We start from the raw sequence: 144,179 nt of genomic DNA on the forward strand, positions 1-144,179 counted from the left end.
TGTACAGTGGGGGGTCAAGTGCACAAGAAGATCGACGAAAAATACGATCATAAATATTGTAAAGTAAACTCTTCTGTTGTTCATCATCGAAAGGGTTACGCGGGGTCGTCGTAAGCGTCGTAGTACAGTGCAAAAAAAACAAAAACATTATATAATATTATTATTACCGTCGTTATTTAAATTAATTCTCTCCCGTCGCCGCCAAATTCACGCTGCGGGGCGTCCCAATCGATAGAAGTAGATATTATATAATGTGGGGTTGAATATGAAGAAATTTTTTTCAATCGATAATGTCAATAATGTCATTGCCAATGTCGTGGCTACCGTAGGTGCAGATATTATTATACAGTAAGAAATATCCATTACTGCAAATCCTGTCTTAAACTTATATATGCGTGGCGAGAACTCACTTGGATTTAACACACACGAAAATTGTGTATTTATAAAAATTATAAGTTCCCAATATTTTATTCCATTGTATAATATATAACTATATATGAGTACGGTGGTTTGATAAAAAAAATTGTTTCATTGCAAGCATAACAGTTAAGATACATGACGAATTCCTAGACACGATAAAATATAATATAGAAAACACACTTTGATTCAATTAGATAGGTTATTCAATATTTTAGTATTTTGTATCTGCCATCTGTATGTATAATAATATACGCGTACAAGTTGATTTTTAAGATGTAAAGATGCAGTTTACAACATTACATCAAAGAAATGTTTAAAAAAAAAAATTGATTTCTGTTAAAATTGAAGTAAACGAGTGATGGACACGTCTTCTCGATAAAATATGTTGTCTTCCATATTATTATTTTTAATACGAGTTGGTAACAAAATGTAGAAAAATAGTAGTCGCCACGATCCTCGTATGATCTGAGTGTCTGCAGTTGTTGTTACTATTGCGTTATACCTGTTAGATTATTCTTAATTGAACCGTTTTTGCGTCGTTGCGCTCGCGCCTTAAATAATTATATTATTATTGTTGCAGCGCGGTGTCCGATGCTTCTCTCGTAGAGTGGCTCATGCTGTAGTTTTTGTCTAGAAAACGACGTTGCCTTCACCGATTTGTCTTGACCGGTTCGGATTATTATATTTATTTATTAATGTAATACTATAATTATGCGGTATAAGTGCACTGCGTACCTCATTCGTAATTCGGTAAGATATATGTATCAAAAGTTATCTGACTTTTCTCCCCCCCCCCCCCCCAAAAAAAGAGGTTATTGTTTTTTTCGCACAGTGCTTGTGTAGCGCAGGTCCTGATTTTCGCATTTCGTGTCGCTCGCCGTAGGTGATGGGTACGCATATATTATTAATTTGATTTCGCACTGCCGCTTTAGCTGTGACTTGGCGCATCGTTCGATATCGATTTCAAAAATCAGCTCGAATCACATTTCACCGGTGATTAGAGCATGTCTGAAATATATCATCGAGTCAAATCTAAACGAACACAACTCATCGTAAACGAACTTTATGTGTATATACACACGTAGTCGCGATATGACGAGAAGGGGTCGTTAAAAATACGTCGTTATGTAACCGGAAGTAGTCATTTTACTCGAAATTGATATTTTATTTTAACTTAATATAGATTATAAACAAGCTTAGTGCGGTATAGTCCAGTATTGGTAATTAATAATTTAGCTTAGTATAATATGCGATGGACTGTGCTCATCGTTTATTCTATTTAATGAAACTACACGTTACCTACACTTTAACTATACCTATACCAAACATCACTTGTAGATACACGACATCGACAAATAACATTATTAAAACATCATAATAGATATTTCCACGATTTAGATAATGATACTATAATTAGTAAATGTATAAGAGTAAAATAAAAGAAAACATGTACGATTTTGTTATAAAGCTTCAAAAAATAGCGAACAATTTTTATCATAATATATATTTTTTTTAAATATTGAACGGTGTAAAATATAACACTTGCAGTAGGTACCTACATTTCATTATTTATAGTAGTTTTTAAATCAAAAGATTTATTTTTTTTTCTAGTTCAGTAGTTTTTTTAATAAAAATATATGTACTTACCTATTTAATGTTATTAATATTTGTAATTATTATGTAAATTTAAAACTTAAAATTATAAGTATAAATTATCGGTACATTTCAATAGTATGTTAAAAAAAAAGAATATTCTAGTATTGTACACGTACTTTAATTTAATGAAAATATTATTATTGATTTATTTTAAATAAAACTCGTACAATTAAAAATATAATATATTACATTAAATTTTTAATACTGATTTAATAATTATAACATTATTTGTACGTCAATGTAGGGCTAGTAATATAATCTTTAAATAATAATGTATGAGAATAGAACATATTTTTTTTTAATCGATGGGGTCATGGGGGGGGGCAATACCTAAAAATAGCTTTCACTATAAGGGGCTCCTTTACGTCTAATTTCGGATGTGGGTCCTATACTGCGATGCAAGTTCATTATTCCAAATTTGGTATGAACAATCTCCTTACACTTATAGCCCATCACCAATCCATGGCCCACGAGTATAGTAGATTACTGTATGATTGATGATTGTTAAAGAAAAAAATTACCCAAATGAGCTGTATAGCTAGTTTAAAATTATAATAATATCTATCAAAACAAAATTGGTTCTTGTTTGTTATCGAAATACTAGAGCCATAAACTTGTAAATAAATAACCCCATCCCAAGCAATATCGTTAAGTTCACCGCACTTAATGGTCTCTAATTTGATATTTTAATATATCTCGATATAACATTGTTATTATGTAGAGAAGTCTGGTTTGTGATATATTTATCGAAAAATAACCTAACCTAACCTAACCTAACATTTCATGACTTCATGTAATACTTGAAATTTATTGTATTTTATTAACATTTATAATCATATTAAATGTTACTGCAGGCTGGTCACTATGTATTGTATGTATATTAAAAGTGTTTAAACCTAACTTAAATTAAAAACGTTATTATAACTACTTATTATAAAATATCGTTAAAAATAAATTTTAAGGAGTTGTTCTTTGCAATATTAAATATTAGTATTTTAATTTTATAACAAAAATATATTTTTGCGACTATTAATAAATTCATGTCAAAGAATTTTTTAACATTTTTGTATAGGTTTAAGAATATCTTTTGTGTGATTTTGTACAGTAAATAATTTTTAATCAACATTTATATAAAAAAAAACTAATTACATTTTATTATTTCTTATGCCTATAAGGCTATAAATAATTTTAAAAAAGTTAAAACATTTTGAAAATTTAATCTTAAAATGAAAATAATAATATACAAATTTCAAGTATCTATAGTTATTCGTTTTCGATTTTATCGAAAATTTGATTTACACAAAAATTCCCATTTTTTGTTTGTTTTTACTTTTTATCGATTAAAAATAAAAATAAGGACTGGGAATTTTTAAGTTACAAGCTAGATCCAATTTGATATTCAAGATCACCCTTATTTTTGAAAATCGAATCATTTTATAGACAACTTGTCGTGTACATAATACACATACCTACACAAAAAGAAAAATTATTGTAATACCAATACATTCATTTCGCCATAATCAAAAACCACGCATTGGTAAGTATTGTGTTAGCTAATTATATTTTTTTTTGATTTTTAGATGTGATGGTTGCCATAAAAACCTTGAACTTAAACAGTTTATTATATTGTACTTACAATAGCAGATTACAGATGCAGATACGTGTTTAAGTATTAATAAACTTTATTATATATACATATATTTTTTTACTTTCAAAATTGTTTTAAAAGTATTAAAATAATATTGTTTATATATTGGAAGACATTCATTATTCATAAGTAGTAAGTACATATTATAATATTTATAAGTAACTTACGCATAGTTAACTTTGTTAAAAAGTACCTATTGTATGGATACATATCGGAATATACTTTTTTTTAAAGTATACAATTTTAAAGTAATTTTATTTGTTAACACATTTCGTATTAATTTTATATTCGTTTGTTCAAGCATTCATAAGAAGGATTACAATTTAAAATAAACTTTATTTCCAGATTCTAAAATTGAAAACCATATCATGATATTATTATTATAACAATATACTTTAAGGTACTTTTTTTTTTATAAATCGTTCAAATACTTACAAAATGCGGTCTCCACTTTAGTTTGGGAAAAAGTATAATACAATACCTATATATATATATACGAATATATATATCTATTAAATTTTAAGCTGAAATAAAATAAAGAAAGTTTTACCAAATTCACATTTTTATTTTATTTTTTTCAGCACCGAGATTAATTTTATATTTTTTATCAGTTCACTGACGTCTTGTTCTTTTTATATATATAATATTTATTCTCGAGTCATCGTTCTTGCGGAATTGCCATTCAAAAAACGTTCGCTTATCCAAGGTGAAAGAATGGAAAAAAAAATTATATATATATAAATCTCTGGCTTTTCCATCATCGTCATCTTATATGCCAAAGGCGAACCCTCTCCTCGGCGTCCCTTAACCATCTCGTATTTTTTTTTCGATTTCCAATCGTCGTATGTATCTAGCCATCGGCCGCGATTGCCCAGCCGACCGTGCAACCCCTGAAAATAAATCTTTACGCTGGAACGGATCCCAGTTGTTGTGCGCGAGCTGGATTTAAAAAATAAAAATACAAAATGATGAAAAAACTCTCATACATATATATATACATATAAAAATTCGCTCCCGCACATATATTATTATTATTATTATTATATATATTATAGAAAAGATGAGAAAACCGATCGGAAATAAACGGCAGAGAAATAAGCGTAATAACGTTATACTCTTTACTTATTATTATTTATTTTTTATTTCCAGAGATTATAAAGAAAAAATATCTCTCTAGATATACCTTAAAGAGAGAACGATGATTTCTACGGAGTCGCAATAACCAATGTATGACGTAGTAATTGTCCATCCGAGAAATCGGGAACAATCTTTTGCCAAACGTATATATATATTTGGATTTTTATACTTTAATCCGACATGGTGGTATATAATATAGTTGTAATATTATATAGGTATATAGAAAGTTGCCGGCAAAAATGTAATCTCGTTGGAAATATTTTTTATTATTATTGATATCAAAACTACCGAGAGGTCAAATATTCGACAACGAGCCATCACAATCACTTAGGTTTATTTATTTCCAAAACAGTTTACTCGAAATTTATACGCTCATAAGCCGATGCACTATTTATAATAATATTTTTTTTTAATCTTAATTTAAAATTAACAATTTATAAAAAAGTCATACTTTAAAAAAGAAAATATTGGAATTTTTATAAATGCCTACGCAATATTTTTTGTGTGTGATAAATCCGAGTGCGTTCTCGCCGTATAAGTTAGAGGCAGTATTAGAAATAACTTGCTAATATTACTATTTCTACTCAGTATTATTATGGTAATTAAGATATTAACAATAATATTATCGAAAAAAAAACAATTTCTTCATATTGAATAATAGAAGAAAGTTTGATAGGAAAAACTATCCACTGATGACATCTCATTCTTTTTTTGTTTTTAATAGATAAATTTTATTAACTATTCATTGTTTTCAGCCCACAGGCTATTATTTATAAATACTAATTTTAAAGACTATTAAAAGTGTGTGTACTATAAAAGCAAAACGTTTTCAATAAGTGTTAATATTTTTACTATAACCATTGATTTTATAATAAAATCAATAATATTACTGTAGAATATAATAGATCACTACTCCAAGTATCAACTCCAATTACCGTCATATGATAAAGCGATGATATTATGTTAGTATATTTTTTTGTCAGTTTGTCTGCTTCGGTAAATATCTGCCAAAAACGCAATAAACACATGTACATAAGTGCATTTTAATATTTAATTCAGTAAAAAATGATCGATTATCATTATCATGTTGTGTTTTTTTATTGAAGCTTTATAAAAGTGTTTGCGTCTGTCAACGGTGTACATAAAATTAATATTATATTTAGAAAATGGTAGTTGATCCGATTTATAATTAAGTTATTTTGCTTAGTTTAGATTTGTTAAATTTCTGTGGGAAACCAGAAACAAAGACAATAATGCGTCCAAAAAATGTTTTTCGTTATTTATTATTATATGAGACTCGAAATAGCGGAAACTAGATAACTGTGATTATGACAGAATTATACTTATACAATATGCATTATGCTATTATGTATGTGATTTCATAGACTATGAGTTATCGACGTTATCGTGTAGCACTGTAGCTGATATAAATATAATACATTGCAAAATATAATTGTGCTACAGTTGATACAGTATGTATTAGCAGTTAGCACACTATAGTGACTAACACATTCTGGTCACAGACGGCCCCTATGTGAGGGCTGTGCATTGTGTTATTGGGGTGGTTAAAAATGTGCTCTGCATCAGATATTTCTTTAAAAACTTATATTATATCGGATCAAAATAGTAAAATCCCAGGAAGGCAGGAATCAGTTAGGAAGTTTGTAACGGGAACTAGTCAAACTTTTACAAGTAAGCCTATTCCTACACAATATTGTATACTCCATGCCTGCATATATCGTATACATTAACATTATAAATCGGTTATTTTTATACACATAATACTTAGATAATAATATATAAAAATCATTATCATACTAAATTTTAACAGTATAATTGTTTATTTTGTGTAAAATTTGTACGCTAAAATGTTTGATATTTGATACTGTTTTTGTATGCCCGCTTTATAAATTCAAAAATCCGTAAAGTTTCATCGAAAACATCGACTTCAATAAATTAAATGATCCGATCATGTTCATGGTTATCCGTTAACGCTAGTCATATACTAGTAAATTCATAACGTTAAATTTTCTCTTCGTTATTGATATTACTGTACAACAATATTGTTGCTGACGGTACAATATTTTGTTGGCTATTGGAGTCAATCAGTTTTTCCGCAAACAAAACGACCTATTACCATTGTCAATATCTTCTATTATTTTGCAATAAAATAAATAATAATTGATTGTTTCAGATAAGGTACATCCTAATATATATGTCTACAATAATTATTATAATTATTGTTTCTAAATGCCGATCTGGCTGTCTAAACGGCAGTCTTCAATAGATAATAAATTAGTTACTCGAGTAAGAATAAAAGCAGTACAGCTCGTAGAACTATAACAACGTTGTAAACGAAATATATATATGTTGTAAGTAGTAAGTACGAAAATCATTAAAAGTAATAACAGTCCTTAGAAAATCCGTAAAAAATAACTGTTTCGAGATCCATTTATTTATTTTAAACTTCTCGTTCCAGATAAAATAGAAAACTGTTTTACAGCGATAATAATACTGAAGAATATTATTCGTTAAAAAAAAATTATATTATTATGTATTTACACGAATGCTAAATATTTGGTAATAATATATACATACCTAATAATATACCTCTGTCCTCTATATTAAAAATTTAACAGTTTAATCGCTATATAAATGTATAATGCTATATTCGCTCGTATATTTCATATTTATCAACGGTATTACAATATGTTATATTTATATTAATATGAATAATAACGATTAACTAGAGTCTAGACATTTTTAAAATTTTTGGATAAGTATACTCACTGTTACGCAGTACCATATGGCCGCGAGGTATATAAAATGCGGTGACCGGTTCGGAAGAGCGGACCAATGACAGCCGTGTATGTATTCCATACGTATTAAATACATTTGTATACAGCAAGATATCCATGTAAGAACTCACATTTAACGTAATATTTTGTTAAAAATAATATTTTTAGGAACTAAACCAAATTATAACTAAATTTATTTATTTGTTGTATTTAAAAATTCCCCTTTAATAGTATTTTTTTTTTTTTTTTATTGTCGAAAGACAATACTTTCACTGTTTTATAACTCGTAAATTTAATATTAGCAAAAAAATTAATTGATAACTGACTGTGAGTTTTTTGCCTATTTATGACGCCGAGTGATCAAAATGAAATGCATAAAATTACAGCGCAACTTCCATATAACGAAATCTTACAAGGAATAAAAAAAAATCGTATTACAGAGGAATTTGTTGAATATAATTAACTCATGATTAATACAGAAAGTCATGGCTCTCAAAAATAATCGTGAAATGAAAGTTCGTTATAATATGGGAGTTTATCTGTATAATAATTTAATAAGATATGAAGTAAATTTAATTCTAATTTCTTATATTTTCGAAAATTATTAGTTAACGTCCTCAATCGATTGTAGAGCTACTACACGTCGAATCAATCGTCAATAATATGAAAGCGATAATTTTTTTTACCTGAAATATTCACTTCGTATATAGGTACATAAATCAGGGACCTACGAGAAACATATTATTATGGTAGATGTCTATATCATAACAAAATTCATAAACCTATAACTGATAGGTGCAATCGATCTGTACCTCAATTATAATTTTTAATTATCTCGAAAGTATCGTCGGTTACGCGAAATAAAAGTAAAATATTAATAAATTATATAATATTTTGCGCGATTATGAAGTTCCTGTCGACGTTCTTCACGGTCTCCTTAATTTTCTGTATTATAATTTATACTGCAGTTCACATTATATTATAATATGTTGGAACGGTACGCATTATATTAAACCAACTCGCGTGGGCGGCGCCATTCGTCTATACATATACGTCCGTATTATTTTTTTTCATCGACGCACTTACTTTGTACTACACACACGAGAGGATTTTTCGTTTTCAAAACGCTTTTAATCAAAAAAAAAAAAATAATAATAATAATAATAATGATAATAAAAATACGCAGCAGGCCGTAGTAGTTGTGGTGAGTGGGGGGAAGTCGGTAGACCTATACACTGTTGTCGCGGTTTCTTTTTCCTCTTCCTTTGGTTTCCATTTCCCTAATGGCCGCATGCGTCTATGCGATGAAAATTCCAGTGCGTTTCGGGTACACGAGCAAAAATAATAAAACGCGAAAAAACATACATTTTATCTGTACACGCGACGCTGACGAGGCACAAAGACGCGTCATCCATTATATATTTTATATTTATGTTATAGCAGCATGGATGGGTACATTCGAGCCCGTGATTCGCGCGTTATTACGTACGCGCGTACGCCTGCATGCCAGTGGGGCTTTGCCTCCCCTATTTTTTTTTTATTCTTACTGTACGTAAAATGTTTAATATATATAAGTACATATAAATATTGGTTGACTAACCTACGAGACTGCAGTGGTGGAGTTAGGCATAGAGTCACACAATCATCATTTCGTTTATTTTTTGAATAATTAAAGTACACCTACAATGTGCAATGTGAAACGTGAGGTAGATATATTTTAAAATTCAAAATATTGTTTTTTAAACTGTGAACATATCTTACATGCTGTTAGTGGTACGATATTATGCTTTTTCGTAAATCTCTGTAATAGGTCACAGTATAGTATATCTACTGTTTAGATATACCAACAATTTTCATTGAAATTCGTCTTTCTAAACAAAATCGTTTTCCTTTTTTCATTTACCTACTAATGCAGTTATTCAAATTATCCTTTTTAAAAGCTTATCGCATGTTCAAGTTTTCAATTACTTAAATTTGTGTTTCAACCATTAAGAAGTAACTCGTGACGATATAAACTTATTTATTTTTTCAATCTAGAACTATGTTTTTTCCATTAAATTGTTAAGCCGGTTCTACGAAAACTTTAAAATATTTAAATCAAATGTTGAATAAATAGTTTCTTAAGTTATTAACATGTATGTAAGTACTAACATTCATAAAAGTTTTTATAAAATATAATACTTAGTCTAGTTTAGGACACTTTTTATCTACAATAAAAAATTACTCGCTTGAAAAAATAGTGGAACTGATTTAGAAAAAAGTTAATGTCATCATAGGATATCTTTTTTTTTAAATTGTATAAAAATGTTTTCCTATTATTTAAAAATATGGTGTTTATATTAAAATTTAGATAAAACAATTTTGTATATGAATAGAAAACGGTATAGGTCATATGAATTGGTATTATTACGATATTCTAGCTCTTAAAAATATTATAGGTACATAAATAATATAAATATTAGTCGGTGCTTACCTTTCGTCATACGTTGGAGATCATTATTATTCTTTGAATATTATTCATTTCTAAACTAATGTAGAAAAGTACATCAATTAATTTATTAATAAATTATTTGAATATATAATACATTTTACAGTCATGGAGGTGTATTACTGATATTTGAGTGTTAAAGTGACTAATATAATATTTTATTCTGTTATTACTATTACATACATAGAAATAATATGTCAGTAGGTATGCCTAATGCTTAAACTTAAACGTATTACTTACGATGATTTCGATCTCGGGATTTTCAATGCTGTAAATTATAAATTATTTTACATGATTGCCTTGAGCCCTCTTATACTTTGAAAAATGTGTTGAAAAATAAAAGAATTCTAGATCTTCTACGACCGTGGTTTAGTAGCTGATGATGTAAATAACGACGACGGCGATGATCGCATATATTTATATATAACAATAACACGAGTATAATATGTAGATTTTTCGGTTGGATTCGGTTTTTTTTACTCCCGGAGACGAGTCGTCTGAGCCCTGGGGGAGTTGTGGATAATATATACATGTTTATTATTTCTACTACGAGTCGGTGACGCAGATGGAAGATATTATATAAAAAAAAACTGCAACAGACTACAAAATCGCATATACAAATAATATATGTAAAGGCGTTCGTTAATTTTGTGTTTTTTCCTCACCACTGTATAATGCTCTCCGCCAGTCGTTTCTCATCGGGTGAAGCTGTTTCCGCAATAATTATGCAAATTCACGTAACGTCCATTCAACGACGGAACATAAAATCACGCCATTTTGAATAATACATGCAATAATAATTATACGAATGCGATACATATAGAGTAAAATATACTATAGTACTAAATTATGATGGTCATCGAATGTACTATTGTGTGTTATTTATAGGTAGAGTTGAATTAAACAATTTTGAGCTGTATTATTTTTCGTAGATATATTCATATAGCTTTGTTGCAGTTATGGTTTATTTTTGTACACGCACATAAGGCGTCTTGCGTAAAATTAAGCCAAATTACATCTGACAAAAAATAAAGCAAACTTCACACTGATCCCCTAACCCACCCATTCATCACAAATTTTCCTGACAATCAATGTGATATTCATGATACATGAGAAGTTTGCGTTGCAACTTATAACTGGATAAACATTTTGAAAGGGTTTTTCGTTTCTCCGATGATATGAAAGTTACAAAGTGACACAATATGCATACAAAATAGCATGCATTAAACGATACTTACCTTGATATTCTGTTAGGTTAGGTTGCTTGGAGGCTGAGATCTGGCGGAAAATATATCAAATACTATGAATTTGATAGCCTACTAGTATATAGTAAAAGTCTGACGATGATATGTTTTTGAGAATTGTTTAATAGAAAATAGTTTTTTTTATAAAAAAGTGTAGATACTTGCGTGCGAGCTGTACAGTTGGCCTCGTAGTAAACCACCATTGACCATTTATGTGTTTGATGCACATCAGTATTCTAACATCTACATTCTACACGCACACGATAAAAATGGAATTTTAAGGATAATAATGGATAATGGAGACAAAAATAAAATAGGCATCGGGTTAACGTACAACATGTAAGTATATTTGGTTTTTTTAATCTTTGGGGTTAAACTTCACAACAATGATTGTAGAATGGCACACATGTTCACAACCGGTTAACAAAATTAATTTCAGTGACATGGATTAACGTACATGTTAAAAATATAAGCAACGGTCTCATGTACATAATAATAATAATAATAATAATGATAGTTATATATTACTATAATATTAACGTGTTCTATTCCAGAATCAACTAATAGTAAATATTATACTATATATTATCTAATAAATATTTCTCTACTATAAAATACATTAAAAAGCGAACAAACAAACAAACAAACAACGTTCAACAACTCAAATGCTATGTATAGGTGATGGTGGCCCAAAAAACGGATGTTTAGAGATTCGAATGCGTGTTTTCACACACGAGGATATGTTAAATTACAGTAATCTAAAACATGGGTAAGTAATGAAGATTGGTTGGTGTTCAAAACCTCGCTTAAAAATAAATTACAATAAAAAATTGAGATAACATTGGTCATATATACAAATAATAAATAAATAATAATACAAATAATATAAAAAGGCTTTATAAATATCACAAAAAATTGGGTGTAAAAACAAATTTGGCCTCGATTTTTTTTATGGCTGATGCATTGTATCATTAAGTCAAATAGGAACGCCTGCCTTAAACAATATATGATCTTAGCACCTATCTAATAATATTAAGTTAGTGAACCTTGAAGTTAAGATTATTAATAAAATATGAATTAATTATAAATAAGAAATATTAGGCTAATATTTTCTAACGATCTACGAGAGAATACGAGATAAATAAATATCATAAAATCTGATATTATAAACAACAAAACTTATTTTTCAAAACTTGTTTACGTCAAAGAAAAATAATAAATATTTAAAAAAAAATTGTTCGCTAGATTAAATTTTCTTATAAAAAGAGTTATAATATATCAAGCATGTAATGTTGTTTTAATATTGAGCGTTTTGAAAGAAAAAATTGCGTTATTTATGCTACGCACATAATATATATATATATATATTTATATATAAACGAACGTATTTGAAAATATGAAAATATTTGGTAACTGTTTGAACTCAATAATGTTATGCTGAAATTTCTAAATATATATATTATATGTTTACGAGTAATATTAAGACTTTTCGTTCGACTCGCCTTTTTGAATACCATTTACTTTGATCTCGTTCACGGAATGTGATCTAGCGTGCTGATGGGAACTGCTTCGGCCGTCTCGAGTACCAGTGATCATGTTCGGCAACATGTGGTTGGCCGAGTGCGATCTCGTGTGACCATTATTGCCGTTCCGATTGCCCCCACTGGTCTGACCTTTGAGAGCCATTTGATAAGCGACTTCAAACGCTTGGCCTAACGTCAAGATAATCTCGGTCGCTTGATCCTATAGTAGTGAACAGATAATCAATTTTACATGACCATACACTGTTAGTAGTATGGATTTGATTAAAAATTTAAAAATAAAAATTCGCCTCACCATAGAAGACACGCTGAACACATGACTGTAGTGTGAGCTGGTGTGATGATCTTTTGTAATGTACGCAAAATGATTTAAATCGTCCGCGTCTTGACACGCACAATCTATGTTACGAATCTCGTGCTCGCACACTAAACTACCTGACATGGGGTCCATAAACCGAACACCTCGGTATGATATTACTAGCGCCACTTCTGGCAACGTCCGTTGAGAGCCATTGGCCACAGCGTGTTTAAGTTTTTGAATGGACTGTTTAGTCGACTCTGTGCCTCTTGGTTCTTTTACCTCGGTGGAACCCAAATACTAGAATATAAAATATACAAACCCCGTTATATTTCTCTGTACCTAGAAATATGTTTTAATTGTTTATTTGTATTTTATTCGAGACTTACTGACGCAATATATTTGACATTTCCAGTGACCAGCGCAGCTGGTTGGTGTCTCCACTGTGTAATCAGCGTAGAAGGAACGCCAAAAAGTAGTTCTGAAGGTCCTCTAATTATTAGGTCGTTGTTGTTGCGATTGGAAAAGTTTTGTAATGGTGGTGGAAGAGGAGCATGTCTGGACTTTTTAGGATTATGCCGGAGCGTAGCAGTGCCGGACGCTACGTGAACTGAGTGTTTTGAACCAACTTTTTCCTTGAGTGACTGAATATTGTTTGTCTGCAACATATAACATTTGATTTATTAAAATAACAGGAATTACATACAGCAATAGGTGCTTAATACCACATACAATTAAAATTACAACCATCAAGTTTATGGAAACTTACCAATTGTCTGAGATCGTTTCCAATATCGTTTAAACCATCACCGACAGAAACAGCTTGAAGTAACTGAGACTTACTGTTATCGACAGACGACAGTATTCTTCTTCTATGGCCAGGTTTGGTGATTTCTAGCACCGCTGTGAGTTCCACTTCCCAAATCCTCGCTATTCGGTCAAGATCCGTGTATAAGTGTTTGCGGAAGGTATCTATGTAGCAAGTTAACCCAATGCTAGTCAACCATTCTTCCATTTGTTTAGCATCTTCTTCATCGTCAACTTGATCTAGATCGGCAATGGATTTGCTTTTTGCTTTAGAAGTATCTTTGGTATAGCGTTTTGACCAGAATTCTTTTACTAAGCACGGTAAATCGTTAACAGAATCTAAAATCTTTGTTCGGTCGGTTTCGTTTTCAATACCCATGTCTTTTAAATCTGATTCTACTAATACGCCACACTACAAATATAATTTAATAAATAAATATTTTAAATAAAATTATTTCCAAGGACAAATTTATAAGAATATATACTGGATTATTAATAAAACCTGTGGACTGAAATTTCGATAAATAAAACTAAATACCTATAATTTCAAGTTTTTAAACTGTGAAATATTAAATGCATTTTTAATTTGAATATTTATTTATAAAATACTTACAATAAAGTCTAAATTGTCGTAGCCAAATTCAATGAATGCATTAACAAAATCTTGGAAACCTAATCCAAATAGCCATGATTCTACCGTTAATGGACTATCATTGCAACTTATTCGAGATTTTTCTTTACTATCTGATCTATTTAATCCTAAAATAATATTCCGTTTGTTAAAATAAAATTGAGTAATAAAAAAAAGCAAGACAACTACCTAATCTGGCTTGGAATTCTTTTTCAAGCTCATTACACATAGATTCTTTGGCGTTTCCACTTCCTAAATTTGTAATTAGATCAGATATCTTAGCCCACTCCTCTTGTTCGTCGAACGGACTTAACATGGTGCTAGAACTTTTTGACTGGTCTTCTGCAGAACCAGGTGATTGAGCTATAACTGGAGGGTCATATACTGTACGTAATTTACGTAAAGTTTTCGGTCTTTCGGCTCTATTACTGTTGATTGATCCTCTAAGTAATCCTGTTTAAAATTATTTATTTGAAAAAAATTAATATTAAGCTATTTTTTAGATATCCAACCTGCAAAAGTAGCGTCCCCAACGAATTCTTCAACGGCAGTTTCTTCAGAAGTAGACACACTTTTATCAGTCAATAATGCATGAGGCTCAGGCATCCAAGTAATCACTAATAAATCTTCTTCTATTTCTGTTTCCATATCTTTTGACTTTCTTTTTAGATTACTATAAATCTAAAAAGCCCAAAGTATGGATTTTTTTTTCTTTAATATTTTATTATTTCTAATTTTACTTTAAATAAATGAAAATGTACGTTACTTGACTTAATGGTCGTATTCTAGCGTGTATGCTACGTTCAGCTTGCAATGGCGATGGCGGTGGATGGTCAGGGGTAGGAGGTTGACGATAATGTGTAGGACTTAAAGGCCAGTCAGCCGAAGGAGTGTCATCGCCATCAAGTAAGCTTTCTCTGGATGATGAAATAGTAGTAGTAATAAAACCATTATGGTCGGATACAATGACTTGGTTTGTTGTAGCAGGTTCTAGCTCAACACGTTTGAATTGTAAACCACCCCGTGACAATATTGCACCTGGATCTTTATCGTGACGTTTGAGCTTTCGTCGAGGGTTGGTTGTACGAATTGGAACATTTTGGTAAATCGAAGTTAATGCTACAGGCTCTTCGCCTGAAGTTGGTCGTAGTTTCATTTCAACATATTGATCAGCTGACTTCTCTCTGCGTAATACTTCTCCTCGACGACTTTGATCAGACAAAGGTGAACCAGAAGTGGCATGGTATAAATATTCATAAGGTCCGCTACTGCTATTTGCGGACACTCGAGATGGGGAATCAGCTGCAGGTGTAAGTCTTTTAGATGCTACAGGCTAAAAAAATATTCACAACTGATAACATACAAGACCTAAAATAAAACGAAAAATAACTTACAGAAATATTAGGTGCACTCGGATTCAATGGAGCCATTGGTAAATATATTGAAGAAGATACGGGTCTATGGCCACTAGAAGTTGTTGAAGAACTTATACTTACAGTATCTAGTTCAGGTCCCGAAAGAAAACTAGATTCTATTAGGGACCTAGAAAGTGGAGTAGGTTCATTTTTGTACCAACGGCCAGAATGGTAATTTCCATCAGAAACCCTACGATTTAAATAATTTAAGAAACTATAATATTTAAAACACATTAATACTGAACTTACGCCGAAGATTCCGATACACGACGACTTTTGTGTTTTTCCCAGCGAGTGGGAGAAGGACTAGGGGATAACATATTTTCATATGGACTACTTAATAGAGGTATGGGTACCAAATCACCATTTTCACTCCTCCTTTCGGTTTCCATATCACTTTCATTGTTATTATTAAACTGGTGGTCTTAAGGAAAAATACAAATTTTAAAAAAAATATACAATTACATAAAATTAAGAAAGTTAAATTTTTGCATACTTTGTAGCATGGCTGCTATTTCTACAGCAGGACCAGCTTTGGGCGGAAATTGTTTTAAAAGATCTTCTACTGTTCGTCTATGGATGTCCCGTATATGAGTATTAATTCCGTGATCTAGTAGTGTTCTTGCTACTTCAGTCTTGCCACATTGAGCAGCTTCGTGAAGTGCAGTGCCACTACCGGTACGAACGTTGACATCCATTCCAGCCGATAGTAGTAGCTCTACTACAGTCCTAATTGCATTTTTACATATTTTGTTTTTAGTAGGTACATTTCAATTAATATTAATAAATAAAAAATCTTACTTGTGGCCATTTCGGCTTGCTAAATGTAAGGGAGTGTGAGCAAACATTATACCTGCCGCACGAGAATTGTACGATCTTATCAGTTCTGGTCGTTTAGTTATAATTAGTTCTACTGTCTCCAGTCTATTCACAATAAATCCCATAAATAAAAAATTAGTTATAGATGTAAATATTATATTTACACATAAATATAAAAGTTTTATAAGTACATAAATAATAGACCTAAATGCAATTAATATATACTTCCATTATAGGGTAAATTATTTTTACTTCGTACGAAATTAATAACATATATATTTATAAATAATTCCTACCTTCCATATTGTGCGCATAAGTCTAAAGGAGTTTCGTGTTTGTGGTTTCTTATAGTAGGATCAGCACCATGTTCTAGGAGTAGTACAACCACACCTGAATGACCGTGTTCGGCAGCACAGTGTAACGGAGTTTCTCGATTTTTCGTCTTAACATATTATTTAAAGAAAATACACTTAAGTCTCGTCAAATCATATTTACCATTATAATAGTGAACATAGGATTTACAGGGTATGCCACTGCGAGTCTGCTAAATGTCCATAGATCCCGTTAAAATATATTTTTTTTAAAGTACTTACTAAATATTTAAAATTAAAAATTCGTTTTAAAAAAATAGATTCAGAAATAGATATCAAAGACGTTGTAGCTGAATTCGTAACTAATTATGGTAAAACATTGAATTGAACATTACTCAAAATAAATATTGTTTTATAAAAAATAACTAACAAAAAATTTGATCCTATAATGACAGTAAATTGTGATATAAAAAATATTATACTTTTTTTTTTTTTTAAATAAACTATAAATCCCAATTTTTTGTAGTGCATATTAAATCTGTGGACTCCCATGTTTCCAATAAATATAGTATTTTAAAATTACCATATGATTGACATTGGGTATTGATGGACCATGGCAGAGCAACAAGCGGACTATGTCAACATTGCCTCTCCATGCAGCGTAGTGTAGTGGAGCAGCGCCTTTATGATCAACTACATTTGTTGATGCTTCGTTACATAAGAGAAGTTGAACGATTTCCCTGATAATAGAACACAACTTATAAACCCTTTTTTTAAATTTAAATATAACCTATTTGGTTGCAATACATATATTTTTTATTTTTTTATTATCATGTTATTTTTGCATTATTAATTTCTATGCTTCAAAATATAGTAAATCGTATTTGTATAATATTAATAATATTGAGTTTCACTTACGATTATAAGTTAATCGAATAAATCACTTACTTATACGCGTTTAATGAAGCATGGTGCAATGCAGTAAAGCCAGTTTGGTCTTGAGTATTTACACCAGCACCTCTTCTCAAACTGCAAAAATAAAAATTAACTATAATCGAGACTGTAATTATTATTAATATTTTAAATAGGTAATATTCCTTATAATAAAAAACAAAAAACCATATCGTAACCGGTTTTTTTTATAGTAAAAATATATATAATTTTGGTATAATGTATTTCTTATACATATTATTATATCAATTATTATTAATTAAAAATAATAGTTAGATGTTTCCTATATTAGATAAACAAAGCTAAACGCATTCCTAAGTAATTATAAAAATTAAGTTGTCAAAACAATACTTAATAAATAAGGAATTGGATCTAATAATTTGATATAATATAACAAGTTACATAATAATTTAGTTTAATTGTTTATTTAAATCGATGAAAACTAATTTATATATTATGAATCAATTCATAATCATGTCGAGAGAATTAGTTTAACGATAAAGAAATTTAACTTGATTAGTTAGTACACATATTTCAACACTAAAAAATATTTAAAAAAAGATTATTATTCAGCAATAAGAGCAATAGCTCAATTCCGATATAATAGAAATAAGTTTAATACATTTTTTTTTTTTTGCTTATCTCATAGTTGTGTGTAAGTAAAAGTAAACACATACGTGTAATTAAACAATTTAGCTATCTTGAAATTTTTCTTGTACTTTTGGAAAAATGTAATTCTTGAAGTTGGACTATTGCCTCAATTACGAAACATTATCCTTGCTTAAATACAGTTAAAATACAAAGTCTAAAAACAATAATCATTTATTATGCGAATACCGAATAGTGAATACTATAATAATTATAGTAATTATTACTTATACCCTTTTCTACTATTTATATAATATTCTAAAAACGTAAGTACAAATGTATCTACAGTCTTTTAAAGTTATATTTTACTAAACCGTTTGAGATAAATTTGTATCTTTAATACGAATTGTATTTAATGACGTTAAATAAAATACAATTAATGTAATTATACATTTAATTCGCAGGAAAAAAAACTTAAATATTTTAATAGATACAGTTTTTAATTTTTATTTCAAAGTATATAATATAGGTACCTGTTGAAATTTAGTAATTAAGTGCTAATGTTGTAAATATAGAACATTCTCAATTAAAAAACAAAATATTATAAAATATATATATACACATCGTTGCATGCTTGCATCTTATTATTAATAATGGTACTTTTTTAACCTAATACTCTAATAGGCTTAAGTATGTAGTTTAAAATAAATAGGATTTCCATGAAAAAACTAGGATGGGCCATGGATCGCTTGACTTGATCCTCATTCCTTGTGTATACTAAATAATAATGCGTTATGTGCAATCGTATACGATCGTATATAATGTATAATATAAACACTATCAGTTATTACTCATTGTTTATTTGTTTTATATAGTACGACAGCGGCTGTATAGCTTGAAAATGCGTTATTAATTTATGTTTATAACGTATTTGAAATCTCTTTCTTCATGTAAGCAAGAACTTACACATTATACATAAAAACTAACTCCCAGTGGTAATATTTTACGAGATCGATAATAAATAATGAACTCTATTGGGTATTTACTAAGTACACGTCGCACACATGTTTATCGGCAAACCATTAAAAACTACTATTGATTCAATTTTACAAAAAGTACTTATTTACAAGTCACTTGTATAGATATACAATAATAAATTAACACATCATAACATGATTAAATATTATGTTATTATAGTACATAAAGTAAGAATAATTATAAATTGCAAATACAATTTATTAAATTAAACGAGACAACCGAATGCAACCAAAGCCTTCTATAAACATTAGTTAGTTCCATTAGACGTTAGTCAGAAATATATACGCCACTACACAGAGGATATTCATTAAAAATAAATAAATTATACTACCAACATCAAAGGTAATTTATTTTGTTCTTTCTTTGAATTTGATTCATCTGGTTAAATCAGATTTTTCTTTAGAACAATATATCAGAATTAAAAAACTTTACAGTAGTACTTTAAAGTAGTAATTTTCCAAATACTTTCACATTCAAGTAGTATTAATTATTCTTTTAATTGCATTCGTTAAATTAGATTTCTTAAGCCCTTCATATTTTAGTAAATGTATGTATGTCGTTATAGTATGGTTTAAGTATATATTTTATTTAACGTTATAATTAAGTACTTCTAACAATTTAAAATTTTCACCTTTGTTTTTTTATTTATTTTTGTATTAGATTAATTTAGACTGTGTATTTTACAGTTTTACAATAAATTATAATGTTCAACCAATTAAATATTGATTAAATTTAATACTTATAATAAAGAGACTATGGGCAAATTAAATTACTGTTGTCTAAATTATCTAAAAATAAAACCGATACATGCCAAGAAGTATAATTTTATAAATTAATCCAAGTTCAAAAAGTCATTTAAGGTACACTTATAGGGTGTGTTAAAATATTTTTTGTTCACAAAGTGATAATGTCGATAGATGATATTCAAAACTTAACAAACATCAAACGCAATAGGGTTTTATCTAAGGATAACTAATATTAAAATGCCCACGTCAATTAGGTGACATACTCAATACAAGCCACACTGTACTACAGGCTGCATGTAGTCAACAGCTAGTATACGCTTTGAGTATACCTTACTTTAATTAAGTCACTGTAATGATATATTAGATTTGAATTTAATGATAAATCTTTATATACGATGAAAAACAATTTTTAGAAAAGGCGGTTTAACTTTTTAGTAACCACGGTTATCAAAAAATTAAATCAATAATAAAATTAAAATTTTTACAAAGATGTGTGATTTTCATAAAACTTTTTTGGATGTAGTTTGTACGTTAGCGGGTAAAATATAGATAATTCTTAGTAAATTTTTTATAATTGGAAAAACAAAAACAACAAACTATCAATATTTATTAAAATTGTAATGTTACCTATATAAATTGCTCGATACACTTGATTACCGAAAAGTTGACAATTTTCACTCAAAATCGTTTACAATGATTTATCATTGAGTTAAATTTTAACATACCTAACTATTATAGAGACCGATTCGATGACAAAATAGGTACACTCGACACGTATTGTAACGCGGACTAATTTTTTCACAATTATTTTTTAAAATACTGAAAAATATTTACTTTTGACATCAAAATATAAAATAGATTTACAAGTTTATTAGCAGTCAGGAAACATTGGATCATATTTATTACTATAAAAGGGATTTTCGAACACAGTTTATTTTTATATGTACCTAGTAATAATTTATATTTTTACGATAAAAAATATAATATGCTAGGATTAAAAAAAGAAATTGCTTCATTAACTCGACCTAGTTTTTATAATTTCATTAAGATGTTTAATTTTAAACCTATGGAATATGAAGTGCCAAGATTTTATATGTTATAACGTGGTCTAAACATTCGTATAAACGACAAATGTGAGTAGACTACAAATAACGGTGGACACATAATATTACGATGAAGGCTGTATGATGACAGATAATGTTGGGAGAGTCTATATAGACATCATGTGTCTTACCACGTTTTTATATTTTAAAGATTTCTGATAATTTATTTCGTGAACGATGTATACAGTAATACTAAATAATAATTTTAAGTAACAATCATAAATAATTTACAAGTAAATCGTTAGTAGTCGAAAATGTTGAACTTTTAAATTGAGGTCAAATATCAATCTGTTGATTCAACCATAGTTAATATCTGAAGTATGTAATGATATTATAAACATAAACACAAACATAAACATGATACCGTTCAGTAAAATATTTTACCGTATGTAACTATTGACGACGTATTCGTGCAACATATAAATAAATCGTAAAATAACTAAATTTTACAGTTAATTTATAGTTTGAGGAATTAAAATTCCTTTTATACTTGTTGATCCTGATCCTTGAAGTGTATTTATGTAAGATATCTAGTTAGTTTAAAATCCATAAAATGAACTAGTTATAATAGGTTCAAAGCATTTTTGAAGTTGATTAAAATATTTGATACTTTTCATCTGACGTTTATATATTATATATTTATATCAATTACATCGGAATGTATTGTAAATAAAGAGATTATCGATTTGGGCATTTATCAATACCTACGATGAATTATTAAACATTATAGTGAATCATAAATTATAATAATAACGATTAATTTTACAACGTCACTTTAACTTAAATTACAACAATATGATGCTTAACGTTTTACACAATAGCATTTTGATTCATTGTACGGCTGACGAGTGTGAAACAGGGGTTTTTAAACGGTAAAACGTTAGGGTCTGGATAGAAGGGAGGTGGACGAGATGGTAAAACGGGTGAAGTGATGAGGAACATTTAGGGTTAAAATGTATATTTTAAGCTATATTATAAATATTATACCTATTTTAAGAAACCATTGATTGAACGTCGAGGATTTTCATTTTTAAATCGATACGATTAACAAAATCCTTATCAAATTATCAAAGGACCGGAGGGGAAAATAAACAATCAGACTTCGTAGCCACATATCGGGAGTTTTTTTTCCCTTAGTTTCAACTTATCGATAAATAAAAACAAGGTATACGTACCCCGGCCCCTCACCTAATCATAATTTTGGAATTTTTTTCCATAAATATTTATTACTCAATTTCTGTTACCCCAGAACGGGTTTTTGAAATTCGTGCACTGAAATTCCACTGAGCAACAGTCGTTTTAATCGAGGAAGTTTCAACGACGACTGTCACATAAAAAGAAAATAATAAACAAACGTGTACCTATAAATCAGGAATAGATCGCAATAGCCGTAGACGAGTCGACGATACCTCTACCAATGACTTACCTACTCAATGTTATCGTCATAATCATTATAGCGAAACATAACAAAGTATTGGCCTATATAACTATTGCGATCAAAGATCAACACATAGTTATTTATGTGTATGACATACTTCTATCGATCAAACTCGTTAGAGTTTAACGAGTGTCTTTATTTTTAATATTCATCAGGTAAACTTCAAGACCAATTAGAATATAATATTTACTATCAATTATTAGGTATCGTCTCACCTGGCCAGCGGTCCCGTTCTCTTGGCCTTTTGCACCAAGATCTTCTCCACGGCGTTGAGATTGCCGGTCTTGGCCGCAATCACCAGGTCGTGGTCCTTGCCCATCCTGGTCGCCGAGAGTCCCTGCCCTAAGCTGCTGCTGCTGCTGCCTTCGCTGCGGTGTCGTCTCGTTCACGCGTTTTCGACGATCGCCGACCGATTGTCGGGCACAGTCGTACGCTCGGCCAGCACCGCGTCCGCGATTTTGTCACCGGTCATCGTTCCGTTTTATCTTTTACGTGTTTCGCGTCTCGTTACGATATTCGTATTATCACACACGGACAAGCGCGCGCGCACACACACACCGTAAGCGGACCATAACACAAACACGGCGGCCGATCGATCGCACGGAGCCGCACCGTCGGTCTGGTGGTGGGGTGGGCGCGCGCGGTGTGTCACTCCCAGTCGGTCAGCTGCTGCCTCGAGCCGCCGCCCGCGCCGCAGCGGAATCGATAACAGAAAAGTACGAAAACCCGACGTCTCGTGATTAACTACGGGACTTTGGGTGGACGATAAACGGACGAGAGATAAAAACGAGCCGAAAACGCGGTCGGCCGTCCGCCTACGTTTTGTTCAATAGTTCCGGTGAAAGTGCAGCTGGTACGCGGTGGCGACCGCCGCCGTATCAGTGTTGTTATTATTATTTATAATTTTGCGGCGATGTCGCGACGATGATAATATTTTCGTACGGGCGCTACGACACCCGCGCCACACTACACCGGGCGTATACCCGCCGACGACGTTACAGTGCAGGCTGCGCGCACGGTTTGTACCGACGACATCAGTGTTGCCGACTAAATGATAATATGAACGCGATCGTCCGGGCCGCCGCGACGAGCGATAAATAATAATAATTACCACTGACGGGTACGGTGACAATGCGATGACACAAACGTTATTGAATCATGAATGCGTTGGCTAGAGTTAGGTCTCAATTTATTCTCGTCGTTTACGATAATACAAAAATATAAATATTATAACGTCACTAGACCCCAACGATTAGGACTTTCGAACTTTGGTCGGCGACAACGCACTATTTCCGGTTAATCCGGACTTGAACGAAACTAACGGGCGTGTGAGAGGTGTGTGCGCTTAAACAAATACCTATTAAATTATACAACGTTTTCAGTTTACGTTTATAAACCTACGTCATGGGTAACAGTAACACATGAGCGGTGATGAGTCATATTTTTCAAACGTACATCCAGTAATGATTTCCCAAACAAATCACCGATTTGGGTCGTCGATATTCGGTGTCCACGAATACGATGAGCAATTTTTCGAGACATACAAGTAAACAAATAGTAGCAAATATTTTTATATATAGGTGCTTACTGCTTACACTGCCCACCGACTACCGATTTACAGAAATAAATGAGATAAAGTGATTGTTGTATAAAAATTTAAATAATCGCATTGGAATTTTCGTTTCCGTCAATATAAAATTAAATATGTATTTATTTAATTTTAATTAAAAAGAACAAATAATACTTATTGACAATTAGCATTTGGTACATGGTATATAATATTATACAGCATATTATAAAATATAATCATTTTTATATTATGTATAGACTGCAAAGCGATGAAAGGATAAAATTGTTTTAATCTAACATCTACAAAAATAAAGTTCCAATATTATAAATTTTTAATAAACATAATTTAATTTTAGTAAATTATTAATTTTTAATCGATGTATATAATATTATATTATAATCCTCGTATTGTTATTCTGACTGACAGGAGGTATCCATGTAAACAATAAACTCGCCATTATAGACAAGTAGGTATAAATAATAAATGGCTGACTATTTTCAACCACTTGGTAATAAATTAATATTTTTAATTTATTGTTAAATAATACGCATTTCATTATTCTAATATAAATTATTACATACACTTTTTTTTTTAAGTTTTGCAGAATATCAATAAGTACCTCGAATATTAAATAAAACGATGTTGAATCACAAATAGAGACATAAAGTTGTCAATTTTGAGTACATTGGGACAGCTAGTTGAATTATAACTATAATTTTTAATAAATATTACACCTGCGAGGTCGTACTAAATTTAAAATAAAATAATACATCCGTAGATTTTTTAATTCCATTAAAATTTATCAATTATCAAATTTCTATGAACTATTATTATTATTTATTACGTATTTGAGTATTATAGTAATAATTATTGTCTATTATGGAATAGATGAGTGGTCATTATTCAATACTCATTATTATTAATTTAAACTTAGATAATATATTCAATACACCCAATATATTAATAAATCATAACGTATATACTATATAGTATACACTATACAGTGCTGCAGCAATTCAGTAATTGTAATTAATTGTACTTTAATTTAATAAATATTATTGTTGTCTTTAAAACATTCTCAATTATTTAAGTAAAAATAATTAGAATGAATCATCATTGATTTAATAACTTTGAATATAAATAATTGATAAAATTGCGAAGCTAAAAAAACCGAAGACATAATAATTACCTACTTAAAAGCAAATAAGAATATCGACACTATTTAACAGCTAACATTTTTTTTTATTTTTTTAACTTTTAAGCTATTAACATTTACATTATACAGTTATATATATGCAGCTCATACTTGAATTAATTTATATTTACATAACCAGTTAAACATGTATAATTATAGTAACTTGGCATTTTATATTTAATAGTTTGATTTTTAATTTTGAGGTGATTTCTGGTAGAAAATAAAATCTATTCGGTACTAGAGGGGAGGGTCAAAAGTAAAAATGTTCTAATATATTATTTAATGATCGGGAAAATCAAGAAAAAATAATAGGAAATTATTTTTTTTACATTAAACCAGTTTTCGACCACATCAGTTTATTTATTTTCTTGTAATTCAAAAGCCAATAACCTTAGATACATTACATTTTCACAAAATGTTTGTATTATCACTTTCTATGGATGATATAACTTTCAAAACATGCTAACTTTTTTTGAACTATTTATAGATAGGAATGAGACATTTTTTTTTCAATAAATGTCAATAAAAAATTGTTAGACTGTATAATCTGTTAATGCTAAGCTAAACAATGAGACACGTTGTGTTATGACGAACGTTTGATATACGCTTTGTTATAATTTCGTTATTTACTATGCTCAAATTTATTTTATATACATTTGAATTTCAAATTTTTACATAATTCGTTAAAATCACAAAAATTACAAATTACAAATTTTTTGTAGTAAAAGTTTTATAAAATTTCCAAATTGTTTATAGTTGATGTTTTTATTAAGGTAGCTCATAATAGAACTAAGAAATCTAAAAAATATAGCAACACCATTTTATTTTATATATATATTAAACTTTTATACCTATATATAATACAATAAAATTATATATATTTTGTTATAATTTAGAAATATTATTTGAGGGACTTTTATAAATATTATGAATTTTAGTATACGCAATATATTTATCAAAATATGTGTATGGATTAATTTTAAGATTAAGTTATGATTTAATAAATATAATATAATATGGTAAAAATACATGTCATTATAATAATCAAATATTAATAATATAATAATATATTAATAAATTCAATGTTTCAGGGAAAAATCAAATCAGCCAATATTGTAATAGGTACTATAGTAATAAAATAAATGACTTTAAAAGCTATATACATAAAAAAAAACATACCACAAAACACATTTGGCGATATATGTTGACAGTTCATCTCTGCTCAGAATCATTTTTTCGTACACGATGATATACATTATTGGATTCAAATTTAACACTAGATTTAAATCCAAAGTACAGCAGACTCAGCGCGGGACCAACCTGTCTATACCTCTTTTATATTACATAGCGTTGTGGACGAATATAAAATCTGTAAATATTAGAAATCAAAGACGATTTGAACAAATATTATGTCGATAAGTTGTAATTTATTATTTTAAAATATTATAATAATAAATATGTATAAAAAAACGAAACAATGCTTAGTTTTACCATACGCATTATTATTATTATGTATGGTATTCCGTCGTCATTATAGTAATAACGTCTTTAATGTTTATAAAATATGTAAAATCACTTTGATTCGATTTTTCTACGCGTACCTTCGTACGTACGTCGCGGTATTTAGTATAAAACATTGTTCTAATACACTATACGCAATATTATTGTTGTTCAACACACTATACATACATTTACTAATATACTGTATACAGTATATTATGTATATACTTAGATGTAATGTATTGTTTTGTTGTTTTCAAACGGCGGTTCAACACAATGGCATCTCTTCTCAGCACAACAATAATAATATGTATATACGGTTCAATAAAAAAGAAAATATTTAAATTTTTCTGCCCCCGCCATACATAAAATAATGTATATACATATATAAATATATCCATTGGTCGGTTATACATATTATTATTATTATTATTATTATTATTATAAACGTACACACTGCCCCTTTTTTGTTTTTATTATTTCCCTCTCATTCTTTACTATTGCAACTCTCCCCCTCCACAATCTCTTTTACAGTTTTGCGTATTTCTACACTCTACCTCGAATAGTAACCATATACACCGCTTACTATTATGTTATCTCTTTTCTGCATCTATATATATAATACATATATATTAATATGGGTACATACACTGAGTTATTTCCTATGGAATATCCCTCTTGTGCCCCGCTTCAGCTCTTTTCGCCGTATCTATTCACGTTTTTTTCATTAGTCGCTATCTTTTAGCCGCTCTCTTCTGCGCGCTCGCGTTTAAAATTCTCGTTTCGTATATAGCTTTTGATTTCGTTTTTTTTTTTTTGATTTTGTCTTCCAATCGGATAAAAACTTTTTTTGTAATAACGTCATTATTTATCTACTAAATACAGTTCAGACGTACCTGTAAATTTACCGATTTTCTATTATTAGTGTTATACTGCAGACATTGTTCCTATATTCGCTTATCGCGTATAGACGATATAGGTAGTAATGATCAAACAAAATATTCATTCCCATATGCTTTCCTTCAATAGTAATGAATTTATTCAAATTAATTTTTTTATGTATATATTTTTGAATATATTAGACTGTGTCTTTAAATTTTTCATACCACTGTATTTACCATGTACGTATACAAAGTTGAAAATCCTGATTCTTCACATCGTGAAATCAATAAGTATCCGTCATCAAAAACCAGTTATTGCGAAAAGTTATCAATACCTACTTACTGAGTTTGCATTATTTCATTAATTTATCCATGCGAAACTTTAATAAAGATACCTGCACCTATCTGCAATATTTCAACGAAATAACAAGTAAACAGGAAACTTGTTAAAGTTTAAATTTGTTTATGTAAGATTAGGTGTTAAATCAACGTTTTAGTGTAGAAGTATACCTAAATATAATCTTAAAACAACAAATATACGGATAGATGTTATGAATTTATAATTATTTATGTATAATATTGTTTTTACTTGTAAATTTTAAAGCTTATTTTAGTTATTACATACCATAATGAAACTTCGTAATCAACACTGTGTGACGTGTTTTATTGAAAATCATTATTTTTTTACGATATATATTATAAAAGCATGCTCACCTACTTTGTTTCCTTTAATAGTTTATTTATTTTTATTTTAATTTAGTAATTTTAGAGTTTTGAAGTATGTATAAATTATATTTTTAAATAGAGTCTTAAATTGTAAATACTATTTAAAGAGTATTCTTTAACGGCACTAATAATTTCTGTTTTTCTAATAAGAATCACTCTTTTTTCTGTACATTTTTAAATAGATAAAAGATTAAATTTTTTAGATGTTGATGTATCTACCTATACAAAACTTTATCGAATAACTTTTGTATTATTTAACTATATGTATTATTGACGATAAGTCCATAATAATAATATATTTTTAATATTTGAAGTCATGATGAAATTTAATTTACAATAATTATTAATTAACATTTTTTAAATATAAGGTACTAGATTAAATATAACAAGCATTTTAAATTTTAAATTTCTAAGAATTACGCAAAAGCTTTATAATAATATATTATAAATAGATTTTAATAAATTAAATTCAAACGAATGATTTTTAATTTATAAATATCTTTGTATGTATAGAATATAATATAAACCTAATTATGTACTTTAAAAATGCCAAAAATTTGAAATGGAAAAAAATGAATAACTAAAAAAAAGGGGGGATAGGCCAGGAGCCACCAGCTGTATGCTATAGTATGAAGATATTAATATAATTTCCTTACAACGACAAAGCTGGAACCTATAAAAGCACAAAAACAAAATCATGTTAATGCTATTTTACCGTATATTTTTTCGTATTTGCTAGATAGCGATTAAAAATAAAAAACTTTCTGGCCTTTATAAAATCCCGAGGGACTTATGCGAGTTACAGTCGTCGATTCTTACAATCATATCAATATATTTATTTTGATTTAGTGGGTTGCAGGTATACCTATAGTTATAATTGAAATATTGAATACTAGTCATAGTGGACACTAATTACTTTATAAATAATAACTTTATGTTCTAAATATTATTAGTAAAACTCTTCTGATACTCAATAATAAAAGCAATGATTCCAAATGGAATCAACGAAATAACTCATAGTTATATTTTAGTTTTCTCTAACCTAACAACCGCATAAAATCTGTACAGAAATATTTACTTATAAAAATAAACACCTTCTACAAAGAGTTCATCACTGTACTGTATTTTAAAAAGGATATGGATGGGATGGATGCGTACTGCAAACTTATAATGATTATTATGTAGGTAAATATAGGTTTATAAACAAAATTCATAGGTTTTACAATATTTATTTATGATTTCATTTATTGATAATATGGTTTTTACAAATTTTTTGTAAACAATCGCAAGATCATGTTGCGATATAGATTGTATAATGTACAAGTAAAAAAAAAAAGAAAAGAAAAATTCGATCACTTTATTAGCTACTATAGAATCTATTTATCGTAAAAATAACATATTATTATTAGAGATATTCGAAACTCCAATATTTTTACACAGTAAGACTACACGAGAAATTAAAACAAAGTATAAAAAAACTGTAATAGAATCAAAATTAAAATTTGACGACTAAATATCTCTCTACGAGTCTATTAATATGTATATATAATTTTTATTTATATATACATAAATTCATATTTTGTTCTGTATAGTATTAAACTATTAATGCGGTTATAATATAAGTTTATAATGAACAATTTATTTATACAATATCAATATTATTACATAATATTTTAATATCTTACAATATAATATAATATTTATAATATATATGTATAATATGTACGTACCTACATTGGTACAAACATCAAGTAAAAATCTTTTGCATTTATTAAAATAAAAATTAGATCACTCAGAACATTCGTCGCAATGTACATAATTTAAATCTTGTCAGCGGTAAACGCCATCCGTTTACTGTAATCTCGACCAGTATGTGTGTTCCGGCGCTTGGCTCAATGGTATTTGAACCGGTACCGATACTCCTGCAGATATTACGCCTGTAAACACGCAATTACTACCATGTGAAAAAACTCAGTATAAAAAATATATATAATAAGTTTAGAATAAATCGAGAAAATTTTTGTAGAACACACTTCATTTTGTACAGGTGAGAAACTACCACTGAGATAGATAAGAATATTCTTATCTATCTCAGTGGAAACTACACAATTTTAAACGTAGGTATTACAATGTTATTAGGTACCACATATAGACCATAGTAAGTGTTAACCTGCTGACTTTGTTGAAGCGTACACATTGGTTTATCACGCGTATATTATTTTACACTATTATGCCTCGACTAATTTTCATGTGCTGGTGGCTTAAATTGTTTGATTATGTTACTCGCGTGTTTTCCACTCTAAGATATGTGAAATTAAACTTGCTCGACCATGCAGAATTTTATTAGGCGTTTTTACAGTCAACACAGCCCTTACGTCTTCATACTACGTGCAACAAACTCTTTTTTTTCATTAATAGTGGAAAACACTATAACTTTGACCTATATAGTTCATGTCTATCTATCTATATATCTATCAAATATTTTATTTGTGCGTGTAAGTCGTACTAATCGTAAGTCACAATAAGCCAAGTCTATCGCATTCATGGTCTTGAAATTTACTCGCCTAAATACTCCGAAGCCAAAACACAAGAATTTGTTTTGAGTTCCATTGATTATGTAAAAGAAAATAGTTGTTTATAACTGAATATAATTTTAGACGCGTATTTTTTTACTCGGTCAAACCACCTAAACGAATGTGTGTTTAGTTAATATTTACTGGAGTATAGAACAGAGGGTAAACCTATTGCCATTATTTCATTTGTCACGGATAATACCATATGTAGTATATAATAATATTATAAAAATCGAGTCGAACACGTCGTTGTCGTGTTTCATCCATCAGCGATAATAGTAATAATAATAATAAAAATTGTAAAAAAATTTTACCTGTGCCCGTGGCGCCGGGTGACGTGTTAGACGCGTGATGAGTAGAAGTGGGATACGCCGCCGGATGAGTATTGGCGTTGACCGAGTGCGCGGGAGCGGGCTGGCAAGGGACACGTGGTGACGACGACACTGGATGATTGTACAGCGAGTCCGGTGGCGGATGATGGAACATGTACGGATACGAGCTGGCTGGATGATGGTGGTGATGGTGATGATGGCCGCCGGACACCATGCTCGACATGGAACTGAAAAATAAAACGTCGAATGACCCGTGAGAATCGCCGCAATATAGTACAGCGTCAAGTTATGAGACCCATAATATCAACATAATATTATATTATGATGTTCAATAACGTGTCGTTCTTTTTATTTTGACACCCTCTTAAAATCCCGCCAAATCGTACATATAATGTATAGCAGGAGTGGTTAGCGAGAAGAGACTCGTGAACCACACCAAATATATTAATAGATATATGGAAGAGCCAAAATCTAAAAAAAAGGTCGTATTTTTTGTAAAAAAATATTACAATAAGCTGCGAGCCGCAAAAGTCTATTACGCGAACCCCATGCCCCAGTTTTAAGTCACTAAATTGAAAAAAAAAAAACAATTTTTTGTTTCTATCGAAAACTTGACGCGATTCGCACGATTTCGATGTATTTCGAACGACGGGTCACTTTAAATCAATAAAGGTATTATTTCCGCTAAGACTTGTAAGTAAATACGATAATAAAGTAATTAAGACTTACCCGTAATTGTCGGTGGGCATGGTGGCGATTGGTTGCGAGATGGACTGGTACATGTGGTTGAAACCAGCCGCTTGGATCGACGCCAGTCGGTTGTTGTGACCACCGCCACCCGCGCCGCCGTTGCCGCCACCACCGACCGCGTTTGACGTAGCGCCGGCCGGCGGACTTACGGACGCGGAAGACGAAGAAAGAGCAGCTGGCGTACCGTTTTGCTGGTCGAGTCCTCCACCTCCACCTCCACCACCTCCGCCACCTCCACCCCTGCGCTGGTTTCTCAATTTTTCTTCTCGCCGCCATTTTGCTCGACGATTGCTAAACCACACCTGCGTGAAAAATGCAATCAAAGATTTTAGTTTATTCTGCGATGGGTATTTTGTTTACCATTAGGAAAACGTAATCGTTAGTACATCTAAACACATTATATTGTACATCAACTTGTAATGTTCAAACGTTTAATATCATATATTATAGTGCTTGGCAATGACGTAACTATACACACTGCTGTTCCCCTTTTCGTGTACGCCGCTCGTTCGCAACGATTTCTATACACGAATGTACTTAGCCATTTATAGGGTTGAATCGATTCCGAAAAATAAATGATTTGTACATCAATAATATGGTATAAGTTTCATTAGGTTAATAGTCGACGCGATAAACCATCATCATGGCATCCACATCCATGATGTGATATATGTGCAGTATACGCGTCTTGGCCACCGCGGTACATGCGTTATTCTTTCTATATTCTATCTATTTTTTTTTCGGATGATATATGTCTGTCGTGTATACATATGTTTCGGGTTCTTTTTTCTGCGCGTGGGGATCGGATCGTTTATGTTTCCATTAGGATTTATTACGAATGTATGTATAGCGCGCGCGCCCCGTACAATATATGTATCGACGGATTCTGTTTCGACTGTGTGCGACCATTCACCGAGCGCACCGGTCCGTGAAAACTACGACGAGCATATTATTATTATTATTATAGAGACGGTGGTGGGTTTCGTGTGTATGTTTCTAATTTAGCTAATGATCGGTTGCCCTACATAATATTCAATTCCGCTAATGTTGCGGACGAACGCCCCTTACAGTATATAATATCTTTTGCGCCAGCTAGTATACCACCCACAGATGTACAGAGATATAAGAGGTACCATGCGTATCATTTGTATAAATAATATAATAAAAACAATTATATCGCGGGAGGGAGATGTCATCAACGATATTTTTTCTACTCACGTCCTTTTGCACTATACGATTGTAATAATATTGTCATTGGTCATAAGGGTAGTATATTTTATACATATTTTATAAAACGATAACTAACATAAAATATGATAAATTGGTAATATATTTATGTGTATATTGTATATATAAGTATGTAGGTAAGATAATATGTAGTATTTATGTAAGTTACAGAGACTGGAGCGTTAATAATGTTATATTGCGGTTTCGGTACGTTATTCAAAATTAACGGTTTTCGTGTCTTAAGAAATTATATACGTTTTATTTGAGATATATAAATCGATAAATATATAAGTAAAATTTATTTTTATTCCGCATTTAAGTTGAAATTCGAGTTATTGAAATTTGAGTTTTTATTGTACCTAATCTAATATATTTAGATGTATTAACATAAACACGAGAACCCTATATTATGTAATTGAATTTTACTCTAGTTATGTATTAATAAGTACACAACCGTATGCACGTGTATGTATCTACTATACATCGCCTATATTATGTACCTACCCTGTTGAAAGTTTGACGAGTTTGCAATATAATGGATATTTAATTTCAAAGTTAATGTACATAAACTATTCCGGATATGGTTAAGTATTTCGGAACACATTGCGCCTGATTTATACTTATATGCTCTATATACTTGCAAGAGCGTTTCATATCTACTACTGTATAATATACACTTTTAAATATGCTTATATTTACTTAATGCAACATACAAGGGTCGGAGCAAACTTTGGTATCCCATACAGTTCTGTTAACTATAATTTAAATAATATAAACACAGCGGTATATGCATATAACTATATCGGGTGTAACTAATAACAAAATAACACGACCATTTTATCAATTAATAATTACGAAAATATTAAAATAATGAGTGTTGTGGTATTATAAACAGTGAGCATAATAATTATAATCGAATATAAAAGTGTAAATATAATATTATGGTCTTCGGAGACTTAATTGGACTAGGAGCGAGTAAAATTTGACATGGATCATTATATTGTTGTACGACAAACGTAATGAGTATCTACCTATTTTGTCGTATCTTCAATTACTTTATTTTTCTTCGTCGTTTGTATTATTATTAATGTTACCTACCTATACCGAAAATGTTCAACAGGCTCGTTGCGCACGACGGGCGTTGAATTTATCGTCGGCACGAGGGAAGTTAAAAACCGGCGGTCCCTTTGTGCTCGTTAAATTTATGTCCACCCCCTAGTACACGAGCTTGTACACACATACACGCACACACACACACACACTCACGAGCGCAAGCGCTCACTGACACATATGGGTTTTTATTATCGTTGCAGTGAGGGCGGTCCGCGATTAATCAGTCTACTTTTTTTTTTCTTTCTTTTTTTCTCCCCCTGATGTCCGGCAGCGAAGAGGACAATTTTCTAACTGGTGGCGATCGTGGGACTGCTGTTGCGTATACGGCTATAATACGTGTATATAGTAGGTATATTACAGCTATAGTGTGCATGTAATAAGTATATATATATATATTATATTGCTGTGGTGGCTGAGGGGACGAGTGCACGTTCTCAGTAATTGAACTGTCCCCAATTGCTCGGCACAAACAGATTATTTTCACGGTATATATATAAACGCACGTATATAAATATAATAATAATATATATTGTATATACGAGTATAATATACCCGTCGCTAATAAAATCAAATTGGCCTATGTATACGCCCGTCCTCGTGTCGTAACTTAATTGCCGGTGTGAGTGTGTGTGCGCGCGTGCATAGTAGTGTTAGTGAAGGGGGGAAAGAAGGTGATTTGTAGAAGATGTTTTCCGCGTTTATCATCGTATTAAAATGGTAGGTACTATTTGGCGCAAATCGATGAAACTGACCCGTTGCTATATTGCCTATATTGCATAAATATTTTGTTATTTTATTATGTTTATAGAGGTAGGTAATATATATGTTCAAACAGTTTTTGAAGTTTTCTTTTTATACGGAACGTCTTGTTACACACATGTCGCTTTACCCCGGAAAAGAGGGAAAAAGGCTGTTTTTATTTTATATAAAGGGATGAAAATTCATCTCACGCCTACGCCGTGCCGACACCGGAATGCCAGTTATTCGCATATAATATAATATAATATACGTGGTGCACAGGCGACTGGCGGCAGCCAACCGCAAGAGCACATACCCGTACACATGGACAAACACAATACTCTGGTGTGGAAGTTGCCCCCCTTTTCAAAATCAATACCTCGCACCCTATTGCCCGTGGTTTTCATTGTCGCTAGCATGAAAATCCTCACCACGAATAATATTTTCACTAACTCGTTCCCCGCCATTGCGAATCATAGTATAACAATGTGTACAGCGTATAATAGTATTACACACAAATTTCCGTCGATGACGAATGCATTATACCGAATAATAAAATCGTTTCAAAGTCTAATGTATATTATTATTAATTATTATGTAATACAGTCGAGTCTCAATAACTCGAATTTCAAGGGACATAAAAATTAATTCGGTTTATGTATTTTTCGAGTTATAAATATTGAATTGAGTGTATAGGAGTTCCATAGGGACGAAAAAAAATTCGAGTTATCGAGACTCGACTGAATAATGTTATAGATGTACTTATATTAGTAACTATATAATATTATAAAGTTACATTTATGTTTTGTCTTAATAATAATATGTAACTATAGTATTATAGCGAGACACTGTGGTATATACAAACATATATAAACGTGAGATTATTATTACCTGAATTCTGGCTTCCGGAAGAGATATGTTATCCGCCAGCCTTTCTCTGGCAAAAACGTCCGGATAATGTGTTCTTTCAAATTCTGAAAACATAATAAAATTGATTATTTTTCAATACACATAGAGCAGGAACATTAGATGAGCTATGATCAAAAGTTAAAACATGTTCTAGATACTTCTAGATGAATCATGAGTTTAGGTACTTCGGTTGGAACTTTATATTTGTACTTATGAAGTGCATAACTCAGCACATATACTCATTCAGAACTCGTATAAAGTACCTAAATAAACTTTTTGTAGAATTTTTTTTATATATTTGTTATGAAATAAGTTAAATATGGCATTAAGTTACCACTATAATATCTATAAATATAGACTAAGCTATTAAAAGTTAAAATCATTAAAATTAAATGGGTTCTGAAATAATGTAAATAGAGATAATTTAAGAGTGGATATTTCAATTAGTCTTTAGTATTAGATACAGCTGAAGTTTAGGTAAAAAAGTATTCTTTATTTCAATATAATTAGTAAAAGTATATATATATATATATACTTCGAAAAAAATAAATTTGAAACATTTAACTTAGAGGTCTGCCAAATAAGATTAGAGACTATCAATAGTTAAAATGATTTTTAATGAAACTGGAAATCAAGAATTTAGTCAGATAATTACCTATATTGACGATAACAATGAATTTAATAAAACCTAAATAATATATTATTATATTACTATATTATATTGTATAAATTAAACATCTTAAAATGGAATTTTGTGTTACTGAATAGATTATTGTGATTATGATTATATTATATAATATTTATATTTAATGTCATCCAAATTCTTTAAGTTATAATATATTACAATCGATAATATTTATCGTACAAACTATTCACTAAATACGATGTATGCCTTAAGATATTAATAATATAGGTAAACAAAAGTTTGACTTATGTCTACTTTAAATAACATTTTTATTTTTTTGCATACATATCTCAAATTTTCACTACATACTAAAGTTTTTTAGTCTTACTTTAAAGTATTTTAAATTAAGTCGTTTGATAATTTATTATTAACTCAAAGCTATTAATACATTCGCAGTATCAAAATTATATTATTGATTCAGTGCTGAACAAAGCTTAAAACATGTAGCATTACAATATAGTTTAAACATTACAGATTGAAATTAATAAGGAATACAACAAAGTGTTAACACTGTTAGTTTGGTTGACTAATATTGGTTGAGAAATAATGTGAAGAGCTTACGAATAATTAACAGTATAGCGATCAAATTGACTGTTATTGACAACAACAATAACAACAACTCTATAGTCTACTTGCATAATATTATAGATCGACGTAGGTAAATTAATATTATAAACAACGAGAAAATAAAATCTCAGACAAATATTTAATGAATATTATAATACTATCGATTGGCAGGTATGTTACACGTTGGAATTACAGTGTGATGTATATTTATACCGAGTGTACAGATCCCTAAAGTCAAAAATAAATATTGAATATTTTAAACGAAAATTCCTAAATCGGACTTCAGAGTTATGATATTATAGCTAGGTATGGCAAAAAAAATAAAATAATAATAACAATTAATATTAGTAAGTCGTTGAGAAATTGACATAGATTTCAGAAAGTGAAATTTATTTCGTCTTTTAAAATTCAAATCTCAGATATATTCTGCCTCGCAATTGGAATAATATATAAGTATCTATGTGATATACGATTTCGGTGTTTTACACGCATGTTGACCACCTATAACTAACCTTTTTCTAAGCTGTCTATTTGGTCGTTGGTGAAACTAGTCCTGTTTCTTTGCAGTTTCCTTTTCAGTCTAAGTCTTAGTTGCGAATCGTCGTCCGCCGACGAATTGTGCTCCGAGTTGCCATCGGACGTGCTCTCCGGTGCCAATTCAGCAGCTGAAACACGCCAATTCGAATTGATGAACGGAATGAATGATGTTTCTAATAGAGTATAGATGTATCAATAATTTATATTTATATTATTCCTATTCATATGTCATGAGAAATTTCGTGCAGGATTTCGATCGTTCGCAAGGGAAACTTTGTCGGATCTCTGTGCATTATAATATTATATTAAAGTGAATTTGGGCCGTCGCAGTAAGACGATTATATATTATAATATACAATATCGAGAAAACACTGATCCCGCCGTCAGTGCGCCAAAGCAATATACTTAATACTTATGCTATAATATTGTCGCCCCGCAAACCGTAATAATAATATAATATAATATAACGCCTGTTATGTTATTACGATGTAATATTATCGTTTTGTGTGTATATGCATTATAATAATAATAATAATATATATATATGGTAGGTGATGCCTTTACACGGGTTTTATAGCCGTTTCGTTCCGCTTTCAATTTTGATCGGGTCTCGCGCGATCCGCCAGCGGAGGGTACATAATTATAATAATATATAGGTATACACACGCGGCAGGGCGGGCGGGCAGGCGATGCGATCAATCGGTTGTGTGCGTGTGTGTGTGTTTGACAAGGGTGCGGGCACACGTGTAACCGCTCGGCTGCGCGTGCGCGAGTAGCGTGAAATAACCCTCGCGGCTGCCTTGGTCGAAGGGACGGTGGAGGGCGGTCCGGCGCGGGCCTATCGGAACTCTCGAGGGGACCGACGGCGGGTCGGCAGTCGGCGGTGGCGGTTGCGCGCCGGTCCGGAAGGACTGCCCACCCTCCCCTCCACGGTCCCGTTGCGGCGACGGCGATAGGGCGCCGCAGCTGGTGCAGTCGGCGGGTACGTTGCACCGTTGCAGAAGAGGGACGAACGACGGTGGTGGTTTGGCGGGTATAGCCGGTGGCGGCGGTGCGGGCTCCCTCGCCGTTCCCGGAAAATCGGCGGCCGGCGCGCGTAACCGGATTTCGATCGGTCTGCGACGAGGGTGGCCCGCCGTGGCTGCCGCACCGATCTCGCGAAAACAATAGAATCGGCCCGTGGCCAAACTTCATTTTTATGTTATTATTATTATTGTTATATAGGTATTATTTCGACGAGCACGACGGCGTGCCTGTATAACGCGACTCTTCCGCCCGGAAACGTTTGCACAACGAACACCGCTGTAAAGCGCGAAATCATTACTATATAGTACGCTACTTCGTAAAATGTTGTCCGATAAGTCATTGACCGCCGTTATTATTATTCTTAGGTCTTGAGTACACGAGAAATTTCTTGGGCCAGGAATAACTGAAGGTACCTACCGCAGACGCGTTCACGGGCTACGATTATAGAAACGTAATTTGAGTTGGAGTCTGCAGGATAAAAGTTTTGAATCGTGACCGAAAGGTTTTATTTTGTATTTATTGATAAATCTAAACGTGTATCGTTTGGGAATTTTATACCGGAATTATTCTATTATCATCGGGCCGTTACTGTTTTTCGTATAGGCAACTAAACATACTAAACGACGCTACGAATGTTACATAATAATTTATAATATATTGTTTGAAAATAATACCGAACACCACAACATAAATATATTTTACTAGAAGAGAATAAGTCATAAACGTATAAATAATAATACTCTTATTTCTATAAATTGAATTGTTTATTGAGATTATATTTTATTATTATAAAGTTTTACATTTTATTGGTTAAAAAATGCAATAAAATATGAAGGTAAACGATAAAATATAATTTAATACATGTTTATATATAAAGAATATATTATTGTGGACCTCGAGGGTTATGCTTTAAATTCGGTTTAAGTATAAAGTGTTATATTTATACTCCTAAATCACTTCACGGGGAAAAAAATAGTAATTTTATATAAAGAAGGGGCCACGGTATAATATGTTTCAAAGGTTTATACTTCTGTGTGTGTTGTCCTTTTATGTGTTAAAAAACCATGTTAAACGCAGCGTATATAATTGAGCGTGGAATTGCTCTTAAAAAGAAAAAGTATATGTAGTTTGAATATACGTACTAACGCAATGATGGAAACATTGAGAAAAAATAATTTTAAGTTTTTGCTGAAATTAATGAGATTTCGTTTATTATAATAATTTTACGAAAAATGTCTTTCTCAACAGTTACTATAATGGTATTTTTATAAACAAATTGTTATGTCCAACACAATAGGAGTTGATAATTTGTAATCGGTTTATTCCGTAGTGAATTTTGTATAGCTCGATTAGTTTTAGATATAAATTAATCAATAAGTACTACAATTGCACATTTTGTATCTAATAAATTAGTTTATAAATTATTCGAAAACAATAAATTATTGCATTAATATGACAATGATAAAAGAAGAGAAAACTTTGTCAAAAGTTTTTTGACAATGCATACATAATAAATATAAGCAAACTTATCAAACTTATGAAAAACGTTTATTCATCACATCGTTTTATTCGCTGAGATATAATTAAAATAATAACTTTACTTATAATAAAAATAATATCATCGGTAGAAATTGGGGGAAGTACTTTTAAGACTTTGAAGGTGAGGAGATGAAAAGAATAACTGATTAAAAACTCGTAAGCTCTAATAAACTCTATTATACAGGATGATTTTTTTAACGTAGAATAATAATCATATTCTCATACCTCAGTTAATATATAATATATAATATCATATAAATATTTTAATCGTATGGCTAATACTTTTTAGATATTTAGTATTCAAAATAGTATAAAAATAGTAATACGAAATCACATAAATCGTGGCCCGGTTAAAGGTAAAACAAACAGAAAAAGTAGACCAATATCTTTTTAAAAACGTGATCTAGTTAATACCACCTACATTTTAATATCTAACTAAAGATTAATACTTGCTTTAGATTTAATTTGGAAACATTTATTTTAAAAGCACAAAATCCAAACGAAAATGAAAAAAACATAATCTTTCTTAATATGATAGAAAAAAATAAAAATAAAATTGACCGATTTTATATAGTCAGCGGTACTCACCTCTCCTCTGTATATCGTCTCTGGACACGGCAGTGAGTGACGCCGAGGTGGCCGTGGCCAGTGAGGCGGCCGCTGGGTTTCCCGGATGGTGACCAGCCGAGCCCACCAGTGCTGGATGGTGCGGTGACGGCGCGCCGCCGTGTACGGGTGGCCCGCCAGTCGAAGGCGGCGGTGGAGGCGGTGGTGCTGCGTACCACGGCCAACCCGTTTGCCCGTTGAACATGCGAAGCTTGTCGTACACAGACTCTGCCGCTCCTCCGCCACCGCCGATACCTCCACCACCGCCAAGGCCATTTCCGCCACCAGGTTGGTGTGTTGACGAGGCCTGGTGTTCCTTTTGTGCGGCTAAGTTTCTCAGCACCCGATTGATGGACGAAACCTGTGAAACGCATGCGCGATTAATAATATTATGAGATATACAACTTTGGTTTTTCGTTACAGCCGACTTATGGAGAATTATTTCGGAAGAGAGCGTAGAATTAATAATATACGAAGGGATGACTAATTGGAAGTTGAAGGAATTAAGTCTACATAAAACGAATCATATTGTTGTATAAGTTCGAATAGGTTTAAAATGTAACATTATATTTTATTGTTTAGTATTATATTTTAATTGATGTGTGAGGCTTAAATCTGACCAGAAAATTGGCTATTTGTGCCGAATAGCAGTCGGGGATATCACTATACAACCTATAGAGGAAGTAAAGTTTGTTTATATATATTCTATAAAATACTTGAATGTGATTTTAGATTTTTGTTTAGGATTTTCTAAATCAGTTATCCATATTTAAATACTTACTTAGTAACCCGTGACATGATTATATATTATGATCAGGTTACTATTGATGAACGCTGCAGAAATCACACGTGACCCGTCCAAAACAGCTAGAACTGTTACTAAACGGGTTTTTAAAATTAATTTTCGTGTCAATGTTCTGGCTTATTGTTATTATTATTATTACTATTATCGTCGTCATCGAGAGCAATTATTATTTTCAGTGTTACGTGCAGTCGCATATTATATTCGACGCGCGCGTACGTTTTGATTATCGCGTGTAAACACTAAACACGCTTGTTATTATACGTATGTATAGGTTGTGATTGTACAGAAAGAAGAGAAGCGGTCGACTGGAGAAATCGCTACGGCGGCGGTGGCGGTGGAGGAGGAAAAAAATTTATTTTAATCAGTACGCGTGTATTGTCCGTGCGCAAATCGGTGTGTTAATTTGGACAAATGCGACGGCGGTGAGACAGGCCGTAGGGTGAGATCGACCGCCGCCGCCGCGGCCGTATAATGAAGTATTGGCTGGCCAAGTCATTGAGCAAACATAATAAAACAAACATTTTACGCTAAAGGAGAGCGTTTAGAAAAAATAAAAAGGAAAATAGGGCCGACGGGGTTGTTGCGCACACTCTGAAATATTTTCTATTTATTTATGTGCGGTAATTGCGAGTTTTTTTTTTAAAAAGAAAAGGGGGATGGAGAATTTTTGTTTGTTTTTCAGCTCGGCTGATAACCAAAGTTCTTTTATTTGTCTATATTATTTTTTTTATTATTTTAATACTGCATTTTATTATTATACGCGCACTTCCTACACACCTCCACACCAAAAATGCACTAGAGCAATGCATATATCTTATTATTAACCTAGCAGGTTGGTATTTTACTACATTACGTATTGTTATTTTTTAAAAATTTAATTACACAATTCTCCAAACATCTGAAACTTGTACTCCCGTTACCAATTATTGTTATAAACAATATACATTTTTAATTCTGCTATTGTAATATGGATAATACTTTATTGTGGAAATAAAAATAATATATACTCCAACAAGAGATAAACACGAAAATTACGTTTACACGTGGACATTTCCGCTTGCATTACTACATACTCAGTAAAACATAATAATATTATTGTATTATATTATAACATCCAACTCGAGCGGGTCGACTCGACGACATGAGTAAATTAAAACGGTGGAATTCTCGAACTATCGTTGTGATAGCCTTCAGGTTTGACGAAAATTCTAATCTGGTTACGACACGACTTCTGTGGCGGGGTATATACAGGATACGCTAGCTGCAACACCCTAGTCAGAGAGACGAGCTTGGAGGCGCTATGTACCGTCAACCGAACGTTGAAGAGAGGGAAAAAAGGAATTACTCATATATATATATATATTATATACTATAGGGAAGAGAGAAGGATAGCGAGTTTATATGTATATATATAACTATATGATACTGGTTTATCATTTATATATATATATAATATATATGTAGAGAGCTGCCCGAAAGACTAAAGGTTTTTGGACCGTGAAACGCGTCGTACTCGTTAAGTGTAATTGCGTTACGTAAACGGCTGCGTAAGTCTGAGCGCGAGCTTTCCTCTCCGCTCCGCTTTTTCGCGTGCTCTCGCGCGTCGTGTCGCCGCGACAACCAATCGAAGGAGGGGTAGAGAGTCGTGTAGTAGAGGGGGTTGTATACGTTTACTATATATAACATATATATATATATGCACGGGGTGAATTGCTAGTGACAGCAGAGACATAAATCCTACGGGATAAAAACAACGCGGACCCGGCAGGCAGGGATGTGTGTATATATACGCCCGGCAGTTAAATAACAAGTGTAATATACGAGGTCGCGTATCCGGCGGCGGTGGTAGATGAGGAGAGGTAACGAGCTCCAGCAGCGAGGGGCGGCCGCGCGTTCAGCGAAAATTAACAACGAAAGACCACCATTTTACTGCCTTTAGGCGGCGGCTTCGTAGTGCAGTACATATTATATATATATAAATATATATGACTATACTCGACAAGACGTACGTATATAATATATATATATATATATGGCTCTAGAGACGAAACGAATGTTTTTCGTTTAAATTGTTTTTTTCGCCAAAACTGCTTCTAAGCTGTACTCGCAGTCACTGAGAGATCCTTTATGCTTTTTTTATAATTGAAAATTAATACATTTTCATAATTACATTATATTATATAACTAGGTAAGCGTATAACTAGCAGTATACCCTAATTTATGTTGCGTATACTTTGAGGAAAAAGCTCTATCGAAATAATGTGATATAATATACATAATATTATATATTTTATATCTTTATGTATACATTTATATTTTTATGTATGTACTATATACAATATATGAAAATGTAATCTTTGTCTCACAGAAAATCAAATTTGGGTCGTTCAAAAAAAAAAGTACTGCTGTCAAATGATAAAAACAAAATCAACGTTAAATGTGCTAACTGTATAAAGCACCATCTAACCATCTATACACCAAATCAGAAGACCAAAAATATTATTTATCCACGCGCGTTACAATAATTAATGTAAGCAACTGAATCTAACACGGATACATTTTGTACAGCCAACGAAGTGAACGGAAATAGCTAGTTAGTTACTATGTACCTATTATATAAAGGAAAATGTGTTTGAAATCGTATCGTCAGGTGGTTTATCTATACACAGGGCCGGCGAGAGCTTTTGTGGGCCCCAGGGCTAATTATTTCCGGGCCCCTTCACTTATATATACTTATTTTACTGAGATTTATAAAGCTGTATGGCATTTTTATGCAGTAGCGATACTTAATATTTAAGTTGGATGAATTGTAAATAAAACAAACATAATATATGGTATATAAAATCTTTTATTAAAATTGAAGAAAATAATGTAAAAAATTAAACAACTATTTAACAGTAGTTATAATGAATAATTATTAGGTTTAATTAAAGTGTTCCTTTTCTGGCCTTTTTCATAGCAAAATCATCGATAACAGCATCCAAGTTGGTGTTTTTAGCTAGTTCTTTTTCCACTGCCAAGACTCCTAAGCTTGATAGCCTGTTTTGACACATGGTCGAACGTAAAACATTTTTTACTCTTTTTAATACAGAGAAAGAGCGTTCTGCACTTGCTACTGTAGCAGGAATTGTGATAAATATCCTGAGAGCCACAGTAAGGTTAGGAAATAAATTTTCCAGATTTGAAGTTTTTATAGCATTGAGAAGATCCCAAGGTGAGAGTGTCTTTTCACCAAAGTTGGCTGAATATATAAGTTTTAAACTTTGAAGTTCATCTGTAAGCTCATCTCCTAAATCCTTTGGATACTGTTTTACCAGCCTAGTAGTTTTTTCTTGAATCTGGTCTATGGTCATTTCTTTATTCAACCATAGCACAGAAAATCTTTCACAAAGAGAATGCACTGATTCGAACCTAACTGTCATATCTCCAATAACACTATCTAGGATAATATTGAAAACGTCATTCTTGAATTTAGTTCTTTGAAGATCATCTGCATTTTCGTTTTCGTCATCTTCATCTATATGTCTTTTTCGTTTCCGAGTTCTTTTTAATTCTTCTTCGAAATATTGAGGCCAACCTATATTTTTAGCCACTATTAGAGTTTCATTAAGTATAATATCATAACCTTCATTTCGTATTTTGTGCAAGTCTTCGATCAATGAACTCAAATTTTTCGAGGCAACATCCAAAGTACCACTTTTACATTGTAATACACGGTTTACAATGTCTATTGACTTTAGGATCTTGAACCAAATAGAAGCTAGGAGAAGACAGTTAAAAGTTTTGAAGTACTTTTCTAATCCCTGTATGTCTCGACGACATTCTGATGTCAAGTTTAGTAGCTTCAAATCTTCAAAGGCTTCTAATATAGCTGGTAGATGTGCAACGACTGGTTTTACACTATCAACTCTTGCTGACCATCGTGTTCTTGACATTGAATGAAGAGAGGACGGTATTTTTTTTTTAAGATTTCCCATCTTTGGGGGCTTGAACTAAAGATATTATATAATTTTTGGATAGCTCCAAAAAAAGTAATAGCTGCTGTACAGCTCTCTGCTGCTTGTTCCCCACATAGATTTAAAGAGTGACAAGTACAAGCTGAGTATATAGCCTCGTTATTAGCTCTGAGTATAATAGCTTGAGCTCCTTTATATACACCTTTCATATTACTACCATTATCATACCCTTGGCCCTTACAGTCTTCTAATGGAATTTTAAATATTTTTAATTTACTCATAATGAGGTCTGCTATAGCTTTTCCACTTTTATTGGCACAATCTACAAAGCATAGTAGACGTTCTTCCACTTGGTATTGTTGATTTTCTACCTGTTCAGTTAAATTAACATATCTTATTAATATAACAGTCTGTTCTACATGAGCAGAATCAGGTGTTGCGTCAACAATTACAGAGTAGTACCTTGCTTTTTCTCTCTCTTCAAGAATTTTTTTAGTTACTTCAGCAGCACATAAGCTTATGAATTCATTTTGAATGTCATGGGACAGGTAATGCACTTGCATTCTATCTCCCTTTTCTTGAAAGTGGCGAATTTTATTTAAATGTTCATTCAAAACTGGATCATAGTTAGCGAGTAGTTCTAAGATGCCCAAGAAATTCCCATTAGATGATTCACCGATTTTTTCAGAATCCCCTCGAAAAGCCAGCCCTCTTTCGGCCAGAAACAAAGTGACCTTAATTAAACGCTTTAAGAGCTCACGCCACTTTTCTTTATCACTGTTTATCGATTTTAATAAAATACCTGACAAGGATTTGTCTTTTTTTATTTTAAAGATCTCTGATTTCCATTGAACGTAGCTTTTTTTATGTACTGAACTATTTTCGTGTTCAGGGACCTTATCATACAGCTTTTTCCAACGTTTCACTGTAGAAAACCCTTCAGGAAGTGCCAACGCGGAACGCTGTGACTCAGGCAACGTGCTAAATAGTTTACAAGGTAAACAGTAAAATGCTTGCTTTACTTTACTCCAAACTAGCCAATCTCTCGTAATCATTTCATTATTAGTTAGTTTCTTTTTAAATATCGATATTGGCACACTAAAACCTTCAGAATCCACAGGAAAGCTTTCCGGATTTGGAATATGGGGATACTTCAAGTCACGATCTATGTCAAAATTGGGATCACCAATATCAAAATATTTATATAATGGCTGTAGCCGTGGCGAAGAAAGCGATTTTTCAGTAACAATAGTAACATTATCGGTTTCAGTTATTATATTATCCTCATTTGTATGAATAACCATACTTAAATTAGTGCTATTACTATCAATAATAATTACATTGTTGCCCTTACCTTCCAATTCATTTGATACTGGACTTGATTTCACATTAGACCGTATAGGTAACTCAGTCGAAGCTGTGGAAGGTTTAAAATATTGCCCGAGTGATAGCTGTCCTTTTTTTGCTTCGTTGTCTCTCTCATCCTTTTCTTTTCTTTTTTGTGCACCAGATTTGTGTTTATAACTCATTATAATAAAATTATATAACAAGTACTCAAATATGTACTAACAAAACACAAAATTACACACAATTCGTATTCCGTAATAACAAAATTATAAAAGATAGTAAAAACGGTAATTTCGGAACGCGATGTATATTATGCATAATGCATCATTACAACTAAAACTAATACTGGACATTTGATCGAACATATTATTATTATCTTATCTGATATATTTTGCTTCTATTATTAAATAAGCAGTCGGTCGTTATACATAAAATAATAAAATACCATTGAAAAATGTAATAACGCTCTTTAGGGACGTATTTGGGAATTTACGACTATATTATATAACCATATTATTAATAGCACACCAATTACGCGATTATACCGATCGAACCCGCATTGAATGCGCGTTTGTTTTGTTATCTATGTGCGTTCTGTGTTGCGTATTGTGTACAATTTAGTAGGTGTAACGTGTATATTATGAATATATTATTAAAGATGGTTGTTTAATTTTGAGTGAACGGACGATAGTGTTTACGCTTCAACTTGTAATTCTAAATTATATAACATAAGTATTAAATATATAATTTGTATAAAAGTAATTTTTCTAAAGTTAAAAAATTTGTAAAATTTGTCCTTCTCCTAATTTCGCCGCTCTAGGCCCGGGCCTACAGGGCCTGTGCGGCTGTGCCTAAATACGCCTCTGACAACGGGCCCCTCCGGAGGTCCGGGCCCCGGGGCTCTGGCCCCTACTGCCCCACCCTCTCGCCGGCCCTGTCTATACATATACTATGTTCATAATATATATAATATGTTTCTCGTGTGTTCTATGCAACAAGGGACAAGTAGTAAGTTTATTAACAACTACGTATAAATTATTAAAACAATATTTTCCCACATTAAATAATAAACAGTTCTCATAACACACGAGAAATAAAAGTAAAGATACTTTATTAAAACAATTTTATAGTAATAAATAGATTAAAAAAAAAATGAAGAAATTAAAACTGACAACTGACGATAATAAATACGTATGAATAAACAAAATAATCGTGCTCTTTTCATATTTTATAATTACCTTTATCAGTTTCGGGAATGAAGTTTGGCGAGCTATCTTCAATTTTAATGATAAAAATTGGGGAGTGTAACTATTTATACTATATGTACACAGTCTGAACATAAATAAAGACTAAATATAAATAGTCAAAGTAGCAAAACATATATGCGTTTTGGTCATCTATGATAAAGATAAAAATATATCGGTGTCACACGGAACAATATGTCTATAATTAACTAGTATCTATCTAAATAACTAATAAGCAACAGTTACTCGAGCCTCTGTAACAGTATATAGACACATACATATGCACGTGGGTGCGTGTGATATGCGCCTTTGTACGATATTATAATATTATAATATAATATTGTATATTGGCAGCATTTCGGGGAGAGAAAACAATGTGTCAGAGAGCGGATTTCTGCAGCGTACGTGCAACATTCATTGATCCGTCACACTACGTATATACATAATATATATTATGTTATATGACTTGTGAGGCGTGTGACGCGCGTGCGGCAATAAAATCTGTGACAATATTTATATATATACATACATACATACATACATACACGAGTATTATACTATATATGATATAGGGGTGGCGGTGACGGTGGATTGCGATTGTGCGACCGTGTGCACTCAGACGTACAGTGTTCGCCTTGTTCTAAATCGCCGAACGGAGCGAAATTACCTCTGGTCGATTCTCAAAGTCTGTGTAGTTACACACATAATATCATATATTATACAATATGTACACTGCACATAATATTATATTATGTTGTGTATTTTGTATATATTGTAAGTACGTATAACGATCTATAATATTATTTATGTATGTGTGTGTGTTCTTAGGTACCTATATGATATGCATAATATGCACTTTTTACCCACGTGCCATTGTGCATGATAAGATACAGTTAGAACAGCAGTTGGATGTGCAATCAAGGATGCGTTTGCTTTGTATTAAATAATATACATTTTGTAATTTTGTGGAAATTGGATATCTTACAGATTGCAAAATATAATCTATTCCGAGCTGTTCGAATAATTACGCAGTGTGTGTATAAGTCATCATATTTAAATGGCATAAAGAGTTTTCGATTACAAATTGTGTTTCCTATACTATATACATTTACGTACACCTTTAAATTCTATTGTTGTCCCCCATCAATAATCATTATTCATTATATTATAAATTATATTATACTCGACGAGTGTAAGTATATACTTAAGTAGAAACTAGAAATACCATATCGAATACCGGGGATATTATGTACATATATATACATACATACATACATATAGCAATAACAATACAATTTTCAGTCAAACATCGTAACATTACCTATTTTTAAAGATATTTTGTCGATAAAAGATTCCTCATATTTTGACGAACAGGTACGAGTATTATTTTACAAAAAACGTATTGTATTTCACGTAAATGTTCAAACCAAATGTTAAAATAGTATCTATAGTCTACCTATAATATTATGGAATAAATATTCATTACATTGAAGTATTGGACGGAATATTTGCTTTGTAATAATGGTAAAGATCTATAATAGATCCTAATGTTCAATGTTACATATACGTTACCTATTCATATTTAATTAGTAAATATTAAATATTAATATATTATATAATATAGTTTAGTACTTAAGATTTATAATATAATATATTATATTACACTTTTATACTATAGATTTTTTTTTAAATATAAATTTATCTCTATTTATAGCACAATAATGTATTTTAAAATATTACGATGAACTTTTTTTTCTGTTTTTTGATAATGTACACAATAATACTAAAGTATTAATATGTATAATTTTTTTTTTATTAAATATACATGATTTTATTATTTCTCTATTATATTATATTAAAATTCAATTTTCTTTGTGATAACAGATGGGCATGTCATATGGACGAATAGAAGACTATAATGTATTATTATAATGAAATAATCTCCGCTGCTGCAGTCAGTTGGCTGCGAACAAGAATCTTTTGTTAATCACTACACGGTGTAAAAAATTAAAAATTTGTAAATCATACGTTTGATATAATATTATATTATATACGATGGTGTGGAGGCAACGGCATGACCGCAGCATGAAACGGGATCAGGGGATTGGGGGCCGATATAAATATATTATATATATAATGTAAATTATATTATATTATTTAGATCTGCCGGCGCGGTTTCGAATTGATACGATTAAACAGCGGTGATTGGGGCCCCGGTCAGTGGGGGGGCTCGGATGAAAAAAATCAAAAATATACGCGTTACAAAAAGGGTAGAGGATTAAGGAAAATTTCAAACGGGAACAAAAAACAGACCGGATTCGATTATGTGCGGTGTCAGACCCCGCGAAAAGCTTAAAAATGTCGCGAGAGACAACAGCAGGAACTGTGTATGCATATAATATGTTTATATATAGAGCCTTCGGTACATACAAATAATATATACATATATAGCATACATGAGCGAGTCAGGGCCCCGGGTCTGCGAACGACAAAGTTTTCCGGACGGCCGAGTTTTTGCATGCACGAGAGTAAATTTAGAAACGTCGCTGGGCTACATAAGCGTCCGGCAATGGGGAGTGAGGGCGTATGGATTTTAATAGTATTAGGCCGTGTAATCTGGTCGACGGTATAATTTGTAATATAATAATGTGTTAAAGAGTGCAAGGGATGAATCTAAAATCTATACTCGTGTGCACGAACGCTGTGGCATTGGGTGCAGGGTGCAGGGGTGTGTACTGTATATATATACGCGTGTGTACAATATGTATGTATATGTGTATATACATATTGTACGGAGGCTGCAACGGAGAATTCATTATTGCGCGAGGCCTATGCCAACGCCAGATGGGCTAATCAGCTGATCTTTATTATGGGCGACATTCTTCTGGACCATCCGACTGGAAACCGAATAACCGGGGCGAGTGGTTTTGATACGTCAGCCTGCGTTTGACTCGGGACACACGGCTGCGGCGGCGGTGAATATAGCATATTATATATATACGTACGCCACTGAAAACCGATTTTTTTTTTTTATTATTATTATATTATTTATTATTATTATTATTTTATTCTGCTGGTTATTTTTTTCTTACTCTGTATTTTACCTTATATATTTTTTTTATGTATTTAACAGAAATTCTTTCAGATCCACTAAGAGTATTCGATAATCTCGTGTGTTTGATGTCTGTGCCGCTATTTACGTAAACCATCGGTACCGCGTTAATATATAATTTACATATTGTTTGGATTAAATATATGAAAAAAGTAGGTATTATTAACTACATTAATTTTCAAACAAAAAATATGAGTACATAATATTCGTTTTAAATAATTATGTGTACTTAATACTAATACCTGCATATTTCTTGGTAAATTAATTTTTTTTTGTTAAGACATATACCTACTTTTAAATCACAAAAAATAAAATTTATCGAAATACATTATGTTTAGATTTGGTAGTTGAATAGGTAAGTAGGTATAGTTGATTATATTTTATAATTAAGTTTGTTTTGAATGAAAAAAAAATGTTCATGATGTTCAGTTTTAATAGTTTTTAGGCGTAATGGTATATTATTGTTTATTTTTTTTCTTACCAATACGAATTTTTATAAATACATAATATTATGTATAAATATATAAGTCAAAAAGAAGCAAAAATAATATCTCTTTTTGAATATGTTTTATGTTATGGTTGAAGAAAATAATACATTTGGCCATTACAACTAATAATTACATTTGTTAAATTTAATTTGAATTCATTATGGTAAAATTATTTCAATCTGAACGCACGGTGTCAAGTCTTTTAATTAACGGTAGTTAACAGCGGAGTTTTCAATATAAAATACGATTAAACTCGTTCGTCGCGGACTTTGGAAGTAGCGGTTTCAACAATAGGCTTTAAATTTTGACGAGTCTATTATTTGCGGTTACTGAGGAGTTTTACGCGAAAAAAAATGAAAAGATAAAAAAAGCGAAAAATCTCCGGGGTGCATTTTCGGAAAGGGGTGTGGGAATAATTTAAAACTAATTGGCGCCGGACGGGTAAGTTTCTTTGTCCGTAACCTATTGCGGTGGAATGGGTGGCGAAAAGCATTTCTATAACTATAAAATATACAGTCATATCTTATTTAAATAACAATGGTCGTATAAAGTTTAAAAGAGGAATTCCTTTTCTTTGTGTTATTATTACTATTATTATTATTTCGTAGTCCGCAAAATTACAGAGCGCAAAACGTGGCGCGTACACCACGCAACGGGCTTCCGTCCGTGCACACCCGACACCGGACAACAACCCTAAACAGAAGACTTTCAATCGCAACACTCCCCCGCAGTAGTATATATAATGTATAGGGTGTGCGCTCAATAATATAATACATTATGTACAATTTTGTTTTATTTTTTTATTATTTTTTTAGGGAAACATTACCGTTGACGTTTATGTAAGCCAGTGATGACAGATGACCCGACTTGGGGCTTCAGACGCTTGACCCCTGTTTACGATGAATTTCCTAGGATATATATAAGTAAGCGTGTCGCAATCCGTCAACCTGGTGCCTAAACGCATACGTAAATAATATTACGAATATTGTCGTATGTATAATGTAACATTTTTTAAAAACATATAGTAATGTACTAAAAAAAAAATAAAAAACCTATTAGAACTGTTTCAAAATAGTTGCCGAGTGTTGATGCATTATACACATTATACACATGATACGCATACTATATAATATATACCATCATAAACGAAAAATCGATAAATAGTGAATATGATATTATTTTGTTGTATATATGTAAATTAATTGCTAAGACCGATTTAGGGTCACTGGTCATTCGTATTACCAAATAATATAGGATGTCAATATTTTATACGTCAAACTATTGTTATTATTTTCCATAATAACTAGAGATACGTTTATAAACATAATAATAATTTATCGGTTGGAGTCATGATGCAGCGGGAAAATGGAAATATACCTAGGTAACTACATGTTTTTATTAACAAAATATAATATATCCCTCCAAAATACCATGTTATGAGTGAAACAGGCAATATCCATAATATGTCATATCATATCATACCTAGCTATTTGTGAGTTTCGAGTGTTGTTATTTACCGAATAGGTAGAGGAAGTGTTTTTGTACCGGAAATCGAGAGGAAAATATGGCCCCAACGCCGACGGCGCCACCGCCGCCACCCTGTCGATACGGATCAATGTTTTAGGCTTTCCCGGCTCGGCCATGTTTTCCCACGACGCATTTTCCGACCAATCCGCAATAATTTTCCACGCCCTGGTGGTCGCCCCACCGCCGATGGTGTATATATTATATATATGCACCTTTTATTCCAACCACTACCACCACGCGTCGTCTTTTCACCGACGAGTCCTTTTCCTCCACAATATGACTGTGGTGGCGAGGCATGTAAGTATTATTATAATACATATTAATATACCTATTATGAAAATATTTGAGTATACGTACTCGTTGCAGTTTTAACTATGTATCCAGTAAATATGCATCATAACTAATACTCTATAATGTATAATATAATATTTATAAGAGAGAACATTTTTTACTCTAAATTGTTAAACAAAATTATTTATTCGAAATTTTTGATGTACCTCAATTGACATTTAAGTGAACAGTTTCTGAGATGTTTTACCATACACAAGTATTATAATATAAAATATATTAGTTACTAAGAATTTGAGTTTTTAATTCATATTTTTAAATTTGGTAATATAAAATAAAATAAATAGTACCTATACATTTTATATTGGCTAGGAACTAGAATTTTGTATTTAATTACACATTATATTATTATATATCTTACTTATGACGAGTGATCGAACGATTCGAATGTGTACATTATTGTATATACACCACTAGTGTAAGCGATTATAGAACACATATAGGTAATAATAATAATAATAATAATGATATATATGGTCTAAAGTGGTTTCGTCGCGAATGACGGCCGCAGTGCAGCTCTTAAAAACAACAAATCGTCGGTAATTGACCCGTTTGGTGAAGAGTTGTGAAAAAATATATGGGGAGAAAACCGCATGCACTTCATGTACACATACACACATAATGTCGGGGTATAGGTTTAATGGCCCACATCCCAGGAGGACAAACTGCTGCACGCGAGCGCAACGACCACTCGAACACGCTCTCTTTTCTTTGGTTCGAGCTTTTTCTTTTTTTTTTTTTTGTTTATGATTAATTCTACTTTTTTTTCACTTGTAATAATTGGCAACGGCGTCGCGCCCTTCCTCGGTACTCCTACTCAATCCCCTCCATCACATCCCTATATCATAGAAAGAGCCCCTGACGTCCAATTATTGCTAAAATACCGCAATTTGTTCGAGTTTTACTAACATGGTGGCATTGTGCTGCAGAGAGAAGTACGTATATTATATTCTTAACTAATATATGAAAAAATACAGGTACTTAACCATATGAAATGTGAACAATATGCGTGTAAAGCAAACTACACATATAATGTATTATATTATTCTCACAACACGTATGTACGCGTATATACTGCAAGGGTTAACGGTGGGGTGTCCCATCGATCGAGGACATTTCTGGGTTTGTTTTTTCATATAAAAGAAAAAATGTTGTTTATCGTCTTTATTAGTATATTTTTACTCGCTATTTGACAACGACAAAACACTTTATGTATTACAGAAGGTGTACGGTGCGTAAACTTGCAGAGAGAATTTATTCAATAATAAATTTATTCATTATCGTTTATTTACAGTATTGACAAGAATTAATTCCATTCACTCGAACAACAAAATTGTTGAGTATTCTGTCACGAGAATCGTCTATACTCAATAATTTTAAATATTATAAATTAATCCGTAAAAGAAATATATAGATATAGTTGTTAATTTGAAAACTAAAATACTACGCTTGCACAGCTAGAATATACTAAATGGTTTATTTTATTAGCTATACTTATAATTTATAAAATATACGTTATTTTTATGTATACTACGTATAAAAGCTACTTACAAATCTACTTTTTTCTGTAATATGCACTGTTTGGGGACTTTAATGAATTAAAATGTTGTCACAAAATATAATCATTGATATTTTTGACAGTAAAACATTGTCATATTATTTAGGTATAACGAGATGCAAAAGTAAAAAAAAATGTTTAAAAACAGGTAAATAGGTAATTATTTATAGTATCTACCAAGTTAGCGAATTTTTTTGTACAGCTGTTTCACAAGACCACTTGAAAACGCACAACATTATATTAAATGCAACTGTGCATTATATTATGATGCGTATCGTCAAGACGGTTGTTGCGATCGCACAACAATGTACAATAATGGTCGGAAGGAAAGAAAAAACTATTATGTACAATACCTATAATACCTACTAGTAGTACATCTATACATCATGCGTATACACACATAACAACGCGACGGAATAATAATATAATGATAGCTGCACCGAGGACCCGTACAAGTGGCACTCGACAAAAATGTACATTCATCGGCGAGTGCAGCGCTTACAAGAGACCGGATGATCGAGACACATACGTCGACGTGTATAGACGGTACTATAGATCCGAGCCGACATACAACAGAGCAAAAGATTCCTTTTCTATCGTTTTTTCTACTTTCGTATTAAAAAGTAATTCCGCAATATCTGCCTCGCGTATACATTGCGCAGCACAGAGGCAAAAGATTTATATATATTTATATACATTGTGTTTGGGATTGAGTGCGACGGTCCGTAAAAACTGGTAACAAAAGTGTGCATGTGCATGTTTTGGATAGGGACGAAAAGGAGAAAACATATTTTACGTTTTATTATTATTATTATTCTCGTCTTTTTTTCTGTCCAAAAGAAGTATCTTTTTCTATACAAAACAGAGGAGGGGGCGTTTTATTGACTGATTCGATTTGCCTATATACATTATATATAGTCGACCCTTCGATGAAAATAATAATACCCGTTTCGGGATTGTAACGTCTGAATGTACCTACGTTATTATAATATTATATCCAAGCGCCGTGTATGTATAACAAATAAAATATAATATAATAATAATATATATAATATATATATGTAGATATATGGATGAAACGAATTAGACTTTTTTTTAACGTTTACAACATTAATTTCACGATACATTGAATTATATTATTGACATTTTATGATTTACGTTAATTTCCATAAACATTGATTTCGTTTGAGATCTCGTAGTCATTAAAAATTCGCAACGCATATTCGAGTACATTCCAACAAGATACGGTGCAGCATTCTTAAAGAGGTTCGAGATAGTGATAATCAACCATTAATTCAGCTCAATGCACTAGTGTAGTGATTTTTAAAACTAATTTAAATTCCTAATTATCTTTACGATCGTGAGCACACTGCTTTTAATTATTTTTATTTCAATTTAAATCAGTAAAATAAATGATTTTTACATACATATAAATAGTAAAGAAATTATTTATATGAATACCAATTGATTTATAATGAAAGTTGAATTAGAGTTTCCATTGAAAATTGAAATCGACTGAAATAAAAATTCATCGAAATTCTAAATCGAATATAATATAATTTACCTAATTTCCTAAATTATGTTAATCAACAGATAAATTATTTTATACCTAGTTAAAACCTATGAGTATACTCAAGTACAACTTATATCGATTAGGTAACTTTGGAAGAAATAATATAATTATGTATATAAAGCCCGCATAGTACACAATACTGCAATGGTGTCAAATTTGGGGATTTGTCCGACATCATAATATTATCAAAACCATTGCAATGATGCTATTATGTTATGTTCATATCTTAAGATAACAGCCAATATAGGTATAATAAAGGTACTCACGCTCGGTATGTTGTCGTTGCTACACACCCCTTCGGACAGCAACCGGTCCCTGATCTCCCAAGCGAAGATGGACGGACACTCACGCTTGTAGTCGGCGATCTTGTTCACTACGCCATTGGTGGCAACTCGCGGCTTCGAGCCGCCAATGGCACGCGGCTTGATTGAACCGGTTTCGTAATACCTGCGGAAACAAACCAGATATATGAAGTTCAGCTTTACAGCATTAAAAAACACGTTCTGTATTGTAGATGACAATATGATGTATTGTATACTTAGGTAATTATCTCATCGTTTGTCAAGGCGGAGGTGTCGAAGTAATCATAAACATTAAACACATGTGACAGAATACCAATGATCAACATTTACCATCCACCCATCATCATCATAATAACGTTTCACACCGTATTTAGATATTATATTAACAACTATAAATACAATTATGTAACTACACTATTTTATAACAAACCGCAGGTAGTATGAATCAATTTTGCATGGTAAAAAAAATTGTCTGTTTATGTAAATATATAGGTACCTAATACAAACTAGACATTTATGTCTATATTAACAAGATGCTGTCCCTTCAGTCATGTATTATTTCCGTCATACGAAATATTAAACTCGAGTTCAGCAGTTTCAATAAATTATATGTAGTAAGCTTTATTAATAGAATGATTTAATCTATTATTTAATTAATAATTAATTATATTAACTACGCATTTTCACAGGTTTTTCAATACTTAAGTTTTAAAGCTATTTTAAAATATACCTATATAAAATATTACAATTTAAAAATCCACATAACTCGAGAAACTCAAGAGAAAGAAAAAGCGTAATCTTTAATTTTATAATAAACCAAATCACTTTATTATTAATACTTATTACAGAACATTGGAATAATGAACACAGATTTTTTATGACGTACGTTAGTGAGACTGAGGCAACGTGTACGTTACGTACGTAACATTTCCATGAACTTATTATTTTTTTTAATATTTAAATTTAATACTTAATTCCTCATTATAATAGTAAATACATACAATATAACAGATTTCATTAACACAATCTTAGTGAATCTATAATTGATTAAAAATTAGAAAGGTTACAAATACATTACATCGGGGTAAAATTAGAAGATTAGAAAATATGTACAAAACCATTTGTAAATGATACATCATTTATTATATTGATAATATTATTTTTATTTTCACTATAAATATATTATATATACGTTTCTTCAAACTTAAGAAGCAAAACATTGACCACATAAATTATTTAGGTAGATATTAAAATGCACATCCCTGCTGATTAATTAAAACCATTATAATATTTTCATCTACTATAGCACCCTAGTAATATAGAATGTTATATTATATATAGAATATCTATAGAATATAACATGAAATGTTTTAAAACTATTATCGGTAGTCGAATTTTTATAATTATAAATGTAAGTAATACACCCATCACCGTGTGCTTATAGCAATGATAATTATTAATTGTTTGAAATTTAGCACTCACCTGCCGAGTATTTTGGATACGCATCCATTGGAGACCTGCAGGATGCGGGATATGTCACACGGCCTGGCGCCCGAGTGCGCAAGCTCAACGATTTTCTGTCTCGTCGAGTCCGGCAACGGACGACCATTGACGTACACTCCACCCAGCTGGTTGATACCACTATGACCGGCCGCCGAACAACCGAACAGAGCCGCTGAGCTCTGGACCATCGCCGCGGCCGCCGCTGTCATGTTGCAGTGGTCCGAATCATCTGAAAAAAAAACAATGATAAAATATTATATAAACGGTATTATACACATTGTGTTTGAATAATTTCTAATATTAAAAAAGAACACTTCCATAAGATATAAATAGGGTACAACTTGGTTATGGCTTATGGGCGATGATCAATGGACAAAAATTAGGGGCGAAGAAAAACGTATAGCAAGATTTTCTAACCGTTACTGTATAATAAAACTTCGAAAATAAATATATGATCATGAATATTATATAACATGCAGATTATTTTAAACAGAATTATAGACAAAAACGTTTCTAAGAGCGAATGAGCGAGAAAGAAGACCACACGCGCAAAACATAACACAACGTCATCCCCTCCGGTGCGTGCTTATCCGACCGTGGCGATGAAAATATTACGCTTGTATTATATTATATGTATAATAATAATAATATAATATTATATTATGTGTGTATAAATATATATATATATATTTTAGCCGTGGGTATTTTCTGATACGGTAGCGGTTTTTATTGTTCGGAGAGAAGTGGGGAAGCAAATTGGATCTGTCACTCAAGTAAAGAGGAACGGCGGTGGCGGTGGTAGTGGAAAAAACATACACACACTCTTCGCACACCCGGTGACAGCACCGACTGCAAGCATTCCCACACACTATCGTAAACTCACCACGGGGATATTAATTAATATTATATATATAAGTATGAGTATGTGTGTTGTATTATGTAGCGAGAGGAGAGATTTAAACGTCATTGTTCCCGTTTAAATTTAACTGAAACTGCAAAATTGTAATTCTGCAGCAAGTGTTTTATTTTGTCTGAAATATATTTTATAATATTCTACTATAATAAATTCTCTACTTTCGAACAATTTTGAATGGTTTAAAAGTTGTCTAGTTCAGATCGTTTCGTTGTACGTAATTATTTTTTCCCAATAACGCTGGAAATTATATTTTGTATGTTATGAAGTTATGAACTAATGAATAGTATCAACGGCCATGATCAAAACAGAGTTCATAAAAGCATTTGTTTTTAAGTTAATACATGTATAAGTATACTGGACAAAGTAGATTATTATTAATCAAATCCGCGCTCGTAATATACGCACGTCTATACAAATCAGACGGATAAATATAAAATGATATGCACTTTGGGCCGTAATAATAATAATCACAATAATACGATTATTAATACTCGTTTTTAAATTATTATTACTCGTTGAAACGTGTAAAATACATTTTCAACAGAATACATATTATATTATTATAATTACATTTGGTCGTTGCCGACGTTTGGGCGCTAACTAAACAAAACAGGTTTCTGTCCCGAGACGGATTTTTGATCTTAAACAAGGAAACAACGTGTGTTTTAAAATTATTTGATGTGTACCTAAATAGTACCTTATTATATTATATCGTTATACGTTCGATCCATCAAAATTAAAGTACTACACTGTATTATACCTAAGTATACTTACACGTTAAAAAAATACCATTACTAACGGATTGCACTTATCGTATAACTAATTATTGTAATCGGTGTAAAAATGTATATATCGAATAATACAAAATAGAAATAAGTTTCACTGGTTGATATAATAACTCGCGAGTCACCAGGATCTTGCGAAACCACTAAGTGTTTCGGACCGAGACACCAATATAGAGGGAAAGAGTATCATTTTTCATAAAGACGACGATATAAAATATAAATATTTATTACATAATATGTAATATTTTATCAGAAACTCTATAATATAATATTGTTGTAACAATCGTATAGGGGGTGCAAAAATGTGTACATGAAAACATTGCGAGGGTCCGAAAATCATCTTAAAAGATTGTGTACATCGCGGGGAAGAGTGGCGATATAGTTCAGTTGAAGAGGTTTTTTCTGTGATGGGTGCCCGCCAGCATCGGTATACCTATATATATATATACATCGTATTTACGCGTGTGCGCTTTTGTCACTTGTTACGCGCGATCGTAGTTGGCAACACACGGTGGACCAAATGCACCCTTTTTCGCGCAACAAAGTAATAATATACGATAATATACACTCGATGCGTATGGTGTTTTTCTTATACATACACATAATATATATATACACACGTATGTGTAGGCTGTTTACACACCCAAACACATTTCGAAAACGGTTTTTATTGCTTTTGAATTTAATTTAAACACTATACACACACGCCCATACACTGCACTGCGACGTCTCTCTCTCGTTTTCTCGAGTGTTGCGAATTATTGGCCGTCGACGACGAGCTAACAAGAGCGGTAGCGTATGTCGCGTCATCGCTATGAGAGCCACTCGAACCGCAGCGGGTGAAAGTTCTTATTACGTAGAAATCCTATTACGGCATCTGTAGTTGCGACGAACTTATTATAAATCGATAAATAATAATATTTTTGAGTCGAGTAGTTTTACACAGTTGTACGTATGCATACGTGTATTATATTGTATAATACGGCTATAGTGCGTTAGGTTAATCGATAATATATATTGTACATTTTGAACGGAACAAAGAGGGTGAAAACGAAATAACGTAACTAACTTATTATTATATAATATTTAAATTTGTATTATATCGGAATTGTAATAATATATGTAAGTATCTACGCGATTAATATCATGTTATTAGGTTAATATTTCCGTTGTTTGTTTTTACAAGGTATTAGTTATCGACTATCTCGTAAATGCCATCTCACACTGCATACATAAATAGATAAACGTATATTATCATCATAGTCCATAGAAATCCGACTTGCCATGGCAATAAAATTACATGATATTGAATTGAAATCTAAATCACAAAGACTTGCGTTTACGTGATTCTCACGATGGGTTAAATTTAAATAATTATGTATAATATCAATTTAATTCACTTTTTTCGTTCGATTTATAACTGTTAGATTCGTTGATTTGATTTGGATAGAATCATTTTTGTACGTTACTCGACCTCGCTAAAATATTAAGAACTCCTAAATGATCGAACGAAAAAAAAGAGTAAATATTTTCTCGTTGGCCACTTTATAGCTCGGTATACGATAGTGGTTTTGTATTATGTATTCAAAAACGGCGTATAAAGTAGGGTCGGAATAATATTTTTTATACTCACCACCATGGTGGTATATATTCATCCTCGTCGCTATTGTCCGCGCGCGCGCCCCAAATCCCGATATAATATATTGTATGCATATATGTGTATAATATGGGTATCAATACGAAAACTGTCGTCTTAAGCGGTTTTTATTTTGAAAACCCGTGAGTGGAATTGAATGTACATATATATTTCTATTTTCCAATGATAATACATGTACAAAGGACGTCGTTTCGATATCGTTTTACGAGTGTCGTATCATATAATACATAGGTACGAATCAATACATATATATACATATATGTGTGAGTGTGTAGCTATATAGAGATCTAAACCATTCTGTGATCATCGAAGGCCACCATCATCGCCAACGTATATACATAATATATACCTACTATATATGTCGTATAACATCTATAGTATAACTACCCCGTATTTTTGAGATATTTTGTGACAGTTCGTAAAGTATTACTATTGCATATAATATATATGTATTATATATACTGCAATAAAAATGTATAGACACATGATTTCTTTTCAAAATTATTAAATTTTTTGAATTAAGAAGGTTATGCAATATTAAACTATACTTTGTAGTATATTACATTTTTACACACGATTATTAAAACATAATAATATTAAAATCATCAAATCTACAAAAATGTATATTTATTATAAAAAGTTGACTGACAAAATACTATTATAGATAATTTTAAAGTCGGTAGTAAAATATGTCTAACTGACTTAATATTTGCTTCATTATGAAAATAGTATTTTTGTTTTTTTTTTAATTTTTACAGGATAATTCTTTCAAAACATTTAATATAATATCATTACATTACATAAACGAAATCACAAAGCCACATAACACGATACAAGGGAGAAATTACTGTCGTTATATATGTGTGGAAAAAGCGCGCGTATTGTGTAATACATATTACGTGAATCGCTTCGAAGGGAGGTGGAAAACTTGCATGCGTGTGCGTATGTCGTCCGGCCGTTTCGGCTCTGTGCCAGCCCACGGCGGGAAAACGTTTTTCCGGAGGCACGTCCGGCTCCCCTCGTCACAGCATCGGATCCAGCTGCAGACGCATAATACACCGGTGGCGGCAACCGGAAGCGCACAGAGTTGCGCTGGATACGCCACCGCGCGTCACTCCACTCGGCTCGTCGCCACGGTAACGTGCGCGAAATAAAATGTATATATTTGTATATTATATCTATATATATCTGCGCAATGTACCGTGCGCACGCGCGTTTTACCGTAAATTTAACGACCCAACACCTCCGCCGAGGACGCTCGTTTTTATCCTGTCACCATGCCGGCGGCGGTCATGATGGAGTTTACATCAAAACATAAATTCAAAATTAAACCGCTAATAACCAAAGTTACCAGGCAGCAAAAAAAAAAATTGATTAAAAGAAGTTATTATTTAATTAATTGTAAAATAGATTATATGTGTACATTACTATCATAACATATTTAATTTAAGAAAATTAATTATTATAATATATGTTATTATAAAATTAGGTACCTATAGTATCGATTTCAAACCCTTTTAAAATGTCCATAAGTATTATAGGTTTTTATTAATGCTACTGCGTTTTATTTTTTCAGTAATGTAAATAGGTAGGCAATGGAAATATTCGTTTTCACAAAAGTTAAACTTATTAAAGTTTTTCATTTTTTCTCGAAAGTGCTTTTCATTATATTACGAATGTGTTTCAATAAAATAACTGCAGAAAATTGTTATTATTTCATATTTTTCATTTTTATTACATTTGAATGTACTGTTTTGTTAGAGCTATTTTTTTAAATTGTTTACTCTTTATAATTTTTTTGATTTCCTAAAAACCCTCCAAAGTACAAGCATTATATAGTATGAGAAGTAATATTTATAATTATATACATTTTTCATCCATCATGGTTGTTTTCTAATAATACTTTTACAGTCCTTATAATGTTGGGATAAAAATTGTTTATTATTATTTAATAAAATATTATTAGATTAGATGAAAATAAAAAATACTGTCATTTATGAAATTAAAGTGCATAAATATACAAGTAAACATCAAAAATATAGATATAAATTAAAGTTTCATGTGTATAGTTTATAAATCAAATAATACTTGAACAAATTAACCATAGAAGAAAGCTAACAGAATAAATTTGAAGCTCATAATAATAATAATAATAATAATTTGCAGTTATATCAAAAGAGCGGATACCTTTTATTTGTCATGAAGTTTTAAAGATGGAAGTATGCTATCTTAGATCTTTGACTAAATGTGGTGGCGATTCGTAAAAAATACATATGCCTTGTTCTGATGTACTTTACTAGTGTGCAATAGTACCTACATAAGTTATAACTAGGTACCTACAGTAGTACGTTTATGTTTTTATACTTAAGAAGACAATCTTAATAATCTTACAACTTGCTGTGTGACACCAAAGACAACTTAGTTGTACAAAGCAGTAGTTAGAAATACATTGGCATGGTGTGATTATAGTTTAGTATACGATCAGCCAGACTTTCCAAAGTTCCGGAAAATGCTACACAAAAGCATCAGTGATGCCTATGTATATAATCTCTTCCGGAAAACACTGTATTGTATAGCGCATTAGACTTGAAAGTTTTTTGCTAGTCAGCAGCTTCAGTACGACATCGATTGCGTTTAACACATATGCGCCGTCATTAAATTATGACTCAAATAATCGTATACACGACGAGATGAAAGCATTAGGCGACATCACAACGATTACAAGTGATTCAGAAATTGTGTGCACGCGTGGATGGGTCGTGCCGAAGCCAAAAAATACGCCTATTGTGTTATGGTTAACCCTTCAAGCGATAAACAAAAAAAAATAATAGAGAACAAATCGACATATATAGTTCCGGCATGAGATCAATGGTATACGTGGTTATACATGTATTATAAAGGCCAAAAACGCGGTGCGGTGGCTATGCCATCATTGTTCTGCAGGTGTGATAATCGGAGATGGAAAAATCTGCGCTGCAAGCCCCTCCGAAAGCCTCTTATATTATTATACGCCTACGCGCGCGCCACACACACCTGTCTATGGGGAATCCTGCGGGCGATATAGATGTGTATAGGGGAACAGATTACCCGTGATCGATTAAATTTCCAGAAATGCCTTGATATAATATATATAAGTATTAAGTATAGGTATATACGCGTGTGTGTACAAATCGCATGCGTTATTGAAGCTGATTTACAAGGTGGATATATAATAGAGATACTTCTGTTCTTTGGATCGTTTTCAGCGACACTATACTAAAGTCAATCGAAGTGCGAACCCATGCTGCGCGTGTGTGGTCTATATGTATATTGTGTATACATACTGTTTTATTGTTGTGAATGGTAGTGATTTATATATGTTTTTAGTCCACTCTGGCAGTTTTACATTTTTGAAAATATGTTTGACATTTTTACATAAGTAGGTACGAATCCCGAAATGCATAATATGATAATGTGGTAGTGTTGTCAGATAAATATAATACAATTTATAGGTTTTCATAAAAGTATTGACTATACCTACTATAATAACACGAAAAATATTGTATAGGATGGTAATTACAATAGAAAATAGCCTGCAGAAAACACAGAAAACAAGTATCTAGAAGCTAAAACTTAATTTTGTATTCTTACCAGTTTTTAAAAAATGTATATACATACCTACATAATTGATCAAATGTCAATGGAATAAAATTTATAGTTTGATATAAAGTTCATAAAAAAACAAAAACTTATTTTAGTTTTATTTTAAATATTCTTATCAAATTAAAACAAATTTTATTTTTAAGTTTGAAATTATATGTTATCTATATAGGTAGTGTAACCAAAACAATCGAATGCATGACATGGGACAATTTTTCAATTTCGACGGGAACTGTGCGCCTAGCGTTCTGAAGTCGAATGACAAATGATTATGTTCTATATATAGTATAATATTTTAGTTACGACAAGGGATCCGTTTCAATGTCGAAGTACTGGTGTAAGAACGAGTAGTGGCAGTGGTGACGGTTTATGTCGGAGAAACCGGACTGCGGGACGGCGTGTTTGTATACGCTTAGACAGAGATATAGACGCGCGTAGAAGAAGACGCACTGCTTTTACATGTTTTTTGTACGTATGTATATGCTTGCGGAAGGTTATTAAGATATTTTCATTTTATAATTCAATATTTTTTTTACCTGCAGTAATAAGTATAACATGTACCTATGTAGGTGTGTGTATATGTATATTTATAATACCCATACCTATATAAATGTAAGGCGGGAGCGGTAAAAGAAAAAAAATAACGCTGAAACACGATACCTAAATGAGCCCCGACAAATATCTCATAATATTATACAACCACACACGGCCCAGTCCCTTTCGTGTACTCAGTGTCACATGTCAACTGATTAAAACTGGTTTGTATTCCTCCTTTTTTCCCCTTCTTTATCAAATCTCATCATTAAAAGCGTCATTCCGTATAGAATCTATCTGTCGCTGGTATTATACAATAAAAAAAGGACAACGATAGTTGATAGTTAAAAAAAAAAACAACGACAATTTAAAGATTTTGTAAAAATACAATGATCGAAAATCGTTCTGAAATGCTTGATGTCCATTAATCATGCCGCAAAGATCTGTCGGACGATTTTATTTTATTCCACGTCTCCACTAGTGCGTCGACGTGTCGGCGGGACATACTCAACCAGAATAGTTGGCAATGGTATTAATATAATAATATAATATAATATAATGTATAATATGTGCTTTATATATGTAAATTATTTTGAATATAAATAAGAAATAATTGTCCATTTAAAATTTATAGCATGTAGTTTAAAATGAAAATACACATTTTCTTTGAATAATTAACACTAATTAAAATATCTATTTATAAATAATAATTTAGAACAACGTATATGATACAGGCGGACAGTAGAAAATATAGAATAGAAAATGATTATATGTTAGTTATTATATTTTTAAAATAAATCAAGTATTTAGATGTAAAATATTTGCAATTAAGTATTCGATTTTTAACATTAAGCAGGGCCTATAAATATAATTGTTTATTGGTGATGCTAATATAGGAGTTTCAAGAATTCTTAATTTAATTTAATATTATTTTAGGCACCAGTTGCAAAATATAAGCAGTAAAATTATAATTTAAAAGTTGTAAATCTCGTTCCTTTTAAATGTATAATATTATCGAAACTTAACAACGATCGAAAGCTTAGTTAAGTTTAATTGTTCGTAAGTTACAAAATTATTGAAAATATCAGCCGACTTTAAAAATCCAATTATTTGTAAGAATATAATATTATTATATTTATATTTTTGTGCATATATTTTTACATTAATTAATTATAATAATATTATTTTAAATAGTATTATTGTTAATAACTAAAAAATGGTGTAAAATTATTAAAATCTTACCTTTGTGAGGCATTTTCCAGAATGGTTCGTTTTCTCTGCAAGGGAAAGGCCCGAGCCCCCCCACCCCAGCTCCAAGCAACGTCTTGACGGACCCCCACGTCCCTCCTCCGTAAAGACCCAACACCTGAAATATAAATAACAATTAATATTAAACTTTCAATTCGAAAATAAAATAAAAGTCATATTTGTTTAATATTACAAAAAGAACATATTTTACACGCACACTTTCCTAAATATTTTGTTTTTCTCCCCTAAGCGGATGACTCATATAGATTCGAGAGTTCCCATTAAAATACCATAAGATTACGCGTTGGAAGACTTAAATCGCGTGTCCGGCCTGCGAATAGCGAAGGGTCCATTTTACATTGGCCCAAATAACGTACGTTTGCTAATATAATGTAAGTGGACATTTACACGCGACATAACACCGCGACATATTATAAGTGCGTACATACAACAAAGGGGACCACACGCAAACTATGGAAGTCATTTATCGGAAATGGAAAGTTACTTTAAACGAAACGCGCGTTCCTCGGACCGTTTCAATTTGTAGAATAAATCACAACAGCTGTCTATAGGGACAACGCTAGCTTAATAATACTGTTGAATTGAGGGAATCGTCGACTGACGAAAGGTAAACAACTAGTTAGCGCCACCCCGATAGCATATTATATAGATACGCACGTATTATATATAATATATATACCAAAAATAATAATGTACACTTCGAGATTCGGAGAAACGGATAATAATACCTTGAGTTTATTTTATTTAACCTTCTAAATACGATCGAGCTGTCGTCTGCGGTCGATCGCCTTTTGTGCGAGAGGGTTTATTTACGTTGAAATTTTATATTGGCAAGTGTCAAAAAAAAGTATAAATAAAAATAAATGTATTTGAGTCATTATAAGGTTAAATGGCAAAAATAAGATGAAAAGAATTTCGTCTTTTTTTCACTATATCAGTTGTCTCGACTCTCTGTATACGGATTATTGATGTATAGGTAATAATATTATTATTATTCTACCTATAATACAATTTACGGGTATTGATATATTTACAGGTAAAATCATACCTGTACTGGGTAGGATTTGATGTCAGTTAAGATAGTTGTTGATGTATTATGTTTAAACGTATACCATTTTGGAGTACTTTGGAGCATATTGGAGTACTTATTTATTACGAACAGTGCCAACAATATTACAGTTTATAAAATGTGAATAAAACCCAAAAAAATATAATTGTTCAGGTTCCAAAATAACCAGAAATGAAAATAATATTATTTTTAATAGAACCAATAAGACTTATTTTCTTAGCCCAACAACTTTAGATAAATGATAATAATAAATATTATTAATTATTTATTTGTTCAGAAACTATTATATTTTAGTTGTATACTTCAAAATCATAAAATAATATAATATATAACAATTTGCTATTACCTATACAATTCAAAGATTTCAAACAACAAATATAATAATATAATGTATACGATATAGGTACTTAAAAAAAAATTCACAGGTCATTATTTCTTTTCCCGATTAATTTAGTAAATTGCAGCTACGTGCATGAAATGTATATGTTTTTTTGCCATACTTGAAATCAGAAACTCGACCGAATTCATCTTTGAACGCGATGGATAATAATCATAATATAAAACCTATAGGTAACGTTTGTACTTCTATAATATTATATGTATTATGTACAAAGCGGCGTCAAAACGCGTATGTGTACGTACACGCGACTGCAAAGCAAGTGGGCACTTGACTCGGCCCTCTGTATATAATATAATACAAAAGTTCGTACACACGTAAATTTATATATATATTATATTGTTAGTGAAAAACAGTCGCGTGGAGATCGTTTAAATGCGCATTGCATACATTATGGCAAAAAATAAAAACCATATTTTTTTTTTTTTTTTTGATCGGTCACAGATTTCACCACTATCCCCATCATAAACTATATGTATATAAGAACATTGCACGTATTATAATAATATTATATATAATCGTATACGGCTATACGCATTATATAGGCACGCGAGCGTGACGGTGGAGGACAAACTCTCATTAGCGACTTCAAAAGAAAACGACTTACACGACAGGATTTGTGCTATGTATGCGCGTGTATATTATTGTATAATACCATGTATACAATAATATATATATTATATACTTGAGCTACCACTGACGTCGGTTTTTCAGATCGGGTGGCGGGTGGAACGATGAAAAAATATAATTGCACTGTACCGCAATAATGTATTCGTTAAGGGGGTATTTTTTCATTTCATTTTTTACTATCCCCCGCAAAAAAAACGAAAATATGCCGCAGCAAAGGAAACGCGCGCAATAATCCCTTTGAACTGTTATTTTTTTGTACGCGATTTATGCACTAATTACCCGCAACCGCGGTTTTGAATCGTGTTTTGATTACGACCGACACGCGACTTCACTGTGAATAACGATTTGCAGGCTGCTGAGTATTATGTTTATGTATATGATGTATGTATAAGAGAGTTAGTAGATAGAGTGAGTGATGAGGGTGCAGCACATGCGAATGGACTTCTAAAAGTCTGTCATGGCCTTTATATTTACCAGTTTAGGGTGTATAACATTATAATGTACCTACCTATATATTACTATTTATTGTTAGCGTTTTGAATATAATCGTTTGTTTATATTAAATAAAATAATACATTTATGTACAGTAAGTATACATTATATACCTATTTATTAAAGTAATTATTCCAAAGAAGAACATTCGAATGCGGCTAGCGAATTAAAATTGTCTTTGAATCGATTTTAGAAAATTAACATATAGTAATTGTAAAACGCATATCTTGTACTTACAATATATATATTATAAATAAGTAATAACACATTGGAAATATTTCATACTATTATATGATTAACTAAATCATAGATATGTTATGTTATATCACTTATATCTAATATAATATGTAGATTGTAGATACATGTAAATAATAATTAATATGCTAAATTAATTGTATCAGTTAAATATTTGAATTTAAAAATGTTATATTTTACTTTGACTTTGTCGTTGAAATTAATATAATGGAACAATGTATTCATTAACTTATATATGGTATATATTAACGAACTATACTTAACAAATTACCATAAGTACCTACCTATATTATTTTTTATCGATAAACATTAATAAATAATATCAAATATTATAATGATTAAGACTAAAAAATAATACGAACAATTATTAAAACCGAATATAATATTATGATATATTAATAATTATTAAATAATATTCATTATGGTTTAATTTTTAAGATATTATTATATATTATGAAAATATTACTTTTGGAGCAGCTTCCAGTTGAGTGAAATGTTTTTCTGGCATTTTCTGGTTTTAGCTTCAACAAAAATAACAAATAACATTTGCAAGTGAGTTAATTGTTGATAATGAATTTCGATACATTACATCAAAAAATCATTATGGTAGTGGTCAACGAAATAATTTTTTATAAACTTTTCGACGGAACAGTGTTTTTTTAAAAATTAAATTGCGTTGTATGGGTTACATTAACTATGCATAGCGCATGCTCACCGATTAATATTTTCCTTCCAATAATAAATGTATTAAATTTCTTATGTTTTGAATTAAATGATTACTTAAGGATCATATTTTCAAATTTTTGGATTTTTTAACATTTGATGAGTACATTATAATTTATAACTATACGAAACTTTTTTTAAACGAGAACAAAAAAAATTATCTGCCTATAACAATTTATAATAAAAAGGTTGGTTTCTATTTGAAAAAAAAAGTTTGTCATTTAGATTGACACTGAATGCTGCTTAAAAGATAAAATATTTCTAACTTGAAAATATGGTATGTATTTATTTATATTTCAAATATGACATAAATTTATTATTAAAGGAAATAATGGCGGTAAGCATGCTTAGTGAATCAACCTGTAGGTATATATTTTATGAATTGGCAGGAAAATCGTATTAACAATTATAATCACGAATTTCTGATCACTTAGAATATACAAAGGTATTATGTATACATATATTATAAACGTATCTCGGTTTTATGAACAGTGACTGCAGAATTTTTGAATTATAATTATCGATTATTTTTCAATATTTTCCTCCTTACTATAGTCGTTTTACACTGTAGCGTGCAATGGAAATATTATATTTATTTATTTTTTAGGAAAATAAAAGGTAGGTATAGCAAATATAAGTACCTCACATATAAGTAGACAGCGGCAATAATGGTAATATAATCTGTCAGTTTAACTGTCGAGTTAAATATATCGAGAATGAATTTAATTTAATAACATTGATTCGCACACGACACAATTATTTTATTATAAACTACAATAATACATTGATCGTGGCTCCACCCCCTAGCTGAAATGCCCCATCCCTCTTCGATTTGTATTGTCGTGGTACCCCGTCCACTGCCGACGGCAGCTTTTTGTCAAGCACCGCGAGCTAACATCGCGTTTATCCACACACATACACATACCCTCGTGGTCTTTTTTATTGTTCATCTTCTTATGTGTACTTTTTTTTTTATTATGACTATTGTCCGCACGTATATTTATATATTATATATATGCGTAGCGTGGCCATGACGGTCCCCGCAGTATTTACCTACCATTGCAACGTAGGGCCCGCGACAATGGGACCCTGCAGCAGCAGTACCAGAGCATGGGGGCAGATGGTATGTTGGATGGTTTTCTAATTCAGAAAACCGCTAGTGAAAAAAAAACGGTTCTTTTATAATAATAATATCATCGTCACCACCACCGCCACCGCCGCCGCCGTCGTAATATTATATATTGTTCCCCCCTGCGGCGTGTGTGTGTCGTAAGAATAGAAAACATGCCCGGCTAATATTTATACTGAGCAAGCCGCATAATTCGGTTAAATGTATCTATATACGTAAGTCCACCGAGGGGGCGCGAACCGCGGGGAGGAGCAACCAAAAATGAAAAAAAAAGACCGTTGACAGCAGTATATATATAATAGTTGATAGGTATTATACAACACGGAATCAAATGACAACAACAGAATCATCCATCGATGTATGTGTGTATGTGTCTATACGTGATTAGGTTTTAATAGGCTCCCCGTACACCGCTCTCCACCATTTTCACACGAAACCCGGGGGCAATGAATCCCCTGATCAAACATGCTATACGTGCTCGATGTTTATATATACAAGATGGTTTATTGGCTCTGGCGGTATATGATATTATATATATAGTCGCTGAAACAACAGATCGTGGTAAATTAAATGGACAAATTGTACCTTTTTATTTTTTTATTTAAGACAATATCCCCTTTGAAGTTTTACAAATGAAAAAGTATCCCGTCGCGTATACTATTTATATTTATTGATGACCATTAAACATTAAAGAATAAACACGAGATAACTATATACTTATTTTTTTTTAAACAGGAACGTATTTATATAGTCGTTAATTATTACACTTCACATTAATTATATAATCAAATAATATTATAAAAGTTCAATTAGGTGGTATAATAATTATTAAAATGTTATTATAAATAAAATAATAAATAGTATAAAAATTTGATTTGTACGGTAATTCATTAACGCTAAGTGTGACAACTAATTTTTAAAGTTACTAAAGATTCTAATTTACTTTTATTTAATTAGAGATTCTTATTCGAAAACTTGATGAATGCTTAAATTTTAGTCCACTCATCAAAAGTAATTAAAAATACACACTAAAAATAAATTGAACATTTAACTTGAGTTCATAATTATAAAATTTATAACCCAACTTTTTCCCGACGGGAAAATGAACAAATTCAAAATATAATGATGTGTTTTGGTTTTAGAATAGGCTCATTAGTTCTCGGGAAAATCGGTGGCGTTATACATCGTTTTATGAATTAATTTGATCGAGATGGGCAATATAGCCTATAGCGGATTGGATATAGCACTTAATAAATTTTCGATTGTGGTTCAATCTACTTATATTTTTCTGATATTTTTAAAAATTAACTCTGAAAATTTCATAAAAATCGGTTTAGTATTTTTCCATACGCTACATAATTATACAGACAATTTTGTTTGAATTTTTATCTGTGAGCAATGACAACCCTAAATATACTTATATTTATAATTTGATTTTATAAAACAAAAACAAAGATATTCTTGAATTTTATTTTATTTAGCTTATAGAATATTATATAAGATTATTTTAAATAATCAATCTATACAATATACTATATAAGTTATAATTTAAGATTGAATTATAGTTTAACTACCTGTACTACAGAGTACAGACATTCAATATTGGCATTACTTAAAGATGTTTCCAATAACCTATTGTGCCTAAAAAAACTAAAATATGATATATTCCAATCGTTATTGAACTTACACGAAGCTCATCAGGATAACTATATATATATATATAAAGTTTATTCCCACATAATATGGTCTATAAACATCGCGCATTAGTTGACTAATAAATATTTTAAATTGGTATATTATAATCATAATGTTATAAAATAAAATATAAAAGATACGATTGCTAAATTATAATAATTAATTAGAAGTATACGTATATCCATATTTTTATAAATAAGTAATAACTGTAGTCATATTATTACCTACATAGAAATTTAAAATATAATATTAACCCTTCGTATATTATTTAAGCTTATACTTAGTAGAATTCGTACAATAAATTCATGATCAAAGTAGAAACAGAAAGTTGTATAAATATTCCACAAAAGTACTTCATATTGATAAAAACAATAATATTAGTTGGCAATTAAACTTAATTTTTTTTATGGAATATTATAATTTATTATTAGATATAGGTATTATATTATATTATAGTAGCCAGTTGGTAGCTGATATGTAGCTGGTTTAAGGTTGCAGACATTATGTCTAGACTGATCAAGATAATCATTTATATGCCGCCTTCTAATTATATGGAAGTGATAAAGTTGTATTTATATCATTAATTTTTATTTTGTAGTAATTAATATTTGGTATAATTCGCGATAAGAAATATTTTGAAAAATAAACTATATAAATAAGCGAATATTGCCAATACTATTAATTCGTAACATCAATAACTACCGTTGAGTTAAAACAATAAAATATTAAGATTAATGTACCTACCTAGGTGGATATTAAATTATTATTTTCTTATTAATTATTATACAGATGTGCGTTTATTGTTTTCATTATTTTCGTTTGTATTTGTTTGATTATTAAGTTCATTACATATATTATATTACGAATATTTTTAACATACAATTACATACACCATTTATCTACGTGGAAAATGTAAAGGTTATGTAATATTGTAACTACGTGTTTTACTTACATACTATAATACTACCAAAAAGATAATGCATTAACATATTATTATAAACATTTTATATATTCTCTTTTTAATTTTCATTGACCAATAAGTTATAATTTCTAGTGCTTATAATTTTGTATAGTAATTTTTTACTGTCTAATTATAATATAATATAAAAATGGTTTACAGAAAATCACAAATATTCTAACTGATTATAATCATAACCTACCTATAGGTACTTATAGGCATTGTTTATCTTTAAATTAATTTTGATTTAATCACAGAACGAAAAAAATAAATCGTCCTATATAGGTATTTTGCTTTATCAATATTTGAAATTAGTGATAAAACCAAGTGGAAAATTATTGTTGTATATAGTTACGTTTATTATCATTAGAGACGCGACTAACAATAAACTAACAGGTTTCTATAACTTATCCATACATACAGATAATATTAATAATAATGAAAATTCGATTTGAGTATATAATCGTGAATAAGAAATGACAATTTTTGAATACTTAAAAAGGCAAATTAAATCAATGATTGGAATCATGTGCAGTGTTAAATCAACTTTTAAATAAGTCGCATAAGTATTTATTTTTTGCAGTTTCCCGTTTGGTATGTCGGCTTTTGATAAAATATTCGCGTATTTGTGTACTGTCTAGCCAAGTACGACCTAGGTATATTATTTACGAGCTTACCTATAACTAATAATAATAATAATAATACGTGACTGCGACGTGTTTAAAAACGCGAGATCACCACTTACCGATTAAGGTCCGTCGGGTTGGTCGGGCGCGTTTGTGCCTCAGCGCATACGACGGTTGTAGTTGCCGTGTGCGGTTACGAATAATCCTGTTGTGCCGGCACCGCCGTCGAACCGATCATAATACAATAATAATATTATTATGATACTATCGCACTGCAGTTATTACGATTTTTAGTTTTCGCGGGCGTGGAATGGGTGTCCGGAACGAAATCGAGACAAAAAAAAAAGCCGACGGAATATCAGGTACGGCGTAGTGGACGAAAGTGACGCGTGACCGCCGTCCGAACTCGGAAAACCAAAAATGAAACCCGACGACAGATAATAATTATCGAAAAAAGTCGGCGCGACGTTTTTACACGACACGAGATCGGCGTGTCGGGCGGAGATCCTCGCGGGTCCGGTGACGCCGATAGATCAGAGGCGATCAACCGATTTACGCGTCGGCGAAGACCGGGCGCGAGCGCGTCAGTGCGTGTTTGTGTGCGTGTGTACAGTCACGTCGCGCGTGTTACAGCGTTCGCGTTTTTCCGCCGGGCCGTGCGTGCGCGATGTGTGTACGTACCGTTCGGTATATGTTAGGTGGTGAGCGCGCGCGCGTCGTACGGTTCGATCCACACGACTGCGTCCGTCTCGTCCGCGGTGGCGTCTCGGCGGCAATACTCGCGAGTCGCGACTCTTCGGCGGCGGCGGCGGCGGCGGTCGCGCGCCCTACGCAGACTCCACCCCGCCGCCGATCCCCTACCCCGTCCGTCCCACCGCAAACCGGCCCGGTGGGCGGAGCGTTCTCCTGTGTGTGTTCGCGTCGTCGTCGGCAGTCGGATACCCCTTCTCCCCCTTCCAGAAGACTAGCGGCGCTCGCACCCCCCCGGCCGAAGATCGGCGGCGGCGGCGGTGGTTGTTGGTTTGCGCGGCGTTGGGTGCCGGTGGCGGTGGTGGCGGTGGCGCGGACGATCGCGGCGTCGGCGTTTCGCAGAGGGCGAAGAAGAAGCGAACGGCCGCGAGGGGAGAGGGCGACGTCCCTGCCGCCGAAGTCGAGCGCCGAGTTCGCGGCGGTGGTGGTCCTCGTGTGCGCCGCCGCATTCTCGCCGTCTGCAAATATATAGGTAATAATATTATTATAATATATTATGCGATGTGTACACGCGCACGACGACGATATGTGCGTTGCATTATTATTTACCGCTCGCGTGTAATGCAATATAATATTAAATGACCACGATATATAACGTTAAAGTATTCCGATTTGATGTGACCCAACTTTACATATCTGTACACTATAATAATATATTACATGATCTACGACTTTTGGCTGTTGCAGCGTGATTCCTATTTCCCGAGGTGATATCGTAAGAGTATTCCTGCAGTGTATCCTGTGGGATTCGGCACTCGTGAGTGACGACGAATTAGTTTCGCTGCAATGGCTATCCCCGACGCGTGATTCTCAATATACAGTACGACAGCATCAGTCGGTCGATATGATTATGATATACAATCATATATGTTTGTTTATTTGTTTGCTTATTGTACATTAACTCCTTCTAATGTTACGAGATAGTGGACTTTATATGTTTAAGAAACCCATTATATACATTTTAATATACTTATGCATCGATTATTTAAATATTAAATAAAATAATTATTATAAAAAATAAAAATGTTTTTTTTACTAAACCAACGATTTGTTAAAATTCATCATTTTATTTTTGTTTAAAAGTTTATTAAAAATGTCATTATGTTTATCATTTTCGATATTAAATTAATACTAAATTACTTTATATTCAGAAAATTGAATATAAAAATGTCCTCACTCCTCAGTAGATATATATATGTATGTATATTGTATATTATATATTATATTTATAATATCAAAGTAACCATCATTATTGTTGATGAGAACATTTTACTAAAATGATCATTAAAAAGTTTGGAGTTTGTCTGAGTTAGCCGTTTTCCATACAGCGTTGAGTTGTATTTATATAAGTGAATACTGAATACCTACCTAATGCGATTTAATATTGTACTTTATCTTATAAATGAATAGATAGTTTTGTTTTTATTTTTTTCGTAAACATAAAAAAGTTGTTTTATTGTCGAATCTGTCGAGGTTGATTTATTTGCATTATTTTTTATTAATCGCCTTTTATATATTTCTTTTTGTACTTACTTTCTGCCAAAATAATTATAATCAATATGGTTTCACTGTTTCACGAAATAATATGCTAGGTTTATTTTTTTAATATACAATATATTTCTTAATATTTTTTTTTTCAATATGATACGCACTTAAATTAAAAAAAAATATCTAATATTTAAATTATTGGAAATAGGTTTAAGTAAAAGAATAAATCTAACTAAACCTTTTGAAAATAATAAAAATAAATTATTAACTACGAGTATATGTTTTATAAATACCTATACAGTTTTTTTAAATCATATTGAAGATCACAAAGAAAAATATATAGGGGTGTTTATCGAGTTCAAATGCATAAAAATAACTACTATAATGTTTAATATGTAAAACCAAAATTATACTTAATATTATATTATATTATTCCATTTCCATATTCCATTTAAATAACTCAAAATCATAGGTAAACGATGCAGACCTATAAGGCTATATTATATACCTATAAATGAAATATTGTATTGAAGATAATTTAAGCAATTAAGCATATGAGTTTTTAATATTTAACTATATAATAAACGATATGATATTATTTATTTTATTTATTTTATTGTATGCAGAAAAGAGTTATACCTAATATTATATTACATTTAAAGTGATAAATAAAATTATGCTCAATCAAAATATTTATTTCTATATTAATAATAGTAATAATAATGAATTCTGTTGTAACAAAATGATAATATTAGAAAATTAAATAATTTTACCTCAGCAGATTGCTGTAGGTTGAGTGTGTACAATAATGATACAGTTAAAAAAAATAACCCCGCACTATATATAATATATATACATATATATAACCATATATAGTTGTATAGTCGCATAGTATATTATAAATACGTACATAATAAATATATTTGTGTATATATCTATACGATCTGCCACACTTCGGTTGTATAGGTAACTGATACTACTGTTATGTTAAACAAGACAGTATACTAACATTATTATTTATATACGTATAATGTAATATTAGTCACTTTAGCTTTATTTTATTATATTATACAAGTCGATGACACGCAACATGCTCCCCCGTGACATCGAAATCCTCCTTTTGCCAATGTTACCGTTGGTTCTGCAGCAGTAGGTATAGTGATACAATATAATATAATATTATGTTTACGTCTTTACGATATAATAGGTATAATAAGTATGTGCCTATACTGCTATGTATATACCACACTCATATTAAGCATGGTTCACATCACACGAATTAACTGGAGCGTAATATAATAATATTATTTATATATATATAATATACTAGATACCGATATTAAAATGATTTTTTCTCTGTCTTTGAACCAGATTTTTAGGGCATGAAAATAATTATGTATACTTATAATACTATACAGTTGCACTAGTGTGTATTGGTAAATATTGTCGGTCATTCAACATATGGCATATATGCGTTAAACACGGTACATTTCCGACGAACAAATTATTCGGGAACTTGTGAGGAACATATTATAGGTATAAAAGCTAGCATGCTATATTATATTAGTATATAACATTAATTATATTAAAGTATTATATATTTCTGTACCTATTATATTGTATGCATTTCCTTTCTACTTTCGCCAAATCAGATTTTAACTATCTAAAAAAAAAAAATAAAAGATGTTAATACTTTGTTCTTGGATCCTCGGTATATTACATAACTTCAGAATAACATTTAGAATGATAGTTACCATTTTAGTAAAATTAAATGGGCCGTAAACTATTTGCAACCTATAAATAGAAATAAGTATTCTGTATAAGTGCATAATACATTAATATAATATATTATTGAATTCAAACAATATTCAATAAGACGTTAAAATATATTTTATCAAATCTTAGTAATATTATACAAATTTAAAAATGCAAGTACTCAGTACTTAGTATATAATTAAATACCTAATTAAATTTATAATATTAAAATATTGTAAAATATATTAAATATAAAATAATATTATATATATATATATATATATTATATATATTTATATGTATTTTTTATGAACTTATTATATACCTCAGCTAGTGTACCTATATGCATAATATTTATATATATACAGTATACACGTAACCAAACCTAATTTGTATATAAATATATAATGTTTTATATACAGTATACACTGTATAATATTAAAAAATAAAATTTGATATACATGAGTAAATTTCGTTCGGGGTTAAAAGTGTTTAATTGATGTTTACTTCCAGGTAGTTTTAGTAAGTATTATATAGGAACCAGGTGGCGAGGAAATATTGTTTGGACGCCCCTAATGTAAACACTAAACGGCTTACTTCTAAGACATTTTCAACACGCATGTTTTCCACAACCCTGATATATACCACATTAAAAAACCGTTAATTCTTAGTGGGAAACAAGGGGAAATATCTTTTATAAAATATATATAATTGGCGTATAACCGTCATTTATACATATACACAGATGTAGTGATAATAAACATATAACAATTTTTTTTTTAATTTGCGTTTTATAAATTTATAAAACATAGGTAATATTATATAATATATATCTACTTTATTGGTAAGTACACTGTTACAATCAACAATACAAAGCATAGTAAGATTATTTAATAATGAAATTTAGTATAAAATAATTAATATGTATTTTTTATTCCTAATATCATGCATAGGTACCTCTATTTAATCTTTAAAATTTGTCAAATATTTGAATAGGTTTAGATTTTTATCATAGGTTATATTTTTAAATTATTATAAATGCCTAGTATATTATTTTACATTATTACATGTCAATCGTTTATATTATGTGAATCACATTTGTTTGAATTTTAATCAACATTGTTTCCATACTATTCTATAATTAATTGCTTTGTTTCATTTAAAATATACTGTATTAATGTAGTATTATGTTCTTACGTATCCGTAAATTGCGATTTATAGTGCACTTATAATTTATAATAATATAAAAATATATAATATAACAATTACCATTATACTATATTATGATATTTTTTAAAATATTACAAATAACCTATTTCGTGACTTATTTTTACCATTATAGTTATAGGTACATGCACATGCAAAAATTATTATTAATTATACATTATAGTATATATAGTATAAATATAGTTTATATGCATATGCAGGGTGATTTTTTTACCAAACAACACTCATTATTTCAAAAAGTAAAGATTTTTTTTTAAATTTTTAGATACATGTTTTTCTACAACTGTATAACATTTTAATTTCTTTCTTTCTTATATTAATTAATAGTAAAAAACTCAGCTTTTGATTTTCAAATGGCCACCTCTATTAATCATTACATTAATTAATAAAGCCATTTTTTCATGAATTTTCACGTTAAAATTTTTAACTTTCGTTAATCCGTAGGCGAGTTATAGCTGCTCAATGTTGGTTGTTTTTAGAAAGTTTTTTAGTGTACTATCACTTATGTTTTTATCAGTACTAATTAGTCAGAATTGGAATTTTTATTTGTAAAGTCCAGAAGCTATAATAGTAATGAATTCGATGTCATAGACGTCATGGTGTAGCTGAGATTGGTGATAATATTTGTACCTGTTATTACCTGCCGGCTGCCATATCTTATTATCAATTCTCATATAATTATAATTCATTGGACTAATATTACTATTATAAATACTAATGAGTTATAACATATTTACACTCAATAACTTATCAATACTACCCAACTTTGAAGAGCTATATCTCATCAACGTTTTAATGAAAAATGAAAATTTTAATATGATAATACATAGAAAAATTAGTCTTATTGATAAAAATTATATACCTATATAGGTTATCATTTAAAAATCAAAATTTGATAGTGGCTTACCTTATAAATATAAGGGTGAAAATATGGAAGAGTTCTACAATTCTAGAACAGTAATGTATGGATCTTAAATTTTGAATAAACCCAATAGGTACTTTTTAAAATGATGAGTGTTGTTTAATAAAAAAATCACCCTGTATATAAAGTATAGACTTTTGAGTACAATATATGTTATAATATTTATTTTATTACAATATACCTAAACATTTTCTTTTCCACACATATTATTTCATTTTATAAAAGTACTGAATTTATATTATTATAAAATTAATTTTCATATAGAATAGGTATATATATATATTATAATCCGTTGTAGATAATTCTGTTACAAGTAATAATAGATTAATAATAAAAAATAATCAATAAAATACATGTATACTATAATTATTCACAAGTATGTTCACCCTCGTTTTTTATTTTTTTATTTTTTTTTTTAATATACTTTAATACCATATTTTTAAATTATTAAGATATTTTTACTGTTCAAAAAGTTTCCCGTAAAAATATATAAACTTGTGTTGATAATTCCAAACGGCACAATACTTCTTTTCAAATGAAATTGATACTGATTAAGAAAGATATTGTATGCTACTCCAGCTACTTTTAAAATTCACGGCCAAGTGTATAATATAAAATGAGTTTATTGATGGGGTAGGTAGAGTATTTTTCACATAGCCTATTATACATAGGATCATCTCGAATAGGGGACCCAGACCAATTTTGATTTTTGCTGATTTTATAACTAAAAATATTATTTATTCAAAAATTACTTTATTTTTACACAATTTTTTCATTTTCAAATATGAACATCGAACAAATCAATTATTTAATAAACAGAGAAACTTTTACCGTTGTTGATTTGATTTATTAACTTTTTATTGTAGACTTATGTGATAGTTAAAGTTTATTATAAAATATTGACAAAACAAAAGGGCTTTTAAATTTTAACTAGTATTCACTATTTTTTTACTATGTAAATATTTATTTATGTTAATGATTCAATTATAATTGTTCATTTTAATGACCACTGAAATGTTATAATTGTTTTTAAATTGACATCATGTCGCAGTGCACATTTTAGATAAAAGTAGTAGAGTTATAAGTTTTAATCAAAAAATCATAATTTTTTTACTTTTATTTGTATATTTTCAAATTATTTAATTTCTCAGTATAAAGTTTATGTAGTGTTAATCAAGCAACCATCTTATGAAAAAAATTTTAACTCTACAGTGTACATAAAAAAAAAGAAATAATAGTTTTCTAAAGCAAAAATTAAAACGTCATTATTATTCAAAAAGGATGGCAATGTATAAACGTTAAACATGAATATATGCAATATGCATATATAATATAAGTACCAGCAAACATATTTTACATAGTATCTAATGATATAAAAGTAAGCACAACTTTTAAATATTCACTACACGACGTACCTATTTACCTTTGATCTTATATATCACATCACTATTTTTACGTTATTATTTTATAATTGCGTTTTAATAAATGAAATGTAACAATAAACATTTGTAGGTACCTACTTCAAAAAATAGTTGTATATGTTGTTAAGTGTACAAATAAACATAACGTGGTCTTAAAATATTGTAATAATAATATTAATTAATAATACAATTAATACATAGCTTTATATAATTATATACATTTATTGATTAATTATATACCGCTATACCTACACAAGTACAATAACGAAGAAAAAAGTTCATGATTTTAATGTGTTTTTAATTTTTATAGAATATATGATGGATGATGTATGACGTATGTATATTTGTAATTTAAGAATAATATGTGAGTGTGAGATAGGAATATTTGAGCATTTTTGGTAAAACTTCAAAGTTTAGATGAGTGCGTTAAATGTTAATACATTAAGTATTTGAATATCGTTTAGGTGGTTATGGAGGTGATGTTTAATGTCTTATAGTATGTTTTATAGTCCTATTTTTTATGTTTATTTTAGGTTTCAGATATATGCAATAATGCACTGTGCAGCGCATTTTCTTATAGAACTATATCATTCATATGCTATCACGGTTATTATACTATGTGGTTATTATTTTTTTATTTATATTAATGATAGGTTTGTACTTTGTATATCGTACAGTATAATTAACTAAGCATGCTCTTACCCGACTTACCCCCATTTTGTAATTATAATAATACATTAAATAAATTTAATTTAAATTATTCATTTATTAATTTTTATGATTTTCGAGTGACGGTCTAAACTTTTTTTTATTTTCAAACGAAAAAAAAAAATGTAAAGTAAATTGTTAAGGAGTTAATAGTTAATATTTTTGAAAATTTTGATATATGTAGGTACCTATCTAAATCAAAATATGAATAAGTAGTTTGTTATTAAAATGTATGTGAGTACTTAGGGTATTATAATTTTTAACAATGATTTTACAAAAAAACAAGATAATTATAATATTTCATCTAGTATACTATTATTATACTTGAACATTTTTTACAACTTGTATACATTTTAAATGTTAATAGATTAATGTATTTAATATTTTAATTTCTACATTATTTTAAAATTTTCACATATACCAAACCTATTAGGTATCAAACTAAATTGTATATAAGTACCAACCTGATTAATGCAGTTAATATTTTTCAAATTGTTATATCTGATATAATATGTTAATATTAGGTATAACTTGTAACTAGGGTATATACGAACTTATTATAATATAGAGAAAGTTAAAAGACTACATTTATAGATAAGTATATAGGTGTAAATTATAATATTCAACCATGACTTCCAGCTGAATTCAACGTCGTCAGAAAACATCACGTTTCCAAAAAAATCCTTAAGTATTATTGAAACATATGCTATATTTTATACAATATAACTACTTTTTGGTCATGCGAAATATAATATCTACTGGTTTCTACGTCTATCTAGGATAACATTTTTTTTTGTTTTAAATGTTTCAATACATTTTTGTTGACCAAGGTATATTGTAATATAGGAATATTATAATAATAACACAAACTGCAGTGTATATTACCTATTTAATTTATCCGTACGTTCGTTTATCCTATACGTCCTATATATATTATACATCAGTATATTATACTATATATGCAATATTGAATATACAACCATACGTTTTATCTACTTATCTACATACCTATTATATACGATGTATATGATCTAGTTGACGCTACGTTTCTCATCTAACTCGGTGCACGCGTAGAGATAGGTCTATAATAATATTATGTAAATTGTATATATGCATAATAATAATAATAATATTATTATTATTATTACGTTATAACAATATAATATACATAATAATTATAAATAATATCATCAGTGTACCTTTGCGGCGGGAGAGCGCGGGGTTCGTTAGACCGGGCCCACCATTGGCCGCTCGGTCCCAACCAATTACTTCCGACCGACTGCGTGCGCCCACGTCCGTATATACCTATACATATACTATACACTATATTGTACGCATTATAATGCGGCACGGTAGGCGACCAGTGTTTTATACACCACTACCGCGGTAGCTATGTTTGTATGATAATTAATAAGTTTAAGTTGTATTATATTTAATGGTATATAACTAAATAACTAAACTACAACTTAGGTATTACCATTACCATTATTATTTCTACTAGGTAAGTACCTACTACAATGAATACGCTACCGCGACCACCGCCGTTTGAAGTCGTGGTCGCTGACACCTTAGATTTCCATAATTAATATTATGTTCGTTAGTAGATATTAACTATAAACAGTTATAGTTACACTTTATTGATTATATAAAATAATATAGGCGACGAGTGTGTGAAACAGTGCTATAATATAGGCCATAGCTCATAGTTAGTGGAAGATAGTGTTGCAGTTTCCCCGCATTTTGTCGTGTGTACCTACAGTAGGTACACTCGTAATCTGCAACGATATTCCAATGCGTTGAACTCTTTGTGGATCTTGAAAATGATTGAGAAATCACGATGTCAAACGATGCACTGTAGTTGTAGCTTAAACGACCATGTGAATTTAAATCAAATCAAATAATATTTATATACTCGTTATGTATCTTGAACGGCGTGACACGAAATACGGAAACCGAAATTTAACGTATTAAATATATTGCGCACTATGTGGTACAATTGAATGCGATTTTACTGACTTGCAGTGACCAATGACGTTAGATATGTATAGCTACTATCGCGGTCTTTTATGTTGGTGAGCGGTTTTAATGGAAAACGATAGTGGCCGTTGAGAGTTTTTATCTGCGTCTAATGTACGCACTCTGTATCCAGTATCTGTATATACAATCTGTACAATACATAATATAATACACATCTTGTCACTCTACAGTCTACACTTGATTTAAATTTTGTAGTACCTGTACTAATTCTATGACTGTGAAGCTTACATTTTAGCATTGCAATAATAATAATAATCATAAATGCATGTATATATATTATTCGTGAATTTGATGGTAACTAAGTGTGTATACAAGTACAACTATTTTGTTCATACGAGTAAAAGCCATGTGTATTGATCTAAATAAAGATGATTCTATTTTATGTACATTGTAGTATTGTACTATTTGACAAAATCAAATTTGACTTGCAAAAATCCGAAAACCGTTTAACATGTAAATTGAGTTTTATGTATATTTCTGCAGAGTCGTTATTCTGCAGATGTACAAATACAGCCTAAAGAAATAGGAATTTGAACTATAACTTGAAACGAAATTTTATTTACATTTCCGTTATGTAACCCCGTGTGGGTGCTTTTCCCTTAACACAAATTACATCATGTGGCGAATACGTATTCGCTGTACAAATAAAATGCATCAGACCCTGAAACGAAACCAGTGTTTTTCATAGCTACACATATAATGTATACCCAAAAGACTCTATAAGCCATATTAAAGTACGAATTATATTATACTTGTCATTCATCTGGCGTATTATATTCACTATATTATAGTACCTATGTGCATAATGCATGTACCCAGAAACACAAACCTTCCGGTCAAATCACGATATTAAAAATACCTGACTGGTTTATTATGTTAACAGTCATGGCAAAGAGTCTCAAGGGTAAAAAAAAATCATTTGGAAAATAAATATTATTACTTAATTATAAATGTATTGGACAAATTATCATGAATAAATCTAAAAACAAGTAAAACATCGTAGAATTGAAAATTTGAAATACATTTTATGTGCAATGTGCATGTTATATTTTTATATATTATCATGTTGAGTGTAGGTATGTACACATTTTGACAATCTTACACTTATTTTTCCATCTTTTCAGAGTATTTAGTATAGAGTATGTACGAAAATTAATTAATTTTATATCAGAATCTTACAAACCAATAATAATGTTGATATCTTTAAATGTTCAATAGTGAGCATTAGAAATTGTGCAATGACTGTTTACTCAAAATAGTATCAGAGACATAGGCGGAAATTGGGGGGGGCTTGAGGGGGCTAAGCCCCCTCAAAATGTACAAATAGAAAAATTAGCCCCCCCAAAAATAATTAAACATTGCAGGTTACTGCAATACATAATAAATAATATATGTAATATTAACTTTTAACGCGAATAAATACATTTACAATTTTAGAAAATATAGGATGTGATATATTTTCTGAATTCTGCAATGAGAAGGATTAAAACATGGTTGAGGTCATCCATGTTACAGAATAGATTTAATAATTTAGCTATAATTAGTATTGAAAATGATATTTCTAAAAAAATTGATAAAGAAGCCATACTAGATTTATTTGCAAAAACAATTAGATACATTATTTTAAAATAAAAATATTTTTAGTTTCATTATAAAGAGTTTTTATTGTTAAAATTCAAGTATATGAATAAGTATAGTATAGTATAGACTATAGTATATCTATCTAAAATAAATCATGCTTAGGTTTTGCATGATGTTGTTAAAAGGTAATATTATATATTTTTATTGCAGAGAGCGGCTTTGATATGCAATAAAGTATTTTTAAATATCAGCCCCCTCTAAAATTATTGAGAATTTCCGCCTATGATCAGAGATCGCGATGATGGATGCTATAAAACTACAGGTGTTCGCTTTCCAAAAACTGACCAAAGTTAAATAAGATGGTTACCTACTCATGTAACTTTAGTACCAATAGAATTTATATTAAAATAACGTTTAAAACCATAAATTAATAAAATTAATTTATATTTTCTTTTTAAACCTACCTATAATTAGTAGTATATACTGCTGTTGCAGTTTCTTGCAAGAGAGAAGATTCGAGGCAGTTTATTTTACAATTCTGAATTCGAATAATATAGAATAGTAATAATAATTTTCTAATCTGTTTAAAAAATTAGCAATAAATGTGGAAGATGTGGCTTCTTTAATGAAAAAATGATAGGTATTGTACTTAAATGTATAAATTTGGTAAAATAATAACATATAATGTAACTATATAGGTAAATTAATTTTTTCACATAGGTAGGTACATAAAATATTAAAAATATACTAATTTCATTACAATAATACATACATTATGAAAATAATTTATCTGTCTCTATACTATAAAGGGATTTTTAAAAAAAAAACAGAATATTTTTATGCTCGTACTTTTATGTTCATATTTGTTTGATCAATATCGATGTATTATAATAATACTAGGTAGGTATATTATTCCTATCGTAGATCGAGATGAGTGATGACGACGACACAATACTCGTATAAATGGACTTATATGATGTCGAATAAAATATTATATATATACTAATTTTCCCGTGGTATTAGTCGCCAGGTGAACTCAATCTCCGATTTTCGTCCCGTCTGTCCTAGATTACACGTTCTATATTTAAGTATATATGTATAATATATTATATACATTGCCTTTTTCCCCTTTCCATTCAATTAATATACTAGTATAATTTCTCTCCTCTCTTTCTTATTTAACGTCTATTTTTCTTTTGGTGGCAGTGGCGTGATAAATGTGCTTACGGACCGAAAATAATGATCTTTGTTATTATTCATTATCCTAGTATAATACGTATGTATATATATAGATGTATACATTTTAGGTACCTGTATCATATCAGGTATATATAAAATAATTTAAGGTACCTATGTATAGTGATTGTGCACGCGCACTGAAATCCAAACAAGAACACCGTCGAAGATACCGGCGCTGCTGCCGCCGCTGTAATGACAGGTACAGAGACGGATGAGATGTAGAACCCGGCGCCGGTGGTCGTCACTGTCACCAAGCCGTCATTGCACAGATACTGATCCGGTGGTGACCCAAGAGACCCACCGCGGTTATACGACGGCGGTATCGCCACTGTAGAAGCATAATAATATAACAACGACATTTTTGTATATAATACGCTGGTATGATATATTGTATCAACACTAGAAGCCGAGTACCAACTATATCGTTATTATTATATTATTAACCTCATAGACTATTTTGTTTTTTATCCACATTTCATACGCAATATATTAATAATAAAATAATGATAATATTATATAGGTAGTTAATAATAATAATAATAATTCAAATAGTGCATAGTTCATTTCGAAATCACAGTGGTACTGCTGTATACCTCGTCGCAAAGCTGAAGTAACATTATTTTGTTGTATTTTAGTTCGGTCGTTGAATGAGAATCGTCATCTTGATTGTTATACAAATATTTCATTTCTACTATATCTATTTCCTAGTATAAATATTGTATAAGATAATGTTTAGTATACGATAAACTTGATGAATATATTATTTATAGAGGAAATAAAATTTCTTTGGTAGCCAACAGAAACATTTTATTGCAATACTCAATTACTATATTCAAATAGTAATGCGAGAGATAAAAATAATTTAAAATGTACCTATAAATATTATATATTATTATAATATAAAAGGTATTACAATGATTAATTTAGTATAGTGTCTGATGATATTATTGCAATGGTATAACAATATTGACTTGGATCTCGCCTGCTTGCAGCACCGTGGCAGCGTGCATTACTTATTTGGTTTTCTATTAATCTGACTATGTTTTCTTTAAGTCATCATATTTTACTTGTCGTGTTAAGCTATCCGACAATTTCGAGCACGATTTTTCGGTTATCGGAGCGGCTCATTGAATACGACGCTCATTATCGTTTTACTGTTGTGTCCGCCGCCGCCACCGCCGACAATAATATTATATTAGCTGGTATATACATCATATATAATAATATGCGGAGAATAGGTGTACGTGTGTGTGTTGATCGGTTCTTGAACATAGCGGCGGCTATTTAAGCGTTCACAATAAGGTGGTTTTTTCTTTTCGGCAATTTTGTTGTTCGCCCAGTCGTTTAGATGTGTGTGTGTGCGTGTTTAATATAATATAGTATATACTGTTTACAAACGACTATTTCATGATGTTGCCCGCCACCGCTAGTCATCGTTTTACACACATATATGAGCCCATTGTTGCCCGAACCGTGTGAAGGAGCTGCCCTGCCGGCGTGTGTGTAATTAGCACTTTCAGTCCACCACTACTACCTGTGTAGTGCGTATAGATGTATGGTACCATATATAATATTACAGTATATATTTTCCCCTTTCTCTCCCGTCACCACATATATCATTGATGTGTATAGTGAGTGTCATATAATATGTATAGTAATGATATAGGTATGCCGCTTTAAAGTAGTAATACCTATCTATAGGTTGCGTTAATGACTCGTCACCGACAAAGGCTTTATGACAAAACAATAACTGCACGAGTACCTGCAGATATATTCGTATACAGGGTGACAGGGTATTTCTAGAACTTTCCAACGAATTCAGTTATCTTGTGGTACGTAGGTACATTATATATTGAAAATTATAGAGTTATAAATGTTGTATTGTATTTTACATTGAAATATTCATGTATACCCGAAAGGCTGCATAATATGCTAGTGCAAATAATTCATAACAATAATTACACTGATTTCATTAATACAATTACTGACATTGTATGTTAAATTTTCCAAATTATAAAACAAGTTAATAATTAATAGGGATCAGCAAATAATTTATAAAAGGTACATCATTATTTAAAAAAAAATATTTTAGTCCAGAAAATTATATAAATATGGAAATAGGTTAAACATCAATTCAGTTCTGAGTGTAAAAGTAATTAAAATGACAATAATAATTGTTTCCACCAAAGATGGATATCCGTGTATAAAAATTATTAATAAAATACATTTTAAGTTGATTTTTTTTTAAGTGGTCAAGCTTTTTCTCCTTCATGGTCTGAATTTGAACCTCAGTCCACCAGTTATTAATCAGAATAATTAATATAAATAACAACTGTAGGCTGTAGCTTAGTAACATTATTTATATGTTTAAAATATGATGATTTATGCTAACGGTAAAATACCACTGTGGTTACTTATTAGTTGTGTATTTTTAAACGTACCTTATCAATTATTAAGGTTTCAATACATTTTATAAAACTTTTCTACATACATAATGAAATGAGATTTTTCTATATACGCATTCCACTCTTTTTATGCTTAAGTCTTATATTTAATAAACTCTAATTTATACTTATAATATAGTAGTACTAACTACAACTCAATAAATGGCGTAAAGCATATCTATTTCACCACTGCTTAACTTGTATTATCCCAACCTGTAGGTATATTATATGTGCTCGCTATAATAATATGCAGTAAACACAATAAACAGAGCGTCAAATGACTAAAATGTACAATAATACTCTATGTTTAATATTTATACGAATATAATATTAATTTAAAATACGTCATACCTACAATAGATTTCAAGATTCCAGTTATACCAAGGTAATCTCGGATTTTATTAATTTACCGATGTATATACACTATATACATTAAACATCATTAGACCTATATAAATTATAATAACACAAATAATACAATAATACTATTCAATGTACCTACTCGTATAAATGAAATAAATTGTAAATAATGTTAATATCTAACGGTCATACAGAAAAATATGAATTTATTATTATCCTTGTATATATTTTTAAATCTGTAAACTATATATATAATATAATTTGAATATTACAAGTTACTCTCAGAACGAAATCCTTGGGAATTGGTAAAAGTGTAAAACGAATACTTACATTGTACCACAGACCGCAAAATATGAGACTTGAAAATGTATGCGTATAAACGTAATGAATCGTTCTGCTAGAACCACGACGCACCGTAAACTATTATAACTATTAACTCATGGACGACGACGTGTAAAACAGTTTGATCAATTTAATTGAAAATCCAACGACATTGCTCAAGAGAAATAAAATTAGGAAAATCGCGTTTAAAAAAAAAAAACAAAATGGTCACTGCCGATGGTTATGGAAAATATCACACTGATTTGTTTACGTAAATATTGTATTCAGCTTGAACCATTGTCTTCGAATGTATACCATGGTCGGGGTAATATACTATTTATACCACAGTCAACGCGACCATGACCATCATGGTTTACGTTAAGCCGGATTAAACTATATCGTGTCGTGTAGATAGAATATTTATTATAATATTCAATATTGTACATGTGACACAATAAGTAGAAACACTGTTTTATTTAGATCGCAGTATTTTCGGTTGGTGAGCCTGAATGAGCCCAAACGTCCGTTTTCTCCGAATCGTCCGTTCTGTAAAATTTTCAAAATGTTTTCGATCAAACCGTTTTCGCGTCATTATATCGTGTTTGATTGCATTATGTGTTTTGCAGTACAAGTGTTAAACGAAACAAACTGTGTATTATACTTTCGTATATTTGTGAGTCTCGCAGTTACGGTTCGACTGAATTTTAATGACGAAACACGTTTTGGTTCAGAAGGCAGTAACAGTGGTGTATCGATAAGGAAAAATGCACATCAGTCACCTATGATGTATATTATTCACAGGTATTTCATATGTTAGGGTATCTACTTACTATTAAGAACGTATTTGTCGTTGTATTACACATTTACACATAATGTCTTGAACCAGCAGGTAGTGTGTATATAGATTTAAAATCCAAATAAAACCTCAATAGTCAATGTAATAGTTTAAGTATATCTCGCTGAGACATAGCGAAAAATAGTCTCTAGACTTAAATTAGACTAGATACACCAGTACACCACCAAAGTCTATATGATTTTAAACGGCGAGGGATATTATTTATCGATATCGATTTTTTGGTATTGGAGACCTTGTGCCGCCGCAACAAGTTGTGCTACGTCTGGCAAGCTCGTCGTGTACAGCAATACAACGACGTCGTGAGGCTAAGTCTTCTCGTCCTTACGCAACGCAATACGCATACCTATATAATATTATATATTAAATACCTATACATAGGATACGCGGAGCGTCACAAACGAGCCTTCACACGAGCTGTCATATAATATAATGCCACGCTGTGCGGGCGCGTTTCAAAAATATGATACGGCAATGATGCCGCACATAAAATGTATATAATAGTATAATATACGTACCTATATTATAATATAAAACTACCAAACGCAGCGATTGTTTGAAGTAGTCGGCTATAATATACACACACTCGTGCGCGCGCGAACGTACATACTTCATATGCATATACATAATTATATTAACTATTTATAATATATATATGTGTATGATATTGTGTATTATAATTATGTGCTGTTACACATGTCGCGAGTATCGGATTTAAAAACAACGTTATATCATTTTTATTATAGGTACCATACGACCATCGTGTAAGTTGTGGTATATAATGTATATGAAAATAATATTAAATAAAACGCCATTTCCACGTCGTTCATCGACTTTATTTACGTGTTTACGCCACGCGTTTCCGAGCTCGGATGATTTTTCGATTATATAGGTAGGACCGCATAATATACCTTATATTTTATAATGTACTTGTTATTATCATGATCCATAAGGTGTTTGAGTTTAACTACCTCGAAATAAACGTGTTCTGCGCAGCAAATCCGAGATTCAATAAAATATTTTTTAATATAATATTATATGATGTGTAAGAGGTTTTACTCGGTATACCTACTATACTATTGGTAAATACAAACTTTTTTCAACATCTTTAACACGGTGGCGGCATAATAAAAGTGCACGATAATAATAATTTGAAACCGAATTCTCTACGTCTAACTGTAAGCTGTCTTTCTTTGTATTTATATTTTATTTTTTACCATATGCGTGATGATTGTTATGTACATACAGCTCCGATTATTATTATTAAAAATAATATATAATTAATAATTTTAATGATACATGAAAAGCGTCTCTACTTTTCAAATAATAAATTTACATTTCGATAACTCATAATATTTTTATGAACTGTTGACCATTTCTTAAGTATTATTTTACCTATATAAATATATGACATATTTTGGATCGTTGTTACGTGTGATCTCATTTAACCTTTTGTATTCCTAACAACATAACATGTTATGGCTGCTGACATTAGCGTTTTGCGCGATCGTTAACTTCGAGTTTTCATTCGTATAGAACGTCATACAATCCAATATTCACGTATGATATTACAGTCTGATTATGTACAGACATCACCATCAGTATGTTAAATGTATTAGTTAAAGGTAGGCATAATATATTATCATTATACTGCAGATTACTAACTGTTTGTATTTATTTTGTTTAAAAATCATCAGTTCCTGATCTATACGATTGATTTTGTATTAAAAAAAAAAAACTAAAACAAAAACAAAACAAAAGTTTTGTATTAAAAGAACTACTATTAGGTATTTTTATTTTTATTTGCCAGCCAGGGAAAACAAACATTAAATTTTATATTATGTTCATTACAATAACTTTAGAGAAAATGTAATGCCTTGTATATTAGTTTATATCCGTTTTATTATATAGCATATTAGAAAACCATTTTTCTCAGTACCTAATAATACTGTAGTGTTAGTGATTCGATTTATAGTTGAAATTATTATTTATGTATTGTTATTCATGAATTGTGATATTATATGTATATGCAGTATGCACGAAACTAAAATAAAAATTTAATTTAAGTATAATCACAATTGTCTTAATAGAATTCAACTTATCATTTTTTATGGTTTTTGCTGTTATGTATATCCACCTTTATAAATATAAGGAAAAACTAAAAAAAGACATATTGTGCTTAATATATCAAAATAAAATATTCATGAACGAGCGTATCATATGAAAATTGCATAATTTATTTTTATGCGTACTTTTTAATTTAATTAACTAAATTATTATTACCTACACTACTGGCGTATATACACATGTGTTATTATATATACATTCTTAAAGTTAAAATTAGCAAATTGTTTTCTGTTTAACTTTTTTAAATACTCAACTTTATAATAAAAATAAAATAATAATATTTTTAAACTAAATTAAGTTATAATTTTTTCCAATATTTATCGTGTCACTTAATTTTTACTTAATTAAATTACCTAACTTAAATTATTAGTTTTCCAAGAACTTTTCTTTGTTTTAAAATTGTATCAAGATTTGAAATTAACTTTATATTGTATTTTCAAATAAAAATTATTTGTAGCAACGTTTGAATGTGAGTCTACACTCTACTGGTACTGGATGTATAAAACTTATTAGGATATTGAAATTAATAAAATGTTTTATACCTATCTTATGTCTATAGCACAACTGGTAAATTGAAATATTAATTAGTTATTAATATAATATTTCTGTATTGATGTGGTCCAAATATAATGTAATTATTTAGTAAATATTCAACATGTTTTATATTATATGTTTAATACATAATTAATTTATAGTATAGTATATTATATAGGTAATAAATATTTGTGTGACTATCATACACGTTAAATCATTGATTATAAATTTATTAGTAGAGTCACTGCCTTGATTATGATTATAGTATGCCAGCTAAAATTAATCCATCAGCTATAAGCATTTTAAATTATAATATAATATGTAATTTTTCATTGTTTTTATTTATTTATTATTATTATTATTTATTTTTTTTTTTTAGCATTAAGAAACATTCTTTTTACGAGTTGATGCATCGCACTAAATCAAAAATATAATATAATACACGCAGATATGTTTTTGCAGCATATTATAAACTTAGCCTTCGTGTGTGGTAAAACAACCCGGTCACCTCATGGTCCCACAAAGGGTTTATTTTTAAAACTCTGCAACTATACACACATACACAAGCATTAACAATAACAAACACATCATCGAAACGCTATATGGCCGTTCCCAAGTCTAGCGCACGGGAGTCGGGGTGACGTTAAAGATTTCGGATCAAAACACGCGTGTCCCAGAGATTTCAATTTTATTTTTAATACAAAAACAGGGCTGAGGATTCGCAGCAGGGCGCGTACGTACACCGGTAGCGTGCACGGTTCGTTTACCTGCGCACAGCAGTCGACTTGTCACTGTATATACATGCGGTGGCATATATTACTATACACACGCCGTTTATACGATTTTTTTTACTCAGATCTTACCTATATATATATTATATATTTAAATGATAATTATCTTGCTGACTTGAAAATAAAACCGGAGTAGCTTCGTAAAATAATAATTTACATTTAAATTGGTTTCCGCCGAAGAACGTTATCGCGGCAACATTTGGATTCTTGACGTTTTTCTTTTTCGTTTAAAACAATTTCCCCCTTACCCCCCCCCCCCCCCCCGGAGACGATAGTGTTACCAACATTCCTTCAACACAAACATACTATATTATAAACACACACACACACAAATACACGTATATTAAACCATACAGTTCTAATGTATTATATTTAATAAGTAATAACCATACTATTAAGTTGGACGTGTGTTTATTTTTTAAATGTAAATAAAATCAACTAGTCACATGTCCGGCTGAAAATGTCTAGTTCGGGTGGTATAAGCTTGTTCTTTGTTCATGAAATAGCATTGGGATGAACATATAGGTTTAAATCTAACAGTTTTATACGTTTGTCATATAGATACGTTTTAAGTATAATAATAATAATATATATTTGCAACAATAATATACAGTATATTTTGTGTTATACTTAAACAGTTTATAATATTGCAACACCCCCTAAAAGCTATGTTTTAAATATACTTTTAAGAATTTATAGTAGAGAAATAAAAAGTATACTATGTACAATCTATTCAGTAATTATATTTTAAATATTAAACAGATAAACTTTTTTTTAGATAAAAACACGTTAAAAACATGAAAACAAATTATGATATTTTCTTCATTTATTATAATAATAGTTTCATCATACATTCATATTAGGATACCTATTATTATTAGGATAGTTTGTATTGTTAGTACTTAGTTTAATAACTTGTAGCTAAATAATATATATATACTATTCAAAAATATTAAGCGTTCTTATTTCACATTATATTGATTTCTCGTGGTCGGTGGGAAAAATCCTTCAAGATTTTCCATATGTTGTTTAACAATAGTTGTCTGTTCCTTATTCATTTCAGCCATTCTGTACAGTACGTAAAATATAAACAAAGAATTATAAGTCTCAGATAACAAATGGTTTTATGAACTTTGAAAGTTGTGTGTGAAAAGTTCTTTTGGTTATTTACGCAGTAAAAACTTTTCCAACTAATATGATGAAACTGTACACTATGCAGGTATATATAGTATATACAATATTTGTATCAAACAATTGTTTTTACTTAACCACAAATGAATTTAACCATTCAATATTGATTTTTAGTAATAATTATTATTTATTTGATTGTCTTCTTTTCCAATAAATTTATAATATAAATATTTAATAAATTAAATAATATAGAGAACATAATATAAATTTAAATAATTGTAATGCGATTCACAAAAATTCGAATGAAAAATGATATAAAATTATTATGATATTTATATTAAAGTTAGTTTTTAAAACTCCCCATTAAATATTTCGTAATTGGTTTACTTTATTTTCCTTCTAAAAATTACTTTTATTTTAGTTTTCATCATTTAAAGCTAATATTTTATATTATTTATAAAAAAGTAAACTCTTTAATGGGCAATTGAGCACTGTAATTTAAGATATTTTACTATAAATTAATTACTTTACACGCTACTATGGTTAAATGATATAACTCAAAGCTATATTAACAAAGTTACCTTAGCTCTTCTGATTTAACAGCCTCCGAAAATTCGTTCATCATAACTTTTTTTTGTTTTTGCCTCAAATCTGCTTTTTGGTCAATCGACATTTTTAACTCTTTCCCATAATTGAGCATAATTTGTCGTCGCTCAGCATTTTTTTTCTCCTCTACCTCGTTAAATGTTTGAAAATTTTGCAACAACTGTGACGTATTAAATATTATAAAGTTATTAAAAGCATGAATAATTTATTTATAATTTAATGTGATACTGTTTTGACTAGCGCACTATCCTTTTCTTTTTCTGCTTTTTCCTTATCTTTTTTAATGTTCAATTGCATTTCATTTTGTTTTAGCATGTTATCTCGCTGAATATTTTTCAGTTCTTTTTCTTTTTTCTCAGCCGACCAAGCGGCATTTCGTTGTTGTTCCATTACAAGATTAATTTGCATTTCTCTGTTTTTCAATGTATTTGACTACAAATAATTATATATTTATAAGTGAAAATAATATATTATTATTCAGTAGTCAAAGCTTAATGTTATTAATTTCAAACCACCACTCGGTTTATATTTACCGTTAAAGATGTTAAATTATCAACTAAGCATTTATAGATTTTGTCATTTTCTGTTTTCTTCTGGTTTTTTAATTCTTCCTGTTGTTTATCCCGCTTAGAAATTTCAATTAAATACTCCTCTATACGTCTACATATAAATATTAAGATTTAGTTCAATAATATGTAGTACCTATGTACAATATTTCGAATCGTACTCAAAATGTTTAAACTTGGATTCTTACTTCTTCCTATTATTAGATTCTTTGATTTCAATTTCCTTTAGCTCATTTTCTACTTTTTTGAATAGTTCTAATTCTTTTTGAGAACCACTATTCGTAATTTTATTTTTATGTACTTCACTACTTCCGGTCGCTTCATAGAAAACAAAGGGATCGTTCTTTAATGATGAAAGCCGTCGTTTTTCTGCTGCGTTTTCTTGCATTTGCTCTGTGATTGCCTTTTTATAATCTAACTTGAGTTCATTTTGTCGAGTTTGTAGTTTACTTTCCTCCTCATTTTCGTAATTTCTACTTTCTATCATTTTCAAATCATCATAATATACTTTGACTTTCTCTTCTTTTTTTAAAGCTTCTTTTTCTTTAATTTGACACAATAAATCTTTTTTCGCATAAGCTGTTCGTAATTGCTTTTCGATATGTCGAAGTTCGTGTGAATTATTTTGAAGTAATTGACTATGAAAAGTAACAGAAATTTTTTTTAAAATTAAAATTAACATAATTTAAAAATATTAAACAACTTGTTTTTTATTTCGACTATCTCTCTGCGTTTTAAATCTGCTATAACTTCAGCAAGTTTTTGTTCTTGTTCCAACTCAGCAATTTGTCTAGCCTGAGCTTCTTTTGCCTAAAAATACAAAACTTTATTCTAGTCGTTTATAACTTTTTAATAAGTCCTTCACTTTTTGTATATTTGTAAACAACTCTTCCTCCTCCGACTCCAAATGCATACGCCTATATAACGATACATTTGACGCGTTTTTGCGCATTTTACACATATCAATACAACGTACATCATTAGCTATTTGATCGGCTATCTTTTTTTGTGCTGCTATTGAGCTGAGCTCAGTTTTTTGATGTTCATTCATATTTAGATGAATACAGAAATTAAATTTGTTTTTAATTATATTTTCAAACAATAGTCGTTAGAGTAAGTGTATATACACTTAATTATTATTATAATGATTTATTAGGTAAACAAATAGCATAAAATAATATGTACATTTATTTAATTAATACAGTTCTCTGTTACTATAACTACGTTTTATGTACAGTATGCCATCTTATCATTATAGTATATAGTTATGCATAAGGCATTGACATTAAAATAGTTTAGCATCTCAAGAATAATAACTTAAAGGGAAATTGATAGTATAGTATTTCCCCAATTTTTGACTTTTAACATTTTAAAATCTACAATAAAATAAACTATTATAAATAGGTACATTATTATAGTTTTCAAATATTTTTATGGTTTTGATAAAAAAAAGGACATATCAATCTTCGTATCGTTGGAAACAGCTTTATGTTTATTTTTATACTTGTACAGTACTTTTGGTGACCTTTTTGCTATCTCGTTGACAATATGTTTCATAACAACTTCTAGGACATATATCTTTTCTTCATAAGATCCACCCATTCCAAACAACATCTTTGTCATCTTTCTAGCAAGTATATTAAATTTTGTATGGGTCAATTCTTCGACATCCTTTATGTTATGATAGGAGGTGGATGTATTCGATTTCCCCGACAAATTAGATGCTAGTTGTTTATAAGCAAATGCCATCAATCTATCGACTTGAATATCGACGTGCTACATAAACAACAAAGTATAATTTAGTACCCATCGGAGTTACTAATCTACAAAATTACATTTTCAAGACAATACTTTTCTGGCATTTTGAAAATATTTTCCATTACATTTTCGTAATACATACTAGGAATGTTTATACTATAGCAAAAATTCAACTTTTGCCAAAATGCTTCCATTTTTATTTGAGCATTATTTGGATACATGTTGTATTCTGTAATCGTTTCTTCTGAAGTTAAATAGCCATACTTAACATCATTTGTTAGAAAGTCAAAAACTATCGGTTCCACGTAATTTTCATTGTTTTTCGTTATTAAATACTGTTTTGGAATCAAATTGTTCTTGTTTAAAAATTTAAGCCTGTTGATTGTATTTTTCGAACGCCCTAGCATTCGATCTATATAATAAAATTATTTATTATAATTAAAATACAGAAATTCTGTTGTTGTCTTACAACTCATTCGTTTTTTAGCATATTCAAAAACTGTTCTTCTGCATATACCATTTACGATATACAAAACATTCTCATTAACGTCTATTTCATGTTCTAATATAAACTTAACTAAATTCATTACATCAAATGCGGTCGTTGATTTATCGATAAGGTATTTAGCTTTAGTCAATGCATTATTTACATCTTCATCACTGAGCTCATAGTCCAAATCTATAATCTAAAACTCATTAAAAAATCGTAGAAAAAGTCTAAAAAACTTTTTCTTATCAGAAATTTAAAAATGTATTGAATTGACATATTATAATATTTAAAATAATATAAAATAGTTTTTTATTCAAGAATTTTAAGACTTATAATATAATTTATATTATATATACTTTTACAGAATAATTGATAACATGTTTATAATTTATAAATTGCTATGATATTTACGAAATTGTACATTAATATTAAAGACCTAGTGCGAAAAAATGTCAATTATTGATCTTGGGGAATAAAGTAAAATACGTATTAATGTTTAAATTCCATTAAAATTCACCTAATTTTTATATTATTTTATTTTTAAAACTACAAACCAGTTATAAAGATTTCCAAAAACGATGCATCTAATCCCAAGGAACGTTTAGTCACATTCTTGTCATTATCAAGATTTATTTTTTCGTAGATTTTTCTGAAACCATCAGGCATCATATTGTCTGAGTTCTTGGCCATATCTTTCAAGATTAATGATTTTCTATAAAAGCATTGTGTAAGCGAGTCCCAAATTGGTCCAAGCTTTTGTAGAAAATGTCTTCCAGTTTCGCAATTATTGAAGTTTTTTTTTAACATAGCAATTCTTTTTAAATACACTCGAACATTATCTACATTTGTTTGGTTATGTATCATTTCTAATTTCTAAAATAAAACAAATTCTAAATTTTAGTAAAGTATGCTTAGATAAGCTAAAACATAATATAACTTAGTCAGTTTAACATAAAATAATTTATTATTACTGATTGATCAGAATCTATGATACACTCCTCTTCAGTAATTATTTCTTCGATCGGTTCATCATTTATTTCTTCTTCGTACTCTTCAGACAATTCTTGGTTATTTTCAAGACTGTTAAATGTTTTATTTTCTAAACATTTGTCGATTAACTGTTGGTTTTTTACTAGTGTTATTTTTTGATATTCAACTTTATTGTAAAAACGTTCATTATCTCTTTTTTGCTTTTCAGAAAGCCTTTGGTATTTTCTTTCGGCCAATAGTTTTTGTGATTTTATGTCTTTATTTTTTATAAAATTTATTATTTTTGCATTTTTACGGCACTCAAGTGTTTTGTGATTTTGTAATCTTAATTGTATTTTTGCTGCTTTTTGATGTTTGTCTTCCAACTTTTTTTTATTGTTTGTAACATTTTCTTGGTGTATTTTTTTGATTTTTTTGTGGTATTTTTTCACTATTGTTCCGAGAACTTCTTGCCGTTTATTGTTTTCAATTATACGGTTTTCTCTTTGACTTTTTAGTTTAGCATCTATAATGCTTCTTTTATTTTTACCTTTAAGATTTAATATTTCGTCAATTTTTTTAAAATTAATCACGTTACTTTGCATATTAAAATTATAAATCATACAATAATATACATTTATTTTAATGAAAAATATTTCTTCAAATATCGTTGTATTCTCTGTTAATATTATTACCTTAACATAGTAACATGTGCTGTTATTATTATTATGGTATCATACATTTCTTAGGAAACGTTTATTAAACACACATTCAGTTGTGTGCAATTACTGTTGATTTATTTTTTTTTTTAAATTAATTTAATTAATTTAATGTTTATTTTGTATAATAACCATATATAATTTTGAAAATAAAGTGATTAAATGGATTCAAAAATTAAATCTAACATCGAAGAACCATGTGTTGTGTACCCCTGGGTAAGAACACTTGCGAATTCAATAAATTCTAATAAGTTTTATAAATTTAATAAAAACAAATATATATGTAAAGGAACCTTGTCATGATAATGAAATGCAAATGAAAGCATCTTTTGAGGATAACTATCTTGACCATATGAGTAATTTAAAAATTGAATCAAATCCATCGAAAAATACGTTAACCACTATAGCTTGTGGAATCTGTACGTATATATTATTATGAATAAACATAAAATATTTACAATTCCGTATTCGTAAATATTTCTTTTAATAAAATCATTTCAGCATTTAATGTGACTAGAAATGTAATTGAAGAATTTTGTGAGAGTGGTGCATCAGTGTTAATATTTAATTTTAACGGTTTGTCATTTGAACAGAGTCGAAAAATGGTTTTCGAAATTCGCCAAGGAGTTTTTAATTACAGTCTTAAAAAAAACAACCGAGTACCATATTCAATGACTTTGGTACTTGATCTTGGAGGATCTGTTATCACAACTGGAAGCATATTAGATACAAAAGTGATATATTTTTTTATAAAATAATGATTAATAAAATATTACAATTATGATTTCAAAAACAAATCATATAAATAGCATGTTTTAATGGTTTGACAGAATAATTAATACATATTATAATAATAATTTATACAATGTGTGAATGAATCATAAAACAATGTACAAAATTGTTTATTATTAATACTTATTTAATAATTAAATAAAACACGTAATTTTACTTAATTAGACTACACAACGTGTGATCGAATTATCAACGAATGCTCATGTTTACGTCACCAACGATCTTGAATACAAATTTAAATGTACGGAAGACCGTATTTATGTGAACAGTGATATAATTCTTCGGCTTAAAACTAATGATCGAATCTACTTGGATTACGGAAAAATCGAATTAGCCGTAATCAGAGTAGGTAAGTACGTATTTGTCATTATATTTTATTATTATAACGGCAAACGCGATTTATTTTTGGGGGCGGAGTTAAGAAAAATAACATTATCTTTTTCTTTGGGTCAGACGAAGACGAGGTGTATTGTGTGATAAAACGAGGAGAATTTTTGGGTTCCGAAAAAATAGTACACGTGCCGGGAATTCCAGTTGGCTCGACATCACTCTCCAAACTAGACGAGGAAAAAATTCGCACAGGGATCCAGCTCAAAGTGGATGTAATATTGGTGCCTGGTGTCAGGAACTCGGTTTTTTTTTACCACGTTCGCAAGTTTGTTAGTAAGTCGAGCATAAAATATCTGAAATCGGCAAACGGCCTTTGTTCTTCAATTTTTTTCTAATTCGTGTCTAGTCTTTAAATTACAATTGTGTTCATTTCAGTATTTCGCCAATTCAATGTAGTTTAGTTTTTTGATTTATACTCGCACTTGTCATACTTCATCAGTTCACATTACATCTCAATTTAGCTATTGTAGAAACATTTTTTTTTATATAGTTTCATATGCGTTTATTTTATTTTTAAAGATATAGAGCAAGGTGGGGATATCAGCCTGTATGCGAAAATTGATAACAGCGTCGGACTGGAAAATATTGATGATGTCTTAACAGGAGTGGATGGCGTGTTTTTGAACCGACCGAACTTGTCCATGGAAGTCGGTCACGATAAGATATTTCTAGCCCAAAAGATTGTATTGTCCAAATGCAACTTGGTAAGTTTTTGGGACATTGTTTCTTTTTTTTTTGTGGCTGAAAACACTGATAAGTGTGTTAATTTATTTTGGGAAAATCAAACATAAAGATTAATTTTTTTTAAAAATATTTAGACAACATGACTTTTTTTATTAATTTTGATAAAAATAATTTGATCTTATAACATCAGTAATACATTTGGAGTTGAAAAAAAATACAGTTATTAATTTCTTTAACTGTTACATCATATAGGCTGGAAAACCGACCATCACGTATGGGGAGTATCTTAATTCTATGGAAGTAAGTACGGTACCAACAACCGCTGAAGTAAACGATCTTATAAATACCGTAATGGATGGGACAGACTGCATTTATCTAGACGTAACAATGCGCAGTTCAAACAAATTGCACTGCATTCAGTACGCGTCTTCGTTGTGTCGACAAGGTGAAGCCACCATATGGGAACAACAATTGTTCACCGAGCTTAACAAAAAGGTACAAAAAGGAACGTCGTGGTATAGTTATTGTCATTATTATAGGTGTTATATGCGTTCAAAAGTTAAAACAATAATAATTATAATTTTACTGGAAAAATATTTTTTTTTGCATATTTTTCAAATTAAATTTACATTTCTCGATTTAAAATAATTTAGAAAAACCATTAAAACTTACATGAATTCACAAGAAAATTAGATTATAATACAAAGGTTATTATATAAAATCAAATGCAATTTTACAACGCTATTTAACTTGTAATTTATAAATATTTTATAATGCAAATAAATTAAATAAATGATTGATTTTAATCGTGTATTATTACATTTATATACAATGTATGATGTTATATTAGGCTATATTTTCAGTCCAAACCAAAAATCGAACCCGCCCACGCCGTAAGCATCGGTTGCGTGGAGGTATCGTTTAAATGTCACGCAGCCGCGATTATTGTGATCACTACGTCAGGACTTTCGGCCCGGTTCATCGCCAGATATCGGCCTAGATGTCCTGTGTTGGCGATAGTCAGCCACGGAAAGTCTGCAAGAAAATTATCAGTGTGGCGAAATGTCATAGCATTGCAATACATCGGTAAGTAACGGCAACAATAATAATAAAAATTAACAAGATATTTATATAATCCAATACGTTCGTTTTGAAAGAATCAAATATTTTGAAATTTTTTGGGAACCAATATTACTTTAATATCAACTATCCTGGATTATGGTCCCAAGACGAAGGGTTAATGAATGGTGAACCATTTTTGTAGTTTTTTTTTTCTTTCCTGAATCATTTTATTTTATTGTTTTTAATAAATTAACAACATACTAAATAAAATATAGTTAAATGACTTATATGACATGATATCACCATCCATCAAATATTACAGAGAACCACTAATTTTTAAACATATTTATCGTTATAAGTTTTAACTATTTTCAGACAAAAATCTTTTTAATCAAGCTATATTTCACATTAATAGTTATCAAAATAGTAACTACAAGATAATAATATAGCATATTATGTTACTATAAGTATATATGCATATTGTATAGTGCATACTAATATATAATTAAAACTAAAAAATTCTCTAACGAATTTACTAGTTTTACGACTATGTGTTAGGCAATATTATGTATATGCTATGTTATAGATCCAATAGAAAACGTTTGGAAAGACATTGAGAATCGAACAAGATTCGCGATGGATTTTGGTAAAAGAAAGGGTATATTACATCAGGGAGATTTGGTTTTGCACATGAGCTGCTCTAAACAAAACGTGGGTTTTGCTAATACGATGAGTGTATTCTACGTCAGCGCTGGAGACTTCGTTAATGCATAACCCACTATGTACAGTTTTGATAAGAATAAAAACGAGAACATACTTTGAGACTATATTATTTGATTTTTAAAACGATTCATGTTGAAATGTCGATTGTTATTTTAAACAATTATACTATAATAATAACGTATACTCATACTAACATACTATTATGTTGTATTGGTTTTTAAACATTTTTGTATAATAAGTAATAACTATAATAGGTATCTGGCACATAGGTACGCATAAATACCATACATCCACAAGTAAAGAAAAAAGTAGGTAAAGGAAAAAATATATAATTCGTTTTACTGTATAGTTGTATGAGTCTATAGTGTATTCGCATTTTGCCATTGAGTAGATTGTTGATTCATTCATCCATCATTATTGGATGTGTTAATTTGAATTCAATGATAAATTATTTCATACAAAAAGCTTTTCTAATCCAAGACAGTCTACCAATATGAATTACTTTAACTAATCGTATATTATATTATCATATAATTTTATTGTTATTAAATTATCATATTGATTTTACTATTAGTAATTAGGTATAAATGATTTTTTTGTTTTTCTCGACTATTTTTAAAAGTATAGGTACTGTAAATTGTTAACTTTTAATCCACTCATAAAAAAAAGTACCTAAGTAGATTCACTTTACTTTACAGGAAATATATTGTAAATATTTTAAAAATCTTTATTACAGTAAAAGGTGGTGACAAACACACAAAAAATAATTCATAAAAATAAAATTAATGCATTTATAACCCGCTTAAAATTTAAGAATACTTAGGTATAGATTTTTTTGACAAATTCGAACCTAGTTAAGTACCAATAAATGTTTCATTTCCTATTCGTCTTAAATGCATTATACTTCGTGGAGTTTTAAGTTGATTCACACTTGAAATTGTACAATATACATTTAGTAGTAATCATAACTTATCTTCACCACAAGCTGCATAAGCTTACAAGAGTAAGGCTTATCAAATAAATAAATAACGCAAGATTATACAACTGATATAAGGGGTTTTCAAGAAATATTTTAAATTATTTATTAATTATTGTTTTGGTATAAATCAAAATATAACCTTTAGCAGAAAACAATCATGGCGATAACGGCCGAGGGTTATTTTGGCGAAAAACAGTTACGTCCAATTTTAGTGTTTATTTTATAATGTTTAAAGAACATTATTATATTTTTCATGTTAATAATAATATAGCGTTTGAGTATTTTATTTTTTTGATGTACAATGTACAATAATTGATCGTTTACTTGATAACAAATTATAATAATAAAAATACATAAAATAAGATTAATACGCGTCCTGTCTCGACATATTTGTGTAATAAAAAATACAACATTTAAAAGTATTTTTTCAACCCCAATAGGTATACGCATTTGGCAGTTTATCATTTCACAATGACGTCTTTTATATTATGAAAATGAAACTGCATACAATTTGAATTGAATTCAATTAAAAGTTCGTTTTGATTAATCAGTGCACGTTTGTAGTAAAAGAACAATTGGAAAGTTTTACAATAAATTTTATTTGTTCCTTGTAGCGTCGTGTTAGATTATTGGTTTCTTGATTGTATACGTCACAATATATAGTAAACTTAACGACTTAAATATTCTTAGAACAAATGTAATCAAAGTTGTTCATGTCATTGATTTATTTATACTCCAAGGAATAATCATAAAAAAAAATCAATACTCAAAAAACTGCATTATCAAAGTTTTTAATTTGTATATATTATTATCACTAGCGAGTTTTAAGTATTTTGTGTGTTAAAGGATCTTATTTGTAACATTTACAGTAATTTACAACATAGTTTTAGATATGTCTCTAATAGTTTATCACTGGCAAAAATTATAATAATCTAAAACTACTAAATAATATGTATAGGTACATGGGATTTAATGCTTATTTAAAAAGTTTGTAATAATGTACAATAGTATTGATTTTATTAAATAGTAAATAGTAATTCAAATATTGGCTGTTTTGTCTTCGCACCAGTTAAAAAAATAGTCCTCAGAAACACTCACAATTAAAACCAAATTGGTAAACATAATAATTACATTTAACACACCCAATATTATAAATATTTATCTTGGATATTTTTTAGTGATTGGCGCTTTAAAGGCACTATTACGAAAATCAAAATTATCATCGCCTAATCGGATAGCATGTGATTGTCCAGATTGTAGAAAAATTAATAAGAAATGAAAACTACGTATAGATATAAATCAATATGAGTAGTTCCCTGTGGATCACTCGCAAGTAGTAAAGAATCGATATAAAAACAGATTGGTGGAATTCGAATATAATAGGTATGTTTAATAAATCAAAAGATATATACGGGGACACGCCCGTTTAACGATATATTTATCGAAAACTGCGGATGACCGCAAAGGAATATAATACATTGGATTTTCATTTTTCTTGCACTCAAACGGTAGCCGTCGCCGATTACGTTCGGTTCACGTGTCCTGCGTTGTGTACGGCATGTAGGTAAGGACGGGGTGTAAATGTAGGTACGTCGTTCGTCTTATATACAACAACAGCGGTGCTGTTCTTAAGGGGCACGACCGCCTCCGCAGCATCTCACGGTCAACCGGACGCGCACAATGCGCAGTGGCAATAATAATAATATATAGTTGTATACAGTTTGCAGTAGATCGTCAAAAGGCCGAAAAATATTATCGGCTACCGTATAATATAATATATGAGTGTTGAGTGTGCGTATGGCGATCATGTCTGAAGATTATAATGCGATGACGGGCCGGACCACCCGCTTTCGTCGCCGGCCATTGTCCCTTTCCGCGGAGAGCCGATGTATTTTCACGAATTCGACTACCCACCCGCACATCAAATAATAATAATAATAATATAATATAACTTCGGTGCCATTACAACATAAAGGTACTATACTCGTGTGCGTGTGTACCTACAGTACCTATATTATTATTATTATATCCTTCTACCGACCTCTGCGCATTGTTCCGCTTGTTTACATTGTATTTATTGCTATTGTGGCGGTGGCTCGCTGCAGAAATCCGTCCCGTTCGGAGCGGCGTCTACTCGAGTATTTTATTATAGTATTATTTCACCGCTGTTGCGACGTACATGTATAATAATATTATTTCCTTTTAATATACATTCTATTTTTATTCCTTCAATTAAAATCGGACCACCAACTTCTGAAATCATTGCAATTTAATATAATGTGTAATATGCCCATCGATTTAATCAATATTCAATGCTATATTGAGTTTTCGAGAAAAAAAATCCCGACTATCCGTTTTTGTTGGAAATTTTTATTTGACCCTCTCTTACAGTGGTTGAAGTGGAGAGGGGTACGGGGGGATGTCATCCCACCGATTATTATAATCTACATTTGTCATCCCCCCACTTATAGGTAGGTATAGGTATAATGTAGGTATAATATAACAATAGTAAAAAAGTTTAGGCATACCTCCACTTATTATGAGCCACTTGTGAGCTCTCATGATCATATACACCGGAAAACAATATAACTATCATTATCGTAATATCGTATCATACCTCAAGTGCATAATTTATATAGATATTATAATATAGTATGTTTACAATATAATTGGCGATATACACGCTAAACCGTTATTCGTGATAAGTTGTATAGGTATCTACTATCTAGTGATATAGAATATTATGACACTGGTCATTCAAATATACAGTGTGATATATACCTTGATTTAGATATTAAACGATCCTTAATTTCTAGAAATATCTTTGTATATCTATTTGTATAGTTTATGGTTTTTTATTTTTATAAGAAGTAAAATATATATAATTTATATAAAGTGATTTACCCTGGCCGATTATAGTATTATACATCGACATGATCTGCAGACTAAAAAAACCAACTATATCTTAATGACTAATTTGCAATACTACAGAGTACAGATAACTTCATTTCTGTTATTCCTATAGATCCGTACCTATTAAATATCTTCGGAATTTAATCATTATGGCTGTCATGACTTAAGGCATTTATAAACGGTTTATCTCGTACCTACAGTGAGATCTATCAAATAAAATATTAATAACATTTTACTTTAATATTTTACCAATAATAAATAAAAAATGTAAGTAATTAAAAACATTTTTGTTAGAATAATTTGTGTAGTTTGAATTTTTTTCTTGCATTTTATGAGGAGTCAATTCACTGTTTGTTGTCTCTGTCTAGCACACATTCAACATAGATACATAAATAGAATGCATTCACGAAAATCAAATAATCTTAGAGTAAAATACTCATTGTAGCATTTATATAATAATATTTTTGGAGCGTATGAATTATTGATTTATCTAAATATTGTCTTTAAATAGTTTAATATATGTTTAAATTTTTAAAAATCCTTTTATTTTTAAAGTTTGATATTAAGTCAAAATTTAATAATAATAAAATAGAAAACCTATATTTTAGACCTTCAAAAATAATATTTTCTATAATTTTTCATTACGTGATTTTACTCTAAGATAATTAAAAATTATAAATAATTATTTTACTTGAATGCATTTTACATATTATATTATGCGACGCGCAGACATTTCCCTCTTTTCTTTTTACATTGTACCTATACTATTTAATAATATTAAATTATTATGTATATTGTACATGGAATATTAAATTAAATATATATATATAGTTTTTACTATTATTGTTTAATATTTTCACAAATATAATAAATTATACAATATGTATATATTTGATCAACTGAACTATTTGAAATAATAAAATAATTATGATATTTAAAAGATTATCTAAATAAAATATAGCAGTACTACTGTACTACCTATCTAGTAACCTTGATATATTTTATAAAAATAAACTTACTTTTTTATTATTATTTTAATAGTAAATTTTATTAGCTTAGTTGATCAAAAATATATATCTATAATTTATTATATTTTTATAATATGTAATAATAATAAGATAACTAATAATATAATTAGGAGGGGGAATGTTCAATAAATATTCTTTACTAGTGGCTTATATAAATAAATAAATCAGCTATTTAAATCAATAAACAATATTCATAGTATTATTTTCGTAATGTTTTCAATGACAATAATAACTAATAAAGTATGTACATTGAAGAATATTCAAAATTATAATTAAAATTAGGTAGTTAACAAAAGTGATTTTATTTTATTAAGTTTTTATAATTATTAATAATTTAAAAGGTAATTACATAATAAATTATTTATACAAATTGAAATACAATTGTAATTTGCAATTGATTTTTCTCTATAGATGTACATATGGTTATTATTTAGCTATGAAATTTGAATTACTCATATGTTTAAATTTATTATTTTTATGAACAATGAAATAATTACTTAATTTAACAATGATATTATTTTTAAATTGATTTGTTTTTAGATATTATTCTATTATTAACGAATTCGTCTATTTTTGCCATTTTATTAAGTTTCCTATAATATTTTATAAAAATATGCATTCATTTCTCATTTTTTTTTCTAACGACGTGGCATTAAGAATGATTCACTAAGTTTGTGTTTTTTTTTAGTTTCAGGTTATTATAATAGTTTTATATTGATGTATATTTTCAATCGTATTATTTTAATAGTATAATTATATTCTGTGCTACGTTAAGAGAATAACCTAATTATATTTTATATCTAGTGAAACCCAATATGATGTAAGGTTTCACAAACTTATAATATTAAAAAGCTTTCACGGAATACATTTTCTGTATTAAATAAAATTCCACCTAATTGACGAGACTAATTGTATTACAAAGTCTAAATAAAAATAAAAATAAAAATAAAAAATTACAATTAGATTTGTATAATAACAAAATACAAACTGCTTAACTATACGATTAATTTGTATTAAAATAATAACATTATTGAATATGTTATTTATTGAAAAAATAAAACTAAACTTTCTGATTAAAAAATTAAAAACTATGTGCAGTGGTGCGTTAAAAATATGAAACAATATTGATACGTATTTTGCTTAAACATTGAGAATACATATTTTATTTTTGAAATAGTTATGTAGCCATGTAGGTGAAGCAAAATGGTTAGCAATATATTTATTATTTAACAAATAATAATATAATGCCTATGTTATACAGCAATTAAAATTAACTTATGTTAAGGGGCTGTTTATCAATCACATTGATTGTCGAACGAAATATTAAAAAATATATTAGATATGAGTATAATTCGATATAATTATTATAGAGAAATTTAATAGTTTTTTTAAGTGTAATTTTAATCAGTTCCAGTAGGGTTATGGATAATTTAAGGATTTTCAATATAATATATCACATACCATTTTAGTATTTCAACAATTCAGAGCCTATTTTTCTATGCTATATATTACTAATTGCCATATGACAATTATTTTTAAGTACCTATTGTATAAAGTTGATGAGTTAGTAACGACTAATTTGTAATAGTATTTATAATAAATTCTCATAAATAATATTTAATACGTTTTAATTTTTCGATAGATATCTAATACGTCAGTAATTTATTAAAAGTATGAACTTGCAGTTAAATTTATCAGTATCTTACTATTTTTAACAAATTAATATGATTTTATGATTATAATATCCAAAATGTTTAAAAATTTAAGCAATGCCATAAGGCTATATAAAATAACACAAGATCTAACAGGAAGCGCGCTCTAGGTATTGGTTCTTGTGTTTGAATACGGCCGTCTATATAATTCAAATTATAGAGCGCGTTTATGTATTCACAAACCAACATTTTTTAAACTTAAATTCAACTCGAAGAAGAATAAATAATATAGAATTTTCCTTTGATCGTACTTATGACAAATGAATATCGTAAGTGGACAAGTCTATTGTACTTAAAATATTGTGTTTCCATCGGAAACTTTCATAGGAATAATACTATAAACATGTCATGATAATTGTAAAATCCAATATATTATTCTATATTTATTTATTTTTATATTTTTTATATTGAACGATAATTATTCCGATTACTGCACTCGGTTTATGACGCACTTGATGGTGAAGAGTATTGAGTAGAGCTGAGGGAACTCTCACACACGTGACACGCACATATAAGTCAGTTAAAACTACTACACATGCAAAAACTACCTATTTTTCTTCAACCCGTTCAATTGGTATAGTAGAGAAAATAATTATAAAAACAGAATTGAATTTAATATTTTAATGTGAAATAGGTAGGTATATTACCTATAATATGACATCATATAGATTTTAATTATAAATGATTTAATAATTAATTAAATTTTCAAAATTTTAAATCAATTTTTTTTCAAGTTAGGGACGAATATTCTAAAAATGGACTGACCATTATCCCATTATCTTGTAGACTTTATGCTGTATTCAAATCTGTTTTTAGAATTATTATTACATCACCATGCCAATATATATAACTGATTGGTAAATTTATACATAAATTTGTATAATATGTATCCAATTGCTTTATAAATAAATCTTATAGTTTTGCTAAAAAACGATTCATAAATATTATTTGTTAGTGAAGTACTATTAAGTGTTTAATATTTTACATAAGGTTAATATAACCCAATTCAAAGTGTTAATTTGTTTATAGGTACCTAAACACTCTATTATAATTACCTATTCAAAACTTTCCATCGAGCACTGATGAGTGAATGTTATAGGCCACAGGGTATAATATTAATTCAAAAAATAAAAGCAATAAAATTCATAAACGCTTTTTTGTAGTTAAAAGAAGTCAAATTGATTCTATATAGTTCATATTTATTTGGATACTACTATTTTCATAGTATAATCTTAGTAAATGATTAAAGTAGAAGCTTATCAAACTATTTTTTTTTTTTTGTTAATATACCTATGTTACATAATTACATTATAATTCATAAATATGTACCTATTTTAATCAATATTTACAAATTACATAATGCTTTTTATTTAGTTTTATACTACAACCTTAAAAAGTGGTTGTTTTTGGCGCAGATAACATACACCCCGATGACCTTTACATGGAAGATTTAGTGTAGTTCTAGATGGAAGCTCGATAAAGAACGACGAAGAAAGGTTTTAGATGGTGATTTTGTGCAGCATGTACTTCCTGGCTCTAAATATGGTACAGTTTGGTTTCATTGGAAAATTTGAGATTAGGTAGGTAAGTTTGTTTTACTATTATTTTGAGGATTAAATTTAATCTTTAGACTTAATTTAAACATTTATTTCTACGGACAATTTTCACAAAAATAAAATAATTGTTTTCAAAATTATCTGTGTTTATGGTTAAAATAATTCAAGAATTATCGAATACATAAAAACAGGTTGTGCATGCATTAAACTATATACCTACTGGTGCAGTGTTATTGGTTATAACATTATGTAAGTGAAGGAGTATATTTAGAAGCTTTAGAATGTTTTTTTTAAAAATAGTTGAACACTATATGAATATAATATAATGTGTTTTAAAAAATTGCTTTTTTTTTTTTTTAATAAAATATTAAGTTATTTAGTTACTAAAAAAATTCTTAGATTTAAATTATTAAATTTATTATTTACTATGTATTATATTAATAAAAATAAATTATGTTAATATTTTACGTATGTATTATTGGAATCATCGATTTCTATCGAGACATATTTTATTAAATTTGTATAGTGTATAATATATCGAAATCAGTTTTGAAAATGCACATAGTAATAATATATTAGTATATTACTGTATCCTTGTTTAGACTACTGCAGTATAAAGTCACATAAATTATGGTATTATATTTGCCATTTAATTTCACTAAATAGGTATATGGAAATATGGAATTATAACCAACTCAGCTCGCAGCACTAAAAACGTATTTTGCATACTAGTACATTTGCATACTGTATATAAATATTATTATGACGAATATAATATAATAATATTATAAATGTAAATCTATTAGGTTTATGTATATGGTATAATAACATAGGTATATAGAAAGTGGATATTTTAATAGTAAAAAGTAAATAATTCATCAATTTTAAAAGTAATAACTTTTTCTGAATTTTATTTTTGAAACATTTAAGAACTTTATTATTTAATATTTACTTCTTATCAATTATTGCCCATATAATATATTTTTTGGTGAAGCTACTATCATGTTTTGATTTTAAGTATCAGTCTGTTTTTAACTTTTTCTAACATTAACGTTTCAACAGTTTAAACTTTGAAGAATAATATTTTATTTAAAAAGGTTGGGGACCACTGAACTAGGTGATATGGTAAACTCTTCCGATTTTTAAAAATGGTTAACTCTCCCGGGTCAATATTATATTTAGGTACCTGTAGGACATGTGTAAACTTTCCCAAGTTGTTTTAAATGTTATTGGTACACTATAAATTGGTTACAAAGTTGCAATAAACAAAATAAAATAAGGAAAAATAGTCATACCAAAAGTAAAGAAAAACCCATATAAAAAAAAATAATAGACTATAAAGACCAAAAACATTACCTAACCTTAAGTTTTTTTAAAATCTGTATATTCATATTGCCATAAAAACTAAATTTAAATGTTTTTATTTTATAATATATTTTGACTATAATATTATTCAATTATTGTTCATAACAATTTAAGGCATTGATTAATTATTTTATTATTATTATTGACTTTTTTAAATGAAATTTAAATGTATATTTGATTTAGTATTTTGACTAAATTACAGCCTAAGACATTTTTAAAATTAAGTTAGTACTGCAATAGATCCGTCAGAGTTTATCATGGGAAGATGTTTACAATCACCTTTAAAAAGTTAAAACTAATAGAATTTACTGATAAACACAAGGGGGTAGTACACAATTTTTAAATGTATTTATCTTTTGGAACTTTCCGAAAAAATAAAATAATTGTTTTTAAAGTTAGCTGTGTTTACGGTTAAAAGAATCATCGAATACATAAAAATAGATTGTGTCATATATTGAACCATACTGGTGTAGTGTTATTGATTAAAACATAATGTAAGTTGAGGAGTATATTTAGAAACTTAAGAATGTTTTTGTTAAAAATAGTTGACCAAAACTTCTTTATTTGCAGTCACGTAGAGTCCACAGTGCTCAAATAGAAAAATATATCTTAAGATTCCTAATTTATTTCTATACTGCGCAAAGTAAATTAAAACGAAAACAGTTGCCTCGCGGGCGAGTAGGAATGAGTACTAATGAGTAATGAGTATCATCTAGACTTTCTTTAATATAATTTACGTTAAATTAAATGCGTTCATCGATTTTTATTTTATTATATTATTTTTAAAACCAATTATTGAATTGTATTATTTTTACATGATAATAATTTATAATTATTAAACACCGACGATTTTTAATGCAATTCTGTTTTTATTGTAATCCTATAATAACTATAACTACTTATCTACATGACTGCAGTTAATAACAATCTGTTACTTAACATTATAATATTGTTATATGATTTAATTACAATTGTTTTGGAAAGTTTGTGAACTCAACTTCTCGGGAAAATTAATTTAGTTTATTGTTATTATTTTTATTTTATACACTTTTTGTTCCACGTAGGTATACTTTTAAAAACATAAATATAGTTAAAACCTATTCAAACATTCATAAGTTTAAATGTATCTGTTATTATTTTATTAAGTTAAAGTTTTCGACTGTTTAAACTAAGAATTTTTTACTAATTACCGTAGTGAATAAAACATGGCATTTGTAATATTTTTCTAGTACTTTTACCATACGTATCATTAACGTTATATTTTAGTTTAATTTTGAATGTGAAACATTTCGATATTTCATTATGTAATGTATAATTTGTTTTCCATTCCTTCTCAATTATATGTAGGTATTAATAATAATATTATCATTCCCATTACTTTTACTTAAATGTTAATACCTACCTACCTATCTAACCACGCAGTTTTTATTATTATTTGTTTTGTGTAATATTATAAATCTATACGAAAATATTTTGTGCAATCCAATTTTTTATTTGTTTATTATTATTATTATTTTGAATAATATTTATACGCATGGAATTTAAAAAACCACGTATCATATTTTTATTAGGTGTTTCATTTTTTTGTATAGATAACTATAATTATTACTTTCGAATTTATTGTAATTTTGAATTTCGTAACAAAATATTATAATGTTACTAAATTATAATATTATTATTAAAAGGAGTTAGGTAGTAAGTTAAAATTTAGAATCACAAAAAAAAAGAAATTTAATGCGTTAAAGTACACGCTAAAAATAGCATATTGATTTGATTTTCATATTTTTTTCAACAATAAACCGACCTTAAAGTGTATAATTTTAATCCTTAAATATCTAATGGTAATAATGGTATTAAGAAATATATAGGTAATTTTTTTTTGATTATGGTAAAAAAATTGTTTACATCATAAAGTCCTTCGATTATATGTTATTTAATACAATCTCTAATGTAAATTTAATCGCATTACTTCGCCTTCAATATTAATAATAATCGATAGAATTTTTTTATTGAACATTTTGTGATTTACTATCGAAGTATCTAAATAACCACAGAGTATAACTATAATAATAATATTACCTATTTAAATTTTAATACTTACCTGTAATATCTATTACATATAGAAATAATTGTAAAGTGATTTTATTTTGACAATTACAATCCATAAATAAATTTCAAATATATTTTGGTGTTATTTTCTTTAAATATATGAATATGTATTATGTATAATAATATTATATCTACCCAAACTTAATGATATAAAAATATTCTTGTTTACGTGCAAAAATGCTTTTATCACCTTTTAATGCCTTATTCGTATTTATCTGCGAACACACAAATAAAACATAATTGCGACTTGTAGGTAATAAAATCTAAGCATATTATATCGCATTATTATACTTATTAGTTGTATGGAATGTTTGAATTAGGTACATTGCAAATAATGACGTAAAGGAAATCTTTCACTTCATGTAAACAATTAATACTATATACTTATACTCTATACAAAATGATTATTTGAACTGAGAAGATATACGTAGAAATATATATGTATAATGTATATATATATATATATATATATTATATTTTTCAATAGCGCTTTAAATTAAAACTTAAACTTTTTCATAACCGAGCAAAAATTTCAAAAATCTTCTATTATAGACTCACTTTTATTTGTGTGGTGCATGCAATAAAAATGTTTAATTATTAAAGCATATTAGGTATAATAATAAGTAATATTTTTTTTAGGTAGTGATCATCACAAACTATCTAAATAATCTTGTAATGTGTCTGATACCATTAATAACTGTGCAGCGTAGTTCATACAATATTATTAAGACTACCCAGTTATGTAACGCTATTTACCTATTTACCTCTGTAACTGCGATAAATGATTACGATTAGTAAAAAACCGCGAATGTCGTTTGTTGGATTACCTCAAAATATTTTTAAATTAGTCAGCAACTCAATTTTTTTATTTTATTTTCATTTACCACATTTTAGTCATTATCATATTACTATATTTTTATCATACACACCACGCACAACAGCAGAGTCGGTTTTTCGAGTAAATAGTATTTTCGTATTATGCCTATACAACTTGACCACTTAGTCGATTATTTTAAAGTCTATGAACTGCGCAAGAAGACAATGTACATCATTATTATCATACTCACTGGACTGCACGGCGGCGGCTGCGGCGGTTGCGGTGACTTAAAAGATCTATTCTACCCGGGGGTCGGTCATCCGCCACAGCCGCAGTGCGAGTCGATCAGTCAGAACTCGGGGTAATTGTTGGTTAAACGCCCGCGAATTTACATAACACGTATTATATATTATTATTATTGTACATCATGTGGAAAAATGGTTATAATAATATAGGTGTACGTAGGGAAACGAGAAAAATCGCATTATTCGTTACGGATAAATGTACGCATATAAAACATAATAACATAATATATATTATAACCACAGTGCAAGGGAGTTATTGAAGTGCAGGTATACATAATACCTATAACGCATCGCCAAACAATGTACAGGTGATTTTTTTAAAGTTAGTACCTACCTATACACTCATTTAAAAAGTCAATTTTTATGATATAAAGACATTTTTTTAAAATTCAACCATAATTAATGTTTTGTCTGATTTTTTACATAGCACTATATTTTTTACAATTTTAATAAAAATCGAAATTTAGTAATACCTACTATGATACATTTATGAATTTATTCCGCGTAGTACCCAACGTATCATTTACGTCTACTTTTTATCTAACTTGTTTTTATTTTTTTCTAAAGTAATAATTACCAACGCTATTTTTCATTTTCAGTCTATAGTTAAGAAAATTATACAAGTGTATTATTATCACTAATAATTTTCGAGGTATAATAACTTCTATTTACATTTTAATAAATAAATTTAAGATTTATATTTGTATTTTATATTAAACGTTGCAAAAAATATAATTTGTTTTTATTAATATTAAAGTTTTTAGCTTAGATGCTACACACTTTTAAGGAATATCCCTCCCACAATTTACAGTTTTTATTTAAATGCTTGTAAATAAAATAGTAAGCGAAGTAAGTAATTACGTTAGCATTAGTTAATTTTGCATCGAAATGACGTGCATGTGTCCAACGGCATATTTTCGAGTATAATAATAATATGATGTATCATAAATTCATAAATATTCAAATCATAAAATATTATATTGTCATTTAAGACATAGGTATAGTTAAAAAATATATCGTGATATAATATATATATTACATTAATAGTATATGAACATATTTCGCGTTTGAATATTTAATCGCCCTGTATAGGTGTAATGACGGTTTGTATAGTATTTTTACGCACATACAACAAACTTTAGTATAATGCGACTTGCGAGTGTAAAAAATGGTAATAAATATAAACATATTTGTATAATATTATGTATAGAGATAATAGTAGTGACGTTTAAGCGTATAACCACTGCGGGCGAATATAGAAAACAAAAGTATATATAGGTACCTGCTATGTCTATGCTATACATTATGTACTTATCCGTACCATTATAAAAGTACTTATTATACATATACCTGTACGTGAAGACGATCGCGTGTACTAGCTATTATTATAGTGTTATTTCATTGGGTTTTTTATTTTTATTTTTTATTTTACATTTGTTCCTAACTCATTCGAAGACCTTGAGCAAAGATACTCGACCTTGTGGTCGACCTGTGCACGCCAACCAACGACGAATCCTCGTGTACGCTTAAACACAATAATAATATTATGATGTGGCTATAACTTATAACTTATAAGAGCATAAGTACATATGGAATACGACTGATGTACGACATTCCTCACGAACTGCTTAGCGTCCACATCAATCGACTTTCGCAGTTACGCCACTGTACAGACGTACAATACTTTAAAATTCGCGGACGATAATTTCAATAATACATGTCACGAGCAAAACAAAAAACTGGGTATATTATAAAATGCTTGACATTGTATTTATATAATTCCTAATACAGTAGATTAATGTAGAAATTACCATAAAGTTCCCAGTAGGTATTGTACACGGTAACTAAGTTCTAACGGGCAATGTAAAAATAAAATGATACTTCGAAATAGCTTATAATTTTATTATACACTAATATTAAAATATTAAGTATATTCACATTTAATTTTAAATTTTAAATATCTACACAGATAACTTATGGTAGTAATTAGCAATTGTACACTTCGTTTATAATTTTAAACAATTTTTAGTAAGTTAAGGACATAATATTTGACTGTATAGACTATAGTATTATACTATAATATTCAGTTATGGTCATAAGTGTAGGTGCACAGGGTAGATTGAGGATTACTCTGAACTTTTGGGATTTTATTCTAAGTTTTACTGCTTATATATGGTCACATGAATAGGTGAAAGATATATTTAAATAAAACGATAGTAAAAGTTAACAATTTATACGTTAAAATCATATAAATAGACATATTATATAATAATATGTATAAGAATTATTATCGAGTACATTCACAATATTGATTATACCTCTATGGCGATTCAAAAAAAAAAAAAGTTAACCAATATTGCCTATAGGCAAGGTGGATATATATATTTATATCATTGCCTATATAGGTATTATCTTCGACTATATATAAACTAAATATAAAATAATACATATAACTAATTTATATGGTCGAATGGTATTTTAGCAGATAAAAACGAAATGGATTGATGTCCAATAGCCACATTTTATTATTCTATCTGGTATTCTGGTGCACAATATTCTGCCGTCTGTCAACCGCGGACCTAACACGCTGAGTTAAAAAAGAGATACCGGATATCGGGATTCGAACATTATCCACTTTTAATGCTTCCCAAATTGGTATCCAGACGTATACACAAAAACGGAATAAGAACGGATGGTAACGGTTTTGCCGGCAAATCACAATCGGTGAGTAACACGCATCCATTTTCAACGCACCGTTACAAAAACATATTGTAAATATGGATAATATTATGGTATTTGTCATTTATATGAAAACGGAAAAAAAGGATATTTAAATGACAATTATTATTAATGCTTTTTATAATTGCAACGTATATTTTTGTTATATTATTAAACAATAATATGGAGTTTTACATCTACACATTAACTGTATTCCCAATTTGTTTTAATTATTTTATGTATATTATTATATACATTATTTATAAATTAAAATAATTGTGATAAATATAAATAGAAAATTAAAAATAAAATATAGTTTTTAAATTTTTGCACACCTCATAACATAGGTAATTTAATAATACAAATATTATTTTTACATTGTTCGCGATAGACTGTTTATTCATTTATTTGATTAATTTCTATTAATATATTATAATATAATATTTAAATAATTGTTTATATCACTAAAAAAGTGTATTGAATACTATGATTTTCCTTATTCTCCATAACTTAAATATATTATAATATGTGAACGAAAAAATTTAGCATTCACTTGACTGATTCCGCCCAAGCAGTAGGTACATATTAAAATATTGCATTATCGTGCAGAAATCATACGTAAATGAACAAAACCACTGACGAACGCGTCTGTAGTTTTTAATATGAATATCATAAATAATTTGGCTTTAAACGAAAATAAAAAATACATGGATTAGTAACAACAACAAAAAAAAATAATAATAAAAAACAATAACAAAACTTACTGACGTCGCGTCGGTGACCGGTCTACCGTAACAAAACGAGGCGTGATGGAAATCTACACTGTCCCGGGAAAGTGCCTAATACATTGTCATTTTTTATATTATACTATGTAATATTATGTATAAACTAAAACGTTTTGCAGCATAGTTGTCCTTTTTATGTTTATTCTTTTATTTAATCGTCAGAATGATAGTATATAATATAATATACATAAATATAATTTTTATAGTTTGCTCCAAGAACGATAGCATCAGATTAATTATTGAATTAAACAAACAAAAACAATATGTTAATGATTTACATAAGAATATAGAATAAACAAAATTAACTTATGCTTGTAACTCGTTATCAAATAATAATTATTATAACCTTTTTTTTTTTTAATAATATAACGAAATAAATTCTCAACTTCCTCCACGTTACAGTTTTAATATATATATATTTTCATTAACTACTGCAGTAATCAAGAGAAGTGAAATCGCGCAAATGTAAAAAGTTAAATCAACGCAATGAATACATGATTCATTTACGAAAGTATTTACATTAATGACCCAGTTTGTTTTTGACTAAAATCAGTTAAAATGTAAATACGTGAGAAATAACGTAGAATATTAATATCCACTGTATTATTATAAATGTTGTATTTCAAAGAATTTAAAAAGTGAAGTAATTAATTAAAACAAGATGAGCGGTTTCATTATAGTTTTAAAGTTTCTGACGTTGAGGAAAGTAGTATAAGTAATAAATTGCTATATTTAGATACTAATATACACCATAATGAAATTCCAATTAAAATTAAAGTTAAAAAAGTAAACTAAAACATTTTCATAGAAATTGTTGCTATTTTTTTAAAGCGGAATTCGATTCGACAATTTTTTTTATCATAAGTAACAATACATCTATAAATAATTATGATTAATACAAGATAATCGTATAATAATTTTTTCTTTTTTAGTAATATTATAGTTATTATTAATTATTATTAATTATTATCAATAATTTAAATAGGTATTTATTCGCTTAATTTATGAATTTATAAATTTTGTTTTTTTTTTTTATTATTTTTCAGTTATCCAATATTTTAGGTTTATCAGCATACTAGTATTTCAGTAAACTGAAAATACTGTTAGCACTTCCAGAATCATATATATTTTCAAAAATACCGTACCATACTATAGTACATTAAGTGTGTTATACCGTACTGGCAAATTAAAAATAATCAAGACCATTGTTTTTATAGCACTAATATATTTATATATTATGTACTATTTTTATATTTTTTGTCAAACATCGAAAATCTACACACCATATGATTTCGCATTATAAAAACAAAAAAAAATCGAATCAACTTATTAATTATTATTATGTTTTACTTCACTGCCGTTCGTCTATCAAAGTGAGAACGCGTTTAAGACGTCTTAATATTATATAATATTATATTGTGGTATCGATAATAGATGTAATTATTTACATCAAACTCGCGAGACGTTACTGCTTCGGGGTGAGTATAAATGGTATAATCGTTTGAGATGGGTCGTGAGCGCATAAATTACGAGTGCAATACGTCACCTCGAGATGAGTAGATGACCGTCCGGAGAATGGGTTTCTATACTAACGCACTATTAGTTGGACGAATGGAGTAGTACAATAATATTTTTACAGCATCTTGGGAAATAAGAAGCTGATCAAAAGATATTCGCCAATCGAGATTTTTACAAAATGAGGAACACGTTTTGGTCTCCATTGTAAAAAAACAATATGTTTTACTTGACCAATATAAAATCAAGAATAATTATAGCTAACACGAAAATAGTACATCGATAGAAAAATCTGACGGTAACGTAACGATATCACTTAAACAATGGTTAGTTGTTTCAAAAAAAAAAAAAAAAAAACAAGGAAAAGTAGTTGTTTTACCTATATAATATTTTGTTTTAATTATTTCAAAGGAGATTTACTTTACGATGTGATGTAACTTGTTCATTTTTAAAATTTTAGAATTAATCGAAGAAAAAAATTGAAGAATTTTTAAGTGATGTTTGCAAAATGTATATATAATATCTAACTATATAGGCAGTATAGAATCTAAAAAAGGCGATAATCTGAAATTGGAATCGATTACAAACAAAAGTTTTCGTAGTAATTATACTCATTATTGTAACTCATTGTATTTTAATTATCATTGTTTTTTGCTAAAATCGTTTGCGACAATTTAAATTATTGTGACGATGATGCATTCCAACAAGTATAATATATAGTCAGTTATATTATAATTATTATTATAATATTGCAGGCTGCCGTAGAAATCATTGTTATCGGATGACCACGCAATTGAAAACGTATAGACTCGAAATTTGTCGCCAACGACCACGCCAATTATGTTTTTGGCGAATCACTTGCGCGGATGTGAGATTTCGGCACGTGGATCCACGTACAATTTTATATTATAGGTCGTAAATACGTATAAATATAAATAATATACTGACGACCTTTAGACGTCAAAAAATTAAGTGTTTCGAATTAACATTTATGTACATAATATGTATTTTTATTATGCAGCTCGTCCTTCAAATTATACGATCGTCGCGTTTATCAAATTATAAAACTGGTGCGATTATAAAAAAGTATTCAAATTTAATTTAATAATATTTTATATTTTACTTTTTCGATTTATGTAGGTATTTATAGGTACGTTTAAAACCACAACCAAGGTGTGTAATTTAAAATATTCTACTTTGTAATATCGTGAATACGCTTGCAGGTTGTTGCCAATGAAACTCACTCGGGGATAGGGTGTTTAGAAAAGAATGAAAACAGTAGAGAATCGTTGGATATTAATATACTGTCGATGTTTATTATTAAAATGGACTCGGTAAAATATTATTATTTTGTTTAGCAGAATGAATTTCTTGGTGGCTATAATATACCTATATGGCACTGAGCAATCTATGTTATATAATATTTCAACATATGACTAAATTATACGAGTATCGGAGTATAATATGCAAAAAGCGCGTTTTAAAAGTTGAAATATACGTTAATTTATTATGAATATCACAATTTATAAATGTATAATATAAAATTAATGTGAATACTTCAAATTTAAGGTACTTTATATTATAATGGGTGTTTAAAAATTATAAGATTGGCAATCTGTTACAACCACAATATCGCACGCAGTTATATTATTATAGTACATTTTAGCTAAGAGAGAAGAAATTTCGGTCTATCGATGTGCACATAGGTATTATATGATTTTTTTTTTGTTTTAAACTTAAGTGCTTTTTGGACATACTAGCAATATTAAAAAATATATTTTAAAAGATTTTTATTTTTTTAGTTTTAGCTGGAGATGCGACGATCAGTGATTGGACTTTTGCCAGTGTGCGCTTTCATTACAGTACAATATGTGGTACTGTGTAGCAATTTAAAAAATGTCATAGGAATAACTGGTTTACGAAAGGGCTGAATCATACTTATTCTGGTGCACGAATAACGAATTTATTTACTGTCAAACATAGATATGACGTGAGTTTTTCGCGATTGGTTTCTGTTTAGAATCACTCTTTGGAATATTTGAATGATTTCTCTTCGCCCGTTCTATTGTTTAATTGCTATCTACTGTTAGTCTATATGCATATTATATGATATGAATTTTAGATAGGTACACGGTACACCTCTATGTACTCGCGAGTATGCAAATATAATAATATTCGCGCCCTGCGAATTCTGCGCACAAACTGGTCGGCCGATGGTCACGTTTCTCCGGTGAAAAAACAATGCGCGCTCAGGACATCAATCAGAGACGACAATAATAATATTATATTGTGATATCGCACGTCATACCTGTAATAATTGTATGCGTATAGACCTCGGCCCACGCAAGTCGTATGTTTATATACACACACCCGCGTCCAAAAATTATAGGACGCATTATGGGTACACGTCTCACGTGCGTTATAATAGACGCTCCTACGCAAAAGGCACAGCCGATCGTCTTCTCGCGGCCGATGCCTACGAGGTACACGACCTACCTCTTATATACCTGGTAACTAACCTGTTATAATCATATACGAATGAACGCCGATCGTCCGTCGATGGTCATACGGTTCACCCTTTCCCTACGTCGCAGCATCGCCGTCACAGCTGTGATTTAAAGAAAACCAAAACTGTATATTTATCGTAACGATTGCAAAACACATAATATTATTATAATAGCAAACCAGTTCTAAGAATAATATTCGAAATATGTATTTATTGTGTGTTTGGCCAACCCCAACATTTCGTCGATTCGCGCTTACCTAATAACAATAGTTATCACATCTATCTGTTGTAAACTGGTTTTTTAAATATTAACAAACCAAAGTTTTATCATATTTTTTGTGCGGTATTGGACGCAGTCTATCGCTTCAAAATCTCGAATAGTTTTTCAATATTATATAATATTGATTTACAACCGTACACCATATTTTGCAATAATTAATTTAAAAATCATATGTGTTTAATTCATATTAATTAAATTGGTATATGGTTTTAGTCTTATAGGTGGGGTTGCATATTGATAAATTTCTCGAGAAATTAAAAACGTTGTATGAATTTTTGATTAATTATTTTTTTAAACACTGTTTCGTCATTAATTTGTTACATATTATTTTTATTGGTGTAGATTCATAATCAAAAACTGGGAGCGCCAAATTTATTTTATAGTAATTAATTGACTTTATTGTATGTCTAAATAATACGATTTATATAATATGTATTTTTACTACCATAATAGATTATGTATAATACATATTAAACAGTTAATTTTATATTTTAAATAACACTTTACACTTGCAAGTAATAATAGTACTCAACTATGATAGAAAAATAAATTAACAACTATAATATTTCAATCGATTTTGTTTGGACTTTTATAATAGTTAATCTCAACTTACGGGCTTTTATTGCTTAGTAGAAAAACCGAGTCGAGGAGGGTACAACGTATTTTTGTTTTTATTTTAACAGCTTTATGAGCTTATTAGTTTATGTGTAACTCCGACTGCGAAACTGAACAATTTTAAAATAGGACACTTGGTAATAGTGTTAATGTATAATTATACAGCATTTAATCTACAAAAAATATAAAAATTATCTTCAGCGCCATTATTCAAATGTAGGTAAAATTACTTTCTAAACCTATCTAGTACCTTTAGAAACAATCTTTGAAACTTTCGTTAAAATCGATGGAGTGGTTTTCGTATCCATAAACCACAGTCATATATAATATTATACACATTGCTTTTTTTCTATATATTTTATAAATGTGAAAATGGAAATCTTTGTCACGAATGTTTTCTGAAACTACTCATCCGACTATCATGATTTTTTTTAGTAAAAAATGTACATCGCAGAGCAGGTTTTAAGCCTATTTCTAATTCTATAGGTAAGTTCATAAAAAAAACGAGTTATTATAGTTTTTTAAATAATTGGTAAATATGCACATAAAAATATTTAAATTTTTTCATCCATATTCTCAATTATTAGTTAAATATTATTAAAAATTAGTATTTTAGTGAATGGGTGATGAGTATAATAGTACAAAATTTTTCGGTTGTTTTTGATTCAAATTTTATGATTTATTGGTTTTTGATCCAGAATGATAAGGAAATCAAAATTGGATCGTTCTACAAAACTAAAATAAAAAGTTTTTTTTTTTAATAATGCTGTTGTTAAATTTTAAAATAACAACGTTGGGCGGGACAACTATGTAAAGTCGATTTGTCAAAAATATCATTTATTAAAATATATAGATCAGAATACCAAAAATATTATTTATCCACACGCCTTGTGCTAGATGTTAATATTTGCAACCAAGTTTAATGCGGATGCATTTTATTCGATCAACGAATTGCACGAGGATAGCTAGAATATTATAATCGTAAGAAAAATACAAATCTTATCATCTCACGTGTCACGAAGTTGATGATGATAAACCGTGGGTTAGCCGTGAGTATGTATTTTTTTTTATTAGTTTAAAAGTGAAATCCAAACTATTGTTTTGTAGTCTAAAATGCATTTATTTTAAGTTTACGCAAACACAACAATATAATATCTAAGTAATATATAACAAAACAACGATTTCGTGTACGCGGAAAACACTCTCGACGTCGTTTATACTACTTACATTATATTATATACATATAAATGTGCAGGCGTTTCTGCCTACATATATTATATACCTATTTACATTGTAATAAATATTAATATAGAATTATACACACCACATACTGTAGTAGGTAGTGCGTTTGTATTCATTCAAAACCAGAAAAAGCTCCACGCAAATCCATTCCGGTTCACATGTCCCGTGTGCTTTCTCCGGCTGACGACTCGTCAGCATAATATTGAAACAATAACAATTAATTAAACAATAATTATTTCCTTAAAATCCAAAACAATGTCTGTGCACTCTTGTCTGAGAACTTACGCCCGTGGTCGGTCGCAAACACGGTCGCGTGGCACGGAGAAAGGTGCCGCTGCAACGCGTACAGTTTTCGTAAACTATACACACAATTATGACGTATTAAACTACATATTATTATATTATTGCCATATCGTTGGCACGAGAAAATATCTTCTTACATTTCCCAGTAAAAAAAACTATTTGGAGAGTGTTACGAAAAGATTTTTTTTATGGTTGACACTTTTGATTAGTCTGATATAATGCCTAAGTAGCATAACATGTGAAGATATATACATTATGTTTACGTTACAGATATGATTATAAAGTTAAATTTGAACTTTCCATTCATGAAATAACAGGATATTAATTATACACTGTAGTCGGGTAGTCGGTGCACATGCAATGCTACGTTTAGTATAATTGTTTCCAAATTTGACACTAAGTATATATAATAACTACACACCAATAGCATACTATGGAAATTTTGTTTCTCGTACGTTCTAAAAAATTAAAGTAAAAATTGGTGTAATACAACACTCACTACAATGATATATTTAAAAGAATAACTTAAAAACGTATAAGTAGTGTCCGTGTATATATATTATACTGTTTGAATTTTTATAATTTTTAATAATAATTCTGCTACACAGATTAAGTTTAGAATATACCAATAATTCGGATACCTATTAATTAACATATTATTATTATACAATTAATTTGAATTAAAATATAAGTAATAAAGCTGGCTTTTATTTTTTAATTAACGTTTATTATACATTCGCAAATTAAAATTTAAGATTAAAGTGTAATTATTATTATTATTTTATGGTAATAATTGTGTTATACACAAATATACTTTACTCGTATTATGTCGAAATTAAAAATGGACTTTGAATAGTTATATCAGTTGGTTTTCTCCAGTTGTTGATTGGTTTTTTAATTCAATTTTGTTTTATCCTAATCAATTAAATCATACTTAATAATTTTTTAACATAGTATCATAAGAATGAATATTTTTTTTACACATTTAAAAGTATAAAATATATAATGAGCCATAAATAGAAATTGAAAAAACTCCATTATAGTAAATTATTCTACTTTTGAAACTATTTAATTTCAAGAAACATGAACACTTTAATAATGAAATGTATAAAAGATTTTCGCACATTTGAACACGATTCTAATTAAATATTAGACTTCTCGGTAAACACACACCTAGTATTAAAAAAAAATAATGGTTTCTTATATCTTAACATAATAACATAATAAAGATAGTAGATACTCGTACATTAGATGCACATTTTATTCTATTTTATACACCATAAATTTGGTTTTAATTTGGGTTATTTTACTCACACAAATGACCACTTAAGTACTTACAGTAGTTCACAATGCCTAAAAATATACATTTTATTTAAAAATACAAAAAATGAGTATGAACTGGGTGCATATAATAACTCTCATAGTATTTTATTTATTTTCCAATTTCTAATATTATATTATACCATAATATGTTTTTAAGAACATACGTACGAACGAAATAGCGAAATGCATTTTAATTTAATTTTCTTTGATCGTGTGTACGTGTCTGATTGATGAGTTTGATATTTATGTGTATAAGTCGCGCGTACTTGCGTGTTGAAGTTCATAACAACATATTATTAATGACAACGTAATCATAATATTTTATTCGCTTTAATCGTTTATTTCATACGAATATTTATAAAACCGTTTTAGTGTTCTCGGGTACCTATATTCCATGAAATAATTATGCTATGATCCTTGACCAGCGTCTGTTTTGGACAGCGACGACAATTTTGGTATTTTCGTCTCGATCGAAAACATATCCTTCCAATAATTGATAATAATGATGATATATATTATTACAATAAACCATAGATCACGCGGCGTGGTTCATCATGAGACCGGCCGTGACTGACCTCGGCGCGGCGGCTTTCACTGAGTCAACGGTCTTGGACAATCGATGTGCTATACAGATAGTGCGTATACCTAATGTATAATATATATCGATAAAATAATTATATCGCCAAAGATTATTGATACTTATTGTACACAAATAGAATCTATTACGAGTGACCGCGGAGGAAAGGCCCTTGAAATTTGACACGATAGAATTATATTGTCGTTGTACGACCTAAAATAAGATCGGTCAGGTAAGATCGAGTAATACTTTTTTATTTTTTTATCAAAAAAACCGAACACACGACTTTATTAATTGTTGTACTTTTGATCCGACCTATGACGTAGAAAGACGTTGTCTGTCTGATAGATAATAGACATAATATACCTATTCTGCAAAATCATGCGAATTGGTCAAAAAACTAAACGTCTTTTGAACTCTGCTGCAGTATTGTGTTATGCTATATACAATTATAATATATTACTAGAAAACTAACCATTAACCATCCATTTAAGAGAGAAGTTATTTATTTTTACATAGTACAAAAATAAGTTTATTTAAAATTATAATAATAATAATAATATGTTAATTGTGAGTGAGTTCGTATGAAAACCAGTTTATAATTCATGATGCAATCAGTTTTTAGCAAATTAGTTTGCTTATACTAGCAAACCAGCGTGATGCGGATTTAATAACATGGAATATAAAAGAAAAATACATTATGTTATAGAACTGTAGCTTAAAACTCGGTTAACATATAAATTACCCATATGGATTTATAAAAAAAAATTCCACGTATTTTATCTACCGCGAGTTCAATTTCCATATTCAGTTGTTTAATTAATTTCCTGATCGTTTGAACAAACAGCTTAAATGATCATGCATATAATATATATACATATATTATATAGAATATAGATATTATGTTAATTTTTTTTCAAAAATAAAGTATTATTATAAATATGTGAACGATTAATTAATTAATAAATATGTGATAAATAAATTAATCTGATTATTTTCGATATAATTTTAATAATACACAAGATACGGATATATATCGTTAATAAAAGATTAAAAAGTTTAGCGTGTGAGATTTTACGATTTGGCGAGTCTTAATCACGTCTTATAATATGTAGTTGGCCATAAACTGAAACTGACAAAAACGTTAATTGTGTAAATGTTATACTTCAAATTAATTTTTGAAGTGGTTTTTTTTTTATCACAACGTACTTTTGATTGCGAAGTGGCTATGTAAAGTATAGGCAACCCACATCATTATTATAATAATAATCTTAAACCGTATGGTAGCCAGTAGGTACTTATTTCATAAAACTCATAATATACCACTTTTATCATCATTATTTTAAAGTGTTTATTGATACAAAAATATCATTTTTGAAAAAGTTTACAAATTTTCAGAACAATTTGTCCCTATAATCAAACACTTATAATGAATTATAAATTACAATATCGTTAAACATTAATATTTTATATCGCTTAAATACCCAAACGTAAACATGATATGATATACCTATTTGTATAGTTACAGTTTATACCTTGGCTAAAATATTGGGCATATTATCAATTATACCGATATTTTTTATATATGTAGGTATATTGGGTTATGATTTAAATAATTTTTAAATCGTACAAAATTCTAATTTTTGTTTTTAATAATATAATTAATATAATATATCTATATAAATATTTTAGTAATATTTTAAATAATAATTATTGTTTATTTTAATAAATTAAAATAGCATCAGTATCGTTAAAATTTTTCAAAATTACCGAATAACTATATACATAGCAGGGTTTAAATCAAAAAAATATTTATTGTTTACCGTAATAGGACATTTAAATCTTAAACGTTACAAGTATTTATATAGGTTATAACTTATAAGAAATTATATATTTAACAGTATAAAAATTTAAACGTTTATAACATTTTCCGTTCACCGTTATAAACAATTAAAACGTTTTAAACAATTTAATGTTTTACGCGGTTTCCCTGACATTTTTTTTTACGTTTCAATCGTTAATCGTTTTTTGTTACGTAGTTCGATATTAACTTTAATCGTTTTTCTTTTCTGTTTTGTTATTTTATTATAATTATTTAATATCGTTTTTTGTTACTGTTTCGTTATCTGTTAATTGTTTTTAATCGTTTATCGTTTACCGATATGTTATCTGTTATCGATTCCAATCGTTTTTTGAATAGTTTGACGCTTACATTTTACTCATAACCAAGGTGGATATATATCCACCTTGCTCATAACGTTATAAAATCGTTTTGGTGCCCCGATTCATAGTATAAATACCTATATATACCTATAATAAAAATGATAAAAAATATTGTATACACTATAATATAAATGCCATATAATAATCGTATAGAGATATTAATTGAATGATATTTTGTTTTGTATACCGATTCATACTGGTAAAAAATATCATTCCTTTATTAAAATGTCGATTAAAACAAAAATAGGTGCTTTATTTTACTGTATATATTGTCCGCAAATTCCCATGCAGTTCACCTACACAGCCACACAGTAAAAATAACAATTAAATACCTACGACACTTAAAAAATCTAAATAATAGTATTATACATATTATTATGAAGTCATTGTCTTCTCGGTCGCGTGCGTTAAAGTCTGTGTCGTAGAGTCAAATCTACACTGTTATATTGATATTATTCCGTTGCTCTGTAATAAACCTCCGTGATGTACATGCATTGTAAATTTGATGGACTTCAATAATTATTATTGGTGTACACAACCATCTATACGGCCACCCGTTGACATTCTAACACCCTTTCCGATCGTCGTGATGAACGTGCTACGGGCCTTATAGTTAATATATATATCATGTAGATTGTAGATAATATTATATAAGTGTTATTAATGTACTATTATTGGTATATTTCTCTAGTAATAAAATGTACGAATTTACCTATATTAGTACCTATATCAAAATAATGTTTGGATGACCGCGAATAAATTAAGTTGTTTAATAATTAACGACAATATTATAAAATATAAAAAGCATGTAGGAATTATTATCGTTGATTTTCCTATAAGCGAAACAAGAAATGTGAGTTAGATTTTTTTTATACAATATATTATATTTCTACGTAACACCATAAGTGTTTGCATCTCAACAATGTATAACGACTACCGACTATAACAACGTGATCAGCATAAACAACTGGAAACTTGCACCCTGTAATTATTATATTATATTATTATAGTAGTATGAGCAATTCTTAATAGGTATGTTTATAAGTTTATAATGTCGTAAATTGGTTGAGTGAAAAGGGTCGCAAAAAAAAAAAATGATGATAGATTGTTTTAATCCACCTACCTCCTACCCTATAGCTGTATAATATTACCTATTTCTACAAACATATTATAAATATAATATGATTAATATCTATATAAAATTCAATCATTTATTTCAAAACAAAACGATTTTATGTGACTTAAACGCATTTATACGTAAAGTAAAGTTAAATTAGACCATAAAATATACGTTAATTTACAAATTGTTTGTACAAGTAATCATTAAACTTAAAATTAAATAAACTTAATTTTAACACACACCTACCTAGTAATATTTAAGGTTTAAAAATAAAATTTAAGTCCAAAACTCTCATTAGTTCGATTTCACTGCGTAATATTGTTATACATTTAAACTTATGTATAATTTATACCAGATTTTTAAACTTAAGCATTATAGCTAGTACAGCAGAGATTCCCAACCGGGGTGCCGCGAACTTTATTTAATGTTCCGTGAAATTATTTGAAATGTTATTTTTTATTATATTATTTATGCAATAATAATTAAAAATAAAAATAAATAGTTAATTTTCATTGTAATAATTTATTTTATAAAATATAATATACTGTGTATGTAGAATATTATTATATCTACATCGTATTACTTTTGTTTATACTTATGCACTGTTAAATAAAACAGAAGTTGTCAATAGGGTTCCTTCGGATTTTTAAAAATGACTAAGGGTGCCGTGAGTCAAAAAAGGTTGGAAACCTCTGTAGTACAGCTAACTTAAAAGCTTTATTTCAATTAAAAATTCTCTGCGGTTTATTTTATAAATATATGTATATTAATAAGTCTTTATACAAAGAGAGCAACTAAATTAAATTGTTGGCAATTAATGATTATAACAATATAATATAATTACACATAATAGGTTAGGTTATAGTAGATATAGGTATGTATAATAACGGAATAATGTAATCTAAATGTATAATACTATAAATAAAAACGATAAAACTTAACGATAAAAGCTTTTTCTTGTATCATCATATATTATGTCATTTTAATTCAAGATCATAAACAAACAGAATTGAAATTAAAGTAAAAAAAAAAAAATCATGTATATACACGTATAAACGTTAGGTAATAATAGGTTTATGTATAATATCTAATAATATTTTCTTTGGAATTTCAATCGTAGATTTCAACTATTTGATGACTATAATAATGTTAATTTTACAAACTGGACGAAGTGATGAATACATTGGTTTTAAAATGATATGAACCTATAACTATTTTTTTACGGGAGTCCATTTTCTTTCGGAGTAGTAAAAATGTTTGAGTGCATTTAAGAGTGGTTTCTGATAGGAAATCTAATCTGGTAAGTGTAGTTAAAATTACGAGTAATATACTATGCATTTGACCAGGAAAAAATAATTAAACAACGTGAATACTTATTATATCAGCTACAATATTACTATACATCAGTTTTCGACAAAATTAATTTAATTTTTTTTTTTTTTTTTTGTTATAAAAAACAGAAGAGATATTCGTCATACGTTTATATTTTGAATAAAAAACAATGATGGCTATATTTTACAATTTAAAACTTTTTTATTTATTTATTTTTTTTTTTGTAGATAAAATGTTTGAACATATTATACAAGGTTTATTTTAAATTGTTCTTAAAACAATTAAAGAAATATAGAAAATACATAACCAAAACATTTAAATAATTTTAAATTTAGAATTTAGTAAAATCTCTTTAAAATCATGAACGTTTTGAAATTATTTTGTAGTTTAAAATTCATATTTTTCATTATTTTTTTTTTTTTTTTTAATATGTGTTATAGGTTTAGAAAAATATCACATTAATTCAAAATGGATGTCACTGTTCGCTGATGTAACGATTTAATATGAACATCAAATTTCGATACGAACTTGTTATTAGTACATAAGATTATACCAGTGATGATGTAATTTCAACTATTAAAAAAAAAATAAACAACATTTAAGTATTGTGTGTTTACAATTTAAGCATTAGTGATGGTTATTAACTTTAAGAAATATATATTATAGGTACTATTATACATAAAGTTGTGCGATATAATGTATATGATGTGCGTAGTAGACGCGTATGTATGTAATGTAGTTTAAAACGAAAATTTTCGCGGAATTTAAAATTACTCACTACAATCATAATGGCAGAGAATAATAATTTATCATCTGCCGATTAATTATACTGAATAAATATAATATTGTACTGGCCTTGTACGTCATCGTCTCAACGGTATATAATAGCGATGTTTCGCAAGAAGCGTATAATGAAATCCGTCAATTTTTATTATTAATGTAACATCGTTTGTTTTTTTTTTTAATTATATACTCGTATCGAATGTATTAATAATCATATTGTGTATATGTGTGTACATGTGATTATTTTGTCAATAGGAATTCTCATTTAAATTTCGATAATATTTTACAAAAATCTCAATTAACCACGCGAAAACCTATTAATAATTGTGCACGCATCAATGCATTACGCTAAAACGCTTTAATGATTTTTTTTTTTTATTAAAAATTTTTGTTTATTTAAAAAAATCAGGAAAAATTCTAGTGTTTATATTTTATTGTAATTAAAAAGAATGAATACATCTGTCGCGAAATTACAATAAAAACTAAATGACATAGTGAAAATTGGTGTCCAGTAACACTACGTCAGATATTTAATTGGAGGATGGTGTTAAATTATAAAATGTATTATACTTTTGATGTATATCTACTTAATATTTATACATTTTAGTATTGAAGCTTTTATTTTATGTAATAGGACTTATGGGAGGATTATGTTGAGAAAATTAGAAAAAATAAGGTTGTATTAGACAATAAAAACAAATATAGATTTGAGATTTCAGTTGATCTTTAAATTTGAATACCGTAAGTAAAGTTAATGGATGACGAATTAGTTGTTGTTGGTAGAGTTTTAATTGTATTATTAAAAGAGATTTATGAACAGACGATATTTTTGATGTTTTTAAATTGAAATTAGTTAATTTAAGATGATAACCATGGAAGTATTTTCTCATCTATATATATAGGTACAGACACTAAACTTTAGATTAAGTTAGGTTAAAAAAAGTTTTATTTTACATCCTTTATTTTTATTCAAATCGATTTTGCGTGATTAAATAGGTATAAAATAGGTAATAGATATCTCTGCACCAAAAAAAAATAAATATATCATGTCTATGTAAAAAAAAAAACACAGTTTTCAAAATAAGAATAAGTGAAAATATAAAAATACAGTTTAGCCGTTTTGAATTATCTGAATAATTATATACATTATGATTATTACTAGGTTAATATTTTTGTCCAATACATGTTTAAATTTTATTCGGTTGTTCAATGCCGAATGAGACTTAGAGCTTCCTTTCCAGAACTAAAAACCGGAACATATATAGACATCATCAGTGTTATTAAAGGAACCGAAACGACGCGAAATAGAATTTGGTTTACATCGGATAGACTTATTGAAAAAGAAAGCAGTGCTCGCTTGTTTTTTTTTTTGTGTACCTACCTATTATATAATGCAATACAATATTATATTCGTTCACCCACGCGTAAAAGATGTGTGATAAGTCCCGGTTAGGGTATATTTCTATTTAACGCTACGGCCGAGTGCGGTCTGTGTTTTACACATAATATTATGTTTTGAAAACATTTGTCATATAATATCGTCTTAAACGAGTCGCGCTCATTCGCCTTGGAAGCCGATGGTAAAATCCACTTATCGTTATAGTGTACAATGTAACCCGTAGTGTATATTATACATAAACATTACATTTACGAATGTCATATTATTATTCAATCGTTATAAATCGCACATCGATGATGTGAGTAGAATATTATACAACACACATAATATAATGATATAGATACGTACATTTTAACACCTAGTGGTTTTTCGACTCCATTTGTATCGGAATAATGGACTCGAATCGTATTATATATATTATCTCTGATGTGTGTGGAACACGGGCACACGGCACTTAATACAAGGCAAACGGCTATCGACCTGATAGTATTTTGCACTTTTTAATACAAATACCACACAAAATACATAATAATAATAATATTAAAATAGTATAATATACTCCACTGTGTAGCAGATAATAAGTATTAAGGCGTGCCGCGTACGACGAGTTAACTGCAGTGTATGATATTTTAACTGCTACAGGCCTGCAGCTCTTGAAACTAGTTATAAGATGCATAACGATTTGCGGTAAGTATTCGTCAAAACCGGGGGAGTAATATAAGAACCGATAAAAAAAAAAAGGTGACAATAATAAGACAGATACATCACTGCAAATTCTTTCAAAACCTGTCTTTACACGTAATTACGCAAAAGTTTTTAAGTCGGTTTTATGTTTTTGCTCTGAAATTTAATTTATTTGATTTAGGTAACTTTCTGATAATCTCATAAAACATAAAATTTGAAACATTTTAATATGTAGAATAAATTATTTTATTATAAAATCATAATAATTATAAAGTTACTTTAGCAATGAATCAAAAGTACTGACGTTCAGCCAGGAGATATGTGTGAGAGTTTATTCATTTATCTTTAGGATACCTATACAGTAAATTTAAACTAGTTCCAAAACGACTGAATTGGTTCCATTTATATTACCTACTTTTATTTTCAATTTTTTAACACTATTTAAATATTACCTACTTTTTAAAATTATTATTTAATACAGGTTATATTATGTTATAAACTTATAAATAATAGTATTATGGATATTATGTAATGTAATTACAAATTACTTGTCAATAAGTATTTATATTATAGCAGAATAATAATAATAAAAAAAAAAATAACGTAAAAAACATATATTCTTTTTGAATACTAATCTATAGACATTTAATTTTATTGAAATTTATCCATTTATTTTTTAATGTACATTAATTCTTTAATTTAATAAAGAAAATATTTCTTATTGTTAGTTAGTTTGTTTTTCATTTTTTTTTTTTTTTTACTTCAATGCATGATGTATCATGGATGATACAGGAACTTAAATAATCCTTAAAAAGTGAAATTTAAATAAAATTCAAAAAAAGTATTTTTAGATGATCATTAACCTTATTTACATCTAAAAATAATTTTTTCAACTGAAAGTTTCACCATAAAAATTAAGTCATGCAGTGTAGGGTTAATTTTAATATTTTGAGAATTTAGTTTTAATGAACTTTGTAATTTAATATATGTTCCAGCTTGGACCTATTTTAAAATATTAACAAAATGAAAAATGTCTTATTTTTCCAAAATTATAAATATAAATATAATATTTCTCGATTTATAACGATTTGAAAATATCGAGAATCAATTGGTTCTAATGTATCAATATATCCACGAGAAGGCACAGCAACCTCTCCATAATAGTTGATAACTTATATTATAAATTATTATAAAACATACAAGAGTACACGTCGTGCGTGAAGCTAATGCACCCTAAACAACACCAATTTATTGGAACATGATTTAGCCGTTTTGAAAATACCATGAGAATATTTACAAAATATTTTTCAGAACAAGCAAATAATTTACCAGTCCAATTAAAAAAAGTAAATTATAGATTTGAGGAGGCGATGGGTTGCGACTTTACGCAGTCTCTCTAGTGTTTAGCCAACACGACTTTGAAATGATATTAATAATTGTTTACAAACAATTTATCTATTCTGTGTAGATACACATGCAATTCTATACACTAGATACCATCTACAACACACCTCATCCTCTCATCGCAAACGATAATATAATATTATTATATTGTTATGTGCTCGTTCACGTCTTCATGTCGTCTTTCTCGTTGTGCACATGTAAACGTGGTATTATAATATTATATATATAAATATAAAGTACCTACAGTATTATTCTGGCGGACCACCTCCCTCCCCCACCGATTATAGCCATCATAATATAATGTGTTCAGCATAAATCGTATAATATGGAGAATAGCTTTATATAACCCACCAGTTAGTGTGTGCATATACGTATATATTATATATATATGTACATATTATATACTGCTCGCACGAATAAAATGTATTAAATTAAAAATTCGCGCTGGTTTGATTATTTCGCTGATGGTTGTTTTTCTTCTTATATTCTCATTACGACGTCTTGTGCGAGTAAATGGGTTTGTTTTCGCATAACCTTGGCCTTAGTCGCGTTTGCGGGATCGTGAATGGTATGTTATTTTTCGTGTCGGGTTAGCGCCGCCGACGGTATACGTGCACGTACCATACGCATATTATAATATTGCCTATACATACCTTAATATAAATACTTTATAATATATATAGGTATACGTGTGTGTTATACTCGGACTCGAAACGGAAAAAGAAGAACGATTATTATAATATGATATAATATAATATACGTAGGTATACTACCTATACGCATAAAGTGCAGTGTTTTTTTTTTTTTTTTACTATCCAACACCAGTAGTATGTTCTAGTAGGTTCTGTCTCCCCCGCAAATCCGGCGAATCCGGCCACCCCGCCCAACCTTATAGATCTATGCTATCGCGACCATGCACATTTTTTAATACACACATCGATTCGTTGACAAACCACTCCTGATATAGTTTAAGGGATAATTATTATTATAATGATATAGTTCCCTCCTCTTAGTCATTCAATAGTTTACCATTACACGTTTATAGATCGAATATTATGGAGTTTCTTATCTCCCGGCTCTCTGACGATGAATTCATGCGATTTTCCAACACGTTGAAATGTCTGGAGTGGTGTCACCCGTCAATTCGTCTAACCATAAAAGTAGTTACAAACCATTAAGAGGCCGTCACACTAGGAAAAAATCGACCGTAAAACATGGTTTTTTGATTCCAATAGTACTCAAGTCTCATTAGTCGTAGAAACATGATTTTTGTATCAAATTAAACGTGAGAAGTTGTACTAAAAACTGTTGGAACAAATTTTTGAAATTTGTTTTCAAACCGATTTTATTTATATTTGAAATTTGTTAAAATTTTGAAATTTTTAAAAAATTATATAAAATCAGCAAATTGAGATATCAAAATTCTGTTCCAACAGTTTTTAGTACAACTTCTCACGTTTAATTTGGTACCAAAATCATGTTTCTACGACTAATGAGACTTGAGTACTATTGGAATCAAAAAACCATGTTTGTTGTAAAAAAATTATGATTTTACGGCCGTCGTGTGCTGCTATCGAAACAACTGCGGCACTGTTCTAAAACTGTACTCATTCCCCCACACTTCGCGCATATGCAGCGGTACCTCACCTAGATCGAAACCGGTTATCTAGCCGCGCGCGTTTTATAAATACCCAGAGTATCGATAAGGAAAATAATAATATGGCCCATGAATATTATTTGAATTATTTCGATATAATAATTCAAATTCATATTCTAATAAACTAAACACATGTTGAAACCACAAAGTATCATAAAGTTGCCAAAACTCAGCTGAAAAATGTACGATCTCGACAATTTTTTTTTCAAACTGTAGGAATTTTTCAATATAATTAGTGGTTAGGTTTAAAATATGAAAATGTTTTAATTTAACTGAGTATAAGTGTATACAAAAGAAATATGTCGTTTACTCCTGAAAAAAATCATTGTTGATAACTTTTGCAGGGCTTTTTTAAAAGAATGCCGTGGAATTAAAATATAAATATTTTAATTTATTATAAAATATTTTTATATTAAATACAGATTTTTGTAAACTAAACATAAATGCATACAGCAATTTAATGATTTTATTGAAATAGTTGAATCAAAAACTAATTGCTAGCATGTAGTACATAGTACCTACATAGTATATAATACCCTAAATAATATATAACTGTGTATAAACGTATTGAGATTACTATGTAAGTATTTATTGATATCCACATGATTACACTAATCATCAGTAGAAAATATGTGGTCAAAGTATTTTTCATATAAAACTAGAATTAATCTACTATAGTCTATGGGTGTTGTAGTATAAAATTTTTATACCTATTTAATATATGTAAACATTCGGTTATTATCAAGTAAAAAGGCGACAGTATGACATATATTGGTAGAAACTTTTGTTTGCTCTTACTAAATCTAAATAAATGTATATATGTATAATACGTCAATAATTAAAATTCTCAACACTAATGAGTAATGACCATAATTTGTTCAAGATAGTTTTAATATCTAATATATTATATTATAAATATTATATCTACTATCATTTCTCCATTAGATATAGTATAAAAGTAAGTACCTATTTGTGATAATTAAATTATTATTATTTTATACTCGCATTATTCATTAGTATAACTAGTATAAGGTAATTATATAATTAAATATTATGATCAACGATAATAGTGCATATCAAAATGGGAAGACATCAAAATTATTGTCATTCTGTAAAACTGTCCACACCAGTAACAACTTACATTCTAATTGAATTTTTATTGTGGTTTAATTTTTTTTTATTTAACGTTAAAATGGATCAACTTAAAAAACGTACTCGTCAACCATCGAAAAAGTTATCAACTAAAAAGAAATTGAGTAATCGAGTGATGAATTTTCTAGGAATTCAAAACAAAACCAAGTAAGTAAAATATTAAATGATTAAAATATAAAATATGTATAAATAATAACGTAATATCAGTTATAACAATACATTGTTTTTAATTAAGTCCCAATCCAGAGGTCGTAGAATCTGTTGTGAAACCTTTTTTCTTGGGTGATGACAATCAACTACCATGCACATCAAGGGAAACAATTAGGTAAACTTTTGCTAAATTATATAGCTATTAAATTTGGTAAACTATAATAACTTAATATTTAAATAATATACGGAAAATGTATTACATAATCGCATGCAGCAGTATAAATATTTATATAATACAATATTTTTATATATTTTTTAAAGTCAAAATCCAGAGCTCGTAAAATCTGTTGAGGCACCTTTTTTCTTAGGTGCTGACAATCAACTACCATGCACATCAAGGGAAACAATTAGGTAAATTAAAAATGTTTAATAATTTAAATTAAAACTCTGATTATATAAATTTGAATGTATATGAGAACTCCAACGATTTTTGTATATATTATATCAATTTGTAATATCATAAATTGGAACATTTATTATAATTAACATTAATTGTAATTGCATTATCATACCTCAATTATCATGATACATTAACATTAAACAAGTCTAATCTAAAAATTAGAAAAAAATTAGCCTATATTATAGATATTTAAAAAAGCGATACAGTGTTCAGTCACAGTCTCGAGATCAGTTTCAGTTACAGTGTGTAAGTGTTTCCAGTCACCATCATTGCGAGACTCCAGACAAATTTTTATTTTCTAAATACAGTTTTTTTTAAAGTCAGTGTTCTTTTAAATTATATATAGTTTTGTATTTATACATATACATTATACATATCATCAACTCTCAGAACAAACGCTACATCATTTGTAAGTACCCATTTATAACTACTTAAAAATATACTTTTTTTAATTTTAAATTTTAGTTCATTGATAAATCTTGTATACGATGAAAAATGATTCTGAACGGAGATAATTAGGTACCTATTAACTTTCGATTATTATATTTGGACGAGTCTTACAAACGGAATGATATTACGAAATTTCGACCAAATTTAAAAAATAATGATTCTCTTTTCGACCAAAACAAAC

The 144,179-nt window shown here is 29.4% G+C and overlaps 6 protein-coding genes across 8 annotated transcripts in view; 2 read left to right on the forward strand and 4 right to left on the reverse strand.

Annotated features, from left to right (window-relative positions):
• Positions 1 to 11,716: 11,716 nt before the first annotated feature.
• Positions 11,717 to 24,074, reverse strand: LOC114125165 (ankyrin repeat and sterile alpha motif domain-containing protein 1B-like). The gene is made up of 16 exons (XM_027988691.2): positions 23,293 to 24,074; positions 18,162 to 18,242; positions 17,797 to 17,953; positions 17,199 to 17,344; positions 16,885 to 17,007; positions 16,580 to 16,812; positions 16,333 to 16,507; positions 16,063 to 16,273; positions 15,435 to 16,001; positions 15,181 to 15,349; positions 14,858 to 15,121; positions 14,651 to 14,796; positions 14,000 to 14,449; positions 13,620 to 13,889; positions 13,228 to 13,530; positions 11,717 to 13,134 (listed from the first exon to the last, which is right to left on the reverse strand). The coding sequence occupies exons 1-16, from the start codon at positions 23,394 to 23,396 to the stop codon at positions 12,871 to 12,873; spliced, it is 3,663 nt and encodes a 1,220-aa protein (XP_027844492.2). The 5' UTR covers positions 23,397 to 24,074; the 3' UTR covers positions 11,717 to 12,870.
• Positions 24,075 to 30,158: 6,084 nt separating this feature from the next.
• LOC114125166 (paired box protein Pax-6-like) lies at positions 30,159 to 76,843 on the reverse strand. Of its 3 annotated transcripts, XM_050199798.1 has the most exons (11): positions 76,208 to 76,842; positions 71,424 to 71,478; positions 68,088 to 68,211; positions 59,294 to 59,543; positions 57,776 to 57,956; positions 41,534 to 41,912; positions 38,356 to 38,508; positions 36,574 to 36,656; positions 32,584 to 32,906; positions 31,837 to 32,081; positions 30,159 to 30,886 (listed from the first exon to the last, which is right to left on the reverse strand). In XM_050199798.1, exons 2-11 carry the CDS (start codon positions 71,463 to 71,465, stop codon positions 30,801 to 30,803), a joined length of 1,866 nt encoding a protein of 621 aa, XP_050055755.1. In that variant the 5' UTR covers positions 71,466 to 71,478; positions 76,208 to 76,842; the 3' UTR covers positions 30,159 to 30,800. The 3 variants fall into 3 exon arrangements, with proteins under 3 accessions (XP_050055755.1, XP_050055757.1, XP_050055756.1); XM_050199800.1 differs by lacking the exon at positions 38,356 to 38,508 and having other exon boundaries at positions 76,208 to 76,843; XM_050199799.1 differs by lacking the exon at positions 71,424 to 71,478 and having other exon boundaries at positions 76,208 to 76,840.
• A 20,641-nt stretch (positions 76,844 to 97,484) lies between these two features.
• Positions 97,485 to 100,097, reverse strand: LOC114125172 (meiosis-specific nuclear structural protein 1-like). The gene is made up of 7 exons (XM_027988698.2): positions 99,815 to 100,097; positions 99,653 to 99,759; positions 99,138 to 99,587; positions 98,917 to 99,043; positions 98,612 to 98,815; positions 98,359 to 98,543; positions 97,485 to 97,714 (listed from the first exon to the last, which is right to left on the reverse strand). Exons 1-7 carry the CDS (start codon positions 99,998 to 100,000, stop codon positions 97,609 to 97,611), a joined length of 1,365 nt encoding a protein of 454 aa, XP_027844499.2. The 5' UTR covers positions 100,001 to 100,097; the 3' UTR covers positions 97,485 to 97,608.
• A 22-nt stretch (positions 100,098 to 100,119) lies between these two features.
• LOC126549706 (uncharacterized) lies at positions 100,120 to 102,870 on the reverse strand. Its single transcript, XM_050199801.1, has 5 exons — positions 102,169 to 102,870; positions 101,752 to 102,070; positions 101,177 to 101,386; positions 100,785 to 101,119; positions 100,120 to 100,725 (listed from the first exon to the last, which is right to left on the reverse strand). The coding sequence occupies exons 1-5, from the start codon at positions 102,787 to 102,789 to the stop codon at positions 100,381 to 100,383; spliced, it is 1,830 nt and encodes a 609-aa protein (XP_050055758.1). The 5' UTR covers positions 102,790 to 102,870; the 3' UTR covers positions 100,120 to 100,380.
• Positions 102,871 to 102,927: 57 nt separating this feature from the next.
• On the forward strand, positions 102,928 to 106,629 carry LOC114125170 (pyruvate kinase-like). Its single transcript, XM_027988697.2, has 9 exons — positions 102,928 to 103,101; positions 103,175 to 103,304; positions 103,387 to 103,619; positions 103,843 to 104,026; positions 104,131 to 104,340; positions 104,587 to 104,771; positions 105,004 to 105,246; positions 105,615 to 105,837; positions 106,400 to 106,629. Exons 1-9 carry the CDS (start codon positions 103,048 to 103,050, stop codon positions 106,585 to 106,587), a joined length of 1,650 nt encoding a protein of 549 aa, XP_027844498.2. The 5' UTR covers positions 102,928 to 103,047; the 3' UTR covers positions 106,588 to 106,629.
• Positions 106,630 to 142,585: 35,956 nt separating this feature from the next.
• The window catches only part of LOC126549707 (uncharacterized), a 5,451-nt gene continuing 3,857 nt past the window's right edge, over positions 142,586 to 144,179 (forward strand). Inside the window, exons 1-3 of the mRNA XM_050199808.1 lie at positions 142,586 to 143,085; positions 143,174 to 143,263; positions 143,410 to 143,499. Of these exons, the coding sequence (XP_050055765.1) occupies positions 142,868 to 143,085; positions 143,174 to 143,263; positions 143,410 to 143,499 (398 nt within the window). The 5' untranslated portion in view covers positions 142,586 to 142,867. The remainder of the gene's footprint in view (positions 143,086 to 143,173; positions 143,264 to 143,409; positions 143,500 to 144,179) is intronic.

The sequence above is a fragment of the Aphis gossypii genome, chromosome 2 (genome assembly GCF_020184175.1).
Source record: "Aphis gossypii isolate Hap1 chromosome 2, ASM2018417v2, whole genome shotgun sequence".
In the NCBI taxonomy this organism is placed as follows: Eukaryota; Metazoa; Arthropoda; class Insecta; order Hemiptera; family Aphididae; genus Aphis; species Aphis gossypii.

What these genes read in the sequence shown, in the direction of transcription:
- LOC114125166 (XM_050199798.1), bottom strand. Translation starts at nt 71,465, where the DNA reads ATGCCAGAAAAACATTTCACTCAACTGGAAGCTGCTCCAAAA. An exon ending in GCAACGACAACATACCGAGC is followed by an intron (nt 41,913 to 57,775) that starts GTGAGTACCTTT and finishes TGCGTTTCACAG; the next exon opens with GTTTCGTCCATCAATCGGGT. An exon ending in AATAGACAGCTTAGAAAAAG is followed by an intron (nt 36,657 to 38,355) that starts GTTAGTTATAGG and finishes TTATGTTTTCAG; the next exon opens with AATTTGAAAGAACACATTAT.
- LOC126549706 (XM_050199801.1), bottom strand. Translation starts at nt 102,789, where the DNA reads ATGATTTATAATTTTAATATGCAAAGTAACGTGATTAATTTTAAAAAA. An exon ending in TGCTAAAAAACGAATGAGTT is followed by an intron (nt 101,120 to 101,176) that starts GTAAGACAACAA and finishes TTTATTATATAG; the next exon opens with ATCGAATGCTAGGGCGTTCG. An exon ending in AAAAGTATTGTCTTGAAAAT is followed by an intron (nt 100,726 to 100,784) that starts GTAATTTTGTAG and finishes TTGTTTATGTAG; the next exon opens with CACGTCGATATTCAAGTCGA.
- LOC114125170 (XM_027988697.2), top strand. Translation starts at nt 103,048, where the DNA reads ATGGATTCAAAAATTAAATCTAACATCGAAGAACCATGTGTTGTGTAC. An exon ending in CACTATAGCTTGTGGAATCT is followed by an intron (nt 103,305 to 103,386) that starts GTACGTATATAT and finishes AAATCATTTCAG; the next exon opens with CATTTAATGTGACTAGAAAT. An exon ending in CATAGCATTGCAATACATCG is followed by an intron (nt 105,838 to 106,399) that starts GTAAGTAACGGC and finishes GCTATGTTATAG; the next exon opens with ATCCAATAGAAAACGTTTGG.
- LOC114125172 (XM_027988698.2), bottom strand. Translation starts at nt 100,000, where the DNA reads ATGAATGAACATCAAAAAACTGAGCTCAGCTCAATAGCAGCACAAAAA. An exon ending in TGTTTACAAATATACAAAAA is followed by an intron (nt 99,760 to 99,814) that starts GTGAAGGACTTA and finishes TTGTATTTTTAG; the next exon opens with GCAAAAGAAGCTCAGGCTAG. An exon ending in GAATCTAATAATAGGAAGAA is followed by an intron (nt 99,044 to 99,137) that starts GTAAGAATCCAA and finishes ATTTATATGTAG; the next exon opens with ACGTATAGAGGAGTATTTAA.
- LOC114125165 (XM_027988691.2), bottom strand. Translation starts at nt 23,396, where the DNA reads ATGGGCAAGGACCACGACCTGGTGATTGCGGCCAAGACCGGCAATCTC. An exon ending in AGAACGGGACCGCTGGCCAG is followed by an intron (nt 18,243 to 23,292) that starts GTGAGACGATAC and finishes TTATTTTTGCAG; the next exon opens with TTTGAGAAGAGGTGCTGGTG. An exon ending in AGAATTCCAAGCCAGATTAG is followed by an intron (nt 14,797 to 14,857) that starts GTAGTTGTCTTG and finishes ATATTATTTTAG; the next exon opens with GATTAAATAGATCAGATAGT.